The sequence below is a fragment of the Eurosta solidaginis genome, chromosome 4 (genome assembly GCF_040869045.1).
Source record: "Eurosta solidaginis isolate ZX-2024a chromosome 4, ASM4086904v1, whole genome shotgun sequence".
In the NCBI taxonomy this organism is placed as follows: Eukaryota; Metazoa; Arthropoda; class Insecta; order Diptera; family Tephritidae; genus Eurosta; species Eurosta solidaginis.
Window position 1 is genome coordinate 200,544,213 of NC_090322.1, and position 118,652 is coordinate 200,662,864.

At 35.6% G+C, this 118,652-nt stretch overlaps 1 protein-coding gene across 7 annotated transcripts; it reads left to right on the top strand.

The window, feature by feature from the left end:
- The first annotated feature begins 8,786 nt into the window (after positions 1-8,786).
- On the top strand, positions 8,787-105,106 carry LOC137250887 (N-acetylglucosamine-6-phosphate deacetylase). Of its 7 annotated transcripts, none has more exons than XM_067784549.1 (10): positions 8,787-9,077; positions 9,141-9,207; positions 14,255-14,520; positions 14,632-14,850; positions 14,913-15,234; positions 15,333-15,485; positions 15,649-16,740; positions 16,801-16,944; positions 101,901-104,775; positions 104,877-105,106. In XM_067784549.1, the coding sequence occupies exons 1-7, from the start codon at positions 8,943-8,945 to the stop codon at positions 15,651-15,653; spliced, it is 1,167 nt and encodes a 388-aa protein (XP_067640650.1). In that variant the 5' UTR covers positions 8,787-8,942; the 3' UTR covers positions 15,654-16,740; positions 16,801-16,944; positions 101,901-104,775; positions 104,877-105,106. The 7 variants fall into 7 exon arrangements, with proteins under 7 accessions (XP_067640650.1, XP_067640649.1, XP_067640651.1 ...); XM_067784548.1 differs by having other exon boundaries at positions 101,901-104,550; positions 104,639-105,106; XM_067784550.1 differs by having other exon boundaries at positions 101,901-103,365.
- The last annotated feature ends 13,546 nt before the right edge of the window (positions 105,107-118,652 follow it).

A 118,652-nucleotide genomic window follows, 5' to 3' on the forward strand; every position in this document is an offset into this window, starting at 1 on the left:
AACGCATAACTTTAAACACATGATTACATATACGAAGTATGTACCGGACATAAAGCAAATATACAAAGAAGGCAATTGGTATAAGGTTTACAACAACTAAGGCATGACGTGGCTGATTGTTTTTGCAACACTTCAACCATCGTAGGAGTGCGGGTTCAAATCCCACTCTCGGGAGAAAAGGCTCTGAAGAGGTTTACAAGATATAATCGAAAAACCTGTCACCTTGTCCGTCCTGATGTCACGTTGTTTCAATTTATCCCATATTATTAAATAAATTGGAAATAACGGAAATTTTGAACATCACTTAGAAGTTTATTTTAATTTGAAAACGAAGACGCTCCGGTGAAGAAAGTATATCAATCGACACCGCAGTTTGTAAGCAAGGGAAAGGGTGACCGGGGCGGGGGGGGGGGGGGGGGGGGGGGCTGGTGGAGAAAGACTTGGCCTCGTTTGGTGCTTCTAATTGGCGTCAGTTATCGAGAAATAGGCATAGCTGCGTGACTTGTTTAATGATACTGGGCTAGCAGATTCACATCGCATATCTTAAACTTTGTCTAGCTGTCTATATAGTTACATTACGATCCCACCTACTTTTATAACACATATACATATTAGTTATTGAGAAGCACTCTCACACTCTACATTCCTTTATTGAAGACTTCTCTCACACAAATCATCTATTTATTGAGAATCCTCTCACTTTCACATATTACACATAACATCGGTTGCATCAGTTTCCCCTTAAGCGATGCTAATCGGAAACTACATACTTATATACATACAACGGATACGACATACACCTGTTCATACATACACTCCTAGCTTTACTCACAAGAAATGTATCATAATTCTAAGAAAGCTTTAGATTAAGAAGATTGTGATATTGAATTCAGTTAATAAAGTTCTTTGTTACATGAAGACGTTTAACCTTGTTTCTGGCGCAGTCGCAAGCGAACCTAACGCACTGCAAATTAATTAAAAAAAAAAAAAAAAACACCAAAAACATTAAACTTATGTGTAAATTTTAAATAGAATTATAACTTTTCGTTTTCATGCATTTGATAAATGAATACATAACCGGATGGAAATTCCGTATACAACAGTCATTTACATATGACCATCAAATTTAATTCATTGACGAGCAGTTTTAAAAAAATAAAGGAACATTAAAAAGTTAAATATACTTTGAAGTGAAGATTCCGTACATATGGAAGTGAACTTTAAACACAAAATTGGTTGTGATGAAAAATAAAAACAGTTTTACAAACTTGAAAAAAGTGAATAAGTTCGAAATGAACATTAAACATGACGTACTGTGAAAACAATAAGTTCGAAAAGAACACAATTTGTGAAAAAAAGAAAAAATAGTTGAAAAGAAAATAACGGTTCATGTGAAAAAAATTTTCCATTGATACATACATACATTAACGGGAATTGCAAGTAATTAAGAGAAATTGATTTGCTAAGTGCCAGCAAACAAAATGAAAGAGATCCCACTCACTAAAAATCATTTGCTAAATCAAAGAGCGTAGTACAAAAATAACTATACTCATTCAACAAAGAATATATGAGAATAAAATTTAATATAACAACAACTGTAATAAACAAGAAGACATCACATGATGCAGCGATATTAGTGCAGAGCGGAAGCGGAAATCGTTTTTGGGTACATAGAAAGAGTTAGGCAACAGTGCGGTAACAGAGCATTAACAGCAAGCACTCTGTCAACATAAGCGGAAGTAGTTGTAAAAGATAAGTACATACATACATACACCCATAAACACTATTAGAAAACATGGAGGAATTAAGTATACACAGTAAGTTTAAGCTTGTTTCTACAAACATAAATAGTATACCGCCATATAGGTAATGGAGATAGAGATTCTTTAATAAATTTTTTAGAGCGTATTGATACAATGGCTCCAGTTTTGGACACATTTTCTATGGAATATAAATATTTAATACTCGGAAATATAAAAGATAAAATTGTAGGTAGTGCAAGAAGGTCAGTATTGATCAATGGTAACCCTGATACTTGGCTAGAGATCAAAAAAGTGCTTATTGATAATCATGGTGAAAAAAATTCAGTTGAAGAGCTAATTGACAAAATTAGAGTTTGTAGGTGTGAGTTCACAATTGAAGCGTTTTATAACTCTTTAAATACTCTCTTATGTAGATTAAATAACGCGTTATATTTCAGCGAAAATTCGTTTGCCGAAGTCACTAGTGAGAGTAATGCTCGAATAGCTTTAAATTCTTTTAAAAATGGTTTACCCGAACCCGTAAAGAGTATAATAGTTAGCAGAAACCCGAAGTCTTTAAAAGAAGCATACGACATAATAAAATCAAACGGCTACTTAAAATATATAAATCAGCAGTTTAGTTTTCACAGAGGCCAATATTTTAATAGAAACAATTCAGCACAGAGTGCAAGTAACATATCTAATTACGATAACCAACAACATATACAACATAACAATAACAATACTAACAGAAATGAGCAGCAAGATCGTAACAGAATGCCAACAAATAATTCTTTACAGTCAAGGCAAATTGCTAGCAGCAGCAATTATGCTAACAGAACGCAAGGTAATAGAATGAATAGAAGTTATAACTACCAGAGGAATAATAACAACATGCGATTTAATGTTAATAGCGAGCCTCTACCCATGGCGGAACGATACAAGGTGGCAGCATGGTGACATACCTACAAACATAAATAAAAATCCCATGTACTTTGTTTTTGTAAATTCGATGGACAAATGTCAAAATCGTACTGCGCCGGAAGTAGATGTATCAAATCAAATAAAAAAGTTTATAATCAGCTGTTCTATGCTGCCACCTTGTATCGTTTCGCCATGCCTCTACCAGAGCAAATGGAAGTAGGAGTAAACGGGAACACGCAAAATTTTCTGTTGCGCGGGCAACACGATTACCCTATATACTCCCATAGGAAAATTAAAATTTATTATAGACACAGGTGCAGAGTTTAGCATAATAAACCCAAAAGTATGCAATCCAAAATGGAGAATACATTCGCCTCCGATAACATTGAAAGTTATAAATAGAAATGTTTCAACAGATGTCCAGTACAGCATTCCACTGTTTAAAGAATTTAAAAAAGAAAACTGTTATGTAAATTTTCTAGAGTTTCAGTTTCATGATTACTTTGATGGTATTTTGGGCAATAACATACTGTTATACTTAAATGCTAGAATTGACTATAAAGATAAACTATTAGTAACAGACGATGTAAAATTACCAATTTTTTTTAACGAAGAAGAAGAAATAACAGTGACTGAGTATCTTGAAAATGATGCAATACAAATACTTATCAGTGAAGATGAAAACAGAAATGAAAGGTTAAATAGCCTATTTTCTAAACACCTTAATTCAAAAGATGAAACAATTTTACGAAATGTTTTGTTTCAATTCCAAGATATATTTTATAATGATGGAGATAATTTGCCATTTACTAGTGAGATACAGCATAGAATTATTACGAAAAATGATACTCCAGTTTATACAAAATTGTATAGGTATCCCGTAATACATCGCGAAGAAGTTAACAGACAGATACAGAGTATGTTACAGCAAAATATTATTTCACCAAGTTGCAGTCCTTACAATTCTCCTTTGTGGGTTGTACCCAAAAAGACTGACAATAGTGGAAAACAAAAATGGAGAATCGTAATCGACTATCGTAAACTAAACGAACAGACAGTAGATGACAAGTTCCCACTTCCAAATATGGAAGATATATTTAAGTTGGGAAATTGTTGCTATTTTAGTACGATAGATTTAGCCAAGGGATTCCACCAGATCGAGGTGCATCCGGACGACAGGGCTAAAACAGCCTTTTCGACAGCAAGTGGCCATTACGAATTCAATCGTATGCCATTTGGTCTTAAGACGGCACCAGCTACGTTTCAAAGATTAATAAACCATGTATTAAAAGAATATATCAATAAGATATGTGTCGTATATTTAGATGATATACTTATATTTTCTACGAGCTTTCAAGAGCATATCGAATCGATAAAGAAAATTTTCAAAACTTTGCGAGAAGCAAATTTAAAAATACAATTTGATAAGTGTCGTTTTGCTGAATTAAGCACAAACTTTTTAGGACACGTAGTAACAAGTGATGGTATTAAACCAGATCAATCAAAGATTGAAGCAATCAGCAATATCCAAGCACCAACCAGTATAAAAGAAATAAAACGGTTTTTAGGTATCACCGGATATTACCGAAAGTTCATGCGGGATTATGCTAAAGTAGCGTATCCGATGGTCAAACTTTTAAAACAAAACGCTATATTAGACTTCAAAAACAAAGAATTTTTAAACTCATTTGAGACTTTAAAAAAACTTCTTACAAGTGAACCAGTTCTGCAACCACCCGACTTTAATAAAAAATTTATCCTTACGACTGATGCATCTCAATTTGCTATTGGGTCAGTATTGAGCCAAAATGGTCACCCAATTTGTTACGCATCACGTACGTTATCCGATCATGAAATTCGCTACTCAACTATTGAGAAGGAAGCGCTAGCCGTTGTATGGTCAGTAAAGCATTTTCGTACCTATTTATACGGTCGTAAATTTCAAATTCAAACCGATCATAAGCCCTTAATTTGGCTACACAACATCAAAGAGCCAAATATGAAATTGCAAAGGTGGAAAATCATGCTAAACGAATACGATTTTGACATAACTCACATTAAAGGAAAAGATAATGCTATAGCAGACGCGCTCAGCAGATATTATGTAAAAGATCAAAATACAAATATTTTTAATAGTCAGTTAAAAGAAGCTGAAGTAGATATAAGTTCGACAGCTGCAACTATACACAGCGCGATTGAAGACAATTTAAATTATATTTTTATTACTGAAAAACCTATAAACTACTATAAAAATCAAATTTATCTAAACGATGGAGAAAAAGAAAAATTTACAACTAAAATTGTTCACAAAAAATGCCAAAACCATATTGAAGTAACTAATGAGACTGACTTAAAGAATGTTATGGAAAACACATTAATTGATAAAGGCATAATGTGTATTTTTTGCGACAAAGATGAACTTTTTATAAAATTTCAGAATATTTACGTAAATTTTTTTTATAATAAAAGTCTTACTTTATACCGTTCTAACATTAAATTAATCGACATTTCTGACAAAAATGATTTGCTAACAATAATAGAAGATGAACATTTGCAAAATAATCACAGAGGAATACAGGAAGTATATTTAGAGCTTAAAAAGAAATACTTTTACCCCAAACTATATAAAAATATAACGATTTTAATTAACAATTGTTCGATATGTAATATTGCTAAACATGACAGAAACCCTGTTAAGCTTCCTTATCAAATTTCCGAAAGTCCTTCACATTTTAACGATATAGTCCACATAGATATCTGGTTTCCCCGCCGAAATACGATGTACCTAACCACTATAGACAAATTTTCAAAATATGCAACTTTTCATAAATTAAATGACAGGAATTGGATTGCAATTTTGGCAGCTTTAAAAGAAAGAATTTTATTTTTAGGAAAAATTAATAAGATTGTATTTGACAACGAACGTTGTATATTACATAACGCAGTAAAGTTATTTTTAAAAGAGCAAAATATAGACACACACGTAACAACTCCCTACCTTAAAACGGGAAATTCGGATATAGAACGCCTACATGGCACTCTGAATGAACATCTCAGGATATTTGAGATTGATAAAAACGTTGAAAATTCTGATTTGGATGAAAATCTTTTCAAAATTTTCACAATTTACAATAGAACAATCCACTCAAGCACTAAGCAGAGACCAATTGATTTTATAACCAAAAATCTTACTAAGGAAGAGATAGCTATCTTAAGTAAAGAGTATGAACAGCGTAAAATTCAAAAAATTAATAAATTAAATCAAGATAGAAAAAGTGAGCCAAAACTGTTAGACAATGTAGTAGTCAACAGACAAATCGCAAAAGCTAAGCCGAAATATAAAAAACTTGATAGTCATGAACGCCAAGGCAACTACGTAGTCGATACTACCAATAACCGAAAAGTCAAGTATTATAAAAGCCAATGGAAAAGAAAGTATAAATACACCAATGATAAATAGAATTGACCTTTTTTCATTATTTAAATAGTTTCGTTAATTAAATAAATTCAAATATTATTTTATTATTAATAAACAAATATAAAAAAAAAAAAATCTGTTACGAAAATAAGAAATTAAATAAATTAAAATATTCGTAATTTTATAATTAAAATTAAGGCACACATTTGCGTGGAAGCAAATGACTTAGGGTGGAGGAGTTACATTACGATCCCACCTACTTTTATAACACATATACATATTAGTTATTGAGAAGCACTCTCACACTCTACATTCATTTATTGAAGACTTCTCTCACACAAATCATCTATTTATTGAGAATCCTCTCACTTTCACATATTACACATAACATCGGTTGCATCAGTTTCCGCTTAAGCGATGCTAATCGGAAACTACATACTTATATACATACAACGGATACGACATACACCTGTTCATACATACACTCCTAGCTTTACTCACAAGAAATGTATCATAATTCTAAGAAAGCTTTAGATTAAGAAGAGTGTGATATTGAATTCAGTTAATAAAGTTCTTTGTTACATGAAGACGTTTAACCTTGTTTCTATATTGTTAACGTCAAAGTTTTAAAAAAAAGTCGGGGTATATTGGAATAAGGGGTGTGGCACCTCCGATACATATACAAATTCATACATCCTTAACCACTGAATCTACATCACTTTGTATTAGCTGGATTTTGCTAACACGGAAAGTCCTGCCAAAGGTCGTTTGAAGTAATGGAATTCTTTTGTCAGATATTTTAATGCGTAATGCCAAAGATATTTCAACTTGATTTTGGTTTAGTTCGTTCACATGGCTTAGCTCATTTTAAATTTGGTATAAAGAGCTGAAATATCAGAAACGATATATCGTTGAAAACGGATTAGTAAAAGCGGGATTGGAGCTAGAAAACATAAGCACTGTATTTAATATGGCGTATTAAGATTTGATTAAGGGAAGACTAGGAGTATGATTAGGGGAAAGAGGCTGTGCCCCATCTCAAAAAAAAAAAAAAGAAAAAATCGTACGGGCCATGGCGGCCCACGAAGTCTGAATAGAAATATTTTAAATCTCTCAGGAGATTTAAGAAGTTGAACATTCTATGAGGTTGTTGTAATTTTAATAAGCACTGTATTTAATACGGCGTATTAATATTTGATTAAGGGAAGACTAGGAGTATGATTGGGGGAAGAGGCTGGGCTCCATCTCAAAAAAAAAAAAAGAAAAAATCGTACCGGCCATGGCGGCCCACGAAGTCTGAAAGAAAAATTTTAACTCTCTCAGGAGATTTGTGAAGTTGAACATTCTATGAGGTTGTTTGTAACTTTGGAAAAAAATTATATACAAGAGGAGTTTGCGCGTATTTAATTTTGTTCCCAAATAGGTGTTGCACCGGCCAGATTAATTCTTTATAAGCACGAAAGAAGGCCGCCAATGCAGAAAGTTGTGTTGCGCAAAGTACAAAGGTAATTGTTCGGTTTTTCGTGAATATCTTTTGATAGACACGACACTTTTTTCCGCCCTAGGATTAATGATACAGAGGCCAAAACGCGTATTTTCACACCCTTTCCCATGTTTTTAGAGGCACTTTGGCAGTCGATCGCTGTTCTAGTGGGATTAAAGGGGTTGTGTAGAGCAATATATAGCTTCTCCAACCCAATTGTCAACATCACCTTGATGGAACTTGGGGGTGGGGAGAGAGGGATGGCCTGAAGGTTTAATGTGGCCATATAAATCGTTCCCGAAATGGTCGGGTTAGCACCTTAATGGTGCTGTGTCACCGGAGCGTACCGGATCTGTATCCGGCAAAGGACCATCACATCAATAACACTCCTCAAAGCCTTCGCCGAGTAACCTTATCGCTACAACAACAACATCGCTGTTCTAGTCACCCTGGCCCAACTTAGTTCTGGATACTGTAACAGGTTAACCTCGTACTTGTCCAAAATCAGCCCCGTCATACGTAATGTATTTCTTCCATGCGATGTGTCCCCACATGATACCAACCACCTTTTCAATTGTTATATGTAGCCTACGCCTCTAGCACCAACTTTCCTATGATCACCCCCGTTGAAACTAATTTACTAGTTTCCTTGTACTCCCGTTAGAGAACTTTGATGACAATTTGTGATTGGTTGCACCCATTGAATGGGGCGAAGTACTGCCAACGCAACAACAATCATATTTAAGCTGGAGACATTGGTGCTTTATCGGTAACCGTATCGGTAACCTTTTAACAGCTGATTCGACCAACCTTATGCGAATCAATGCAATCGATTATTGGTGCCGCTAAGGTCGTAACCGTATCGTAGCCAACCAATTGGGTTTTGGTTTACCGTCGTAACGATAAACAGCTGATTACGTTAGGGATACGGATACAGCGATACGACATACGGCTCCAATGACTCCGGCTTTAAGAAACTGGATTGGTAGAATATTTTGAAAATATTTAATAATCATTTCGGTATGACCTTCATGTATCGTGATTACGCAACATTTAATATGCCGTATTTGTCGCATTTGCCCTACATGAAAGAATAAACAGCTGATTGCAAGCAAAAAACAAAACATAAGTGTAAAACAGCTGGCCCACTTGAGGCTCCGCGACTCCACAATTTGTTTTTAATTGGATACCGCTTGAATCATTTTTTAATGTAGTTAAACGTATATTGAGTGCGGATCTATGTGCGCGTTATTTAAGTGTCTATATTTGCTATATTTATACATTTAATTACCGATATTATTACTTCTCTTTTGTGTTTCGCTACTCACAGACCTACTAAAATCGCTTTGGAATTCCGACAGCTAAGATTAGGCCAATGTCTCAAAGTGAACTATTACAATTCGTAAATTGTCGTTTGGTACGTAATCACAAGCTTATAAAAGAGGATCTTTGGGTACGCAATGGTAAAATTATTAATCCAGAGCCAGTGTTCTTTGATGAAAAGCAGCAGGTAAGTGGGTGAATGAGGGGAGGTCATTGCATAGTAATTTATTTTATTTTTATTGGTATGTAGGCACATAGACAAATAGACTGTGAGAATGCAATTATAGCTCCTGGCTATATTGAGCTCCAAATCAATGGTAAATAATTGAAATAGGTTGAAAATTGAACGCCTCATATTTACTTTTACTCATATTAATCTACAAAAGGAAAAATCCAACTTGCAAATATAAGTAAAATGAAAAGCTAGCAATAAATGTAAGTAGACAGAGTACAGGGCCATTATCGCCAATAAAATGTGGAGCAGGGTTTTATCTTATCAGCTAGTGCTTGATCGCTTTTATAAAGTGCTACACTGTGCAAAGAAGAATAAGCGTACTTATGATGGTTGGATTAAAATGCTATATATAACGTTTGCAATGGGGCTGGTGCATTGAATCAATTATTTTTGGTAAAAGCCAGGATGGCCATGATAATTTATCCGATGCCACTGCTCCCACCAATAGCCACCAACATCGCCTTTGTTAGGTTGAACTGGCCGATCAATAAAGACCTCACATAAACTGAATGTGCCCATAGTGTTACCAGAATTTGTTTGACGACCAAACGGAAGAACCCCAATCAGGTTCCAGGAGATATGTTATAGAATAACTCCGTCCTCTTGGCAAATACTAGCAGCTTTCTAGTTGTTGTTGTTGTTGTTGTAGCGATATGATTGCTCCCCGAAGGCTTTGGGGAGTGTTATCGATGTAATGGTCCTTTGCCGGATACAGATCCGGTACGCTCCGGTACCACAGCACCCTTAAGGTGCTAGCCTGACCATCTCGGGAATGATTTATGTGGCCACATTAAACCTTCAGTCCATTACAGAAGGGTTGGAGAAGCTGATTGAAATTTGAGCAATTATATAAACAAGAGAGATTTGAGCAGCTTTCTAGGACCCAGCTTAAAAGCTGCCTCGATATCTGGCAACTCTGTCGCCCCTAACAACTGGAGCCTTGACCTGGCGACCGCAGGACACGAACACAGAACGTGCTCAACCGTTTCTTCCTGGAGCTCACACTTCCTGGACTTTCTGTTACTGACGAGGCGTAACTTATAAGCATGTGACGCCAGAAGGCAGTGTCCAGCCAGTGTGCCCATCGTGAGCCTTAAGTCTTCCCTCTTCAGAAATATGAGCCATTTTGTGAGTCTAATATCGTAGGCTCTGCACATGACCTTAGAAATTTTGATGGATCATATGCATCTCCTGTCTCCTTTTGATTCCTCCCAAACGGATTGGGACGTCTAGATATCGACGACTCCGATAGTGTTGCACCATCCTTTGCCAACTCATCGGCCTTTTGTTGTTGTTGTTGCTTTTGTTGTTGTTGTTGTTGTTGTTGTTGTTGTTGTTGTTGTAGTGATAAGGACACTCCCCGAAGGCCTTGGGCGTCTCCACATGACACCAACCATCTCTTTAATTGTATTGTGGAACTAACGCCTCTTAACACCCCTCTTATTATGGCCCACCCCTGTTGAAACAGCAAGTTCCCTTGGACTCCCGTTAGAGGATATTGATGACAATTTGTGATCGGCTGCACCTATTGGATGGGGAGAAGCACTGCTACAACAACAACAAGGCCTTGGGGAGTGTTATCGAGTTGATGGTCCTTTGCCGGATGCAGATCCGGTACCAAGCCCGACCATCTCGGGAACGATTTGTTATGACCACATGCGACCTTCTAGGCCATACCGCCCTCCCACCCCCTAGATCTATGAGGAGTTCGGGGTCGCCAGAGCCTCTGCTGTTAATGAAACAGGATTCGCCACAGATAGGTGAGGTTGACAACTGGGTTTGGAGAAGCTATGTATTGCGCTGACAACCTGAAAGGGCTGCGATACACAAACCCCTTGAATCCGGTATTTTAGTCGCCTCTTACGACAGGCGTACCTACCGCGGGTATATTCTAACCCCCTAACCCGCTGGGAGTTCATCGGCCTTTTCGTTACCATTTATCCCTTTATGACCGGGAACCCAGTAGAGATATAATGGTCCGGTCTGATCAAAGTTTTTCCAATGCTTCTTTGCATTCCAGAACACTTCTTGATGAAGTACTGTGTGAGATTATTCCTTTAATCGCAGCCTGACTATCAAACTCTATATTGGCGCGATTGCAGTTTACGTACGCTTCCTTCAGAATTTCTGCTGCTTTCTTCACTGCTATATTTTGCGCCTGAAAAACGCTGCAGTAATCTGGCAGCCTGTAGGATCTACATCGCCTTATTAGCGCGAGTCCCGCTGAGAGGGATTGGTACGATCCCTTGGGAGAATCAAACAAAATTGCATTTTAACATTCATTACAACCAAATATGGGATCTTTAAAGTGGAATAACTCCGTAGTTATTGGTTCTAACGATTGTATTGAAATCACAGATGTTAAGTAATGATTAGATAATGCTAATGATTGCTAATTAACCTTCATTTGCGAAATTCTCTAATTCATTAAATAATTAGAATTAGTTCAACTAATTCCCATTAGATAATTGAAATTTTTATTCTAATGGTAAATCTAATTGCAATTAGTTGCCATTAGCAAAAAAAATTGGTTTACCTTTACAATTAGAAATCTAATTGACTTCTGCTAATGCAATTAGATATTCAAATAGCTCGAATTAGAATCAATTATTTTGATAAAACTAATTGCAATTAGATTTACCATTAGAATAAAAATTTCAATTGAACTATTTCTAATTGTTTAATGAATTAGAGAATACAAACATTGCATCAATTGCCAATTCAAATTGGAATTTAACATGTATGTTTGAAATACATATATCATACCGAAATCTGCGAAAAACGCAGCTTCGAAAAATCTTTTGGTTAGGGCCTTTGTAAATGGAACTAACGATATCCTCTTGCCATGTATGTAAATCAGATGCATTCGGCACTATAACGTTCCCAGCCTAAGTCGGAAAAGCATTATGCCAATAAATGACCATAGTTCTCAGAGTCCAATTCCCGAAATTCGCTGTAGAAAAACACAGGGAGACTCGCGTAACTCTGTCAAAACTTGGATCTCAATACTATACTAGGTTAAACTCTTACTGATGGATCGGGCGCTTCGAGATATTCATACCTGGGCATCTAATGTCGAGTTGAAAGTCAATGCGGAGAAGACGGATATGGTCTTGTTTACAAAGAGGTACAAGGTCCGAAATTGGACCAGACCTAAATAAGGAGGGGTGACCTTACAGGAGAAACCTTGCACAAAATATCTATGAATCATCTTAAACAGTAAGCTGTCATGGGAGCTCAACGTGGAGGAGAGGGTGAAGAAGGCCTCAACGGCACTCTATGCATGTAAAAAAATGCTGGGGTGTACGTGGGGCTTATCGCCTTCTCTTTCTCATTGGGTTTTTACAGCGATTGTAAGCCCTATTCTATACTAAGGATTTCTTGTTTGGTGGAAAGCCACACAAAAAACAACATACCTCAAAAAATTAGAGGGGTTATGCAGACTATCGATGCTTAGCATTACGGGAGCCCTGAAAACAACCCCGACGGCCGGACTGTATGCCATTCTGCACATTCCACCTGTAGACCTGGTAGCAAAGAACATAGCGTTCACAACTGCAACCAGGCTCGGTGCCTCGGGGCAGCTTGAGCGCCGACCATACGGCCATAGTAGTATAGTGTCATCAATCACAAGACGAACGGATTATCTGATTCCCTATCTGCGCTTCGAGGGCGATCTTAAGGCCACAATAGAGGTGGACGGTTGGCGCAAAAGTGCTCAAATGGCGGACGAGGCGATACATGTGTACACAGATGGTTCCAAAGTAGTGGAAGGAGTAGGGTCTGCGGTATACTGTGCTGATCGGGAAATAAACAGATCCTACAGGCTGCCGGATTACTGTAGCGTTTTCCAAGCGGAAATAGTAGCCGTAATCAAAGCAGTAGAAACCCTGGAAGAAAATAGCCCAAGCTGCAATCGTGCTAACTTTTATATTGACAGTCAAGCAGCAATTAAGGCAATAATCTCGCATACCACAACATCTAAATGCGTGTTAGAGTGTAAGCAGCCCTAGAGAGAATCGGGATAGGGAGAAGCATACATCTATATTGCATCCCAGCGCATATGGGAATAGATGGGAATGAAAAGGCGGATGAACTAGCTAGCAAGGGCGCATCCCTTGAAGCTTGATCCGTAGACGTCCCAATTAGACTGGGCGAAATTAGGCGAAGGCGAGAGGTGCATATGATCAACCAAGCAGAAAAGGCGCGGGTTCAAGCGCGGGGCTGTAAAGTGTCGAATATTGTGTGCAGGTCTTACAACCTTTGACTAAATAAGTTGCTTCTATCATTAAAAAGAGAGGACTGTAGACTCATGACGGGTATTCTGACTGGACACTGCCTTCTGGCATCGCATGCCTTTAAATTAGGCTTGATCAGTGATAGCAGATGTAGGAAGTGAGGGCTGGAGGAGGGAAAGATCGAGCACGTTCTGTGCTCTGCGCTTGTCACGCTAAGACTCTAGCTATTAAGAGTGATACAGCTGTCAGATCTAGAAGCCGCAAGTGGCTTAGATCCTAGGAGCTTCTAGTATTGTGTTATAGTGTTATTTTATAACATAGGTCCTGGTTTTTGATAGGGTTTTTCAGTTTCGTCGTTAAAACAAACTTCTGGTAACACTACGGACTTATTTAGTCTATGTGAGGTCCTCATGGACGGACAGTTCAACCTAACTTAACCTAAACTCTTACTTATCTGGAATCAATCCCGATATACGCAATATATAGCAGCATATGATGGGATCGATCCGCCGATGGGAGTTACTTTATCGCTATAACAACAGCCTACTTTGATCAAACTATTTGATATGAATGAACACATAGAATTATCATAGTAATTTCATGTTTTATAACGTGGAAGAACATAAGACGCCCATGGGTTTTAAGGGCCTTAGAATATTCCCAAGGTAAGACTTGGCTGACGTAAGAAGCAACAAGAATTCGCAAGGTTCGAGAGCCAGCACCAGAAAATGCTAAGCATTATGGTATCCTACTTGGGTTACAACAACAACAACAAAAAATTTAAATATACTTGTAGTTCCAGCCCTAATTTGTATTCCTCTCAATCTGGTATCTTAGACTCGACTTTAGTTTGTAGTATTTAACTTGTCTTTTGATGCTTATTTGGAACAGGTGGCTTCGGCGTTGACTTCTCCTATGACGTGGACACCGTTGCCGAAGGCGTCGAAAAAGTCGCTACTGAATTAATCAAAAATGGAGTTACTGCATTTTGTCCCACTATTGTAACCTCACCGCCTGAAACCTATCGCAAAATCATACCGCAAGTAATGGGTAAAAGAAAAGGCGCACATGTTTTAGGCTTGCATTTGGAGGGACCATTTATAAGTCCATTTAAAAAGGGAGCGCATCCAGAAAACTGCATTAAAGAAATTGATAAGGTTAGTACATTTTTATAAACCCAACGGATTAATACCCTCCAAAGCCCGCCCAACCGACACGAGGGGCGCATCCGCATGAAATATATTTTGCTCATCTTTTACCCCTTTCAGGGTATCGACTCACTAATGGAAACGTACAGCGATTTGAGTAATACAAAAATTATTACAATGGCACCAGAAAAGGATCCAACTGGTGCTGTGACAAAAGCGCTCACCGAAAAGGGTATAACAGTAGCTGTTGGGCACTCGATTGCTAATTTGGCGCAAGGAGAAGTGGCTGTGCAAAACGGAGTGCGTTTGATTACACATCTCTTTAATGCAATGTTGCCGGTGAGGTATATTTTGTTTTATTTTGCTTTGCAAACACTCTTCTTACTTAAATATTCACACAGTTTCATCATCGTGATCCAGGTCTTGTTGGTTTGCTTACATCGAAAAATATACCAACGGGGCAGGAAATCTATTTTGGTATTATCTCTGATGGTACTCACACACATCCGGCTGCCTTACGTATTGCACATCGTGCACATCCCAATGGGTTAATATTGGTCAGTGATGCAATTGCCGCATTAGGTATGGGGGATGGTAAACATCACTTGGGACAATTGGAGTTAGAGGTGTGCGATGGCAAAGCGTTCATTGCCGGCACAAATACTCTATGTGGCAGTATAGCACCGCTGGACACTTGCGTGCGCATTTTTAAGAAAGCGACGGGTAAATTTTAATTTAGAATATTTTAACTCTGCGCACTTGTTTGCTATATGTGAAGATAAGCAATTATAAAACTCCCTATCTATTTTAATTTGCATCAGATTGCTCAACCGTTTACGCTATAGAATGTGCGACGCTGCATCCTGCAAACTGTCTGAAAATTGCCGATACAAAGGGTACCTTGAATTTTGGCGCTGATGCTGATTTTATTATATTGACTGATGATCTGTTTGTTAAGTCCACATGGATTTATGGTAAATGTGTTTATCGTTGCACACCAGAAGAATTGTCTCTATTGGCATCTAGATCCATTGAGCAATTCTGTGAGTGCATTTAAATCGTTATAGTATAACAATATTGTTTTATATATTTGTAAATAAATCGGTTTTAATAAAATTTTTCAATTTTAATTTATAGACTAGGCAGATATATTGGTTAGACCTGTAAAAACTCAATCCTTTGTCGAGCTGTGAACATGAGTTACAACGACATGATTCGAATCAAAAGTAAAGAAACCGTGTATGACCAAAATGCACAGATAGTTCATACTTTTTGTGAATAGTCTACTATTTGCCGAATAGCCGAAAGATAACGACGGATTATGGACTACCCACCACCGGAATAGTCCCACTTTGCCCCCAAGAAAACGGACAGGTGAAATAGTACAACAACAAAATTTGACGGCCCTGATAATCTGGCCATGAATTCTAAGGTAGTAGGCATGGTGTGCAAAATTACGTTGAACAACACCATCATTTCAGTTAGAAGGACCTGTCCGAGCCGTTCGAAACTAAACGAGGTTTCAGACAGGGTGAACCCCTTATCGTGCGATTTCTTTAATTTGATGCTGGAGAAAATAATACAAGCTGCAGAACTTAACCGCTCTGGAACAATATTCAATAAAAGCGTGCAATTTCTGGTGTATGCTGACGGCATTGATATCATCGGCCTAAACACTTCTTCGTTTATTTGGGAACCAGAATTAAGACAACCAACAAAACCAGCTGAAATCCAGCAAAAAATCACGCTTGCCAATAAATGCTAATTTGGGCTAGGTAGGCAATAGAAAAGTAAAGTTCTCTCTCGGCAAATGAAAATCATGCTGTACAAGTCACCTATCCTACCCGTCCTGCTAAATGGTGCAGAAGCATGGACCATGGCAACATCAGATGAGGCTTGGGAGTAGTCGAGAAAGAAGATCTTCGAAAGACTTACGGAACTCTACACGTTAGCGGCGGCGAGTACCAAAGAAGGTTTAATGATGAGCTGTACGAGCTTTACGCAAACATCAATATAGTTCAGTGAATTAAAACACATCGGCTAGGCCATGTTATGTGAATGAAAGACGATGCTTGGGCTAAGCAGGTATTTAGCCCACTAGATGGACCAGGTGGAAAGTGATTCAAATTCCATCGGTGTGACCAATTTGCGCCAGTTAACCCAACGAAGAAGTGGCTGGCTCGCCTTGTTAAAAGGTCATAACAGTTTAAACGGTTAAGTGCCAATTAAGTAAGTAAGTCAGGCAGGGAAAATGTTTAGTACTAATTTACTACTTTTTTACTGGTTTAGTAATGAAATGTGCGGAAAAAAGTCAAACTCAATATATCTATATATATATGTTGGAAAAGGAAAATCGAGAGAAAAAAGGATAAAGGGAGAAGTAAGTTGGATTGACAGAGAATGTCGGAACGAGTCACCTTTAGTCATAAGCCTGTAAGTATTTCATGTTGTTCTACACGTTTTTATTGTTAGTCAGGACTGTTTAAAATGTTTTAAGCAAAAAACTTCCCTTTTTCTTCAGGTAAATCTATCATAAAAAGTTATGAGAAAAGATTAGAAATGGGTTTGTACCCGGTATTTACCACTTTTATGGGAAATGTCCGGAATATTACTTTTTTGTATATTTTAGAATCATTTGAATTGAGGCTGCTTGGAATTAAAATGCAGCAGTTGAATCGATACGTCATTTTAAATTTAAAAAATTTTATTATTCGTGGTTGGAAGATACATTTTTTAATTGGCGCTTAACCATTTAGGAGATGCTGGTCGTTGCGTAACAAGTCACTCCAGCTAACCCTGTTCTGTGATAAATGACGCCAACATGGGGCACCAAGAGAGATCAAAGTCTTCGCCCACCTGCTTCTCCGAACCCAGTGGAGATCTTCCCATAACTTGCCCACGCCAGCAAAAACGCTGTAGCTCTTCGCAGCTTAGCTAAACATCATCGTCCAATTGGAGTATGATAGTTCGTGGAGGCTGAATTCACCGGCTGAACGGTCAAAGTCAGCCGCCGTGGTGTAGAGCTAGTGTGTTGACCTATCCATCAAAATATTTCAGAAAATTTTTTATAAATGGTATTGATTGTTCCTCGGCATTACCTTGGCACCAAAAGTTCGTCCGCCTTAGCAGATAAATTTTTGGGTCGGCACAAAACATATATTTAGGTGAGCCAGTTCGTAGAAAAACGAATACACGACACGTAGCCTTCGAATTGGGTGGAAAGCTAGACCTTAATCTCCGAAGAAATATATCATACCAAATTGTTATTATTAGTAGATATGTATCTCTTCCGTATACCTTATCGGTAAGTCGGGTTTTTCTTCTCGTCGCGCAGACGTAGATAAATTTCTAAACAATTTGTTGAGGAAAATTTCTCAGAAGAGGATCGTGGCCTGATGCTTCTTTTTGCGGGAAACCACAATACAATTCTTGAATTTAAAATTCTGAAATGCGGTTGACCGTTGAGATTTCTTTCCCACCAAAAAACGTTATTTCCATCAATAAAAAATTCGGTTTTGGATAAAATGTCGTAATATTAATGTTAGAACGCAAAAATATATGGTAATTCTATACGAATGCATACCACTGGAAATACGCATCCAAAAATACCGAGAGAGGTGCCAAAGGGCTTGTACTGACCTCGACAACAATAATCCAAAGGCGGAAAATAAAAATTTTAAATCGTTCAAAAGATATTAACGAAAAACCGAAAAATTACCCCGGAGTGCTCCGAATCCGAGAGTGGGATCCATAGTATTTTTGCACAGAACACCTTTCTGCATTGGCGGCCTTTGGCCTCGCTTATAAAAAATTACATTGGGTGGGTCCAACACCGGTTTGGAGACCAAAACTATATCAGCGCAAAACACTTATGTTCACAATTTTTTTTGTGGGCACCACATAATCATCAAAATTACAATAACCACATGAAAATTTTCAAAATTTCTTTCGCAAATATTTCTTCACAGACCCAAAATTTGTTTACCTCCGTTTTCGGATTCGCGGTCCTGTATTCAAAACGCGTCTTTTGATACCAGTGTCATGCTGCCGTATAGAATTGCCAAATATATTACAGTTTGTTATATTTTTGTTTCGAAAACAAAACCAAAATAAAAGAATAAAAATGTGAGAGCAGTGAGAATTTTAAAATTTTTTTAAACGTCATTTCGGCTCTCACCGGTTTTACCTTGTAATATTTATACCATGGTTATTATATTTCTAAACGTATAGTAAAATATATTCCGACCGTAGTAGAATTCAAAGGCAGTTATGTATGATAGACATCCCTCTAAATTATGCATGCCGAACTTGTCAGAATAAGGGAAAACGCCAACGGGATGAGAACACCTGAATATTCATTACATCATGGTAGCTTTGTAAATGCCAATATGTTTTGGGAAGTTTATTCATTTTTTACGCAATATTTCATAAAATTATAAGTCATATTGCGCTTTTGTCATTATTTCAGAACTTATCTTAGAATTTCTTTCAAACCGCCCTATCTGAGCATAACTTCAATATATATTGACATGAGATAGTATGTTTATGGGAAAAAATCTGAGATAGTGCGCCTTCAAAGTAATTCCGAGATAGGGCGCCTTTGACACACATCCTCAGATGGGGAATTTTCGAAAATACTTTGAGAAAGGGCGAGCCCGAACTGGCAGCCGATATAGGGTGATACTCCACTTAGTCGAAATGATCTCGCAAAATAAAAATAGAAATATGGCTGACTTTTTTAGAACTTTTTACTCAGGCTTTGACTTTGACGGAAGAGTTCAGCCTATGGACGGTCTTGCTATACAGGGAGTCTATTTACCTATTTATCCTGATTAAGTACACATGGAATTGTTTCGTACTGTTAATTTGGGATATTCGGAACAAGCTAGTTTGATACTGCCTCGCGCGATCCGAATATTCCTTAAATATAAATAATATTCCAAAAATAAGAACAATTCCATAAATACTTAAATAAATACAAATGTTTGGAGCGTACAAAATGAATAAGTTAACACGGCCAATGTGAATAACATTTTGTTGCGGCATTTCTAGTATAAAGTAAAAGCAGTTTTACATGGGTCGATTTTCTAGTCGATTGTCTAGTCGAGATTTTGATGTTCAATAATGTATTTCAATTTTGATTTAGGTTTTGGAAGCTCGTAGGTTTACGGAAATGCATGATTACATAGTTTTCATAAATTCTCCTTTGCTCATCCCCACTAGTAGATTCTGGTATATTAAATAAATCTACCATGGTTAATTTAGGTTGAACTGGACGGTCCATGAGGACCTCACATAGACTGAATGAGTCCGTGGTGTTACCAGAAGTTTGTTTTAACGACCCTAACTAAAAACCCTATCAAAAACCAGGACCTACATAAATAAAAAATAAAACTAACTGTGCGCCATAACCTCCGAAGAGATCTAAGGCCGAGCTTCTCTTCCAATTTGCGTCGTGCTCCTCTTGATTTTCCCTACAAATTGGCCCGACGGGATCTACATGTTTTATGCCGACTCCGAACGGCATCTGCAAGGCAGATGAGTTTTCACTGAGAGCTTTTCATGGCAGAAATACACACGGAGCGCTTGCCAAACACTGCCGAGGGGTGACCCCGCTTAGAAAAATTGTCTTCTAATTGAAAAACCTTATTTCTAAAATTTTGATGTTGCTTTGCCCGGGGTGCGAACCCAGGGCATACGGTGTGATAGGTGGAGCACGCTACCATCACACCACGGTGGCCGCCAGGACCTACATATGTTATAAAATAACTCCGACTTGGCAAATACTAGAAGCTTTCTAGGTCTTAAGCCACTTGCTGCTTCTAGATCTGACAGCTGTATGACTCCTAATAGATGGAGTATTCGCCTGGCAAGTGCAGGGCACGCGCACAGAACGTTCTCGAACAATTCTTCCTCCAACTCGCATTTCCTACATCTGCTATCACTGACCAAGCCTAATTTAAAGGCATGTGACGCCAGAAAGCAGTCAGAATACCCGCCATGAGTCTACAGTCCTCTCTTTTTAATGATAGAAGCAACTTTGTTAGTCTAATGTTTACTGCTTACACTCTTAACACGCATTTAGATGTTGTGCTATGCGAGATTATTGACTTAATTGCTGCCTGACTGTCAATATAACAGTTAACACGGTTGTAGCTTAAGGTACTCTCCTCCAGTGTTTCTACTGCTTTGGTTACGGCTAATATTTCCTCTTGGAAAGAGCTACGGTACTCTGGTAGCCTGTAGGATCTGTCTATTTCCGGATCAGCACAATATACCGCAGACCCTACTCCTTCCACTACTTTGGAATCATGTTGTTGTTGTTGTAGCAGTGCTTCGCCCCATCCAATAGGTGCGACCGATCGCAAATTCTCATCAATATCCTCTAACGGGAGTCCAAGGAAACTTGCTGTTTCAACAGGGGTGGACCATAATGAGAGGGGTGTTAGAGGCGAATTGAAGAGATCGTTGGTGTCATGTGGGGGCAAATTACAAGCAGGACTTTGGAACTATCATGTGTACACATGTATCGCCTCGTCCGCCATTTGAGCACACTTGCGCCAACCATCCACCTCTATTGTGGCCTTAAGATCTCCCTCGAAGCGCAGATAGGGAATCAGGTAGTATGTTCGTCTTGTGATTGATGACGCTATACTACTATGGCCATATGGTCGGCGCTCAAGCTGCCCCAATGCACCGAGCCTGGTTGCAGTTGTTAACGCTAAGTTCTTTGCTACCAGGTCTACAGGTGGAATGTGCAGAATGGCACACAGTGCAACCGTCGGGATTTGTTCAGGGCTCCCGTAATGCTAAACATTGATAGTCGGCATACCTCTAATTTTTTGAGGTAGGTTGTTTTTTGTATGGCTTTCCACCATAAAATTAGAAAAATATTACCAAAGAACTATGCAGCACATACGTATATGGCAATTGTTAATTATTTGCTTCCTTTTTCTACTACTCATATCTTTTATAAATCTGTAAAGATGTCAGGTCGTGGGTCGTCCCCGCGTTGGGCTTCACTCACACCTTGGCCCGCTTGGATGTAGGGAGCTTCGCATGTCGAGGTGGAGTACGCTGGTAAAAACAGCAAGATTGAATTAAAGTTTTCCTTGTTCAAAATATATGAACAAATAAACCAAAGATTTACCCTCGGGTCCCCCTCCTAAACCAGGGGTGGTATCCACAGTAGGTTTGCGCAGAACACCTCTCTACGTTGGTGGCCTACGGCCGCGCGTAGAAAGTAGTACCCTGGGTGGTTCCAACACCGGTTTGGAGACCAAAACTATATCCGCACAACACACTTATGTTCACAGTTTTTTTGGTGGGTACTTAACAACAAGCACCTGAAGAGCACAAACTTTCACCGCAAATATCTGCGGATAGAGATACAATTTTTAATTTCCGCCTTGGGTATATTGTCCGCGAGATTAATACGCGTCGTGGGACACCTCTTTCGACCTTCTAGGTAGCAGTCGACCTCGCACCTAAACTCAAAACTTTAACAAAATTTTATAAAATTGTGTTTACAAAAAATGTAAACACGAGAAATGTCAAATGAAATGTCCCAAAATACAACACCATGGTGAACTCACATAAGTTCACAATGATGAAAAAAGCTTCATTTGGAAGATTGCCAGATGGGCGTGCTTGATATGGTGAGAATAAGGAGAGGGATGGATATAGGGTGGTCAGGATTGGAATAGACAAAAGAAAGACCGTGGGAAACGGCATAAGGAAACGGTTCTTTTCAGCGGTTCGGATGGTATAAAAGGGGGTAATTGAAGGAGAACAAAAATAAAGTAAAGTATAGCAGCATATCAAGCTGAAGTGCGCGCGCCGCTTTTTTGTAAGATATACTCGAAAAATTTGTGTGTGGTTTAAGTTTTTTTAACATTCCCTGTGCGCGGAGACCCAGAAAGGGATCAGTGTAGTGCCGATTATAATAATTTTTAAATTTTGATATGAGGCAAATTGCCTTCAATTAAAAAAAAAGCGGTCTCGTTCGATAATTTTAAAGAAAAAGGGCGACGCTGCATCCAACCCCCAGGACAGGATTTATTTGCGGCATAGAGATGTGGAATATTTAATAATCAGGTGAGTCCTTAAATGCTAAAGGATTTTTTTTTAATCATGTAGACTTTCGCGCCGTTTGGGGTTCACGCGACCTCAATTTCGACTTCGGTCACCAGCCTCCTCAATAAATCCGCAAGCACGGATTTTCCGGAGTGAAGATCCCACTCAATCATTGTTTTCTTGCGTAATCCCAAATTCTAAAAATTTACTATCTCTTTGATTTTTCTTTTTGATTAAAATAAATTTTTTGCGGATACATTCGTTTCATATTGCGTGTAGGTATGAGGGCAATATAATATTAATGTATGTGTGACATAAGGCGCGTGAACGCCAAATCGGTTTTGGGAGCATTAGTGAAAGAATTTAATTGGCGCTAATTGAGATTTCATTCTCGTAGTGGGAACCGGAGGTGGCCAGTGAAGCCTTTTTAAAGCGCCAGGGAATCACATTTTTTGCGAATCACATTTTTTGCGAATCACATTTTTTGCGAATCACAGTTTTTTTGCGCACCACGAATTTTCTACAAATCACGAATTTTTTGCAAATCACAACTCTTTGCGAATCACGTATCGTACAAAAATCCAATTTTACGAAGCTACGAATTTCCACGAATTCGGCATCAAAAATTTTTTAAAATACAACAATTCTTTGTGCAACTTCGACGTCAAAGTGTTGCGAGTATCAACCTTTTGAGAAAATTCAACACCATTTTTTGATGCAAAGTCCCTATTCGTTCTACGTAGTCGACGTCATTTTTATACGTACTCGGCGTTATTGCGGGCAAATCCGCTACACATTCGATCGCCGATTTATTCAAAACCCTACAACAAATCTTGCATCTCGGAAAGCTGCATCCAATTGGATTTATTTGTTCGTCTCGCCATTCACCTTAACGTTGGAGCGACCTACCTCGTTATAGCACGCAGCATAAAAGTTCACCATAGCGTAATTTGTATAAAAGCTTTTTAGGTGAGATAGGAATTAATAAACAAGTCAGGGTAATCTTAAAATTGTTCTTTTTGTATCCCAAATTGTACTTGCTGTAAAAATCTGAATATCATCTGGATGTGCCTTGGCATGCGTCCGAGTCAATAGTCCGTTGTAGTCTTAAACATAATGTTCCTAGTATATCGGAAATTCTAGAAAATTGTAAGGTGTCTGTCAGTCACAATAGATACCGAAACGATTTAGACTGTTTTTTTTTGTTTTACCTTTTTTTTTATGGCAGAGGTTATGAACCCTGCATCAACAAGCCCCCCAATCCCCACATAAAAGAGCTCTTTTAGGTAGGCATTAGGGTGTGTTTTAAAACTATTCCTTTTTTCTCATAACTCCAGCTGGTTAGACAAGAGTTTGGTATTTTTTGGTGACGGAAAGACCCGGGAACATAGTCCCAAAAGGATATTGATCATAGATATTTTTTATAATATACGGAATTTACATGTACATTGTGATTTTTTTGGTTTATTATAAAATTTGTATACGTTAGAAATACAGTTTCCATACGTTTATTTTTTCTGCTCCTATAAATCTGTGTAAATTTATATATGTACGTTTTTTTTTTTTTTGCGAGATAAAGCAAAAAACCCAGATGTGGTAAATTCAAATTTGCATGTATGTATATGGAAGTTAAGTGTTTGAAGGAAAATATTGTTTAATTTAAACGAAGCTTGAGTCTGTGTGAGTAAGATTTTTTTTCCTTCGTGTGTAGAGTTGAAGATCATGTTAATTATTAAAATACGTCATTGAACTGAAAAGAGCAGTAGTATGGCTTGCTGATTTCTTTTTGGGCGGGGTGTGAGGATGGTAGGATGAAGAGGTAAGTAGAGGTGGGTGGAGCATGGCATTAGGGTGACCGCAAAAATGAGGTGAGCGGTCCAAGGTTGGGTGGGCTTCTTGGGGTTTGAAGGTGTGTGGGTAAAAATGAACGAAGAGGAGATATGAATATGTGTCCGTCTGGCTCTTTGGGGGGGTAGGGTTAAGGACCACTACCCATTGTTATACTGAGCTAGTAAAGGGTACCCCAAAGAGCCGAAAGTAGGTGTACGTGACAATATTTATATGGCGCCCAAACTAAAACGCAAACTTCGCTAGTGTGCTGCTGAGTAGCACTTAGTTTTTTAAAATAAAATCAGCGCTGAAAGGGGTTAAATTGGCGCCCATGAACAAAGCAATTATAATCCTAAGCAGTATGCCTTAGGTATATATAAACACATTTTTTTTAAATTATTACTCCTTGCTTTTCAAACAAATTTTATTTAAACCTTTTTATCCAAATCGTTCATTGCAATGGGGTGGATGGAAGCTGTCATCCTGTCGAGCCAGGTGACTTGCTTAAGCGTTTTCTTTTGCTAAAGTTCAATTGCCCTAGTGCGTCGGGGTCAACTCATCTGTCCTCCCAACAATAGTCAATCGGTGACATAGGTATCTACCGGCACATTAACCTATTTGCACCACCATAACACAATACATATTTAGAGTTCAAAATTTTTATCGTAGTTGGATGATTTGAGTCTGCAGTTAGTCCTTGTGTATGGAGACCGAAACTGGAAATTAAGTTTGTGATGCTTCATACATAAGCACACATACAAAATTGTTTAGTGACCACAACCATGCGGTAACATGCAGAGGATGTGATGCCTAAAGTTTTTTGTTGATAAATAGCCACACACTACATAACCCAGGAACGTTAATCTATGCTCCAAACCCTCTGATTGGAAAACCTTTTCGGGTGTCATGCTATCCAAACTCCCGCAAACTAGCACATCGTTATAGATTTGAATTTATGAAAGATTAGTCCTACTTATATTTGAGTTTTTTCTTTTAAAATATTTGAGAACAAGGCGTGCCGTTTAGCACATATAGGCGACCATAGATATTCTAGTTTTTTATACAAATGTTAGCTAAAATATAGGGGTCCATAGTCGGTAAAATTTCTATTATTCTGTTTTGAGATACACGGAAAATAATTTCTTGTATATGAGTAATACACCACCTGCACATAACACTCGAGCCAAAACAAAGATTGCAGCCATGGCATCTAATGACACAAACGCGAACACCGCGGTTGAAGAGGATGCCTCATTCATAGATTTGTCAGATCGTTTTGGAGGGGCGAAGAGTAGTGGGGATAAAACGGGAGAGAAAAGGGACAAGGAGGGAACCAGCAGTGCGACACCTATGACAGGCAGTATAACCGGGACGATGCCCAAGCAGAACACCGGAGCACAGGTAGCTCAATCCGTGCTCGTACGGCCACCCGTATTATCTTTCCCGCGCCCGCCACCCTTCCATAATCTTTCGAATCACGCCACAGCCCAGCGATCTAAAACCCAGCACATTCGTGACGAAGTTGCACCTATGATTAAAGAAATGATGGGTGAAGCGAAAGAGGCCCTTTTAGGGGAAATGAGAAAAAACATGCAGGAGATGATGAATAGTTTGCGAAACTCAAACGGGGAGGGGGGAGCTGTTGGGGGAGGAAATAGATCGCGTGTTCCATACAAGCGAAGGAGACACAACATTAGCAGTGAGTCCATGGAGTCGAGGCGGTCGATTCCTCGAAATGGAATTGCCGATGAAAATGTCAATAGCAATGGCAATAGAGATAATAGGGACACCCTTAACCATGTAAGGCCTGCGGTGGGTCCCTTGCCGGCGTTTACAGGGCAAATACATCATCGTCAGATCCAAGCAGCACAGCCAGCTAGGCAGGATTCATTCTCGGAAAGCGTCCCAGTCGAAAGTCAAGTTAGAACGGCAGTTGGTAGATCTGAACTTAACATAGAAAAGTGGGGAATTAGTTTTCAAGGATTCCGGGATTCCATGACTATTGAGGATTTTCTATTTAGATTGGAATATTTAAAGGAAAAATATGGGTGTTCATGGGGAGATATCTTGCGTGATTTCCATCGTCTGCTGGGGGGCGAAGCACGAGAGTGGTATTGGTTGTACATTCGTACAAACCGAAGCGTAGATTGGCCAACTTTGCAATTTGCGTTACAGCGACAATTCGCCTCCCAACTCACAGATTTTGAACTAATGAGGGAAATCAATGAAAGGAAACAAAAGCCCGGAGAAACAATTGACGAATATTTTCATGCTATAGGGGTACTTCGTTCTCGGCTAAGGAACCAAATACCCGAATACGAAATGGTACGTCTGGTCAAGGGGAATTTAAGAGAATCGTTGGCGAAAATGGTTTACCCCATCGCGGTGTACTCCGTGGAGCAGTTGCGGATGGAATGTAAGGAGGTGGAGAGGTGTTTCCCCCGTCGCGAACGTATGCCGCAAGGCGGATACGTGCCCCGATCTTATCAGGTAAACGAGGTCACACTCACACAGAGTGATGATCAGGAAGCTCCCAGAGACGAGGGTCAAGTCTCTGTGGAGGAAGTCCGATATCAGCGCGTAATGAAACACCCTCCAGCGCGCGACCAGACCAGCCGTAAAATAGTATGTTGGAATTGTGGAATTGAGGGTCATTTGTTCACTGAGTGCATGTCCCTACAGCGACGTATATTTTGCTTTAAATGCGGAAAGTCGGATGTTATAACACCTAAATGTCCCGTATGTAATGTGACGGGAAACGCGAAACGGAACGCGATGACGACGGGGGTGTCGCGCTCCACACAATCCCCGCAAGAATAGATAAGTCAACCAACACACCCACAGATTTTGAAGACGCCAGAGGTGAAAATGAACAGGTCGCAGAAAACTTTAAAATTAATCAAAACCCTGATAGACAGAAAAATGGAAACAACAAAAATACCCTTAACCGTCCAGTTACGCTTTCGCTTGAGGAGCGTTTGCGAAGGTATCGAGAAGCTCGCGAACGAATTTTTGCCGACAGCGTGTTGCTGGGTCGACGGGTGGTATCGCGCAGGATACAAAAGGCCAGAGAACGGTTTCAACGAAGAAAGCTTGTGCGTCGGGAAGTTGTGGCCACGGTTAAGAGAGCAGAGCGAAATGACCCGCGAGTATACGCTGAGATAGAGGTAAAGGGGACGAAATTGCGCGGATTGTTGGATACGGGGGCATCGGTGAGTATTCTAGGACGGGGATGCCGCGAGCTAGTCAGCAAGGTAGGGGTACCTATTGAAAGGTTTATCTCAAGTGTAACGACGGCGGGAGGTGGCGCACATACGGTACTGGGAAAGCTAACCGTACCTGTAAGATACAATAATTTAGAAAACAACATTACATTCTATCTATGTCCATACCTCGAGCAAAATATATATCTGGGGATTGACTTCTGGCGTGTATTTCAGTTAGCTCCGAGCATTATAGGGATCGATGAGATTGATTTTTCGCGATTAGAACAACAGATGGTGACAGTGGAGGATAGACACGAGCGTCGCATATTGCATGACTTAACCGCTGAACAACAAAAACGGTTGCAAGAAGTCAAAGATAGTTTTAAGACGTTTGAACAGGATGGACTTGGTCGCACGCCGCTCGAAAAACACTCCATTAAGTTAGTTGACGAAGCCGTGCCTGTGAAAGATCGTCACTATCCATTGTCGCCGGCCATGCAAGCCATTGTATATGCTGAAATAGACAAAATGTTAGAACTAGGAGTAATCGAAGAAAGCGAAAGTCCCTGGAGTAACAGAACGACTGTTGTTCGAAAACCTGGAAAGAACCGATTTTGTTTAGACGCGCGGAAGTTGAATGCCTTGACCGTTAAAGACGCCTACCCGTTACAGAACATAGAAGGCATAATCAGTCGCATCGATGATACGCATTACATCAGCAGCGTAGACCTAAAGTTCGCCTTTTGGCAAATAGAATTGGAGGATAAATGCAAACCATACACTGCTTTCACCGTCCCGGGACGTCCCCTGTACCAATTTGTAGTTATGCCATTCGGCTTATGCAATGCGGCACAGCGGTTGTGCCGATTGATGGACCGCGTCATACCGCAGAGGTTAAAGTCCAACGTTTTTATATATCTGGATGATTTGCTCATCATTGCTCCAGATTTCGACGCACATTTGAAAACTTTGGAAGAAGTGGCTGGTTGTCTAAAAGGAGCAGGGTTAACTATTGGGTTAGAAAAGTCAATGTTTTGTTTCAAAGAATTGCCATATTTGGGTTATATTGTAGGCGGAGGTATGTTAAAGACGGATCCTGAAAAGGTGAAGGCCATCCTAAATATCCCCTTACCGAAAACGGTGAAACAAGTTAGAAGTTTTCTGGGAACAGCTGGGTGGTACCGTCGATTTATAAAGGATTTTGCAATGATGGCTGCACCACTGACTGATACCTTAAAAAAATCGAACAAGTTCCAAATGACATCGCAAGCCATAGAGGCCTTTAATAATTTGAAAAAAGCACTAACGAGCGCACCTGTACTAAAGCACCCGGATTTCACAAAATGTTTTTGGGTCCAATGTGACGCCTCTGACTATGGCGTTGGCGCGGTGCTGTATCAAAAGACGGATAATAATGCTGAAAATCCCATCGCGTACTTCTCTCAGAAGTTAAACGAGTGTCAACGGAAATATAGCACAACCGAAAAGGAATGTCTCGCGGCGGTGATGGCAGTGCGAAGATTTCGACCGTACATTGAACTTATGCCATTTACAGTAGTGACGGATCATGCCAGTCTAAAGTGGCTCATGTCACTTAAAGGTCTGAGCGGCAGGCTAGCGAGGTGGTCCCTGCATCTGCAGGCATTTAATTTCAAAATCGAACATCGAAAAGGGTCGGAAAACATAGTTGCTGACACGCTATCTCGCTGTATAGAAGATATATCGCAATCGTTAATAGCAGGCATGGATACGATAGAATTCGAATCTGAGGAATACTTAGGGTTAATAGGCACGATTGAGAAAAATGCTGAGCGATTCCCCGATCTAAAAGTAGAGGACGGTTTTGTTTTTAAGAAAATGCTAGCTAGGGATATCGAGTTTGAAGAAAGCCAGTGGAAGCTATGGGTACCGGCGTCATTAACATCGTCGCTAATTGAAAACGCGCATTGTGCTGAAACAGCCGCACATGGAGGAATGACCAAAACCTTGCATCGTTTGAGGCGCATGTACTACTGGCCTAACATGGTCGTACAAGTCCGGAATTTTGTCCGTGGCTGCCAGGTCTGCAAGGAAAGTAAGCCTAGCAATGTAACTTTGAAGCCAGGTATAGGGTCAGAGGTTATCACGGAACGACCTTTCCAAAAGATTTATGTAGATTTTTTAGGAAAGTACCCCAGATCTAAGAGTGGGAACACGTATATTTTTATAGTTGTGGATCATTTCTCTAAATTTACCTTTTTAAAGGCAATGCGTGAAGCAACGGCGACCAACGTCGTGAAATTCCTGACCGAAGAAATCTTCTACAAGTTCGGGGTACCGGAAACAATACATTCTGACAATGGGAAGCAGTTTACGTCAAAGCAATTTACCCAAATGGTAGAGACGTATTGCATCAAACACCTAAAAACCGCCTTTTATTCGCCTCAGTCTAATGCAGCGGAGAGGGTCAACCAATCGGTTTTGGCCGCAATCCGCGCATACTTGAAAACAGACCACCGAGATTGGGATATCTACCTACCGGAAATTGAATGCGCATTGCGAAGCGCAGTGCATTCGGCCACGGGTGTATCGCCCTACTTTGCCCTATTCGGAATGCACATGTTCACCAGTGGTGCCGATTATGCTTTGGCCCGAAAACTTAGTTCACTTGATGACCACGAATTGCTATCGCTGAACAATACTGATCGACTTCGGATTATGCGGGATAAAATTAAGGATAACTTACATGAGGCATATAGAACAAATGCGACACGGTATAATAAAAGGATTCGCGAAACGCGTTTCGTACCCGGGCAGGAAGTATACAAACGGAATTTTGTGCTAAGCGACTTCAAAAATAATATTAACGCGAAATTTTGTAAAAAATTTACGAAATGCAGGATAACGAAAGCACTCGGGAAGAACATGTACCTGTTAGAAACACTTTCTGGACGTAGTTTAGGCGCCTGGCACGCCAAAGACTTAAAACAATAGGCTCCTGTCCATTTTGATGTATCTCCGGCGATGAGGGTCAAGTCGTCCGGAGAGCAACAACCGATCGATGATGTCGGCCAACCTGAAAGGATAAACAAAGTATCCACAAAGTAACTCGCTTATATGTGAATTGTAGAGATAATAATACTTCCCGTAAATCTATCTCCGGCGATGAGGGTCAAGTCGTCCGGAGAGATCCAATATCCAGAATATACACAATGCCCGGCATAGCTCGCGAAGCAGGAGACAGTGTCAGGTCGTGGGTCGTCCCCGCGTTGGGCTTCACTCACACCTTGGCCCGCTTGGATGTAGGGAGCTTCGCATGTCGAGGTGGAGTACGCTGGTAAAAACAGCAAGATTGAATTAAAGTTTTCCTTGTTCAAAATATATGAACAAATAAACCAAAGATTTACCCTCGGGTCCCCCTCCTAAACCAGGGGTGGTATCCACAGTAGGTTTGCGCAGAACACCTCTCTACGTTGGTGGCCTACGGCCGCGCGTAGAAAGTAGTACCCTGGGTGGTTCCAACACCGGTTTGGAGACCAAAACTATATCCGCACAACACACTTATGTTCACAGTTTTTTTGGTGGGTACTTAACAACAAGCACCTGAAGAGCACAAACTTTCACCGCAAATATCTGCGGATAGAGATACAATTTTTAATTTCCGCCTTGGGTATATTGTCCGCGAGATTAATACGCGTCGTGGGACACCTCTTTCGACCTTCTAGGTAGCAGTCGACCTCGCACCTAAACTCAAAACTTTAACAAAATTTTATAAAATTGTGTTTACAAAAAATGTAAACACGAGAAATGTCAAATGAAATGTCCCAAAATACAACACCATGGTGAACTCACATAAGTTCACAATGATGAAAAAAGCTTCATTTGGAAGATTGCCAGATGGGCGTGCTTGATATGGTGAGAATAAGGAGAGGGATGGATATAGGGTGGTCAGGATTGGAATAGACAAAAGAAAGACCGTGGGAAACGGCATAAGGAAACGGTTCTTTTCAGCGGTTCGGATGGTATAAAAGGGGGTAATTGAAGGAGAACAAAAATAAAGTAAAGTATAGCAGCATATCAAGCTGAAGTGCGCGCGCCGCTTTTTTGTAAGATATACTCGAAAAATTTGTGTGTGGTTTAAGTTTTTTTAACATTCCCTGTGCGCGGAGACCCAGAAAGGGATCAGTGTAGTGCCGATTATAATAATTTTTAAATTTTGATATGAGGCAAATTGCCTTCAATTAAAAAAAAAGCGGTCTCGTTCGATAATTTTAAAGAAAAAGGGCGACGCTGCATCCAACCCCCAGGACAGGATTTATTTGCGGCATAGAGATGTGGAATATTTAATAATCAGGTGAGTCCTTAAATGCTAAAGGATTTTTTTTTAATCATGTAGACTTTCGCGCCGTTTGGGGTTCACGCGACCTCAATTTCGACTTCGGTCACCAGCCTCCTCAATAAATCCGCAAGCACGGATTTTCCGGAGTGAAGATCCCACTCAATCATTGTTTTCTTGCGTAATCCCAAATTCTAAAAATTTACTATCTCTTTGATTTTTCTTTTTGATTAAAATAAATTTTTTGCGGATACATTCGTTTCATATTGCGTGTAGGTATGAGGGCAATATAATATTAATGTATGTGTGACATAAGGCGCGTGAACGCCAAATCGGTTTTGGGAGCATTAGTGAAAGAATTTAATTGGCGCTAATTGAGATTTCATTCTCGTAGTGGGAACCGGAGGTGGCCAGTGAAGCCTTTTTAAAGCGCCAGGGAATCACATTTTTTGCGAATCACATTTTTTGCGAATCACATTTTTTGCGAATCACAGTTTTTTTGCGCACCACGAATTTTCTACAAATCACGAATTTTTTGCAAATCACAACTCTTTGCGAATCACGTATCGTACAAAAATCCAATTTTACGAAGCTACGAATTTCCACGAATTCGGCATCAAAAATTTTTTAAAATACAACAATTCTTTGTGCAACTTCGACGTCAAAGTGTTGCGAGTATCAACCTTTTGAGAAAATTCAACACCATTTTTTGATGCAAAGTCCCTATTCGTTCTACGTAGTCGACGTCATTTTTATACGTACTCGGCGTTATTGCGGGCAAATCCGCTACACATTCGATCGCCGATTTATTCAAAACCCTACAACAAATCTTGCATCTCGGAAAGCTGCATCCAATTGGATTTATTTGTTCGTCTCGCCATTCACCTTAACGTTGGAGCGACCTACCTCGTTATAGCACGCAGCATAAAAGTTCACCATAGCGTAATTTGTATAAAAGCTTTTTAGGTGAGATAGGAATTAATAAACAAGTCAGGGTAATCTTAAAATTGTTCTTTTTGTATCCCAAATTGTACTTGCTGTAAAAATCTGAATATCATCTGGATGTGCCTTGGCATGCGTCCGAGTCAATAGTCCGTTGTAGTCTTAAACATAATGTTCCTAGTATATCGGAAATTCTAGAAAATTGTAAGGTGTCTGTCAGTCACAATAGATACCGAAACGATTTAGACTGTTTTTTTTTGTTTTACCTTTTTTTTTATGGCAGAGGTTATGAACCCTGCATCAACAAGCCCCCCAATCCCCACATAAAAGAGCTCTTTTAGGTAGGCATTAGGGTGTGTTTTAAAACTATTCCTTTTTTCTCATAACTCCAGCTGGTTAGACAAGAGTTTGGTATTTTTTGGTGACGGAAAGACCCGGGAACATAGTCCCAAAAGGATATTGATCATAGATATTTTTTATAATATACGGAATTTACATGTACATTGTGATTTTTTTGGTTTATTATAAAATTTGTATACGTTAGAAATACAGTTTCCATACGTTTATTTTTTCTGCTCCTATAAATCTGTGTAAATTTATATATGTACGTTTTTTTTTTTTTTTGCGAGATAAAGCAAAAAACCCAGATGTGGTAAATTCAAATTTGCATGTATGTATATGGAAGTTAAGTGTTTGAAGGAAAATATTGTTTAATTTAAACGAAGCTTGAGTCTGTGTGAGTAAGATTTTTTTTCCTTCGTGTGTAGAGTTGAAGATCATGTTAATTATTAAAATACGTCATTGAACTGAAAAGAGCAGTAGTATGGCTTGCTGATTTCTTTTTGGGCGGGGTGTGAGGATGGTAGGATGAAGAGGTAAGTAGAGGTGGGTGGAGCATGGCATTAGGGTGACCGCAAAAATGAGGTGAGCGGTCCAAGGTTGGGTGGGCTTCTTGGGGTTTGAAGGTGTGTGGGTAAAAATGAACGAAGAGGAGATATGAATATGTGTCCGTCTGGCTCTTTGGGGGGTAGGGTTAAGGACCACTACCCATTGTTATACTGAGCTAGTAAAGGGTACCCCAAAGAGCCGAAAGTAGGTGTACGTGACAAAGAAACGACACAGTTATCTGATGTCAATTCGATTTGGGTGCAAGATGGCTGCAATTGTCAAACATTTTGTCAACCGAGCAAACCTCCTGTGATTGAATCATGAAACTGCGTGACATGTGAATTGTAGGTTGCCATACTTGAAATATTGTAATGAGTTGAACAAATGATTGAAAATTGAATGATGATCAAACTAATTTTCTGCGTTTCGAGATTTAATTTTGTATGATAAAACTTAGATTTAACTTTAATTCCTTTCATATTCCCAAATCTCGAATAAAGCTCTAAGTTAAGAATGCTATAAGAAACTAACTACTTACCTTACCTGAATTCCTATCGTTTTTCTCTTCTGATTTATTTTGTGTGACTTCTCCACTTCTTTAAATTGTGTATTTTATTTTTTTAGCCACTTTCACTTCACATACTTTGCACACTCACATACATTTTTCACTCCCTACTCAATTGCCTTATATTTTGTAAGGGGTATTCTCTATGTCTATAAACCATTGAAAACGTAGAAAGTTTTCCATTTTACTGCCAAAAGTTTTCTACACTCAACAACAAAATACATTTGTGAAAAATTGTCTGCGGTTTCCAAACTTTCTTTATGAATAAGAAAGAATATTTTGATAAGAATGTTGGAACTAAATTTTCAATTAAAAACAAGTAAAGGTGTCTAAGTTCGGGTGTAACCGAACATTATATACTCAGCGTGAGCTTCAATTGCACATTTCATTTCAGATAAATTACTTTTCTACATAACACGTGACACCGGCCGTTTAAAAAAATATTTCTCCCCATTTCCTCTTACAATAAAACTTGATAAGTGAAATATAATTGATTCAAAACTATTTTTTGCTAAGTTAGAGCTTATTATTCTAGTCTACGACCCTTTTAAATTTGTTTTATATCTAAGTTGCCGTGGTCTTTAACCGATCGCGTCCATTTTTACTAGAAATATTTTCTGCTATAAGGAAAATGTGTGTACACAATTTCATTACGATATGTAAATTTTTCTTCGAGTTATGGCTCCCGAAACATAGAAAATTGCTTAGTCATAAAAGGGGCTGTGCCTCACTAATTTTCAAAAATTTTAGTGTTTTCCAATTTAATGTTATAATTCAATTTAGAAAGTAAAATTCTATTGATACAAAGCTCTTTATTGCTAAGATATAGCTTATTATTTTCGTTTACGACCCTTTTAAAAATCTTTTATATAAAAGTAGGCGTGGTCTTTAACCGATCTCGTCCATTTTTTCTAGAAATATTTCCTGCCATAAGGAAAATATGTGTACTCAATTTTGTTACGATATGTAAATTTTTCTTCGAGTTATGGCTCCCGAAACATAGAAAATTACTTAGTCATAAAACGGGCGGTGTCACGCCCATTTTTTTTTAAATTTGAAGTTTTTCCTATTTATTGTTATAAATCCACTTGGGAAATGCTATTTTTTGCAAAGATATAGCTTATTTTATTCGTCCATGACCCTTTTAAAAATCTTTTATATAAAAGTAGGCGTGGCCCTTAACCGATTTCGTTAATTTTTCTTCAAAGCATTCCTTATACTAGAAGCAACCTCTCTGCCGAATTTTGCTACGATATGATATTTGATTTATGATTAATAATATTTGTAAAATTTATTTTATTACAAGTGGGCGCTGCCACGCCCATTTTAAACATTTTTTATCAAAAGTCTCAATATCAGTCCACACGTCAAATTTCAACATTCTAGGTGTATTATTTACTAAATAATCAGGTTTTTGTGTTTTCCAAAATGTTATATATATAAAAAGTGGGCGTGGTTATCATCCGATTTCGCTCATTTTCAATAACAATCTATTCTGGGTCCAGATAAGCTCGTGTATCAATATTGGTGAAGATATCTCAATATTTACTCAAGTTATCGTGTTAACGGACAGACGGACGGACGAACGGAAATGGCTCAATCAAATTTTTTCGACGCTGATGACTTTGATATATGGAAGTCTATATCTATCTCGGTTCCTTTATACCTGTACAACCCACCGTTATCCAATCCAGTAATATACTCTGTGTGCAAAGCACGCTGAATATAAAAATAACAATTTTTTGTACGCGGCAGTTTTGTAAATATTCTGATTGCCTAAAATATAATTTTTTTATTTAACTTTTGGCGCTAATTGCAGGATCAAATCGAAAGGATATTTCTTGTGTAAGTGGTGCGTTCTCTGGGTGATCTATATATGATTTAGAAAACATGAAATATTTTCTACGTTTGCTACGATTCCTAGACAGAGGTAACTGCCCTATTATATTGAAAGGCCGGCGATAAAAATTGTATTTATTTTAAGAGAGAATAAAAGCGAAAATGCGGTAAAAATAAAAACGCCAGTAAAAGCTGGACTTATAATTGTTTCCTTTAAGACATGGAGTTATCATGCTATTCAGTTAAGGGGGAGACTGGGGTGGGGATGCGCGTGCATATCAACCTAAATGGAGCTAAGTGTCACCTTTCTCCACCGTAAGAGATTGACGGACTTTGATAAAATTTCGATACATACATCATACATTTTCGGACCATTTTGGGACTACATGGGCACCGTTTTGTGAACTTTTCGAGACTTTATCAAAACCAATTCGGTACGTTTATGGATCTCTCCGTATTATTTTAAGTATCATTTCGGGACAATTGCTGGATAACTTCCTAAACATAAAATAAATTGTTATTGAAACGTTCCCGTAACTCTCTTGAAACGGTTCCGTATTGGTCCCGAAACAGTCTCGAAATGATTCTAAAAATAGTTCCGAAGTTACCCGGAAAATGCTTCAACTTCCCCCAAAGTTGTCCCGAAAGAGTCTCGAAAGGATTCTAGCTCTCCGGTAACGATACCTAAAACAATCCCGAAGTGATCCTGAAATTGTTCCGATTTGATATCAAAATAGTACCTACATAAATGATTTTTAAGTGATCGCGTAACTGACCCGAAAAGGTTTTGAAATAGTCTTGAAATGAGTTTTCCCCAAATGATGCCTAAAATAATACAGAGTGGATTCTGAAGTTATTCCGGATTAGTTTCAATATAGTCTCGAAATGTTCAGGATACGGTTCTGAAGTCCAAGAATATATGATACAGTTCGATCCCCTTAAAAATTCAGCCAATCCCTTACATAGAGGTGATACTTAGCTCCATATTAGTTGATATGCATTCTTCCCCTTAACTGAACAACTTGTGGTGCCCACATTCAATTGAATGATCTGGTATGTCTTCTTCTTATGAAAAAAAAACTTATGTCCATGTCTTAAGCTAAGAAATGATAAGTCCATTGTTTACTAGCGTTTTTATTTTTTTTATGTTTAAAAGTTTCGCTTTCATTCACCCTTGAAATTAATACACTTTTTATCGCCAGCAGTTAATGCAAAAAAGAAAATAAGAGAAAATAAACGAAATTTGTAATATCACTTAAAACAGTCTAATGCATCTATGCATGCACATACATACTCGCACACACATGTTTTTTTTTTCAGCCAGCAATTGCTGAGTTATCCGCATCTTTTGCACTTTAAATTTTTAGTATAAAGAAACAAACACACCGAAATATTTTACAAACTTGATGTACAAATTTTTTTTATAATTATTTTATAATAAACATTTTTCCATATAATTTTACACACTTTTCAGTGCTTGAAAATTTGGTAATCACTTCGTTCGCGGATCCAGAACTGGCAATTGCGGAAACTAGCATCACGAATAACCAGCGGGCTTAGTACAGTTGATACAGAGAATTTAAAAATTCTCTGGCTATAGCTTTGGGCGCTGTATTCAAATTATTATAATCGCTATGGATCCTATAAAATAGTTCTGCCCTATAAAATTATATTGTCACGGATATTAGCATCCCTAAGCTATACCATCACTAAGGCGATGCTAAGCGATGTTTACGTCAATAATCAAATCATGTATACACATATATAAGGCAGCCGAGAGATGTCACACACAGATGCATTTACTTATACGCCTATGTGTGTGCGAGAGACTGTAAACTACAAACTCACATACATCTGAGAGACGCTGAAAAGTAGAAAATTGTAAACAAGTAGAAACTATATGAGAACTATAAACACTCGAAATAGTTGGTAAGTTCTGGAAATAGAAGAGCCTAGATGTATGCAGCGTAAACTATAAAAGCGGCAAAAGCGAGTAAAATGGAATTCAGTTTGATTTGAGTTGTCAAGCAGTTTGATTAAGACGATATCTAGCGAGCAATAGCAGAGTTTCATTGAGCTATCAATCAGTGTGGTTATTAAGCAAGCTATTCGTTGCACAGTTTGTTATTGTGAAGTACTGTAATAAAGGCCATTTTGCATTATTACAAATTGGAGTTATTTATTCAACAGTTTAGTGATTCGAACTTAGCAGAGGATTTCAAATAAGAGGATTTGTAAGCAAATTCGTTACAATTGGTGTCAGAAGAGGAATTGTTGAATAAATTCCGAAGATTGGGAATACAACTTGGACATGGCAAAGTTCAGTGAATTGAAGATCCAGCAACTGAAAAAGGAGTTGGAGAACCGTGGATTAAATACAACCGGCAATAAGATCGAACTTCAAGCACGGCTACGAGAGGTAATGGAGTCGCAAGGAATTGATGTGGACGAGTATGCCTTTTATCCTGATGGGGACGAGACAACAACAAAAATTGAAGAGAAAAATGAAACATCGCAGACAGTTACGAGCACAGACTTGAACATGATATTGGCTGCAATAGCTGCTCAAACATCGACAGTATCATCAATGTCGTCACATATATCATCCCAACTAGAAGCACAAGAAACACGTATGTCAGAAATGTCGACACAGATTACATCGAAGATTGAAGCACAAGAAACGCGTATGTCAGAAATGTCGACACAGATTACATCGAAGATTGAAGCACAAGAAACGCGTATGGTAGAAATGTCGACACAGATTACATCAAAGATGGAGACACAACTGAAAGAACAAGAGGCACGCATAACAGTACAACTCGAAGCGCAAGAGGCGCGTATATCATCAAAACTCGAAGCACGTATGGACGAGAAAATAACGCAGTTTGAGAAAAAAATCGAAGCCGAGGTGGATGCTTTAAGAGGTCGTATACAAGAGTTGCAATTAAACCGCCCAGCTGTTTCAGCAAGCAATACAAAGGTAAAAACACCATCCTTTGACGGTTCTGTTCCTTTCCAGGTCTTTAAGCTACAGTTTGAGAAGACCGCAGCAGTGAACAACTGGAATGCGGAAGATAAAGTTGCTGCACTATTCGTGGCATTGAAGGGGCCAGCAGCGGAAATTCTACAGACGATTCCCGAAGGAGAGCGGAACAATTATGACGCATTGATGGCTGCTGTAGAACGGCGATACGGAAGCGAACACAGGAAACAGATATTTCAAATAGAATTGCAAAACCGCTACCAAAAAGCTAACGAGACTTTGCAGGAGTTTGCTTCGGACATTGAAAGATTGGCTCATCTTGCAAATGCGGATGCACCCGTGGAGTATACGGAAAGAGTGAAGGTTCAGAGCTTTATAAATGGCATAAGGGACGTCGAAACGAAGCGAGCCACATACGCGAACCCAAAGCCAACATTCGCAGAAACGGTGTCACAAGCTCTGATTCAGGAAACGGCGTCGCTTCTGTGTAAGCCAGTTTTCAAAGCACGCCGTGTGGAAGTAGAAAGGCCAGAGTGGGTAGACGCAATATTGGAGGCACTGAAAGGATCGCAAAAGCGAAGTGAAAAAGTTATCAAATGCTTCAAATGCGGGAAGTCCGGTCACATAGCACGTCATTGCGATCTTGGTCTTAATAGTTCCAACAATGGGGGTGGCCGTAAATGCAAAGCTGGAGGAGATGAGCAAGAGCGAGTAAGAGGTAGAGAGCTAGATCCAGCTATTGAATGCCCTGTGATATCTGTGTCGCAAATTGGAAGGAAATCAAGCAGTCTTACCGTCAGAGGGAATGTGGATGGCAAAGAACGAGTACTGACTGTAGATACGGGCGCATCTCATTCCTTGATCCGATCTGACTTGGTCAACAGGAGAGTAAAACCGTTACCTGGAGCAAAGTTGCGTACGGTCACTGACGAGTATAACCAAGTTCAGGGAGAAGTGATATGTGAAGTATTGATTGGGAAGGTCATGGTTCTACACAAATTTGTTGTGGCGGAGATTGTTGATGAAGTTATATTGGGAGTGGATTTCTTGGTTGACCATGACATCAAGATCGATATGCAGAGAAGGGTGATGTGTTATAAGAACCAAGATGTGCCACTTAACTTTAGTTTGGAAAAATGTTTCAGCAGTAATCGGGTACTGGTGGAGAAGACTCGACGAAGGCCACGAAATTCAAAGGTAAAGGTTGATGGAACAAATGGGCCAAACAAATCAAAACCGAAGGTACCTGTGAGAGAAACACTGGCATTGAAAAGCCCTAACGGACGTACTGAAACGAAGAAAGAATGCAAGGGTGGTTTCAAGCCAAGGCACACTACTGTTGTGAAGCGTCGGAACGATACTGATTATGCAAAGGAAATCCGTCCAGCGCAAGCTCTGCGAAGTAGTTCGTCATTGGTCAAGCAACAGAGTGCGAGGGAACGATCCAGGATAATGAGTAGTAAGATGAAACACAGGTACGGCAAGGAAAATAATTCGAAAGGTTTCTTGGCGGGAGATTTGGTACTGTTATACAACCATCACCGGCGGAAAGGTGTTCCATCCAAATTTCGGTGCAGTTGGGAAGGCCCGTACAAGGTTGTGAAGAAGATCAGTGATACCATCTACCGCATACAAAGCATTGAGAAACCACGGAGTAGAAGAGTGGTACATTTGGCGATGCTAGCAACGTTTAGATCGAGAGATTTGTCTGATCGGGACGATCAGACTTAGGTGGAGGGCAGTGTCACGGATATTAGCATCCCTAAGCTATACCATCACTAAGGCGATGCTAAGCGATGTTTACGTCAATAATCAAATCATGTATACACATATATAAGGCAGCCGAGAGATGTCACACACAGATGCATTTACTTATACGCCTATGTGTGTGCGAGAGACTGTAAACTACAAACTCACATACATCTGAGAGACGCTGAAAAGTAGAAAATTGTAAACAAGTAGAAACTATATGAGAACTATAAACACTCGAAATAGTTGGTAAGTTCTGGAAATAGAAGAGCCTAGATGTATGCAACGTAAACTATAAAAGCGGCAAAAGCGAGTAAAATGGAATTCAGTTTGATTTGAGTTGTCAAGCAGTTTGATTAAGACGATATCTAGCGAGCAATAGCAGAGTTTCATTGAGCTATCAATCAGTGTGGTTATTAAGCAAGCTATTCGTTGCACAGTTTGTTATTGTGAAGTACTGTAATAAAGGCCATTTTGCATTATTACAAATTGGAGTTATTTATTCAACAGTTTAGTGATTCGAACTTAGCAGAGGATTTCAAATAAGAGGATTTGTAAGCAAATTCGTTACAATATTATTTGGTGTTTATGCTTGATTGAGGAAAATAACGCTACTGCATTGTGAGCAGTGTTCGGATTTCTAAACGCGGTAATATTACTGGAGCATTAGCTGTGCCTTTTTTTAACGGTTTTATATTGCTTGATTATGTGTAGCGGCCGGCCGGCCGTTGTTTACGAATTTTGTAATTAAAATTTAAGTAACTTCCCGATAAGCTACAAGCTTGAAACTTGGAATATAGTTCAGAACCCGATTACAATGCAATAATAAGCAAAAAAAAACTCCGATAGGTGGCGCATGGATCGAAATATTTCAAAAAAATCGTGTTTGTGGTCCGATTTAGCTCATATTTGGAAAACATAATACATACATACATGAATACAAAGCGACCTACGAAAAAAATCGCCTCCAGGTGGCCCATGTATCGAGATATTCAAAACAAATGTACCAAAATTGAATGGGCAATAAAACTTTTGCTGAATTCAAAGTGCCGGGTCCAGACTGGATATTCCCTGCTTATGCTGTAGATGCCGGGTGGTGCGATTGTAGAAATAATATTTGAGGGTTGCATTAAACTGAACCACGGCCCAAAAGAGAGATTAAAAGATGTGTATATTAAATTAAATATGAATGAAGAATTATTCTCTTCAGCACAACATGCTTACATTAAGGCAAGCTAGTCGATGCTGTATTGCATGGGGTGGTCATCAATATAGAGAAAGTCCTTGAACTACAGGTATATGCCCTAGGTCTTTTCTGGACATTGCCAGGGTTTTCAATGGTCTCAACTCATTTGAACTTCATCTGGTCTTTACAAATTGGATCGGTTCCATTTTAAGATGCTGAATGATTACGTCGCGATGAGGTCTGTTCGACACGACAAAATCCGGAATAGTGGAACGCCGAAATCAACCAATTTCTTAGGCGGTTCGACGGACGACCAATCAAACTTACCACTCAAACTCTCTCATTGGGGTATGCAGACTATCAATGATTAGCATAACGTGAACCCTAAATACAACCCCGACAGCAGCATTGCATGCCATTCTACACATCCCGCCTGATTGCCAAAAATATTGCGTTAGCAACTGCAACAAGGTTTAAGACCTCCGGGCAGCTTAAGTGCAAGCCGTATGGCCATAGCAGTATAGAGCCATCTACTATCGGCAAAATGGAATATATGGTCCCATGCCTGAGCTTTGTAAGGGGTCTTGGGGCCACAATTAGGTCCTACAGGCTACCGGGTTACTGTATCGTCTTTCAGGCAAAAATTATAGCTGTCCCCTGGTCCACCTTTATGGCGATATCTCGAAAAGGCGACCACCTATAGAACTAAGGCCCACTCCCTTTTAAAAATACTCATTAACACCTTTCATTTGATACCCATTTCGTACAAACAAAGTCTATTAGAGTCACCCCTGGTCCACCTTTATGGCGGTATCTCGAAAAGGCGTCCAACTATAGAACTAAGCCCCACGCCCTTTTGAAATACTCATTAACACCTTTCGTTTGATACGCATATTGTCACCCCTGGTCCACCTTTATGGCGATATCTCGAAAAGGCGTCCACCTATAAAACCAAGGTCCACTCCCTTTTAAAATGATCATTAACCCCCTTAATTTGATACCCATATCGTACAAACAAATTCTAGGGTCACCCCTGGTCCACCTTTATGGCGATATCTCGAAACCGCGTCCACCTATGGAACTAAGGATCATTCCCTTTTAAAATACGCACTAACACCTTTCATTTGATACCCATATCGTATAAACAAATTCTAGAGTCACCCCTGGTCCACCTTTATGCCGATATTTCGAAAAGGCGACCACCTATACAACTACCACCACTCTCTTTTAAAACCCTCATTAATACCTTTAATTTGATACCCATATCGTACAAACATATTCTAGAGTCACCCCTGGTCCACCTTTATGGCGATATCTCGAAAAGGCGTCCACCTATAGAACTAAGCACGCCCTTTTAAAATACTCATTAACACCTTTCGTTTGATACCCATATTGTACAAACGCATTCTAGAGTCAGCCCTGGTCCACCTTTATGGCGATATCCCTAAACGGCGTCCACCTATAGAACTATGGCCTACTCTTTTAAAATACTCTTTAATACCTTCCATTTGATACACATGTCATACAAACACATTCCACGGTTACCCTCGGTTCATTTTCCTACATGGTTATTTTCCCTTATGTTGTCACCATAGCTCTCAATGAGTATGTAATGCTCGGTTACACCCGAACTTAACCTTCCTTACTTGTTCATACAAAATTTGAGAGTTCGTTTACGCGCTAGATAAATTTATACGTTTACACACTTTATACAGCATTTATACGGTTAAATGAGTCCCCCTATTAAAAATATCTGTTTAAATATCTCTTTCTTGATAGTAATTTTTTCTAGTATCACAAGGTAAGACGCTTTGCTAATCACTTTTTCAGTGCACGTCAATTTTGATCAGCTGGTGATTTTTGCATTATTAGGACTTTGTTGAGGCCATTTTGAATTGAAAATAGTTTCATAACTCGATCTACATAAATCACATACCTACATACTTGTGTGTATACTAGACTGGGTCGAAAAAAAGTTGCTAATGTCCGCCCCTAAATATTAAGATTATGTTGAGAGGGTTTCGGAAAATTTGTTTTTATTTTTTTTGATCCTTCGAAATACAGCCGAAACGGTTTTTTCGTTGTAACTTGGTTATTTGACGTCCGATTTTTAAAATTGATGTGCCATTATTTTGGCCTTGAGAAGCTTCATATTTCCGTTTAATGTCCTTTTAAGCTATGAAGTCGTTTTCACATGATTAGGTCAGCTAACAAAATTTTACCCCTACCCCCTCCTTTCCAAACGAAAGTACATAAAATTTCAAGAAAGTGTTGCTTTGAAACCATATATACATAATAAGAATCAAGTAAAATAACAGTCGCAATAAATATTGAAAGTGCTATAACTTCTTTGTTTATTATTTTAGTAATATGGTTTCAAAGCAACATTTTCTTGAATTTTTAAGTACTTTCGTAAACCGGTTCGGCTGTATTTCGAAGGATCAAAAAAAAATAAAAAAAAAATTTTCCGAAACCCTCTCAACATAATCTTCAAATTTAGGGGCGGACATTTGTAACTTTTTTTTTGTATGGGGGCCAACCCAGTCTAGTGTATACCCAGCAAAAAAATGTTAACCTTATATAAGGTTCAAGCTGAAATTTTTAGACAAAATAAAGAAGTGGAAGACCTTAAAGAGAATAACTCAGAAGAGAAAGAAAAAACAAGTAAAGGTGTCTAAGTTCGGGCGTAACCGAACTTTATATACTCAGCGTGAGCTTCATTTGTACATTCCATCTCAGATAAATTACTTTTCTACTTAGCACGTGGCACCGCCCAATTAAAAAAAATGTCTCCCCATTCCCTCTTACAATAAAACCTGATAAGTGAAATAACATTGATTCAAAACTATTTTTTGCTAAGTTATAGCTTATTATTCTACTCTACAGCCCTTTTAAACTTGTTTTATATCTAAGTTGCCGTGCTCTTTAACCGATCTCGTCCATTTTTTCTAGAAATATTTCCTGCTATAGGGAAAATCTGTGTATCCAATTTTATTACGATCCGTTAAGTTTTCTTCGAGTGGTGGCTCCCGAATCATTGAAAATTGCTTAGTCATAAAAGGGGCGATGCCACGCCCATTTTTTAAAATTTGAAGTGTTTCCTATTTATTGTTATAAGGGAACGTACCCAAATTACGTGACCCCTTTAGGGGGGAGGGGGGTTTCTTTAGGTATTACACCTGGTCTCAGGGGGGAGGGGAGGGATTGAGAATTTATCACGTAGTCAATAATCTCTAGAAAGTCTTGCAATTTTTTTGTGGAATTTATTTCGCGTCAAAAATTTCCATGAAAAATCATCAGAAAAACGTGCACGGTAATGCAGTGGACGACGTGTCTCGCGTGCGACCTCTGCAGGTCCTCTCCAGGAGACCAAAAGAGATCTTATGTATCGTCAAGCAAAGCGCGGAGTAGATAGACATCAAGGCTGTCGACGAGGAAAAAATAATTACGTCTGAGGAAACTCCTGATGCTACTGCTCCCATAATCTACGATGTGTCCCAGTGGCTTGATGCTGTAAGCGATTCGTTAAAGTTGAATTAGATGAAAAGAAATAAAAAAGGAAAAAGACTTTATAAATTAATTTGTTGTTCGAATATGTTTTTAAATACATTTTTTCTTCTGTCGACGAGGAAAAAATAATTACGTCTGAGGAAACTCCTGATGCTACTGCTCCCATAATCTACGATGTGTCCCAGTGGCTTGATGCTGTAAGCGATTCGTTAAAGTTGAATTAGATGAAAAGAAATAAAAAAGGAAAAAGACTTTATAAATTAATTTGTTGTTCGAATATGTTTTTAAATACATTTTTTCTTCTGTCGACGAGGAAAAAATAATTACGTCTGAGGAAACTCCTGATGCTACTGCTCCCATAATCTACGATGTGTCCCAGTGGCTTGATGCTGTAAGCGTATTCGTTAAAGTTGAATTAGATGAAAAGAAATAAAAAAGGAAAAAGACTTTATAAATTAAGTTGTTGTTCGAATATGTTTTTAAATACATTTTTTCTTCTTAATAGTATTAACTTATAATTATATGTATGCACACACGCTTCGCGTAACGCGGCGGGTGCCGAATTAATAAAAACAAATATAAATCAAATAAAATGTTTTTTTTTTAAGTTAGCAAAAAATAATTTAAAATCATATTTGAACTACTACGTGAAAGCTAAAGGGGGAGGGGGGGGGGGGGGGGGGGGGGAGTCTTAAAATATACTACCGTAGGTCACCGAGGGGGGAGTGGGATAAAAAGCTGTAGAAGACGGGTCACGTAGTTTGGGTACGTTCCCTAAATTCACTTGGGAAATGAAATACCATTGATGTAAGGCTCTTTTTTCCAAAGATATAGCTTATTTTATTCACCCACGACCCTTTTAATTCCTTTATATAAGAGTGCGCGTGGTCCTTAGCCGATTTCGTTAATTTTTATTCAAAGCATTCCTTATAGTAAAGGCAACCTCTCTGCCGAATTTTGTTACGATAGGTTTAACGATTTTGATTTATGATTAATAATATTTGTAAAATTGATTTTATGACAAGTGGGCTGTACCACGCCCATTTTAAACAATTTTTTTCAAATTTGTATCAAAAGTCTCAAATTCAGTCCACACGTCAAATTTCAACATTCTAGGTGTATTATTTACTAAATAATCAGGTTTTTTGTGTTTTCCAAAATGTTATATATATAAAAAGTGGGCGTGGTTATCATCCGATTTCGCTCATTTTCAATACCAATCTATTCTGGGTCCAGATAAGCTCGAGTACCAAATTTGGTGAAGATATCTCAATATTTACTCAAGTTATCGTGTTAACGGACAGACGGACGTACGGACATGGCTCAATCAAATTTTTTTTCGATACTGATGATTTTGATATATGGAAGTCTATATCTATCTCGATTCCTTTATACCTGTACAACTAACCGTTACCCAATCAAAGTTAATATACTCTGTGTGCAAAGCACTCTGAGTATAATGAACCAGGTAAATTAAGTAGTCAACGTCTTATGAAACTTGTTTCACACCAATCAGTGCACTTTCAATAAAATACTGACAAAATAAATTTAACTAGTAAGGAAGGTCCCTTAAGGAGCTAAGTCGTATTTATCGTTCGTTTCCGGGCATATTTCTTGTTCGGATAAAAACGCGGAATCCGTATTGACTAAATAAACACTAGTGTCACGCAGAAAAGCTGGAAAACTTAAGATGGTACCATCGATAGTTTTATTTTTTGAAGAACATCGATTTCTAGGTACGAGAGTCGATAGCTTGGATAGTGATTTTTTCATGAAATGCCCGCGTTTTTACATTTTTCGGTTACCCAATCTACGCATATGTTATGCACATTTAGTTAGAGGATGAATTAGTATTAGTATAATTAGTGTTGGGAACTATCGCATGAAAACTATCGAGTTATTCGATAGTTCACTCATTTTCATTCATTCGATAGTCATTTGAAATTCGTTCATTACTAATTTTTCGAATCGTTCGTTCTATTAAAATTTTTACTGTGCATATATGACTGAACTCAATTAAAAAGGCATTCAAATAAATTTTAACGCTTAGCATACTTCAACCCAATGGAAAAACATTTTAAGCGTGGTAATTATTTAAATTTTTTATCTAAGGCAGTGCTTTTAACTATTTAAATTGTGTAGAGATATTTATAATGTGGCCTGGATAAAGAGATCTTCCGTTTGGGAGTTTTTCACCAAAAATGGCAATGAAGTCAAATGCCATAAAAGCAAAAAAAAATTTTAATTTTCTGGAAGCACATCAAATTTAAATGATCATCTACGCCGTAAGCATCCGTCTTCCTCAGAAAAAAGGAGAGAAATAGCGCCTGTAATTTCTGAAGAGGAACGTACTTCGTGGATGTTTGAGAAGGAACGTTCAAACAAAGTTATGTTGTTGAACAATGATCCGTATCTGACAAGACCCTGTACACATCGTTGGTACGACCAATCTTGGAGTATTGTTCGTGTGTCTGGTGCCCAGGGTATCAAAACATTATAAAGCGTATTGAGTAGGTACAGAAGCGATTCATTATATTTGCACTACGCAGTCTTAACTGGGATTCAAGTGTGCATTTGCTACCATATAGAAATCGAAGAACTTTACTCGGGGTAGTGTTCATTCATAAGCTCATGATGGGCGAGATTGACTTCTCTGATCTTGTTAGTCAACTAAATTTTGCTGTTCCTGCACTGAAAGAAATGGTGTTAGTAAAATCAACAAATCGGTTCTGTTATTCTTGACTTAACGGAGATTCGATGAAATTGATCGAATTACGGTTAATTCGACCGAGTTCTTTGTCAAAGGAACAAATTAGTTTAGTCATTTCAACAGAAGAGAAATTGCCGCTCTTAAGTTAACAAAATTCTGTAAAATTGACAGATTCCTGGTTTTCTGTTAACACAACTGATCTCACTGGTCATTTCAACAGCAATCAACAGTCAATACATGAGCAAATTTCAAAGAGAATTTTACGCTCACTGCGCTCTCTACTCTGTACTTATGACGATGGTGCCACTTGTTAAAAAAAAAATACCTAAATAAGAAAACCATCAAATCGAAAAAACACACAAAATGGGAAATCACCTAGTTTTTCAGTTATCAATACAAAACGAAAACCCCTTTTTTGAATGTACTGTGCCAAAAGTTATGAGATACCGGGACACCTATTTATCGGGTACAATTTTGCAACTTCTCCTCCAAGCGAAATGCAAAATTGCGCCCTCTTGTTGCAAAAGTTTTGTTTGAACGAACAGGATTTTTCCAAAGTTAGTAACATTTTGTTCAAGTTTTTATGAATTTTCACTCACCCGAACGAATTTAATAAGATAATAAAAACATCCTTTTTTAATGTTGATGTTTCCGACAACATGAAAGTTTGAGTTGTTTTGGAATCGTTTCAACTTAAAGTGTTACGATAATTAAACTTGCCGAATTACATGTAAAGTTACTCCAGTGGTGAATTAGCTTCTAACGATTCGATTCTTTACTTGTCTATAACTTACAAGTTCTCTATTTAATATGTTATGTCAAACATTTATACAAGTTTTGTTCGAAACAATCAAGTGTTGCAACTACATGCGAGAGAAGAAATTGAGAATGAGCTGAGCTGCAACCGAAAGAATTGAGAATCAGTTTTGTGACTACTATTTCTCATAAACAAATGAACCAAGATCTCGCATTCCGGAATTGTTGTACTTGTAATCTAATTTGAGAAAAAAGTTTGATGACGTAGCGCTTTTGAAATTTTTCGATTTATTACATTTCTCCCATATTTCGCCACCAGTGTTCGGAGTATTTAAAACTGTTACTTGAGTAAATGACTACGCCGGAGTAGAAATTAAATTTTCGGAGTATATTTTTTCTTCCGAATAACTCTTGCCAACAAGTGCTTCTTTAGGCAATTGAAACGTAAAATCCTCTCGACGAACAAAATTCGCCCTACAAGTCACTCATACCTCATACCTGTCCTGATGTATGGCTCGGAATCATGGAAGGTGTCTAGAGAAGATGAGATAGCTCTTGAAGCTTTCGAGAGAAAAGTTCTCCGGAAGATTTATAGTCCTATCCGTGATGTCGACGGCGAGTATCGAAGGAGGTATAATGATGAGCTATATGAGCTTTTCGCAGATATAACGATAGTGCAGCGAATAAAAAAAAGAAAGCGTCGCTAGCTAGGTCATGTTATACAGATGAACGAATACGCTCCAGCAGTTTGTAAACAGAGGAAAAAAAGACCTTCACTGAGTTGAGAGAGACAGTTGGAGGAAGATTTGGCCTCGCTTGGTGCTCCCAATTGGCGACTGTTATCGCAAAACAGGGTTAGCTGACCTCACTAACTCAACGTACTTAATTTTTACATAAAACTTCAAGAAGTGCTGTATGTTGAATTTTGGCAAGATTTACATACCGCGCCCGGCAAAATTTTTTGCTTATATTTTACTCCTTCTATTCTCATTCCGTACGAAAAAAGTACAAAAACTGTGAGTGAAATTTGAACAAACATGTCTTAAAACACGAACAATCAATTCGCGTAATTTCATCTAATCGTCACTTGTAAACAATCAGCTTTTCATACGTATACAATGAAAACTTCCACCAAAAGATATTTGGTAATAATGCTAGTTAGGTTTCAACTCGACCCAAATAAACCTTTGAGATAAAAAAGTAGTAGGGGTAAGAGCGGAGCAAAATACTCAGATTAGAATAAAGCCTGAACACTGCGTCAGCAACGAAACATGTTGTCAAAAGTGTGACGTCACATCGAGAAAATTTATTTCACAGCTAACTGTGATTTTTTTGTGCCAGCATATTTGATGTAAGCCCAATTGACGTGCGGTTAGTAAGTGCCACCGTGGTGTGATGGTAGCGTGCTCCGCCTGCCACACAGTATGCCCTGGGTTCGCACCCCGGGCAAAGCAACATCAAAATTTTAGAAATAAGGTTTTTCAATTAGAAGAATATTTTTCTAAGCGGGGTTGCCCCTCGGCAGTGTTTGGCAGGCGCTCCGAGTATATTTCTGCCATGAAAAGCTTTCAGTGAAAATTCATCTGCCTCGCAGATGCCGTTTGGAGTCGGCATAAGACATGTAGGTCCCGTCCGGTCAATTTGTAGGGAAAATCAAGAGGAGCACGACGCAAATTGGAAGAGAAGCTCGGCCTTAGATCTCTTCGGATGTTATCGCGCCTTACATTTATTTATTTATATGGCAACATAGGTACTTTCGCACAAAGCTGTCGCACCAACTTTTTTTGTTAATTTGATTACTAAAAAGGTCAATTACGAATCAACGATTTGTGCGCAGTTGATTCAACATCTTGTTGCGATGGGTAAAAATTAACAGAATTTTCGGTTGAATTGACCCGTATTTCGGTTGATTTTCCAGTCTTTTTCTTTCAGTGTGGTAGAACGCCCAGGCACTTTGTGCCTTTTCATTTACCACTTTGCGGGCAAAATTTTGCCAAAAATATTCCACTGCGTAACTGGTGTTCACAGTACAACAACTTGTATACGTGCTTAGAATTTCCCCAAAGGTTTGGGGGACTACTGACATATTGGCCATATGAATTGGTAAGACCAAAAAAACTCAATAGGTTGCGAACCTTAACCTTTCGCGTATCGTGCATGCCCTTTGCATAATATGTAACAAAGGCATTTAAATTGAATATTTACATTATTTACTTGAAGCAAAATTTGCCCCATTTTAGTCACATCAACAATTTGTCTTATATAGGTTTGTTCTTTAGCTACCCCGGGGGGTGAGCAAAACAATCTAGAAATTGCTCTTTTGTATAGTAAATGTTCTACAAAAAACATCGGTACTGGCCTCGGGCTAGCTAAAGAACAGATCAAATGAATGAATGAAAGAAAAAATTCATTCGATAGTTAAAATCATTCAGTAACTACGGACCTGTATGAGCGGGCAATAATCAATAATAATTTTTATGGAGAACGGTAGATTGAGCGACACTGGCGCCATCTGATATGGAAAGGTAGCCAGCTCCCAAATTTTGTTGCAAGCAAGGAATAAGTAGAAGAATTTGACATTTGCTTTGGCTAAGGGTGCTGGCACACTTTGCAAGTGAAATTATTTTCCCTACTCGTTCGTAACTTTTCTAACATTTTCGCAATTAAAAACTGCAATATAACAAATGAATACGACACAAAATATATTAGCAAGTATTTTTGTTGTATAGAATAAAAAAAAGGCGAAGTTCCTTCATATTTATAAACGGAACATATTGGTTGATTGTGGCGATGTTACTTGAATGCATAAGCTTATGTTAAACGCATCTATATGAAAAATCTCCTTGTGCCGCGGCCTTTACGTTTCTCTTCTAGTTATATGTGTGTGTATGTGTGAGTAATAACTTCTGCTCTTAGCTGCCTACTACATACACATATTGTAAGGAATTTACTGCAAATCTTCTTATTTGCAACCTTCTGCTAAGTTCGAATCACTAAACTGTTGAATAAATAACTTCAATATATAATAATGCAAAATGGCCTTTATTAAAGTACTTCACAAAAACACTCAAACTGATTTTCAAAATAATACAGCTATTGCTCGCTAGATAGCATCTTAAATCCAACTGATTGTAGCGCCTCTACCTTTAGTGCTTTTATACTCTGTGATTTCCTCGTTGCATCTTCTAGGCGCTTTCCGAATTTACTTAGTTACTGCCATATAATTATAACTACAGATGTACGTGTATATCTTTGCATATGCGCGCGTATATGTGATCGACACTTCCACAATTACAATTGTATACTTTCGGGAGCATCTCAGATAAGATATCTGCATGTGTTTGTGCATCTCTTCTCCGCTGCGTGTACGTACATATGTGTAAACATAATGATTGATTCGTTTATGTAGATACATAATAATTGATTTATGGATGTGCATACAAGGCGCTGCTTAGCATCGGCTTAGAGATGGCAGGACCCCTTAGTGTTGCTAATATTCGTCACACTGCCCTCCACCTAAGTCTGATAGTCCCGATCAGACAAATCACCCGATCTAAACGCCGCTAGCATCTCCAAATGTACCACTCTTCTACTCCGTGGTTCCCAATGGTTTGTATGCGGTAGATGGTATCACTGATCTTCTTCACAACTTTGTACGGGCCTTACCACCTGCACCTAATCTTTCCAGCGGTGAGGGTTGTATAGCAGTACCAAATCTCCCTCCAAGAAACCTTCCGAATTAAATTTCTTATCATGCCAGTGTATGATCTTACTACTCATTACCCTGGGCCGTTCCCTCACACTCTGTTGTTTGGCCGATGAACTACTTCGTAGAGCTTGCGCTTGACGGATTGGCTTCGCATAATCAGTATAGTTCCCACGTTTCACAAGAGTAGTGCGCTCCGGCTTGAAACTGCCCTCGCATTTTTTCTGGGAAATTCGTTGCTTCGTTTTTGTGCGTACATTAAGTTTTGTCAATGCCAGTGTTTCTCTCGCAGGTACTTTTGATTTTGCTTTATTTGGCCCATTCGATCTATCAACCTTTGCCTTTGACTTTGACTTTCGTGGTCTTTGTCGAGTCTTCTCCACCAGTACTCGATTACTACTGAACCCTTTCTGCAAACTGAAGTTAAGTGGCATATCCTGGTTCTTATAACGCATCACCCTTCTCTGCATATCGATCTTAATGTCATGGTCAACCAAGAAGTCCACTCCCAATATGACTTCATCAACGATCTCCGCCACAACGAATTTGTGTAGAACTGTGACCTTTCCAATCAAGACTTCACATACCACTTCTCCCTGGACTTGGTTATATTCGCCAGTGACCGTACGCAACCTTGCTCCAGGTAACGTTTTTACTCTCCTGTTGACCAAGTTAGATCGAATTAAGGAATGAGATGCGCCTGTATCTACAGTCAGTACACGTTCTTTGCCATCCACATTCCCTCTGACGGTAAGACTGCTCGATTTTCTATTTCAATAGCTGGAGCTAGCTCTCGATCTCTACATCTGACTCGCTCTTGCTCATCCCCTCCAGCTTTGTTATTAACGTCTCCCGACAGCGGCCATCAATGCTTCATAGTTGTTCCGCTCTCCTTCGGGAATCGTCTGTAGGATTTCGGCTGCTGGCCCCTTCAATGCTACGAATAGAGCTCCAACTTTATCTTCAGCATTCCAGCTGTTTACTGCTGCGGTCTTATCAAACTGTAGCTTAAAGACCTGGAAAGGAACAGAACCGTCAAAGGGTGGGGTTTTTACCTTTGGACTGCTTGCTGAAACAGCTGGGCGATTTAATTGCAACTCCTGTATACGACCTCTCAAAGCATCCAACTCGGCTTCGATTTTTTCCTCGAACTGCGTTATTTTCTCGTCTATACGCGCTTCGAGTTTTGATGGTATCCGCGCCTCTTGCGCTTCGAGTTGTACTGTTATGCGTGCTTCTTGTTCTTTCAGTTGTGTTTCCATCTTTGATGTTATTCGTGTCTCTTAGGATTCCATCTGTGATAGCATATACGTTTTCTGTTCTTCCAGTTGAGTTTCCATCTTGGATGTTATGCGTGTCTCTTGCGATTCCAGTTGGGATGCCATATATGTCTTCTGTTCTGCCAGTTGAGATGACACTGCCGATGTTTGAGCAGATATTGCAGCTAAAATCATTTTCAAGTCTGTGCTCGTCTGCGATGTTTCATTTTTGTCTTCAATTTTTGTTGTCTCGTCGACATCAAGATGAAAGACATACTCTCCCACGTTAATTCCTTCTACTTCCATTGCCTCTCGTAGTCGTGCCTGAAGTTCGAGTTTAATGCCGGTTGTATTCAATCCACGGCTCTCCAACTCCTTCTTCAGTTGCTGGATCTTCAATTCACTGAACTTTGCCATGTCCTTGTTGTCCTCTGGAATTTATTCAACAATTCCTCTTCTGACACCAATTGTAACGAATTTACTGCAAATCTTCTTATTTGCAACCTTCTGCTAAGTTCGAATCACTGTTGAATAAATAACTCCAATATTTAATAATGCAAAATGGCCTTTATTAAAGTATTTCACAATAACACTCAAACTGATTTTCAAAATAATACTGCTATTGCTCGCTAGATAGCGTCTTAAATCCAACTGATTGTAGCGCCTCTAGCTTTGGTGCTTTTATACTCTGTGATTTCCTCGTTGCATCTTATAGGCGCTTCCAGAATTTACTTAGTTACTGCCATATAATTATAACTACAGATTCACGTGTATAGCTTCTCATATGCGCGCGTATTTGTAATCGACACTTCCCCAATTACAATTGCATACTTTCGAGAGCATCTCAGATAAGATATTTGCATGTGTTTGTGCATCTCTTCTCTGCTGCGTGTACGTACATATGTGTAGACATAATGATGTAGATACATAATGATTGATTTATGGATATGCATACAAGGCGCTGCTTAGTATCGGCTTAGAGATGCCAGGACCCCTTTGTGTTGCTAATATTCGTAACAATATGTATGTGAAATATTCTCTTTGCTGTCAGCTTAGCGGTTTACATGTATGTGTGGCTGCTTACTTTGCTGTTGTTGTGAATTTATTTACTAGCAGCACAGCAATGTACAGAACTGCCAATATTCACCACAATATTATTTCAATTATTGTTTATTATTATGAATTATTAATTAATATTTTTTTTTAACTTTTTGAAGTCGAAAAAGTCCTATTCTATAATACCATCAACCATTTTTCTTAATGACAAATCAAGCTCATACTCCTGTAGATGTGGCAAATTTGTTTGCCGACTTCTTCAAGTCTAATTTTGATAACAATTATTTTGAGCGAGACCTTGATCTCAATTTTTATTCTGATGCAAATTTATCGTCAGGTTTTGAGTCGATTCTTCTCACATATGAAGATGTTGCTAATGGTATTTCGAAATTGAAGTCTTCCTAACGTACTGACGTAGATGGAATATATGCAGTGTTATTAAGGAATTGTCCAGCATTGATATTCCCTTTACTAAATATCTTTAAAAGATCGCTATCCACGGGTGTATTTATAGATGCTTGGAAATTGGCATCCATAACCCCGGTTTTTGAAAGTGGTAGCAAAAACAATGTAAGCAATTATAGACCAATTTCCAAACTATCTACTGTTTCAAAGCTACTAGAATGTATTATTAAGGACAAAATGTATTTTCCAGTTAAAAATTTAATTGTTCCAAACCAGCATGGTTTTATTCTGGGCCGCTCTACTGTTTCAAATTTGGCAGTGTTTAGTGAGTATTGTCTAACGGCTTTTTCTAGCAGATGTCAGGTAGACTGTGTCTACACGGATTTTTCGAAAGCCTTTGACAAAGTGTCTCATAGAATTCTGATTGCGAAGCTTGAGTGTCTTGGCTTTCGTCCCACAGGGTAGCATTCTTGGTCCATTGCTCTTTGTTTTTAAATGATATTTCCTCATGCTTTAAGTTCTTTTTACTTTTTGCTATATGCCGATGACTTGAAGATATTTTCGAGAGTTACCCATCTAAATGACGTGGCTAAAATTCAATTAGACCTTAATAATTTATACTTGTGGTGCCTGAAGTCGCACCTTTCGCTTAATATCAGCAAATGTTTTCATGTTTCTTTTTCAAAATCTAATAATCTTTTAGCATCATCTTACAGTATTTCAGCTCATACTTTGCAGATATCTAGTGAAATAAAGTATCTTGGTGTTATTTTTAATGCCAAGCGCTCTTTCAACAGCCACATTGATTTTATAGTATCGAAGTCATATGCTATGCTAGGTTTTCTTAGAAGAAATAGTTCTGAGTTCTCAAATCCCTATACATTAAAGTTGCTTTACACCACTTTTGTACGTCCCCATCTGGAGTATGCAGCCTTTATCTGGCGTCCATTTCATCAATTTAGGATGGACAGGATAGAACGTGTTCATAAATACGCTTTGCTTTGCCTTCGCTTCATGGAACCAGTTCCCTTCTACAGGTCTCGATCATTGTTAATAAATCTTAAATCTTTGGAAAAAAGGTCTGTCCTCTCGTTAACTTTTGTTTTTGGCATTATACAAGGAACTGTTGACTGTACTTACCTTCTGGAGCGCATTTATCTCAATGTCCCGCAAAGGACACTGCTATATTCAAATATTTTTTATTGCGAAAACTTTAAGACAAACTATCTTCGGAAAGCCCCTTTGTCGAGGGCTGTTAATGAATTTAATATAATCTCTAATTCTATCGATATTGATTTTTCGCTCTCGAAATCATATTTTCTTTATACTTTAGTTTTAATATAATCTATTAATTTGTTAAATTTTATTTACTCATAGTCTGTAAGAATATTTTTCATGTTCGTAGACTAATTCAAATAAATAAATATTAGGGGAATTAGCTTTGTCTTGCAACGTGCACGGATTGTTTATGTCCTACGAAAGCACTCCTCATTACGAGGTTATAGCAAGCAATTAGTAAAAATCGAAAAATTTGGACATACAAAATTTAATGTAACATGAAAAATAATTGCTCAATCTCTTCGTGAGCGAAATGAGAGGAATAACGTTAAAACGTATTGGCTGTAATCGCGGTTGCCACACTCTGTTTTCATTTGGGACCAAAATTCGTGGAAAAAAGGACCAAATCCCAAAGAAATTGATCAAATTTTTGAAGTTTTAACTGGCTTACAAACAATTCGGCAATTCACAAATGTGTCCAATTCGTTTTAAAATATTTAATTTCAGATTGTGGTAAAGTACAAAATCACACACACTTTCATTTTAACAAAAAGCCTTATATAAATAGTTGTTTTAACGAAAAACCTTTGAGGGAAAAAATCTTATTTTTACACTAAATTTCTCCAGAGCTCGGTTGTATCAATTTTATTATAAAATCAGTCTAAAAAATGTTTTCCAATGGCTGGATGTTCCAGATTTTTTTTTCTTTTATTTAATGCTTCTTTTCCGTTTACCAGTGCACCCTCACGCTTAAATTTTCCCATATATGGCCATATAATTTGTGTTAGAGAAAAATGTCCATTTCAAAACTCACATTTATTGAATCTAGCCAGAGTGTTCAGATTTACCATCCCAAAAGCCTTAAAAGTGTGAACTATGTAGTAACAGTCAAAATTCCATTTGACTAGGTACGAGAAATTAGTTATTGCTAAGTAACAATGTTATTATTAAAGTTTCTGGGGTTGCGCTCTCCAACGGGAATAATTTGGCATAAAGCGTTTATATCAGATCTACATTGAGTATTTGTAAAGTTATCGCTTTCCAAAAATATTTCTGCCTTACTTCCAATAAAAATATTCCTTGGGTTAAGATAATTAGTATTCTAGATTATGTACACTGACATTTCCAATATTTTGATATAATCATTGTACCCAAAATTACATCATATTGATGGAATAATATCAGCAGACTAACTTTTTCTAATTGAACTCTTTAGTGCAGGCCGGAAATATACAGAAATTTTAAATTCGTTAACTGATATTGAATTTGACAGTTGTATAGCTGAAACGCCATTAACTCCAGACACAAAAGCAGAAAATATACCGCATCGCAGTGTGAAGAAGATTATTATTATTATTCCTAAAACTCATCAATTTGGTTTGGGCTGTGTGACAAAAGTTTAAAAATTGATATCCCAAACGAAAAGTAACACTTTCAAAATTTTTACATAGGATTTCTTTGTAAAAATTTTTTAGGGGTCACTTTTTGTTTGGAATGTCGATATATTATTTCAAAAACTCTCATTACCTATCGATATGCTTGCACGCATAACTTAAAAATAAAACAGTGGTAAATGCGCTTAATATAAAACAAATTAGTCTCATGCGTTGATTTAGCTTCCAATTCAAGAATGTCTTGATCAGTGGGCAACTCCGTCAAATTTCTTTGAGATGCACATGTATTTGCTACAATTTTTTTAAGCTCAAGCAGTGACAAAAATCTATCACGAAAAGTGGTTGATAACCGATCGAAATATGTAGCCACCAAAACAAGATTTTTTGATTGGCCGCTTGTTTCATCAACAATTAACGAAAATTGGTTTGCTTCAAGATCCAACACTTTTCTAAACAATCTGCTAGGTGAAGTGCCATTGTTCTACTACATTTTAATGACAGAAATATTTTTTGTAAGAAATCCATTGAGGTAAATTGTAAATTATATTAAGGTTAATGAAGGTGTGGAAGATTTTATAGGCAGTGTTGAACATTTTTTCCTCAGTGAAAAAAAAAAACAAAACAAAAAACAAAACTACCATAATCTTGATTACAGCCTAAAAAGGACAAAAATTTAAAAAAGGGAACCAGCGGACCAAATGGAGTTGGAAAGGAACATTTTTGGTCCAAATAGACCAAAGTGGCAACCATGGCTGTAATTTCCAACAATTCGTTGCACGAAAATATACATAGGTTTGAGCATACTATAAGTTGCATGGATTGCATATAATTTTTTGGATGCAATCGTTGGGACTTTACAATGCGTACAATTCATACATTTCGTGCAATCCGAGCACTGTTTGTAATACAAAGTGAATCCCCCTATTATTTCTATTGTGACGAATATTAGCAACACTAGGGCATACTATCATCTCTAAGCCGATACTAAGCAGTCACTTGTATCTACATAAACAAATCAATCATTATGTCTACACATATGTACATACAAGAAGCGGAGAGATATGCACAAACACATGCATATATCTGAGATAACTCACAAAAGTATGCAATCATTACTCACATAAACACGCGTATATTGCTATGCGAGAAGCTATAAACGTGTATCTGTAGTTTATAGCTGGTAATTTTATAGCTGGTAACTAAGTAGTAAATTCTAGAAGAAGAAACGCCTAGAAGTATGCAAACGGGGAAACCGAAGAGTATAAAAGAGCGCAAGCTGAGCAATCATGGAATCAATTTGATTTAAACACGCTATTGGTTGCGAAGTATAAGTGTTATTGTACTTTCAAAATAGTCTAATAAAGACCATTTTGCATAATTGAATATTGGAGTTATTTATTCAACAATTTAGCGATACGAACGTTTGTAGAAGGTGTAAAATAAGCGGAATTTCCCTCAATTTTGTTACACTATTATTAAGGCCATTCACGATTCATTGCATATAAGGTGACAAAGTTATGCATTTGCATGAAAATGCAACAGATCGTGAGCGAACTTAGTAAATTACCATAGCAAATACCATAGCAACCATTAGAGAAAAAAAAATCCTACAAGAGGCGACATAAATGAAGACCACATACGACCGTTTGCAGAGCGGCAAGCTATTTTTGAATAGGTGTAGTATATATTAATTTTGTTTTTACCTACCTCACTAGCCAAATAAGAACAAAATTAGTGAATTTTATTTTATTTATTGGTTTACCTTTTAAATATGGAACAATACACAATTTAAGGAGTACTTTTTTTTTGCCTTTTTTTGTTTTATGTTTCTAAATTTTGTTTTCGTTATTTTTCCTTGTTAAATGTGTACTTTTTTAATTAATACATTTTTTTGTATGTATATATGTAGATAATGCTTGTAATACACAAACATTAAAACTATATAATGATATATATGTACATATATACATATAAATACATATATATTTTATATATAGATATATATTTATCGATACATGTTTTTGTATATATATATGTGTGTTGTATATTGAATGTATATATACTTTATATCCATGTACTAAGGTATGTATGTATATAGTACTTATACATCATATATATATATATTTTTATATAGTAAGTGTGTATGACTTAATTTCATAATATTTAAATAAGTTTTTTTGTTTTAATTTTTAGCCCCTTTAAACTTCCCGTTTTTTCTTTACTTTTGGGTTTTATATGTACAATGTACATATATTAAGTTTTTTTTTTCTAATTTCAAAAATGATGGTTTTGAGTTCATATCAACTGATTGCTAACTTTTGTTGCTTATATAGTGTTGATTTTAATTTTAGTTTACGTTGATTTTCGAAAAAGTTTGTTTATTATATTGATATATAGTAAATAGTGAGCTTGAAAATACATGCTGTATACTTTTTTTTACTTATTATTTATTTAAATTTTTTGATATTTTTGTATTTTGAAACATTTTAAAATATTTTTTTTGTATATTTTGTAAATTTTTTTTTGTAATTTTTTTTTTGTTTTTTAAATTTGTTTTCTAATTTGTAGAAACACGTATTGTATGTATTATAGCACTTAGCAGCGTACTAATAAATATATTTACATACAATACAAAGAAGCACAATATAGTGGATAAATTTAAGTACGAGTATATTCCCAGTGTAGATGAGTATATTTAGTTACAAAGGACTAATTAATTTTATTGTTAGTTGGCTACTACACTCACTGTTCTCCTGTTTTCCTAAAATTAAATGGCATTGAGAAAGTAAGTAAATGGCATTGATGATTTTCGCTTTACTAATTTTTTTTGCTTGTTGAATGGGTTTTAATTAAGCTTTAAATTTGTTCTGTGTTTTTATTATAAAAATACTTAAAAGACTGCAAAATGAAAGATAAAGTAAAAATTGTAAAATTTTTATTAAATTTACTACTTTTTCTAATTTTTTTTACAAACGGTTTCGAACATTAAAATCTTATATAATTTGAAGCTTCAGGAAATTAGGATGTGCCAAGCTAGATTTTTTTTTATTTTTTAATTCATGTCAACTTTTTTAAGGCGCTCCCTTTTTGAAATCTGCCTAAAAAATTAAAATTTATACATTTGACTACTTTTAAGGTCCGGTTTTTCAGTGCATATAGAACTCATTTTATCAGTTAAACTACGCTTAACTTAAGCTGAGCTTAGGGGGCCGGTCTGGCAGGGCTAAATTATAATGCGCCTATAAGTTATTTGCGTTCTGGTTTGTTTTCATTCTCAAGCTACACTACTCTTTAATTTATGTACATAGTATAAAAGAAATAATATTTCCTTTGACGAAACTGATTATGGTTTTAAATTTATACCAATATATATTAAAGAAAGTAATGCTTGAAACACAATGCCGAGCGACGACGATATACGCCGCGTCAGGCGATGACATTTTTCAAATTACGCCCAGACATTTCGTCTACTTAAAACACACAAATTTGTTTTTGGATATTGTTTTCTTTTTTATACTTAAAAAAATTGAACAGCAGCAACCCTTGGGATGTTTGTCGTCATCGCCCGGCGCACAGAGGAACGAAATTGAAAAGTTGGGACTTAGGACTTTAAATGTACATTTTCGTATTCTGTAAAAATATGTATCAAGGTCTAACTTAGAAGCTTTAAATTTTATTTTAAAGATGCGTGCAAAATTTGCGAAAGCTCGACGAATCTTAGAAGTTATAATTTTAATTGGGTACGACTATACATACTACATATGAAACTCAACATTTACTTAAAATAATAAAAATTGTTTTTTTTAGTTCTTTTTTTGGTCATATACCTATATGTATATTTGGAGATTTCATGGACTATTGACCGATCGAATAATTTTTGCTATTAATTACTTTTTTGGTACTAATGAACAAGCTGGAATAGTAAGCATCATATAAACAAAAAAAAAAATAAAAATTAACGAACAAGCTGGAATAGTTAAATTTTTGATTTGAACCTTTTTTGGACTGTTAAATGTAAATTCAATATAAAAAATTAAATGTATAATATGAATTATCAAATATTTTTGTTTTTAAATATTACCCAGAATTACAAAGTTATTCGCAATACTAACATTACAAAAAAAAACAAGTAAGGAAGGTTAAGTTCGGGTGTAACCGAACATTACATACTCAGTTGAGAGCTATGGTGACAACATAAGGGAAAATAACCATGTAGGAAAATGAACCGAGGGAAACCCTGGAATGTGTTTGTATGACATGTGTATCAAATGAAAGGCATTAAAGAGTATTTTATGAGGTAGTGGGCCATAGTTCTATAGGTGGACGCCATTTAGGGATATAGCCATAAAGGTGGATCAGGGTTGACTCTAGAATGCGTTTGTACGATATGGGTATTAAATGAAAGGTATTAATGTGTATTTTAAAAGGGAGTAATCCTTAGTTCCATAAGTGGACGCCGTTTCGAGATATCGCCATAAAGGTGGACCAGGGGTGACCCTAGAATTTGTTTGCACAATATGGGCATCAAACGAAAGGTGTTAATGAGTATTTTAAAAGGGAGTGGGCCTTAGTTCTATAGGTGGACGCCGTTTCGAGATATCGCCATAAAGGTGGGCCAGGGGTGACTCTAGAATTCGTTTGTGCAATATGGGTATCAAACGAAAGGAGTTAATGAGTATTTTAAGAGGGAGTAGGCCTTAGTTCTATAGGTGGATGCATTTTCGAGGTATCGCAATAAAGGTGGACCAGGGGTGACTCTAGACTTTGTTTGTACGATATGGGTATCAAATGAAAGGTGTTAATGAGTATTTTTAAAAGGGAGTATGCCTTCGTTTTATGGGTGTTCGCCTTTTCGAGATATCGCCATAAAGGTGGACCAGGGGTGACTTTAGAATCTGTTTGTATGATATGGGTATCAAATGAAAGGTGTTAATGATTATTTAAAACGTAGTGGGCCTTAGTTCTATAGGTGGACGCTTCTTCGAGATATCGCAACAAGGGTGGACCAGGGGTGACTCTAGAATGTGTTGGTACGATATGGGTATCAAATTAAAAGTATTAATGAGGGTTTTAAAAGGGGTGGTGGTAGTTGTATATGTGAAGGCGTTTTCCAGATATCGACCAAAATGTGGACCAGGGTGACCCAGAACATCATCTGTTGGATACCGCTAATTTATTTATATATGTAATATCTGCCAAGATTTTAAGGGTTTTTTATTACGCCCTGCAGAACTTTTTCATTTTCTTCTACTTAATATGGTAGGTGTCACAACCATTTTATAAAGTTTTTTCTAAAGTTATATTTCGCGTCAATAAAACAATCCAATTACGTTACCATATTTCATCCCTTTTTTCGTATTTGGTATAGAATTATGGCATTTTTTTCATTTTTCGTAATTTTCGATATCGAAAAAGTGGGCGTGGTTATAGTCGGATTTCGCTCATTTTTCATACCAAGATAAAGTGAGTTCAGATAAGTACGTGAACTGTGTTTAGTAAAGATATATCGATTTTTGCTCAAGTTATCGTGTTAACGGCCATGCGGAAGGACAGACGGACGACAGTGTATAAAAACTGGGCGTGACATCAACCGATTTCGCCCATTTTCACAGAAAACAGTTAACGCCAAAAATCTATGCCCCTACCAAATTTCAAAAGGATTGGTTAATTTTTGTTCGACTTATGGCGTTAAAAGTATCCTAGACAAATTAAATGAAAAAGGGCGGAGCCACGCCCATTTTTAAATTTTCTTTTATTTTTGTATTTTGTTGCACCATATCATTACTGGAGTTGAATCTTGACATAATTTACTTATATAATGTAAAGATATTAAATTTTTTGTTAAAACTTTACTTCTCCGATTTTGCTAATTTTTATTAAGCGTACATATAGTAATAAGAGTAACGTTCCTGCCAAATTTCATCATGATATCTTCAACGACTGCCAAATTACAGCTTGCAAAAGTTTTGAATTACCTTCTTTTAAAAGTGGGCGGTGCCACGCCCATTGTCCAAAATTTTACTAATTTTCTATTTTGCGTCATAAGTTCAACTTATCTACCAAGTTTCGTCGCTTTATCGGTCTTTTGTAATGAATTATCGCACTTTTTCGGTTTTTCGAAATTTTCGATATCGAAAAAGTGGGCGTGGTTATAGTCCGATATCGTTCATTTTAAATAGCGATCTGAGATGAGTGCTCAGGAACCTACACACCAAATTTCATCAAGATACCTCAAAATTTACTCAAGTTATCGTGTTAACGGACGGACGGACGGACATGGCTCAATCAAATTTTTTTTCGATCCTGATTATTTTGATATATGGAAGTCTATATCTATCTCGATTCCTTTATATATGTACAACCAACCGTTATCCAATCAAACTTAATATACTCTGTGAGCTCTGCTCAACTGAGTATAAAAAAAAAACAAAAAAAAAAAACAAAAACGCGAACCTTTTCGAACCATGACTTGGTTAGACATTGTTGAAGCGATTAAAAGGTTAAAAAGTGTTGGAAATTTGAAATCACTTTTTTCTCTAGTCCGCGGTGGTATTAAGTTGCCTTTCATAGTTTACAAAGGCACGGGGATGCAAACAACTTTTAATACCTATTTTCCTTTGGTTTCGGGGACGGATATACCTGAAGAAAGTTAATTTCTTATTTTTTTCAATAATTGTTTCCTTCTTGTAGCGACGGTCGAAAGTGGCTTCGTGTGCAGATATTGGGGCGTAGAGAAATCGTAGCTACATGTCATATCTTGTACGCATCTATAAAGCTACGCCTCGTGTGCATCTTGCCTTACACAATACACAATATTCGACTACGCCTTTGCTATGTTATTGCAAATACAAAACATCAAAAACTTTAGAATATTTTCTCAACCTAGAACAGCAAATCAGTAACTTTCAATCCAAACTAAATTGTTTAAAGTAAAATTACAAATTAAAAGGTTGTTCACGATCCGTAGCTTATATTTGCTATTGTAACGTTTCCAATACCAAATTCACAAAACTTTGAACTGCCTTATTATTTTTGAAATACAACAAAAACTACTAACGTGTTTATATTCATTCTAAGAGCGCGGAATAAATTGCCACCTGCATCGAGCTCATCAAAGTGTTTATTACCTCTTGCAAGTCGCCGAAACATGACCTTTCAGGGCTTTAGTGCTATTGTTTGAATGATTTTTCTGCTACTTTTGCTCACTGACAGATGAGCTGATTTTTTCTTACAGTTGTCCACTATTCTGGTGGTACGATCATTAGTCAGCGCAGTTTAGGGTTGTTGTAACTACTTTAATATTGCGGATATGGGCAGTGTTCGATGTTAATGAATCTGGTGCACTCCGGTACTAGAACCTTCTGGTACTATCCCCATTGCAGCGCGATATTGTTGGGCCCATGCAATCTTTCGGTCTGAGGATTTAAGTCTCCTCTAGCGGCCATCCATTAAACCCAAATTGTTAAACATTTTCTTTCGAATCGAGCTGTGCTATAAAACTGTTGGCGGGTGGGTGGCAAAAATCATTCATACACGTATTTGTCGGATGCAAAGGTACATTAGCTCTTCGAAAAACAGTCCCTCGAATTATCCAAAACATAAATGTATATCTACTTTCTCCACCGAATAAGGATTTATTTTAATTTTTTAATCAGATCAGAATCGTACTAATTGGCAGGAGTGGTTCTGCGTGACGACTCTTGCTGATATTATGGTAATAGTTTACAACAGGGGTCGACTGCTAATACGTTCCCAAAAATATTCGGATGAATGTCAAACGACGCAACAATAATCGCGGCCTCAAAAATATTAGTGGACCCAACCCCGTTTTCGAAATGGTCCAGGGTAATTTGTCGGTTTTTCGTGGATATATTAACTACGCAACATTTTTCATCCGCCGATGGGTAATTATTATTAAGGTCAAAAATTGTCTTTTGACACAACATTTTTGGACGTGTGTTAGCAGGTGACCCTTATTGTAAACTATTACCAAAATTATTCGCCATGATGACTCTGGCTTACAACCAGACGAAGTCCAAAGTATTGCTATTAATACCTTTTGCGGCTTCAACCACTAAGTTTTGTACGTGCCAAAATGTATAATCAGCCCACAGGGGATTATTGCAGTCGTTTACAATTTTTCGAAGTAAGAGTTCCAACAACAACAACATATTTCAGTTGTCAATTCTACATTGCTTGATTTGCCTTGGTTTATACTTTTTACCTTAAATATCAAGTGTTGTTTCTATACTGTGACTCAACTTGAGAATGATAGCGTTCTCAACAAAAAGGGCACTTTTTTATAAAGCAAAAAATGTTATTACTCAATCTGAGAAGCAAATAGTTATCAACTTGTACTCAAGTGGGATTAAATATAACATGTATTAATTATTCATGTATAGCTTTATTAATGCCACCAAGCAGCTGTTTATTTCTCACAATAAACAGCTGTTGGCTTTGATGGTGCCACCAAACGATTTTTTTCAACTCTCTCTCAACTCGATATCCAAGAAATGTGATATTTGTGAACTATACATTTCTCAAAATCTCTCTAATGGACCACATTGTTGTTGGATTTGCGTGTTAAATTTCTATCGGGGTCTGGATCACTGTCCATTGGAACGCGAGGTATGTAATAAAAAAATAATGTGGATGTACAAAAACCCTACCCCAAAGGCGACATTAAACTGTGACTAAAAAAATGCTCTGTAGTTTAACTACTGAAAAACCAGACCTTAGAAGCAGAGCAGAGTTTCGTGTTTTTTTTATGTTAAATATATTTTAACCGAAGAAAATTCACAAGTTTAAATAAAGTTATTAAAATATTCAAATTTGTTTCAATTTTAACTTCACTTATTTATCAATAAATGGCAAGAGCCACGTAGCACAAAAAAATGTCATGCTTTTCCTGACGTGATAATAATCTAAAAATTAGTGATCACGCTTTTTTGTGTAAATAAATTTAATTGCTTCTTTCTACAACTCATTTTTTGTGTGGTTTTTTTGCTATTGTACGACATATAAATTAATGTTTAGAAATTGTTTAGTGCGTAAAATTGTTTTAAAATTTTTGCTTTTTCAATAAATTCGTTAGGGCAATGGACTAAGACACAGCAATACTTTTCAATGGATAATTCGTAAAGATACTTATATATGTATATATATATGTGTATACATATATATTTTTCACAATAAAATGCATAAAAAAATGATAAATTTTTTTGCATTGCATGCTTTTTATATATTTAAATTGAAATAATTTGCAAAACGCGATAAAACTAGCTTTCGGTTGTTGTTTAAATAATTTGGCGTTAAAGTATTCATTATTTGTAAATATGTATAAATATGCAAATATTAAAATTTTTTTTTTACAATTTTTCTTTTGCTTTGAAGCAAACGTGTTGTCACAAATTTTCTAAAACTATATATTTTTTTTTTTTGTTTTCCCATGCTAATTGCAGTTGTAAAAATTAACACGCAATATTTTTAATAAAAATCCTTTGTTAAAGTTTTTCAAATTTTTTTTTTTGCTTAAATATTTAATTTTCATGTATGCATATATATATATATTTCTACATAAATTTTTTATTGTTTTAGGTATATCCCTTTTTTAAACTTTTTAATTTTTACTCTAAAAACTAAAACATTTTATATTCGTTTTTATTTTTTTTTTATTTCTATTATAACATGAGTTACTTTCAATATTTAGTAGAAATAGTTTCCTATTTTTGTTTACATGCTCAATTTTTTTATTATTCGGTTTTCTTTTTTTCAAAATTTTGTTTTGAATTATTGTTTATACATGTATATTTGTTTGTGTATATCCAATAAAGACTTCATAGTTCATACTTTTAGCTTCAACTCAGCTACGTTTTCTTATATATTTTTTGTAATACATGTGCATTTATATACATACATATGTATGAATGTTTAACATAGTTTGGTTTTTTTTTTATTTAATACAATAGATTAATATATAAATTTTAGAAGGCTCCACTAATATTTTTATTCATGCCAATTTTTTTCTGAATTTATTGCTGTTCTCACAAAAGAATATTGAAGCCATTGTCCATCTAATGAAAAAAAAAATTATAAATATATATTTATTTTTAAATAAGAAATACCTATTGTCATATTCTCAGCGTAACTACTAGGAGAATATAATATTAGCAATATTACAACTTTTTGTAAGATATTTCGTTCGTTATTTGGAATGGAATGACTTTGAAGCCAACAGTTGAGTTGATTACTAGTTTTTTTGGTTTAAAATTTTTCTAATTTTTTTGCAATTTTTTTAATTTTTTATATATATTTTTATTTTTTTGTTTAATATAATTTTTTTTTTTGAATTTTTTTTTACATTTTTTAATATTTTTGTTTTTCTTTTGTTCCCACTATAAACTGGCGAAAAAATTTGTCAGAAAAGCTTTTTTTAATATCTAAATATGTAAACGTTTTAGTGTATGCATGTATATATATATATTCACTATATAATATCATAATAAATAAACATTGTTTTATAAAGTTAAGTTTTTTTATTTTTCATATTCACCACAGAATATCCTAATTCACCTCAGCATAAACATCATTAACCCAGCATTATCAGTTTGCTTGACTTTTTTTGAAATTGTTTTGAGTAAAATATATCATTTTTTTCTTCTTTCTTTTATCTTTGTTAATTATTATTATTATTTTTTATTTAAATATATCGTTTTTATTTTGTTTACAATCTATTATTAAATTTGTTTGATATGTTGGCATTAAAAAAGGGCTTTCGAGTTTAAAAGAAAAATTTGTCATTTTACATTAAAAATCAAATTCATTTTCAAAAAATAAAATACAATGATTTCATTCAAATCAGGTCATTTAATATATATGTATGCATGCATGTAAAAGTTAAATAGTAAAATGTTAATTCCTTAGTTTTGCACCGAATTTGAGCTTTCAAATCTTAGCTATAGTAAAGCCTGTTGCTTAATATTGCCCGTCGTGTATGTATGACACTATTTCAGTGCTACATACATATATTTTTGGACGAAATCTATAATTTGATAATAATTATAATTATTATAATATACATATATAACAAATCACTTTTGAGATTGTATTTTGAGTTAGCTTAAATAGTACAGTTTAATGGAGCTTTCATATTTACCTATTATACGTTGTGCTTTCCTGTTCAACGTTTATTTCGCTTAGGCCCACTTGCAGAATGTAAAATTAATTTTTTTCGCAGAGTTAGCTACGAATACACTAAAAAAAAGACTAGTAAATTCAACCGAAATGTCTGTCAATTTTTATCCAACGCAACAAGATGTTGAATCAACTGCGCACAAATCGTTGATTTTGAATTGACCGTTTTAGTAGTCAAATGAACAAAAAAAAGTTGTTGCGATAGCTTTGTACGAAAGTACCTATGTTGCCATATACATACATACGTAAATGTGTGAATACATAAATACGCATGCTTGCTACATATAATACATATGTACGCACTTACTAAAAAATAAAAATTAATGTAAGGCGCGATAACCTCCGAAGAGATCTAAAGGGCCAATTAATGGTGACTTATAACCATAAAGCCATAACCAGATAAAACAGCTGATCGAACCTACCTTATGGAAATCAATGTAATCGATTAATGGTGCCATACCATAACGCTAACGCCATAACCATACCATAGCTAAAGGGCGAATTATATTATAGCCAACCAATTGGTTTTTGGTTTTTCGCCATATCCATAACCTAAAAATATTTGAGTTGGTGAATTTATAAACTTTTTGTATATTTTATTTATTGTTTTGGATACGTTTTGACTAAGAGATATTTTTTGTGGAATATGTTTGTAATTTTTTGCGTCTTCGTCATTTTTAAGAAATTTTCACGATTTTTAGGTTAAGGCACCATTAGTCGATCACATTGGAGATGGATATGGGTATGGTTACGACTATGGCGTTAGGGTTAAGGAAGTTTAATTTGGCCTTAACCAATTGGTTTTTGGTTTCTCGCCATATCCATAACCTAAAAATATTTAAGTTGGTGAATTTAATAACTTTTTATAGATTTTATTCATTGTTTTGGATACGTTATGACCAAGAGATTTTTTTTTTTGTGGAATATATTTGTAATTTTTTGCGTCTTCGTCATTTTTAAGAAATTTTCACGATTTTTAGGTTAAGGCACCATTAATCGATCACATATGGATATGGGTACGACTATAGCGTTAGGGTGAAGGAAGTTTAATTTGGCCTTAAGGCCGAGCTTCTCTTCCAATTTGCATCGTATTCCTTTTTAATTTTTCCTACAAATTGGCGGGACGGGACCTACTTGTTTTATGCCGACTCCGAACGGCATCTGCGAGGCAGATGAGTTTTCACTGAGAGCTTTTCATGGCAGAAATACACCCGGAGTGCTTGCCAAACACTGCCGAGGGGCGACTCCGCTTAGAAAATTTGTCTTCTAATTGAAAAACATTATTTCTAAAATTTTGATGTTGCTTTGCCCGGGGTGTGAACCCAGAGCATTCGGTGTGGTAGGCGGAACACGCTACCATCACACCGCGGTGGCACTTCCTAACCGAACTTCAATTGGGCGCACATCAAATATGCTGGCACACATTAAACATTATACACTTTATTATTTTGTTTTATTAAACACACTTTCACCAAATTTTATATTTTATAATTTATTTAATTTATAGTTTTGAACTTCGCTTTGCAAATAGAAATGAAAATAGTAGTCCCAAAACTGTTTCTCAATTCTTTCAGTTGCAGCTCAGCTCATTGTCAATTTCTTCTCTCGCATGTAGTTGCCACACTTGATTGTTTCGAACAAAACTTTTAGTATACATAAATGTTTGACATAACATTTTAAATAGAGAACTTGTAAGCTAAAGAAAAGTAAAGAATCAAATCGCAGGAAGGTAATTCACCACTGGAGTAACTTTGCATGTAATTCGGCAAGTTTAATTTTCGTAACACTTTAAGTTGAAACGATTCCAAAACAACTCAAACTTTTATGTTGTCGGAAGCATCAACATTAAAAAAGGATGTTTTTTATTATCTTATTAGATATGTTCGCGTGAGTGAAAATTCGTAAAAACTTGAACAAAATGTTACTAACTTTGCAACAAGAGGGCGCAATTTTGCATTTCGCTTGGAGGAGAAGTTGCAAAATTTTACCCGATAAATATGTGTCCCGGTATCTCATAATTTTTTGCACAGTAAATTCAAAAACGTATTTTTCGTTTTGCATTAATAACTGAAAAACTAGTTTTTTGTTGTTTTCCCTTTTTGTGTGTTTTTCGATTTGGTGGTTTTCTTATTTTGGTGTATTTTTTTTTAACAAGTGGCACCGTCGTCATAAGTAGAAAGTAGAGAGTGCAGTGAGCGTAAAATTCTCTTTGAAATTTGTTCACGTATTGACTGTTGATCGCTGTTGAAATGACCAGTGAGATCAGTTGTGTTAACAAAAAAATCAGTTAGATTGATTAGGAATCTGTTAATTTTACAGAATTTTGTTAACTTAAGACCGACAATTTCTCTTCTGCTGAAATGACTAAACCACTTTGTTTGCTTGACAAAGAATTCGGTCGAATTAACCGTAATTCGATCAATTTCACCGAATCTCCGTTAAGTCAAGAAAACATAACAGATTTGTTGATTTTACTAGCACCATTTCTTTCAGTGTAAGGGGTTTAAACTCATAGGTTTTTGAAAATTTCAAAATTAACTTTGAGAAAAAAGTTAACTTTTCGTCCTGAAAGTAGGGCTTAAAAAGCCTTAAAGATTTTATTAGAATTACAAAAGTGTTTAAAGCTTTTTATGCGTATTTTTTATTATAGAATTTTATCCATTTTTTGGCCGATTTGTCAGCTTTCACTTTAGCTTTCATGTTTTATCTAGTTTACTATTTCTTTAATTCACCCAAAAAATTTTAAAATTGTTTCATTCAAATTTATTTTTGTTACATATATACATATTATATAGTAGGTATGCAATTGAGTTTTGTTTTGGGGGATTTATTTGTGAAAGCATATTACTTTAGGATCTTGTTGCAACTTTCTCATGTTTCGTTGAAAAATACTACTCAAATGCAAATCTAAAATTTCTTTGCTTTACTTCTTTATGTAAATGTTTTATTTGTTGCAGATTTAGTGTTTTGTTAAAAAAGTGGCCAAAGCTTATTGTCAGAAGCGAATACGCATAAGTATGTATGTTTACTACTTTTTTTTGCTCGTTTCTTTTATTTTTTATTCTTTATAATAAAACTATTAAAAAAGTACGTAACACTTTTGAACAATAAAAAAATTTGTTTTCTAAATACGTGTATACTACATACCTATTTCTTTTACATTTATTTCATTTTATTTTTTTGTTCTCCACTATTCAACAAAGTATGTTTGACTTTGGCTTTGACAGATTTCGTGTGGCAAAACTAAAATTCTATATCATTTGTTTTTTTATTATTTATTTTTCGACTGGGTGGATTGATTGATTATTGTAACGATCATTGTGAAATCTTAAAAATGAACATACCTGCCTGTCAAATATACGCTGACAGGGAGAATAGCTGTTCGGAATGGCGGAATTATGGTAGAAGGGTTTGTTTGTTTGCTCGCGGTAAATAAATTGCATTACCATAACTTGCCCATTTGTGTCTCTTTTTTCTTTTAAATGCGTCTATAGAAAAATTATTAAATTATTAAGTTTTAAAATATGTAAATAATGCAGAATACAGGTCGTTTACAAAAATGTTTGAAAAGCACTACTGAACAAATGACTTAAGCAATGGAATAGCGGTTTAACAGGTCAACTCAGCGAATGTGTATACATAATAAGGTGCTTGTTATTTTAAATTTTTTTCCCTCGAATCGCTCCATAAAATTTTACTTAAAAAGTTAAACAAATTAATAATTAGCATTATTAGTTATTTAAACCATGAAACAAACGCGATATATTTTCCATATAAAGATGTATGGGATTTTGCACTTAAAAAAGACTGGAGTACTAATGCTTAACACAGGGGTCGGCAGTTAAAACACGTACAAAAATGCCGTGAGAGGTACCAAAATAACAGTTTTGAACTAAATAATGTGAGGAGCTTTGTGCAAAAAGCAATCGCACATTATGTTGTGGTTCTTCTATTTTTCAAAATGTATAGTTTTTATATCATGATTTAAAATAAATTTGATGTAATTATTTTATGGCTTTAGTAATTTGTTTTCAGACTAAGGAACATTTTTAAAGTTTATCTGTCCGGCCTAAACATTTTTTATGAACAAAATTTGCGTGTAGAGGGCAGATAAATTTTAAAGTTCACATGAGAAAACGGCCTTAAAATTTAAAATTTTAAATTTATGGGTTGTCGAGTGGAAAAAATATGTTAAGTATCGGATGCCCAAATGCGTCTGGAAGTGCTACAAAGTACAGAGGGTAAGCTGTCAAAAATTTTCAACAAAAAACCAAAACAACAGAGCATCCCTGTTGATCTGAAATTGATTCAGATAAGCCATCATCCCGTCGCAAAGATCCTGAGCCAGACAAATAATTTTGCATGTAAATGCAAAAACAACGATTTGAGCCAGATAAATCAATTCGTGAGCCAGATAATTTGTTAATTTCTTATTTTTAGTTTCGCAACGCTGCCTTTAATAAACCTAGTTTTTTTCAAAATCGATGACGCTGCACTGCCTTTAGCCCTATGATACAATGGCGACATCTGCCTATCACAACCCATATGTACAAAAATATCACGACCTCTGCTTCTCAAGTCTCGCAATGATCCAGAACATTTCTGTGAGAATTGAGCGTGATACGGAGCTAGAAAACTCACTGAATGATGGCTTGTATGAGTTAAATGAAACACAGCGGCGACATCTGCCTATCACATCGCATGTGCACAAAAATATCACGACCTGTGCTTCTCAAGTCTCTCAATGATCCAGAGCATTCCAGTGAGAATTAAGCGTGATACGGAACTAGAAAACTCACTGGATGATGGCTATAATATCAGGATCACAACGTTGTTGTTGCATTTGCACACTGAAAGGAAAAGCCTGGTAAAATCAACCGAAATACGGGTCAATTCAACCGAAATTTCTGTCAATTTTTATCCAACGCAACAAGATGTTGAATCAACTGCGCACAAATCGTTGATTCGTTATTGACCGTTTTAGTAGTCAAATGAACAAAAAAGTGCTTTGTATGAAAGTACCTATGTTGCGGCATTTGCAAGGCAGATGAGTTTTCACTGAGATCTTTTCATGGCAGAAATACACTCGGAGTGCTTGCCGAACAGTGCCGAGGGGTGACCCCGCTTGGGAAAATTTTCTTCTAATTGAAAAACCTTATTTCTAAAATTTTTATGTTGCTTTACCCAGGCTGTGAACCCAGGGTCTTCGGTGTGGTAGGCGGAGCACGCTACCATCACACCACGGTGGCCGCCATATACATACGTAAATATGTGCATACATATATGCACAGCATACATAAGTACAAAGTAGAGAGCGCAGTGAGCGTAAAATTCTCTTTGATTGCTGTTGAAATGACCAGTGAGATCAGTTGTGTTAACAAAAAAATCAATTAGATTGTTTAGGAATCTGTCAATTTTACAGAATTTTGTTAACTTAAGAGCGACAATTTCTCTTCTGTTGAAATGACTCAACTAATTTGTTCGCTTGACAAAGAACTCGGTCGAATTAACCATAATCGATCAATTTCACCGAATCTCCGTTAAGTCAAGAACAACAGAACCGATTTGTTGATTTTACTAGCACCATTTCTTTCAGTGCATGTTAAATTTCTATCGGTATCTGGATCAGTGTTCATTGTATTACAGCGAATGAGTTTCTTCTTGAAGGCAAACAATTGTAGGTGAAACTCAACAGTAAAGTTTTTTTAAGTTATTTTTTTGTTTAATTTTCTGCAAAGAGCGATATAATTATTTTTTGTTGTTGGTGTATATTTTAGCGCATTATTAAAATGTTCCTTTTTTTCAGTATAGTAAATACACGATTATTAAACATACAAATAAAGTATCTATATAACTATATAAGTTGATGAGGCATAATTTTGGGGGTGTTGATTGGTGGCTCTTGCCTTCAGGACATTGTATATATATTTAATTATACACATACTTATTTATATATAAATGTATATGTTAATAGGTATGTATTGCGGTACATAGATATCATTTTAGTCTCACTATGACAAATCTTTAAAAAAAATATCGCTACTGCGTTTTATCTCCAGATCACGAAACTATTATCTACATATACATAATTGTTATTTTTATTTAATGTAAAAATATTTCTTGAAAACTTTTTTTTTGTTTTTTATATTGAAGCATGTGCACTTACAAAAGTATACACATATATGTATATGCGTATACATACATATACATATACTAAATAAATTGCGCCACGATAAAGGAATTTGTAAAAACAAATATAACAATTTTGATTTTTATTACCTGATTCCATTAACTGTTAATTTTTGCTTGTGTATATGTATTGTATATGTTTTTAAGTAAGTATATATAATAAATTTAGAGTATTTTATATAATAATATAGCATGTAGTATGTAGTAGTAGTAGTATTGCATGTATATAGTAAAAGAGTAGTTAAATAGTTACTGGTTTGCATTTGTTTTGTATGATAATTCAAAGAATTAATTTTCAGTGGTGTTTTCAATGACAACTTTGTTTATATTTAATTATTTTTTTTCTTCTGTTTTCCTTGTTTGGTTTTTGTTTTATTTTTCTTAATTTTTAATACATATCTAATTACAGTCAACACTTTAAAACACCTGTAAAGGTAGGTACATATATACATATAACATATATGCAGTAAAATATGTATTAATAGTTTTTTTCAGCTGATTTCGCACATTTCTTATAAACTAATTTTTTGTGAAATCCACCAATTCTTTATTTACTTAAAAGGTTATTTTTAAACTTTTAATTTTCTTTAATTACTGTTAAACATTTTCAAAAACGTTGTGCTAAATTGTTTTTTTTTTTTTATTGACTAATCACATTTTTTTTTGCTTTTTCGTTATTTCAGATTTTTATTAACTCCTTTGTTTCTTTTTGTAAACTCTAATATGTAAATATCCAACTGCTACACAATAACTGTCAAATCTATATATCATAGATATATATATTTATATATATATGTATGTAAATGTGTATATGGTTTGTTTGAATAATATGATTCTCAAGTGAGCAAAATGTACTTAATTATTATTTTATACACATTAATACAATAATGAACATATGTATGTATGTATATATATTTTGCTTATTCTATACACATAAATACTATTTATAATATCATTTTTTTTTTAAATAACTATTGTATATAGCACATTTTTTTTTCATTTATGTATATTTGTTTCCAATTAGTAAAGGTTTGAGTTAAGTAGGGTCTTATAAATTTCCCATTTTCAGTTGAAATTATCAACCTGTTTTTATATCATTACGTCAGTTTATGTGTAGATTTGGTTGGTGAAATGCAATTTTACGTATAATTATTACTGTTTTTTAGTTATGTTTCGATTATTCCACGGAAACGTGCTAAATTTACAACAAAGAACTCTGGTTACGCATGATACTTAAGTTTTAAATACATTTTCGGCCTATAAAAGAAATTTTCTGAAAATAACTGCCAGAAACTTCGTAAAGATATGCCATAAATAATGCAAGAGAGGTAGTAAATAGCGCTAGGTGTGTCCGGTGAGCATAGTTGGGGGGTAGTAAATTTTGACCGCATTACACATTCATTGGCATTACACTACATTGCAAAAATTTAAATGATAGTGCTGCCTTTCCTTATTACTACTAAAATAATGTATTACAGTCGTGTTATTTTTAACTTCCATTCAGTGGAAAAAAACTTTTTTTCTATGCTTCATTCCAATGAGTGAAGAAGAACTTTTGTGCACTAAGCTGAAGCTGAAAATATTTTCACTACTAGCTTTTAAGTTTAAGTGAGCCATTTTCAGCTTCCCTACCACCTTAGCTGACTGAGGCTGATTTGTTTTTGCATTACCACCAAAGACTGATCGAAGAGTAAAGATGTTGCAGGCACAAACTGCGGTGGAAAGCAGCGGAGCGTAACAAAATTCTAGTAGGTCACTTCCACCACACCACAAACTTTAACACAAGTTTTAACATAATTTTAACACACAAAATGCACTGATTGTAGTTTTTGAGTGTAAAAATGCAAATTCTGAACAGGTTAGCTGAATAAAAGTGTACAAATAATTGTTAAATAACAAAAACAGACAGTGGTAGTTTAACAAATTCTGCTGTGGTAAGTGGTGAATGTGACCTACTAGAATTTTGTGAAGCTTACTTCACACTATTTTTCGTCCCTGTAACATCTTTACTCTTCGATCAATCGTTGTTACCACTGAACTGTGAGTTGAGGCTAGAGCATTAATGCACTACTGCCAACTCTGCCGGTGAGAAATGCCAGCACAAGTTTTTCAGCATCAAAATTTAGAAAAAAGTATATTTCTCATTTCAAGAGCGAAACCTGCATGTATGTATATGGTTGGCTCATCTCTACAGCAACAACATACCTGTGCTCAGATTGTCCAAATCAGCGTGTTGTTGATAGGCGAATGGCATGGAGTGAAAACATAAAACTTTGCAATTCTTGGGTGGTAAAATAGATGCCACTAAATTAGATAAACTTAATAAAATAAAATCATCTGATAAGATCCTGCTGGTTTTTAAACGCGATTCCACTGGTCTGGCACCAGCAATTTTCCTTATAGCGGATACCTATACTACACTACTTATTAAATGGTAAAAGTCAGCCCAATAAATTTGCTAGAGGCCCGTTAACGATTAGGTGCAAATAGTCTTGCATCGTTGCGAATTTTCATTACATTCCTTTCGCAATGCAACAACAAACATTGCAGAATGCAATGCTAAAATTCTATTGCTTTTAAACTGCAACGCTTCGAACGCCTAAAATGCCCTGCGAGAACACGTGCGGTTAGATAACCAGTGGTCGCAATGAAACCTCTTTTTTTCAGCTAATAAAATTTAATTGGTAAAATATATGCGTGTGTGCGTATTAGAGGTTTACGTCGATCACCTTATCGGCGGCGGCGGCGTAGGCTCTATTATATACCGGCGGCGGCGGCGTGAGCGGCGCGCCGGTGTATGCCGGTATTCTTACTTTAAAAAGCTTGATTTTTCTATTTAAAAAATAATATTTAGGAAAGGTTTTGTCCACCTACAATTCCCGATGTGCGAACAGTAGCAATCCCGACCACCAGTCGCTATCACGCCTCCTGACCCTCACACCATATGCCAGCACAGAAGCTATAGGACAGCGACTTCGAACTCATATGTCGATGTCACTTTCCTGGAAGCTCTAGGTGTAGCTCCGAACACTTTCTAACGGATGTTTTTGTCGCGCTATGCTGCCGAGCTACACCAGAGAAAGACCTTGAAACGTTAGGGAGTGACTATTCGGATGTCGTTGCGTAACTCATGGGTGAAAATCGTATAATCCTCGGCGCACCTACATAATTAAAATTTTACAAGGACCCTGTAGACAAGAGTTTGAAGACGTTTGCGTTCACAACATTGATTTAAACGATATTTTAGAATGAAAATCGAAGGATTTTAAGTTGAAAGATGTTAACTGCTGTTTTTCGGCCTTATGATATAAGAGCTCATTATGGATGATCGCATAGCTTCAGTTTTCAGACTAGTTCGACTGTTCACTACGTTAGGATAGTAGCACACACGGTAATTAGTTCGACTATCTTGGGAAAGCTTTTGCTTCGCCACTTTAAGTGTTCTTGCGAAGGACAGAGTCTCACTTGTTAAATATATGTATTCACATTTGTAAAAGGAGCCGTAACGTGTAGGTGATATTTAAACTTGGTTGATAGACTATAATCAATGTGAGTCACTCCAAGGGACTGGTTGGGGATAGGGCCGCCAACTTTAGGAAATGTCAAAGCGGGATACTTGGGTGTTGAAGGATTAAGTGTGAAAATCAAAATTTACATTTCAGACGCTATTGTAGTTTCGCAAATAAACAACAGATCTTTGAATGTAAGCCCAAGTGATTTTTCAAAGCCTTATCATATATCTTCAACTTGAGTATGAGGTAAGAATCATTTCAAAGGAGTGTTTATGCCCCTAGAACCTACTAAAGGATTTTGTATCACTGATTTCGCTACTCTTTCAGCCAATGGCAATGTATTTTTCTTTTAAAAATCGGCACTTTTTTGGATAATTTGCTTTTTTTAACAACTTGAGGACAATTTGAGAACATGTTCGGACATATAGCTTCTCCAAACCTAATTGTCAACCTCACCTATCCGTGGCGAATCCTGTTTCATTACCAGCCGAGGCTCTGGCAACCCCGAACTCCTCATGGATGTAGGGGTAGGGAGGGCGGGATGGCCAAGAAGGTCGCATGTGGTTATATAACAAATCGTTCCCGAGATGGTTGGGCTTGGTATCCGGCAAAGGACCATCAACATCGATAACACTCCCCAAGGCCTTCGGGGAGTGTCCTTATCGCTACAACAACAACAACATGCGCATCCGTTGATACCACTTTTGACCATGTCCGACCAATTTTCGACATGAACAATAAATGACCTAAACAGTCGATATTTTTGACATTCGGCGGCGGCGTGCGCAAAACGACCAAATCGGCGTTTGTCGGTGGCGTATATCTCTAGTGCGTATATGCATGTGATCTTTTCTCATTTTCAAACCTTGAACACCCATTTGCTTCAGTTAATTCGCAATGCACGAGTTTTTTTTGTAAGATCTAATCGCTTTCAAATTTCGCCAATTAAACCTTCTTTTTAAAATTTCGATAATTTAGAAAAATCTTCCATTAAACTGAATTTTCTGTATGCAGTTATGTAGCACTAATGTAAGTCTAATAGCGTTTTCTTTTCTGAAATAAATTGTTGCCTAAGTAAATGTTAAAGCCTTAATAAAGTTATTCCTACCCCAGAAAATTTTCAACATTTATAGTGCATACAACGAACATTTCAACTCACCATATTCACTCATATTAACAGAGTTTATGTGGAACTTAAGAGCGAATTGAGAGTTTCACAGAGTTGCATTGCCACACCGCCATTTTATACAGGGTAAAAGTGTAACGCTTTTGCGTTGCGAGCAGGCAACAATTTTCACAAAAGAACGAAATACCCCGTAAAGGCGTTGCCTGTTTTTTAGAATAGAACAACAGCCCTTGCGCGGCGTACAAAAAGCGTAACACTTTAGCCAGAAAACAAAACGCTATAACAAAGTACGACGGGTGCAAGCTTATTTTTTCATGCATTCTCGAAAAAAATTCAGAAAACTAAGTAAAAATTGCGTTTCAAAAACCATAACGTATTTTTTTATTATTTAAAATAAAATGAAGAAACTAATTGACAAAATTTGATAAAAAATTGCATTTGCTTTTTTCGTGTTCGCTGCTGTAAATAAAATCGGTTGATTTGCAGCAGGGGTCGCCGCGCCATAGCTCAATTGAGCCAGGCTAGCTTCACACGTACTCTTAAGGGCCCATTACTGATACTTAGCATAGACTTGACTTGACTTGTCGTAAACTTGGCCACTTAGCCACGATTATACTCAACTAAGCGCATACAATCTGGCATCATAATCAATAAATGTCAATTTGTATGACAAAACGTCAAAATGAAATGGAAACAAACAAATGGCACTCAAAATGTAAATTTCACTTAGAACTTACATACATAGAAAATCAAAATTCAACAGACTTCTAAATGCCCCATTACTGATACTTAGCATAGACTTGACTTGAGAACTGTCACTTACAGTTCTGTTAAATGAACATTGCATGTTACTGATTACTCAAAACTTAGCAACACTTAACTTGACTTGAAGTCGGTTGAATTTTGATTTTCTATGTAAGTTCTAAGTGACGTTTATATTTTGAGATGCCATTTGTTTGTTCCCATTTCATTTAGACATTTTGTCATACAAATTGACATTTATTGATTATGATGCCAGATTGTATGCGCTTAGTTGAGTATAATCGTGGCTAAGTGGCCAAGTTTACGACAAGTCAAGTCAAGTCTATGCTAAGTATCAGTAATGGGCCCTTAAGTCAAGTTAAGTGTTGCTAAGTTTTGAGTAATCAGTAACATGCAATGTTCATTTACCAGAACTGTAAGTGACAGTTCTCAAATCAAGGCAAGTATATGCTAAGTATCAGTAATGGGCCCTTTACTCTCCATCACTCATGGCCGAGCCACAATTAAGTTTTTCATATACATCGTCACAATCAACCAAGATGTTGCGTTTGTAAATATAAAGGAACTTCAGACTTGGTAATTGAAGTTTATTTCGCCTTGCCTATTCAGATAAAAAACTTCGCGGAGCACTGTTATAAACATTCTTAAAAAATTTTAGAAAAGTACCATTAAGTGGGAGAAATAATTTCACTTGTAATCTGTGAAAGCACCCTTAGCCAAATCAAATGTCAAATTCTTCTTAGCGCTAGTGTCTCGATCTGCCGTTCTCCATAAAAATCGTCTCATAATGCATAAGATTGTGTTAAACGCATCTATATGAAAAACTGCTCATGTGACGGGGCTTTCAGTCGTCAGCAAATGTTAAGATACCCTGTCAGAAATATTATGAAATATTATTAACTGGTAAGACGGCCTCTCCATAATTAATCCAAACATGTTTAGGTTTGGATTTTTACCTTTTTGTATATGTTATAGGTAATAATACTTCAAATCAATGTGATTTTTTCTAATTATTTCAACAAAAGTTGTAGCAATTTCCTGGGCCAAAAAGATTTTTAATAATTAAGCGTCTGCTCTGCAAAAAATTATTATAGAATGCTTAAAGTAATTCAACGAAATAGTCAAAAAATCAACCTGAATATATATTTATCAAATCAAATATTCGATAAATTTTGGTATAGCTGTTTTTACAAAATACTCCATCTGCATGTTGTAATTTTAATATGAATTTTCTGCAGAGATGCTCATGTTTTCGCTCTCATCAATACACCTACATTTTAATTTTTGTCGACCACTAATTAACAGTCATTGCGTTCCAATGAAGCGTGATCCAGATACGGATAGAAATTTAACATGCAAATGCAAGAAATATGGAAATTTTTATTGGTATCTGAATCACTGTTCATTGGAACACGAGGAATATTTTCTTGCTTGGCTATTAATGCCGAAAGAACAAGTTGTGTTCGGCAAGCAGATAGTTTACAGTTACAGTTTTGATATTTCATTTGCAGGGGAAGTTGCAGATATGGCATTACATTTGATAAAAACAAAAACAGGATTTAGCACGTTTGCACACGAAACCAACGATATGAGGCGTACAATTGCATTCACTGTCTAATAAAAAATATTTGTAAATGGAATTAGTTATTGCTTTTATTTAGATACATATTCTTGGTCATTCGGTGCTGGGTTCGAAAAAATACGAAAAAAAATTGTAAAATAATTAAAAGTTAATAAAGGAAGAGAATATTAATTTTAGTACAAATATAAGTATAAGAATACATGCACGTGTGTATGTAGTACCTATGTATACAAAAAATATAATAAACAAACAATAATTTTCAATTTGCAAAATTGTATCTTAATTCTTTTGCTACTAAACGTTTATGAAGCAAATTTTTGTAGTTTATTTGTTTTTATCTGGGGGAAGACATCAATTTTTAGTTTTATTTTATTGTAGAATATTTGTTTCATATTTCATTCTTTTTGTTGTTGTTGTAAATTGGACAATTTTCTGGCTTTTGTATGTGACACTAGATTCAAATTTGCTTAACAAGTTTTGTAAGTAGTTAATTTATTGTTTTGTGTATATATAAAAGTGTACGTACATAAATCTTTAAAAATTGATTAAAGCATTACATTTTATTGGGTAATTTAGTTGGTACCATTTGTTTTTAAATAATTCAAGTATTTGTGCTTTTTATGCATTTTGTATGCTATCATTTTTGTCTACATTAATAACTTAATTTACCTGCAATTTGTTAGTGCGTTCAATTCAAAAATATTTAAGAATGTAAATTTTATATATTTTAAATAAATTTTATAAGTTTAATTTTAAAGTTTTTTTTCTCAATTGTATTGCACATATGTTTACATCTTTGCTTGCGTTGCTTTTTATAATTGATTTATTTATTGTTGACAAATTCAGAGTTCGTTTCTTAAATTTTTTGATTTATGTTATCGTTAATGATTTTATTTGCTTTTCTTAACTTGTGGTTTAGTTTTTGTATTTGATCATATAATTTTTTCATCAACACTTTTCTTGTTTCAAAAACCTTATATATATTTATGCATGAAGGTTCTCTTACCTATTTTAACTGAATATTATCTGATATTATTTCAGAAATTTTCATAAATTTTAAAACCTTACTACCAATTATGCCCTTAAATTTTCTTCTTTACTATTTTCATTTACAATGTTTATTATATATCATATTATATAGTAAACAGCAGTGCCCATATTAATAGTAGTAAATGCTTTGAAATGAAATACCACAACTTTATTGAGAATAGATTTAGTAAAGGAAAACTATATATATATACATATGTATGTGTATACGTTTTTTTTTTAAATGTTGTTTTTTTTTAAATCTATATTTTACGATATATTTGCAATTGTTATTATGATTAAGTTAAACCTATTTGACATTGACCTAGTCATTCGTTTTCATGACAAGCACTGCTATTATTATGAACACTACTGTGTATTGTGCAATTTTTTTCAGTTTTTCTTGCATATTTTTTACGTTTGTATTTTTTTTTTTCAAGTTTTAAATATTAATAAATATACTAAGGTTTAATATGTATGTATATGTATTATATTCTAGTAAAAATATCAAGTGGATGGAGTGATGTCTAAATTTTCATATACATACTACATAAACATACAAACACACATACATACATTCCTTTTCCCCATTTTCCTCCACATTTTGCTTTAGTTAACATTGATTTATTGATTAGTATTTATATCGCAAAGTTTAGGCATTTCAATTTTATTTTGCTTTTACATTATTAAATTTTTTGTTGTTAAAATGTTAAAGAATTATTAATGCTTTTCACATAAGTAACTACATATGTATTTGTATGAAACCAATTTACTTCTATGCAGTTTAATAACATCATTATTAAAAAAAAAAAAAATGTATGGCGCGTAGTAATTTTAGTAGAAATTTCTAATTTCTGACTTAATCCGTGATTGTATCGTTAGGTTTTGATGGAGTGATAGCAGGTAAATTAATTTTCGCTTGTGAAAGTTTGGTAGCATATCTATGAATATATTCTAGAATCCTGGAAAAGCGTAAGATTGGGATCATTCCTAAAGCAGTCATTCATAGCCTTTAAGAAGCTAAATACTATAGGCCAATAAATATGTATTTATTTGTTTATACTAACCAAGTACTTTTTAAAGTGCTTGTTACCAAACCGAGAACCCTAAGATCAAATGCTTTGAAAGATAACATAAAAAATACTTCCTTCAAAAAATATCAGGGCCAGTAATTTTTATAATATTTATGAAGAGATAATCTACGCGTTTACGTACGTTCCATCCCTGGGAACTAGATTATTTACTGTTAAATTTTCACTTTTATTTTTTATTATGTGCTTCCAATCAGAGATTACACTCTAGAGGTGGAACTTTACCTATTAAAAATAAATTTACATCCTTAAAATTTGGTCATAATTACCGATTATCGATGGGAAAAATTATATGGAGATATAGTTATATAATTAACTATTAGGAGTTAAGTACGTCCTTTTTAACAAAACTTTTAATTTTCGACCTTTCAATTAGGATAGGTCGATATGTATATCGTTAGAAAGATCTAAATCTCCTCTTATGTGATCCGGAGAAAAACTGAAAATCGGTTATGGCCAACAAATTTATAGGGGGTGTCCGGGGAAAATCTAGTGTGTAGATTTTTAGATCTTCAAGATCTATTTGAAACAGGACATCACTTCCCAGGTATTTTCACATTTGTCTTTTTTGAAACACTGTGTATGTAATCACTCTTAACATGTATGGTCCAATGTGGTTTGGTTTGGGTGTGTATATGATATGCTGGGCGTTAAATTGTTAAGCCTTTCAAGCAAAAGAAGTCTTGTAAGTTCGAGTTTACAAACTAATATTTTTGTTGCTCATTATCGCCAATTTCTCTTTTGGTGTTGCCCATTCCATTTACACGCAGCAACTCCCTTCATGGAACTTTTCGGCATTTCCTTTAACTTTTTTTCTAAATAAATTTTATATTTACTCAAAAATTCAAAATGACGCACGTAATATTCATTATTTTGAATAAAAATCGAAAGACAATTATTAAAATGAAAAAAAAGAACCAGTTTTAAAATAAATAGCAGAGAAATGATTTTGTGAAAAGCAACTCGCTTTATTCGTCACCCTCTCTTTTTCAAGTAATGAGTTCCATCAATAAAAGTATTTGTTTGTGAACAGCGACTAAATGTTAATTACTTTCTGAATAATTATCTTCGTAGGTTGGGTTATGTTAGGCTGAACTGGCCGGTCCATGAGGACCTCACATAGACTTTTTTAACGATCAAAGCCTATCACAAAACAGGACCTATGTTATAAAATAACTCCGTCCTCTTGGCAAATACTAGAAGCCTTCTAGGATCTATGCCACTTGCTGCATCTAGATGTGATTGCTGTATCATTCCTAATAGCGGTAAGACTGGCAAGCGCAGGGAACGGACACAAAACGTGCTCGCCCGTTATCTGCGTAAGGTATAGCTAAATTAAATCAACGATATTATAAAAGCTGTTTAAAATCTTCTCATGCATTACTGCTTGTTTTATCAGGAGGAGCTTTCTTTGCCATTTCTTGTCTCTCCATTATTTTTTTGAATTCCTACTTCAAAAACAAATCATAAGAAGTTGATCAATTGTATTTTTTTTTTCTTTTTTTGGTTATATTATTTAATGTTTTATTATCTATCACAGGCAGGATCTTAATAATTGTATAAATACTACTCAAAAATGTTTTTTGTCATTATATTTTAAGCAAAGGTTCGCTGTTGGACTTCTAATAAGGTATTGGAATAGTGTTTCTAACATATTTGTTACATTCAAAATTCAAATAATGTTAATGTACGTTTTGTTTTTCAATTTAAAATTATTATAAAAGAATGAAAAATGATGTGAGGAAGATGGCCCTAACTCGGGCCACCTCTAGATGCTGAGTAAAAAAAAAATTTTGATGCTACTAAATTTCACCTCAAAATCAAAACATATATCTTTTATTTCATATATTTCCACGTCAAAGGAAAAAAAAGATTTGTTTATAAAGCTTTAAAAATTAGGGAAACTCGCACTCCTGCATACAAATACTGCTATAGTATTTATGAATTTCATGTTATGCAAAAATTTGGAGGTGTAGAGTGAGGTAAAAAGAATTGACAAACTTGAAGAACATTTTAAATGTTAAAATTTTTGATTTTCTGCTTTTATGAAGGAAAAATTTTAAATATCTTAAAATTATTAGTGTTGTTCCGATACCACCTTGTATTCAATACCTTTACTCACTATAGAGGATGGTAGAAAGTAATTGATATCAAAAAAAGTATCTAAGGAGAGTACCTGATACTTGAGTGTGTTGTACTCATTAAAAAGCTCAGTAGAACTTATAATAATTAATGCGTTACTTCCATGTTGAAGCAACTCACTTAAACTAGCAATTGTCTGGTAACTACGGAAACCTCGCCAATGAAATGATTCTTTTTACGACTTTTCATGAGTTGCCCTGTTATAAAAACTTTGAAAATTTATTCATTTAGTCATAATTCTAGAACGTTCAAAATAAATTAGGTTCCGGGTTCTTAATACCGAATACGCTTCTTTGGATACTCCAACAAAAAAGTAGGCCCAGTTTTCAGAGCGTCACTTAAGCTATCAACTAATTTAACATTTCTCCAATAGAAAAACTGAAGCCCAAAGCCAACGAACTGATTGGAACATATCCGTGCCAATTCAGGCTTAATAAATCTATCTTCGACCATATATTTACGATATGATAGACCCTTTAAAAATCTTACGATAAGACACGTACCATCTTTTCATTGACTTCAAAGCAGCTTTATGTAGCGTGAAAAGAAGTTGATTGAATGATGCTATGTCTGGTTTTAAGCACCCTGCTAAGCTAACAAGTATTTGCAAAAGACATTGGCCAAGACCGCCAGCTTCATATGGATTGCATCTGTCGGAGCCATTCGATACCAAACGGTATTTCAGAGAAAGCGACTCCCTATCGTATTATTTCTTTATGTTGTAGTTATCAAACGCATAGTAAGTTCTGCTCTCTCTACATGAGCTGTATTAGCTTTACGCAGATATGTAAATAGTACAACAAACAAAGGTCCAAAGACATCGCTCGCTAGATAATGTAAGGCGAAAGCATAAATACGCTCCTACTGAGGAAGTATTCCTAACGGCACCCTTATTTGGAAGCAGAGGACTTTTCTCTTGACTTTGTACGCAATTGCCAAAATCGCCTAGGCGGTTAGCGCCAATTAATGAACAAGATTTCTTCACGAGTAGCAAAAATACTCAAATGTATTCTTTTTTCTGGAAGCCGTTTTATGAGCGGAATGGAATATTCTTTTTGGGGCACTTTCATATTTAAAAAAAAAATTCTTGGGAATAGTTATTCGACATGAGTAAATGAAGGTATGTACTTGTAAGAGGTAGTCGACAACGAAAAACGCTCGTTACTTGAACAAAGTACTCGAGTATCTATGTACCTGTATCGGAACAACACTAAAAATGACACAAAATTTCAAACTTCACAGACATGAACGTTGCCACACCCTATTTTCTTTCAGCACCGAAATACGCAATGAACCAAATCTATAAAATAATAGGTGATTAAGGCCCACTTGCATAACGACAAGTTAACTTTTTAACTCACAGTTAAGGGAACGTACCCAAACTACGTGACCCATTATCTACAACTTTTTATCCCCTTCCTCCCATCGGTAGTATATTTTAAGACCCCCGCTCCCCCTTCAGTTTTCACGTAGTAGTTCATAAGTATGATTTTAAAATATTTTCTGCTAACTTAAAAAAAAAATAATTGATTTATATTATTCAAGGTTCGAATCGAGCTCAAGGCCAGAACAATAATTTTTTTCAAATGATAATTATTGTTATTTTTTAATTTTTCTAAATTAGAAAAATTGTATTTTGTTTTTGGAATAGTAAGTAGAAAATTTTTCAGACAACCTGCCATAGCTGCGCAGATAGATCCATTTCGAAGGATGCTAAGCCTTCATCATCAGTACGCTTTAGGCATGCTGCGCTAACCATTTAGCTATACAGCGGTGGTTTGTTTGACTGGCAAATTTGCTACTTCTATTCCTTTTTACCAACTATATTTATTCAGTGTTGCGCCATCTGGTGCAAATCACTGATAATGCTGGATTTTTGTTTATTGTCAATTACTTTGTTTGACATTCCCAAGTGCTCATGGTTTATTAACAATTGTTTTTGCTTTTATCGGCCTATTGATAAATCATTCAAGGTTCGAATCGAGCTCAAGGCCAGAACAATAATTTTTTTCAAATGATAATTATTGTTATTTTTTAATTTTTCTAAATTAGAAAAATTGTATTTTGTTTTTGGAATAGTAAGTAGAAAATTTTTCAGACAACCTGCCATAGCTGCGCAGATAGATTCATTTCGAAGGGTGCTAAGCCTTCATCATCAGTACGCTTTTGCCAGTCAAACAAACCACCGCTGTATAGCTAAATGGTTAGCGCAGCATGCATAAAGCGTACTGATGATGAAGGCTTAGCACCCTTCGAAATGAATCTATCTGCGCAGCTATGGCAGGTTGTCTGAAAAATTTTCTACTTACTATTCCAAAAACAAAATACAATTTTTCTAATTTAGAAAAATTAAAAAATAACAATAATTATCATTTGAAAAAAATTATTGTTCTGGCCTTGAGCTCGATTCGAACCTTGAATGATTTATCAATAGGCCGATAAAAGCAAAAACAATTGTTGATTTATATTTGTTTTTATTAATTCGGCACCCCCCGCGTTACGCGAAGCGTGCGTGCATACATATAATTACAAGTTAATAATATTAAGAAGAAAAAATGTATTTAAAAACATATTCGAACAACCTATTTTATAAAGTCTTTTTCCTTTTCATCTGTTTTCATCTAATTCAACTTTATAAAGAATACGCTTCCAGCATCAAGCCACTGGGATACATGGTAGATCATGGGTGCAGTAGCATCAGGAGTTTCCTCAGACGTGATTATTTTTTCCTCGTCGACAGCCTCGATGTCTATCCACTCCGCGCTTTGCTCCACGATAAATAAGATCTCTTTTGGTCTCCTGGAGAGGACCTGCAGAGGTAGCACGCGAGACACGTCGTCCACTGCATTACCGTGCATGTTTTTCTGATGATTTTTCATGGAAATTTTTGACGCGAAATAAATTCCAGAAAAAAATTGCAAGATTTTCTAGAGATTATTGACTACGTTACAAAGTCTCAATCCCTCCCCTCCCCCCTGTGATCAGGTGTAGTACCTAAAGAAACTCTCCCTCTCCCCTAAAGGGGTCACGTAATTTGGGTACGTTCGCTAATCTGACATGAGGGAGTAAACTCATACATTTTTGTCAAATTTTTTAAATTAACTCTGAGCTTTAAAATATCTTGCCGTTTAGCAAGTGGGCTTAGCTAAAAAATGGAAATTTTCTTCAGTTTCAACGCTTTTTAGTACATTTTGTCATTTATATATCCAAAGTTATGTTTTTTATACGAAAACTTTCCGTTTCAAGCTTTCCAAATTTGATGTGCCCACTCTAATGTAAATGTGTATTAAATAGTGTATTTTCGTAAATCATCAGTACATATTTGTTAGGTTTATATATTTTATAAATTTATATATGTATATATGTAGTTTTTTTTTTTTTTTTTTTTTGTTTTCAGTAACGTAATAATGCACAATTTTCAAAATTATTCTCCACTAAACTTTTCAATACATATAAACAGTAAATTTTGGTGTAAATAGCCTAAGGAATACACTCACACATCAGCAAAAATTTAGATATAAATATATGTAAGTACAATGATTTTTGACTTGTATTACATTTTCGTGTGGTATATTTATTTTTAAATTTTTATAAATTTTATATTTTAAATTTTTTCTCGGAGCTTGTTTATTTATTATTACTAGTTTTAGTTTTATTGTTTTTTTTTTCAAGCAAATAATTTTGATCTCACAATCTTTTTAAAGTTTGTTTGTGAATTGTATTTAGCATGTGGGTCGTAGTTGCGTTACATAATTTTTTTTTTTATTTTTTTGGTGTTTGTTATCAACTCTTCACTAATCAATAAAACTCACAACTCAGTTGCAATTTGGTGAAAGTTTGTAGTTTCTTTTTTATTTGTTTTTACTTTTAAGGTACTTAAACCCAAAATAAAAATAATAAGTTTTAGAAGTAAAACACAAAGCGCCAAAATGGGCAAAAAGTTTTTAAACATACCAAAAATTGGATTGGCTGGTTTGCTGTGTTATATATGTATGTCCCTGTGTACACATACTAATTTTTTCGTAATATTTTTTTTTTTCAAATAAAATATTTTTTTTTATTTTTAGGATAATTATTTTTTGTCTTTATATTTTTTTCTGAGGCAGCTTTTAAAGTTACACCACTATATTACAACTTAATCGCATATTATTGCATTACTGGAGACCGTTCGAAAAGCGCAAAGTTACCAAATTTACTTAAATTTAAATTTATATATATTATTTTTTGTGAATGAAATTCTTTGTGCTACGTATTTAATTTACTTTTAAATTTGGCTTGACCCCTTTTAATATATATATATGTTATTAACTCATCGGTGAACATAAACGTACAACTATAATATTGCTACTTTTTACTTTTTAGTTTTTTGACATTCCGACACTCAACTACATATACAACACTGAAATGTAACGCACAAACATACGATTATATTATTTTTATGCGTAGTCAATTTTTATTTACTATGTACATGTTTATTTTTGTTAGCTCATTTTTTATTTTAATATGGCAACTCTGGCATTTTGCGCGCGTGTGAATTCTCATACATCCTTCAATTACTTGCAGTACAATAAAGTAACATTTAATTGTTGCTAGTTCTGTTAAATAGGCCTTTTTTATTTGTTTATTGTTTTTTTTTTTTTGTTCTAGTTTTTTTACAGTTTGTAGATTTATTATTTAGTGTTGAGAATGTGGAGAACCGCTTCATTACTAATATAATAACATTATTCGTTATATTAGTTGCTTATTTTTGCAAGCGGTCTTAAAAAAAACGCTTAAGTAGCTAAGCAGTTTCATCTTGAGGGAACCATACGGGTGGTGGAAGAAAACAAGCTAATTGATATTTTTTTAGCTGCTTTGACATTTCTACTACTAGCTTAGTACGTTTTTGATGCTAATCCAGAGAATTACAGTAACAGGATACATGGAATGCGTGTGTTTGTGTGTATGTGTGTTACCCTGCCACCACGCTGTTATTCTCGTTTATCTGCACTTCCGTATGTGCATATCGTTCGCTCGTTCACAATAGTGCCCTTTTCTGGTCAACTGTCGCCTAGTGCTTGAAGAACCTTCCTTTGTCTTCTGTAAGTTTTCTAACTGCTCTCCATTTACATCTACAAACATTGTCGGCTTTCCACCACTTTTCTTGCCTATCGCCAAAATTGCTTGATCTAAAATGTTTTCCGAAAATAGGCGAACCGCTTCTTAAAGTCCCTCCACATTTCTGTTCCCGCTGTCGTCGCCTTCATCAGAACAAAATTCTTTGAAGCAGCGAACAACTGTTATATCGTCAGTAAATCTGGGAGAAATAATGTTTTCGATCGAATTAGTTTAATTCACAAAGGCCCAAACCAACATATTTTTGGAAACATAGTTTTTCAAAGATTTTGATTTCATATATTAAAATATATCCTCAGTAAAAATTTAGGCGTTACAACCAATAACGGCGAACACATTCAACACGTTGCGCCAAAAGCTGACTTTGTACTCATACGTCTTAATTGCTGATCCTGATAAAAATGTAACACGCAAATGCAACAACAGATTGATTCATATTGATCACATTATTGTTGCATTTTTATGTTAAATTTTTATGGGGATCTGATTCATTGTCCATCACAACCCGAAGTATGTTCTCAATCCGCAGCCAATACAACGACAGTGCCAAAGTGATTCTTGGTCTTCACTAGGTCAAATTTTGCCACAAAACTAGCCATACATAATGAAAATGGCTTGTCATGCAACGTCAAATGCAGTTGTCGTTTGTTTTGACTACAAAATAACAATTATATTGACCAATAAGGAAAAACGACAGTTGCCCAATGGTATGGCAAAATTGACATTAAAATTTCACTTGCTAACATGATGGCAATTTATTTTAGTTTTTTAAGAAGCGTTCCATCAATAAATAATGCCACAGCGTGTGAAAAATGATAAAACGCGTTGTGAAATTAATGAACACAAAATTGTAGCATGAATTTTGACCACGAACTCCTTTATAGACTTCGAGTCGCGTGACCGCAAATGTCGGCCAACAACAAAAAATCCCACCTTGTTCCACAAAAAAGTTTTACGGACAGTACAGTCCTATACTTTGTTTACACTCGCTTTATAGGTGCGCAGTATCGGCAATCATATAAATAGGTATTATACGTAATGGAATGGTCATAAAGTGCATCGGGCACTTACAAAATGTTACTGCAGATTATACGTGTTTCATCATCACATATAGGGCCATTTTACTAGCCAATTTACGACTATACTTTTTGCTGGGACCAAGCATAGCAGAGAAATACCTTAAAACTTTTTTATTTTATTTAATTTGAAACATACATATTTCCTGTTTCATAATAAAAAAATTGTTATTTTAAATTTTCAGTTAACGACATAAAATCAAAATCTGAGTTTTTCCTGCGTTCATTGTGGCGAGCAAACTTTAAGCGTGCGTTATGTAACGTCAAAACGACGCAAAAGTTGAATGCGTATGGACCTTACGTTTGGCTTGTTTTCAGCTTATTTCTTTGTAGCCCTCGAATTTTGCTTAAATTGATTATATCTTCAATTCTCTTTATTCAGTTTACAAAAATATCTTCTTTTTTAACTAAAAAGTTATTTAGTTTTTTTTGAATGGCAAAAAATCAAAATTTGTATACCATGTGGCAGGAAAAGTTATAACGTGCGTTCTCTCAAAGTGACGCCAGCTCCAAAATGACGCAAAAATCGAATCCGTGCGGTCTTCCAAAAATCCATAGGTATATGATTGTAGTGAATGGAAAAATAAAATGTTTTTGGCGTCTTTGGTAAAACTTTAAATTTGTTAGTTACGGCCTCTATTATTTGAGCTAACGAAAAATATTTTTTTTTTTTTCATTTGACGCAAGAACTTATATAGAAAATAGAGCACAGTTAAGTTCATTGAGGATAAAACAAGTGTGATATCTTATCCGCCAACTGCCTGACAGGATGTTCAGGATGGCTACTTTTTAACGTTTTGAAAGGATGTTCAATATGGCGGCGCATATTGCCGGCTATCTACACCGGGTGATAGAAAGTGACACAGAATGAGACCACGATAAGTCAATTAAAAATCAGGTGATCGGTTCTATTTGTAATTTTGACGTCTATGCAGAAGTTATCACACTTGTTTTATCCACAATGGTTAAGTTCTTTATTACTTTATTAAATATACATATTTTGGTTTCTCAAGCAAAGGTTTATCTTCTCCTTATTAAGCAAAGCTCTGCCTATGAAGATATATTCATTTTTCTATCTGCGTGTTTGAAAGTTTTTGATTAACAATAAGTGTGTAGTTATTTTTATAAAAACGCTAAAGCCTTTAAACTGAGATTGCATTTGTTTTTTCTTTTTTAATGTTAGTGTTTATATATCTAAATTTTTTTTTGAATAAACATATGTATGTAAAGGGGTATATTTTTCTTGTATCCCTATTATTCAACTAATTAATATTGTAACGAATTTTAGTGGTATTCATCTTATTTCAAATCTTCTGCTAACGTTCGTATCGCTAAACTGTTGAATAAATAACTCCAATATTGAATAATGGAAAAATGGCCTTTATTAAAGTACTTCACAATAACACTTATACTTTGCAACGAATAGCTTGCTTAATAACCAAATTGATTGATAGCTCAAATGAAACTGATTTCTCGCCTCTACTGTCGCGCCTTTTATACTTTTTGATTTCTCATTGCATACTTCTAGGCTTTTCCATTCCAGAACTGAATAGTTAGTTATCACCTACAAAATGGCCAGCCACAACTACGTTTATTACTTCTCATTTGAGTAATACTTGCACAAATTATTGCCCTCTCTTGTGAGCAATTCAGATAAGATATATGCATGTGTTTGTGCATTGCTTCTCCGCTGCTCGTATACGTACATTTGTGTAGACGCAATTATTGATTCGTTTATGTAGATACATAATGATTGATCTATGGATGTGCATGATATCACTGTTTAGCATCGGCTTAGAGATGGCAGTACCCCTTAGTGTTGCTAATATTGTAACAATATTGTTTCATTGCTAATTTGGTTTTCCTTTATAGGTTGTTAATATTTTTTTCTCTGTCAAATTAACTTTCTGCTTTTAACATTTAACATTACATTACATTTGAAAGTGCGAAAATACTAAATTTTTTATATACATACATTTACGTTTATTGTTGGTATTTTTTTTTTTAATAAATCTTAAACTGCATATTTATTGTTTAAAATTTTTTAATTTGTTTTCATTTTCACCGTAGCTGTTTTGTTTATAACACAACATATTAAAAATTGTATATTTAATAAATATATGTATGTATGTATATAATGTTATATCTATCTGTTGTTTCTTTTTCTTTTACCAAAATATCATTGCTTATATAAGAAGTATGTAATAAATATACTATACAGTTATATATATACATATATATGTACGTATGTATATGTTATTGGCAAAGTACGCACTAAATATGATTTGATTTAAATTTTTTCTCTTAAATTGGGTTCACAACATATTTTTAGGTATATTAGGTTTTGTTGTATGTATGTATGTAAAATTAATAAATGTATAATTACTATATTAATCTCTACAGTTTTTTGTATCATTGCTGAGCCAACAGACTCGGTGAAGGTATGCATTTTGGACAATTTAATATTACTTAATATATTATAGAGAACATTAGGGGAATTCAGAGTTTTATGCACTTTCCATTTCGAATTTTTTCTTTACAAATTTTCCTATGTTTTGCCGTTTATCTTGTTGGTGTATTGTAAAAACATTTTACATCCGTTTGCAAATACAACGAGCGCTTTCAGCAAATACAAATTTTATTGATGCAAACACGTTCAAAGTCCGCTGAATGACAGAAATTGTGTTTCATGAACTAAGTGTTGAGCAGATGCATGATGCAATTACTATAGGTTTGTGCTTCAATGACGGCAGAGCTTTGACACTCCCAAATTTAAAAATTTGGACGGGTTGCTTTTACGAAGTAAGGAAAACGGGTAATAATTCAATCCCCTTTAGCGAATATTGTAGTAGAAAAATACCTTTAGTAGTATATTAGTAGTGATAATAAATTTGTAAATGCCAACAGGTTTTGGAGGAAATAATTCATTTTCTACTAAATATTTCGTGAATTGATAAAGAGCTATGTTGGTTTAGAATTTTATTCTTTTATTAACTCCTTATATAAGCATAAGTTCAATGCATTTTGACATAAGAGGGAGTTAATGGTAAGCATTATGAGGCTTTCTTCAATCTAATTCTAATATAGGGCGTTTTTGTGAAAAATCATGAAATGGGAAGTTTTTGAAAAATATTTTGAGATAGGAAGATATTGAAAAAGCAACCGACATGGTCTGACAAAAAAAAAAAAACAATAAAAGAAAATGGCTTAGAACTTTATATTCCGGTCTTCACTTTGACAGAAGAGTTCAGTTTTTATGCGGTCCTGCTACACAGGGAGTATTCACCTTTTTATTCTGAAATTTCGGAAAGCTCCTTTACGTTAAGTATACAGAATATACATAATATTCAAAATATAAACCGATTCCCCATATTCTTAAATGGAGACGAATGTTCCGAACATACGAATGAATAAGTTAACATGCTCAATGAGTACATTTCGTTATGGGATCTTCATTATTTACTAATGTCATTTTTACGTGAATCGATTTACTAGTCTAGTTTTGTTTAGGTTTCGTATGTTCATAGGTTTACGAAAGTACACGATTCCTTGGTGTCCGTATTTTTCATAAAACCTATGTTCACCGCCACACAAATGGATCATGGCATAGTTAATAAATTCATCATAAAATTAAAATAAATGTTCTAAGGAATTATGCAGTTCATTACTTATCGGGTATTTGTAAACTGATCGCTTCGTATTTCTACTACTAATATTTTTCGAAAAATCGCAAAGAAACAACACAGTTAACGGATGTCAATTCGATTTGGGAGCAAAATGGCTGCAATTGTCAAAAAATGTGTCTGCTGAGCAAACCTCTTGTGATTGAATCATGGATCAGATATTGAGTTAAGTGTCAAGTGAAAAAAATAATTCAAAACAAAAATGTAAATGTAATGTTATAAAATAAGACCGGATTTTACTTATATTTTTGAATTTTTCTAAAAAAGTCAGAAACATAAAAATTATGCATGATTCGTCATAAAAATGTTATGGGTATCCTTGGGATCCAATAAACTTTCACCTAGGAAATTTTTATGACCCAGAATTTTTCGACTAAAAAAAAAACAACTATTAAGACGAATCCCTGAATTATTGCACACATAATCACGTGCAGAGCTGCTCGCCTCTATACAGTTATAGCCCTTTTGTTTTTGTTTTTCCATGAATCATAGACACAGATACAAATTAACACTTAACATTTAGAAACATATTTTTTCGATTAGAAGAAAGTATTTCTCGGCAGTGATTTGGCAAACACTAAGCGTGTATTTGTGCATGAAAAGCTTCTCAGTGAAAATTGATCTGCTTTGCAGATGACGTTCAGAGTCGCCGTAAGCCTTTTAGTTCGCGTCTCGCCAATTTCTAAGAAAAAGCAAAAAAAGCACTATGCAAATTGAAAGAGAAGTTCGGCCTAAACCTCGTCGTAGGTACATCACGCCAAGTATTAATTCAATTAAATTTCAAAAAACTTTAACAAATTGCCAGTACGATAAGCGCTCTTGGCTGAGAAAATTTAGTACTTCGCAAATATCTCGCTTCCTACATATGTCTTGCTCGAGTTTTGCACTCAGTTCGAAGTTGAATATCACGTAATTCTCCACAGGTCCAACCTGAAATACTTTGTCGTGGTTTCATCCATTTCTGAGTTAAGGCTCGAGCAGTTGCCGAAACTTTGCATCTATCTATATTAGATACTAACGAATTGTTCAAATATTCTATTTGGACTAACATTTGGGTCGCCAGCAACTACGTTTCAAACTCTTAAATAATGGGCGTGGCTTCACTTTTTTTATACTTAATTTTTCACCACGATTCCGAAGCTGTAACTCCCGTAATAATTCACGTATCTTAAAAAAATGTGTGGAGATGCTCGGAATGTCATATTAGTGCCTGAGAGAAGTTGTTGTACATGTATTGTGATTTTCACTTCAATAAAAAAAATTGAGCAGCACTGATCACGTGCCTCAATTTTTAACGCGATATATAAAAAATGTTAGCACAGTTAACAATAATTTGTAACCAAAAACTTAACTTAACGGGAATCATTGAAATGTCAAATGCCCGATCAAAAGAGGTTGAGTAAATGTAGCGCAAACAATTCTTGCTCAGTATCTAATTTGACGTAAAGTCTTAACCGCTGAGTGGATCCGGAAAGTTGTCACTCAAGCTTTATCAACACTGGTGCGAGGCAATTTACACAAAATCCTAACTTCCCAAAAATTTTAATGTATGAGTCGTTTGTTCACAAGAAAAAAATCAGGACAGTGAGTATAGGGAAAACATAATCTTCGAAAAATTCTAGAAAGATTTTCCAATGAAACTATGGATATCAAAAAAAATGGGATGTCCGCACATATTGACACACATAAAATAAAAAAATAAAAAATGTAAGGCGCGATAACCTCTGAAGAGATCTAAGGCCGAGCTTCTCTTCCAATTTGCGTCGTGCTCCTCTTTATTTTCCCTACAAATTGGCCGGACGGGACCTACATGTTTTATGCCGACTCCGAACGGCATCTGCAAGGCAGATGAGTTTTCACTGAGAGCTTTTCATGGCAGAAATACACCCGGAGCGCTTGCCAAACACTGTCGGGGGGCGACCCCGCTTAGAAAAATTTTCTTCTAATTGAAAAACCTTATTTCTAAAATTTTGATGTTGCTTTGCCCGGGGTGCGAACCCAGGACATACGGTGTGATAGGCGGAGCACGCTACCATCACACCACGGTGGCACACATAACTTTAAGTTAATAAACGAACAATTGTTTGTATCTGCCAGAGCTGGTTTTAGCGATTTTTTATGAAATAACAACCTTTAAATAAATGGAATGAACCAAAATTTACAGCTCAAGTTATAATTTTAATAATGAAGGCAAAACTACTTATAAATATTTATAGTCTAGAACCACTTCAGTCGAGCAATATTCTTCATTCCTCTTCAGGCTATTTTCGTTCGTCACATTTTTAAAGTTTATATATATTTTTTTAAATATATTCATCTACATCTACCCTGTACGAGTGACATAAGTTTCTGCTTCAGAACAAGACCTAAAATTCCAGATAAGAACTAGTTCGGTAGAAGCTACATTTTCACTAGCTCGGAACTAGAAAAAGTAATGCAATGCGGAACAATTTCCACCGCCAAGGAAATTCTTGGGTTAAATTCGCTAGTTGTGGTTAATTTTGCAGTACTCGCTTGGTCCATAGCGAGTACTCCATACATGTATACATGAGTACTCGCGATTTTTGCAGGGTACATACTCATATTAAAACTTTTAAACATATAAGGATATATAGAAGGTGATTCAGTCATGATGGTTCGAAACTTAACTGCAGCTTCCCTCTTTCATGAATCCATATTTGCCTCAATTTATTAAATTTTATGAATATAGGTCTAGGTTTATATAACGCTGTGTAACACCAAAAAATACTCTGGAAGTCATGCCATATTTTTAAGTAGCTCTCGAAGATCTAAGTTCTTAGGATGGCTACATATAAGATTTTCTCCGGACATCCTCAAAATCGTAAGTTACGGGCACCGGTTTATAACTTTGTTGGCTATAACCCGATTTTTAGTTTCTCTCAAGTTCGTATAAGAAAAGATTTAAAACTTTCCAACGATATATGTACATATATATCAACTAGGAAAACATAACACGACTGTGAAAATGAACATTTTTTTCACTTTTTTCGGCTTTTGTCAACTTTGTGATATTTGTATGCAGTAGTAACTAAACTAGTGACTAGTTTATAAGAAGACTATACCAATTCTGAATTACACGAAACTGGAAATCAATTATGAGTGCAATGAGTATTAAATTTTCTTATATATTGTGACGATTTTAGAGAAACTCCGCTTATTTCCAACCTTCTGCAAACGTTCGAATCGCTAAATTGTCGAATAAATAACTGCAATATTCAATAATGCAAAATGGTCTTCATTAGACTACTTTAAGGTTCTTCACAATAACACTTGTACTTCACAACTGATTGCGAGTTTAAATCAAACTAATTACTGACTACTCAGCTTGTGCTGCTTTTATGCTCTCTGTTGCCTTGTTCAAATGTCCAGACGTTTCTCATTCTAGAATCTACTACTTGGTTACCAGCTATAAGTATGTGTATTTGTAGTTTATAGCCTCTCGCATACCCATATGCGTGAGTACTACTTCGGCTGATGATTACATGTGTTTATGAGTATCTCTCCGTTGCCTTTTATGTATGTGTTTAGATGAGAATTGATTTGTTTACGTACATACCAGTGGCTGCTTAGTATCGGCTTAGTGATGGTAGTATTGCTTAGTGATACTAATATTCGTCACAATATGTTAAAAGCAGCCTGAGTTATTAGAGTTTGATTGAAAACAAAATTTCTAAAAAACGGTAAAATTGTTTCAAAACGACTGAGAAATGTTTACTTGGCCCACTGCTGCCTAAATTTTTAGTTATCCTTTGCAAAGTAATATGATTGTATAGTTTTCAACCGATTTTAAACATTTTGCCACTTTGGGATAGACAAAACTGGATTCTTTAAAATGGCATACACACTTTTTAGGATGTGTGTGAGCATTTTGTATATTCACCCAACAAACCAAAACGTGTGCATGCAATTTTAAAGTATGATGATTTGTCTTTCCAAAACTGGCAAAATGTTTAAAATCGGTTGAGAACTATACAACCATATTACTTTGCAAAGGATGACTAAAAATCTAGGCAGCAAAGGGCCAAGTAAACATTTCTCAGTCATTTTGATACAATTTGAAAGTTTTAAAAAGTTGTGTTTTCAATCAAATTTCAATAACTCAGTCAGTTTTTTGCATATATAAGAAAATTAATACTCACTGAACTCATAATTAGTTTCCAGTTTTAATGCAATGCAAAGTTGGTAAAGTATTCTTATAAATAGTGCATACAAAAGCGCCAAATTTGATAAAACCCGAAAAAAGGGACAAAAAAAATATTTTTTTATTGGGAAAATTTTATGTTTTCCTAGTTGATATATACATACATACATATGTATATCGTTGGAAAAGTCGAATCCTCTTGTTATACGATGTTGAAAAAAACTGAAAATCGGGTTATAGCCAACAAAGTTATAGGCTCGCGAGGGTCCAAAGGTACGAAAACCCGGTTTTTTGCCCGTAACACACGATTTTGGGGGTGTCAGGAGAAAATCTGGTATGCAGCCATTCTTAGATCTTCGAAATCTACTAGGAAAATGGTATGACTTCCCATGTATTTTCCTGTTTGTATGTTTTGTTGCACTGTGTAATATATCTTTAATTGAAACTGTGTTACAATTTATAAATTTCCAAATATTATGCCAATTTCACACAGAAGCTTAATGAAATAATTAGTCAAGTTTTCTACATTAAATCCCTTATTGAACTCAATCTTCCATACAAAATGCAGTCTTAATTATCTCATTATTGCTTTTTGAATTAATAATGGAGTAGAAGCCCAGAAGGTTTTGTTTGGTGTTTCGAACTTTATTGTCAATGTAACAAGTGAAAATCAAAAATAAATTATTTTCAATAACTTACGAAAAATAGAAAAAACCAGAAAATTTAAATTTTTATTTTTGCAGCATTTGTAGCAAAAATAAAACGGCTTTTTCAAAAATAGCCTCATGTTTGGTTAGGTGTAACATCTGTGAATAGTTGCGCATGCGTTTTGTGTTGATTGCCTTTAAAGTTAAAGAAGAAATTGCTGCTGTTTATTTTAACCATTTTATTTTTGTTAAAACCATAGTACTTTTCGGGCTGCTGAAAATTTTCTTTTATGAAGCAAGTGGCCCTGTGTGAAAGGAAAATAATAATTATTTCATTAAACAAAATTGTGCTTCCATTAAGTTTCTGTATGAAATTGGTCTAACGTACGAAAGTGAAACGCATTAAATAAATGTAATTTTTGTTTTGCAGAGTTTCTTTCCACACGGATAAGGGAGCACCTCCGCGAACAAAATGTGAGATACAGCGCGCATAAAACAGCCATGGGAGGCGTTCGTCTGAACATTGGAGTGCATTCAAGGTACACCGCAGCAGAATAAGCCAATATGGCCATTGAGACGTGCGACACTCGCATAACTTCGATCTAAATACTTGCATAGACTTATAAGTTATGCGTCTGAATTGATTCGTGATATGAACAATGTACATATTATACGCCTTAGAAGGGTTTCTACATGATGTGAAACACGTCTTACCACACTCCATCAAAAAATTTCTTAAAACTTTAAAACGTCATGATCTCTAGCGCTATGGTGAGACGAGTTCAAAGACTTACGGTCCCGATTACCAGACCCAAAAATTTTCTGAAGGGTATAAAAAACTGTTTGTGGTTGTATTTTTTCTTCAAAATGCATCATCAAAATTACCCCGGCATAATCTCCTTTTAGCTTAGACCCCACAGTATTAAAGAAAGGTATAGCAGCAGACTTCGAACGTCTATCAGTCGAAACAAAGCTGTAAAACTGCTTTCTGACATAGTCATGGGGGTTAATAGTTTGTGGGCTAAATGGACTCCTTAACCGCAAATGCGAAGGACGCTGAATGATAACATTTTTTAATTTATTTAATAATTTATTTTTTGTTTGATCACAAACTATTGTGGGGTTGGTTTGTTTCTTTCTCACAGCGACACAAGATCCAAATTTACTTAAAAGCTTTAAAAATTCAAAAATTTGTAAACCCTGCATTCTCTAATAGGAGCTCAGAAGTTAAACACAAGCGGCAGCAGAATTCATTATAAAATGCTCCTAAATTCATGCTACATATTAACAACGTACAGTGGAGGCAATTCCGTTGCATGCATTATATATCTCCTAAAGCAACAACTGAGAATAATTTGATCTTGCTTTAATAGAGTTAGGTTTTTTTCTTGCTTATTTGTGTAAATATACTGTCCTACCTTTCCTGCCTTTTGCTTTCATTTTACTTCTTTGCGTTAAATTTTTAGTGTTTGTTTCTACCTTTCATCAGATTTCTATTATTTCTAATAAAAATTACAGATTAAAGCCCCTATTATGAATTTTCATACGATAGAAGATAAACGCTTCCTAGCGTATCGTAAAAAATCAGCTTTCATATTGCGATTTCCACACGCCCGATAGATGTACTATTGTGAATGACAGCAGAGTTTTGTTTACAAATTTTTGTGAATCTATACGAAACAGATAGCAAAACAAAACGTAAATACTAACAATTCATTTGTCTTGTACGTAAAAGTGGCAAAAGTTTTTAAAAGCTGTTATAATAAAATGTTTTATGCAACCTCTGTTACCTTTTATATAAACTCAAATGAACAAATTGACGGAACTTGCATAGATTCCACAGAAAGAAGAAAATTGAGAGATCATTCCAATCTTCTTGAAATGAACTCTACACTGTAAGTACTTGACATACTAAAAGTAAAAAAAGTTTAATAAACAAAATTGATGTCAGAGTATGTCTTAACAGAAATAGAAGGCAGTTTGGGCGCCCGTAAAAATAGGCCATCCATCCCAAATATTTTGAAGGTTTGTGCCACTTTAAGGCTTCTTGCCCAGGGTGTTGCAACAGAGTGTTGGGAATGAGGCTGTAGTTGGATTATTTTGGATTATGTAATAATTGTATATTTACTTTTATTTAAATAGTTCCCAACGTATCGTGGAAAAATTTATCAGCGATAGCTAGCGTAGAAAATTTAACAGCGTATGCGATAGTTAGCGTATGGCAATACCACGATAAACGATAAACGCTAACGATCGAGTTTCACACGCTAGAATTTATTTCATAATACGGTAGAACAGATTGCAAGCGTTTATCGTGTATCGTACGAGTTCATAATAGGGGTGTAAAATAATTCTGGCTGCTAGCTGAAATCGTTCTCTTTCGTGCCTATTTCGTCGGCTGAATTTTAAAAAAGTCGGTCATTTAGCAATCATTTCCTACTCTAATAGGAGCTCAGAACTCAAACGCAAGCGGCAGCGAAAGCAATTGCATTACAAAATGCCACTAAATGTATCGCAGGTGCGGTGCTGCGTATAATTTATGTGCTCTTGCTATAGAAGAGGGCGTGTTATCTTATTTTTGTTTGTTTATGTAAGTATATTATTGTTCGCCTATATAGAACCTTCTAAATCTTCCTACTATGCGATTTCTATAGCGTAACCTATAAATTTAATCTTACAATCCCTGGCTGTTGGCTGCGTGGCCAATATGACGGCTGTACAAAAAAAAAATACATTCCATTGGCTTTTTACCTATGAAACAGGTGTAGAGTTTCTTTCCACACGGTTAGGGGAGCACCTCCGTAAACACAACGTGAAATACGGAGCAATAAGTTAGCGATGTGATGCGTTCGTGTGAATATTGGAGTGCAGTCAAAGTCCATCTCAGCAGAAAAGGCCAATCTGCCCAGGGAGACCCCGAGACTCGCATAGCTTCGATCTAAATACTGTCGTAAGCTAATAGTTTAGCCGCCTAAATTGAATCGAGACATGAACAATGTACGTTGCGCCTTAGGAAGTTCCGTGCATGGTGTGAAACACGTCTTACCATACTAAACATTTTCTGAAGGCTAACAAAAACTGTGTGTAGTTGTATTTTTACTTTAAAATGCATCATCTAAATTATCCCCGTCTAATATCCATTTAGCTTTGAACCCCGCCGTATTAAAGGTGTAGCAGCAGACTTCGAAACTTTATCGCTGGAAACAAAGCAGTAAAGCTGCTTTCTGACATAGTCATGGGGGTTAATAATTTGTGCGCTACAGGGAGAGTTCGAGGGACGCTGTTTGATCACAAATTGCTGTGAGGTTTGTTTCTTTCTGACAGCGACAACAAGCCTGACAGATCAAAATTTTACTTAGAAGTTTAAAAAAGACACAAAATTTACAAACATTGTATATTCTAATAGGATCTCAGAAATTAAGCACAGGCGGCAGCGGAAGCAATGTCCTGAAGGTTTAATGTGGCCATATAAATCGTTCCCGAGATCGTCGGGCTAGCTCGAGCTGTGTTACCGGAGCGTACCGGATCTGTATCCGGCAAAAGACCATCACATCAATAACACTTCTCAAAGCCTTCGGGGGTAACCTTATCGCTACAACAACAACAACAACAAAGCAATGTCATTATAAAATGCTCGCAATGTACATATGTATGCTACAAATTTACTTAGATGTATAACAAATGAAATACCCTATTTCAGGGGCTGAATATAAATAATTTGTTAAACTTGATATACAAGAAATTGTTTTTTATACTTTTTTTGTTTGTTTGTGTAAATAAAGGATCGTTCGACTATAATGCACCTTCTAAGTCCTACTCCCTCCTTGCGCAAGGAACGAGCGCAACCGATTTTTTTCATTCTCACAATATCGATGGGAGTCAGTTTCAAAAGGTTTCAACATCGTTATTTTTCGAATCAAAATAATTGTTTCAGCCTAGGTTTTAAAGCAACTTCAAACTGCTCTAAATGCGGTTTCTGTTTAATTCCTTTTTACCCGTACTTGCGCGAATCATCAAAAAACCATTTATCAGCCATCAGTAAGCTATGGTCTAGGCCTCGCTTGTTGTACAGTTGGGCCATAACCTAGATAGGCGGCAGTTAACAATAAGAAGTGATAAGAAGTCAAGTAATTTATTTGCCAACAAAACAGATGTAGGGTTGACTTTCTCCAGGTTACCCACGCCTAACTGCAGTATTAAAGAAATTGTATCCGGCGTATTAAAGAAATTGCCTTCGAATGGGTGCTCAGAACACAGATCTAAAGTTGATCCTGAAAAGTCTTCCTACTCCCTTCGTGCATAAGGAGCGAGTACAATTCCTATAGCGTCACCTACATATTGGTACTCACAATCCTAGGTTGTTGAAAACAATCCGTTAAACCTGCAAACAAGTACGCATGTATGTGTTGTTTTGAACTTCAAGAGCTTACGGCTGTTATGTTTGAGTCTAGCTTCTTCTAAAGTTTGTGATGTTCCAAGATCCATCCCTTCGCTGGGCTTTTTATTTATTTTGTAATCAAGACCTGCCTCGGTGTTTTGATATTGACGTGACTTCGAATTGATTTTTAGGTAAGATTCTTCTCATTGCATTAATCAAAGCAAATTGGCATATTCGTTCTAAAAAAAATCTCGAAAGAGATCCATCGCTTGGACTTTGTCTATGGGACCACGGAGTCTCAACCATAAATGAACCATAACTATTTTAACAGGAGCTCAGAAGTTGAAAGAAACCCAACACTACTTAAATATTGCGCATTTGAATAGGTGCTCAGAATATAAAGCCCGACGACAGAGGAAGTACGTGATTTTGCAATGCCCCTAAAAGTATGCTACAACATCATGTGGTGCTATTTCTAATTTGGCATTTCCTCCGAACTCTTTAACAATGTGTGTGTGCGTTTGAACATTTGGAATGTATAAATCATTTACTTCCGTTGTCGTTGGGTTTTTTATTCTGCGCACCTATTCACACATTGTGAAATATATTAAATATACCATACTTTTAAATTTATATGCAGAAAAACAATTTCACTAGACATAAAAAAGCACTGGTTATTACTAAATACGAATCGTTTGAATAGGCGCTCAGAATAAAAAGACCGTCGACAGAGGAAGTACATGATTTTGCAATGCTCCTAAAAGTATGCTACAAAATCATGTGTTTTTATTTCTAATATAGCATTTCCACCCTACGGCATTGCAGTGTGCACATACAAAGTGGAATATAAAGGCAGCGAAAAATCATTCTCTAAATTCTTTGAAGCTGATCTTATTGTTTGATAGATCAATTAAGGGGGTAGGTCAGACGCAAGAATAAACATGAATCGCCAATCAACGTAGTTTATTAGTCTTGCGCTTGAGACGAAAATATTAGGCAAGATGTGACAATTTCCATTGGATCCTATTCGTCTTATTCAACCTAAAAAATCTTTGAAAATACAAACCAAAAAATACGAACTAAAAGAAAAGAAAAACAATTTTGGCGAATTAATTCATTTTGAATTTTTTATTTGCGATTTTATTAAAATTAAAACCAATAAAAACTAAGATAAAAACCAGAACAAAAAAAAAATACAATCATATATCGCTAAAAAAATTATATTTTAAGTTTAAATTATAATAAAATCGTTGGCATAAAAATTTAATGTTTTTATATCAGTATGTCATGTGTAAATATATGTATATATAATAAAATAATAAAACTGGAACACAACACATGAGGAAAAACATTATATGTATATGTATGCGTATTTTTTTTTTTTTGTTTGTTTGTTTTTTTTTTTTACATAAAATGATAGTAAAATATTTTTTGTTTTTGTATTCTCATAAATGTTTTTGTTTCGTTTTTTTTATTTTGCTTAAACGCGCAATTTTTTATTATTGCCATAATAGGGTTAACAAAGCTGCTGGTTAATCAACCGCTAAAATTTGAAATACCTACATTTTGCATTAACTTAAAAAAAAAAAAAATATGTAATATTTTCTTTATTTCGCTTGCGCATTTTTTTTTTATTCGGGTGTGTAAATGTTGTTTATAACTAAATACTTTTTCACAAAATGCTAAATTAAATAAACATAATATGTATGTACATATATTGTGTTTGTAGTTATTGTATACAAAAATGTCTTTGCATGAAATATTAAAAAAAAAAAAACAGAATATTTTCCACTCCTTTATTGTTCTGCTTAGGTCCGTTTTCAGCATGCCCGGTTCGATGATCCGTCAAATAAACTGCCATTATGCGTTAACCGGCGATTGTGAATATGGTCCTTCGTGCATATTTCTTAAAAAGTAAAACTAAAAAAAAGACAAGCGCAAACATGGCGGGCATATGTATGTACTAGTACGTGTGCGAGTGTGTGTGATTGTGAGCGCATGCTTGCACATTTGCTAAAGAACGTACGAAGCATATCGATCCCTTATCGCAATTTTAGCGTAACCAACTAAATTAAAATTCCACAGAAGTTATTTTTAATCTTTCTAGACTGTTCTTGTATAGAAATTGCTGTTCGATAGTTTATCAATTTTTTGATATGACGCTCTTGCTTTTACAACGAACTACGACTTTATTTTTCAAATATTCAGTTTATCAATTTAAATAGTATTTATTTGTTTGGCATGTATGTACACTGAAAAAAAAAAAAGCTGGTAAAATTAAGCGAATTACGGTTCAATACCACCGATATTTATGTCAATTTTTGTCCATCGCAAATAGCTGTTGAATCGACTTCGTTCAAATTGTTGATTCTGAGAATTGGGTGTTTCAACAGTTGAAATAACGACAAAAAAAAGTTCATGAAATGTTAGCCACAGCTCTGTTAAAAAAAAAAGACAAATGCAATATTCACCGGGCGACCATACTCAGATGTTTTTTTTTTCTAATTCAAAAAGCTTTTTTTCTAAGATTTTGATTTTGTTTTTTCCAGGCATCGAACCCACGCACTCGGGCGCCTCTGCCTGGCAAAAATGAAAAATTTCATGAGAGTTCCATAAACCTAATACATGTATTTAATAGAGATTTTTCCAGGGATTACGAATATATAACAGAAAATGATATTTTAGGAGGTAGAGCCGCTCAAAGTTGATTAATTTGTAACACTTAGAAAAATTTGTGTTTTTTGTTCTTTTTTTTGTAATAAAAATTTTTTGTCTCTAAATAAAACGGCCTGCTACGGCCACAATCCTTCATACAAATCATAAGTTTATTTGATTTCATGTTCAAATACATCCTCATAAAAAGATTTCAAAGTTTGTCCGTCAGTTTTTAATCATTTCTTTGTTTTTTTTTTTTGTATTTTTCTACTATTTTTCAACTTTGACGAATTATTGTGAAGCACCCTGTTACTCTGGCACCTTGTATTTTAAACTGTCAAAAGTCTAAATAACTAGCTTTCAGGTACAGTATAAATCTTTAAAATATCTTCATTAGTTCAAAAGTTATGATTTTTGCAAAGAAAAAACTCAAAAGGCGCCATAGTACCACGGTGGTCGCCTAGCTCTGCTCTGTTAACACTCTGGGAACACCAATGAAAGCTTTTAAAATAACGTCAACAAAGTAGTAAGCGTCATTTTCTCAGTAAAATTATGTATTGGCATAATATTGACATTTTTTCGCTTTTGAAATAACCAACTAAATCAGTTCTTTTAACAGAAAACCAGTTATACCGTTTCCACACAGAAACTTAATCAAATCACAATTCTATTTAATGAAATAATTAAGTTTCCCTTTTCATACATGGCCTTTTGCTTCATTAAGGGAACATCTGTCAGCAGCCCCAAACAAATATTTCGTTTTTACAAAAAATAGTTAACTATAAATACAATCAAAATACACTGCATGCGCAACTACCCAATTTTGATTTTTTTTTTTGTGTTTTTCTATTTTTCATAAATTATTGAAAATAATTTGTTTTTGATTGTCATTAGTTACATTGACAATAAAATTCGAAGCAACACGCAAAACCGACTGGATTTTTCACTCGATTAGGCATTCAATAAAGCAATAATGACATAATTAAGAATTTGTATTTTGTATGGAAAATTCAGTTCAATTACGGCTTTAATGTTGAAAACTTGCCTAATTCTTTCATTAAGCCTCTGTGTGAAATTGGCATTAGATTGATTGAGAACCTGTCATGTTTACAGAATATTGTTAACTGGATACAGTTTTTCTTCTGTTGAAATAACTAAGCAAATATGTTTTCTTGACAAAAACTCGATTAGCCATAACGCGGTAATTTTTTTCGGTGTAGTTGCGTTCAGAATCGACCGGAACTACCCCAATACTCGCTCGGATGAGCACACCGAATACGGAGTGAAAGGGACTCCTAAAAAGGGTGTTTACGCGCATTATTAGATTTAAGATTTGTACGCTAAATGGAAGATAGAAAAACTTAAAAATGGCAAAAGTACAGCTAAAAATGCATTCACTACAGTTCACATAGCTGATGAAAGATTTTAAAATACATTCTCGTATCTATTATAAAGGAATCAAACAAAATTTTTTCCGAAAATTAAGAGATGTCATCTCCACAGGAAAACGTACATTTTTTGTTTGCACCTCAACGTTCTCAACTGGTTTTTATGAATTTTTTGGAAAATTTGAGTGAATTCATGTGATTACTGTGCAAAATATTTGTGATCAAAATTCGGCTGACATGCCCCTTGTAAATATAAAAATGCTATTTCTTATTTTACCTGAGATTAAGGTAAGAATTGGAAAAAAAGGGAAACGGGTGAGGAAGAATTATATTGAGAGGAAGACAAAGAGTACATGAAAGCCAAAGTTCAGCATATGAACCTCTGCAGACTAGAATATTATAGATTATTATTAGCACTTAAATAAATATTCCTAAACTTTATCGGATACAACATTGCCATAAATGTCGGAGTAAGCTGTATTTAACTAGTGTTGGTTTTGATATTTTGCAAAATTATATAAATTAATTTAACAGTACTAAAATTAACAAGTTTTGACAGTTACACCAAAATTGCGTTTACAGTTGTAAGAAAATGACGCCAAATATTATTAAAAAAATTTTATCAGCTCATTTTTTTTTTGTTTTTTTTTTTTTTTGTTACTTTCGTTCATTTAAAAAAAAAAAGACCATTCTGTTACGAAAACAATGCAAACAAATTCAAAAACGTTTTTGAGCAAATTCGAAAAATTCGAACTTATGTCTTTTCCATATAAAGCGTAAAATTTTATTGAGTAGATATCGACATCTACCAGTGTGTGTGGACGCGTTTAGCGCAAAATAAATTTTTATTTAATTGGCGCTGTACATAACTGTACTGTTCTTTTTTGGCAGTGAATAATTTTCTGTTAACTGTGCAAATTAAAAAACATAAATTTATAGGAAGTGGAACGACAAAACTGTTTCCAGCTTCGTTTTAAAGTAATTTTCTGGATAAAATTCTTGAAAATCAATAATAAGGAGCACCAATTGTTAAGAAGAAGCCGTGGTTTCTGGTGAGTTATTTTTTTACATTTTTGGTCAGTTCAGCTCTTACATCTGTGTAAAGCAATAAATTAAGCTGCCTCGTACGGCAGCAAGTGTTCCCAAAGCCGCAAAAGCATCTACGACATCACTGTCGGAGACGCTAGCGGTGGAGGATTTTGATGTATTATCACTAATGCAAAAAAAGGTATCAAGCTCAAAAAAGAGCATGAGGAAAAAATTTTAAATTCTCTAAAACGTAATATTTTAAATATGCCTAAAAAAAGTGAAGCCTCTGACGCCAAAAAAAATGGCGGTAGGACGCCGTCTGAAAACATGAATGTAGACAGTGATGATAGTTTTTGCTTAGTTTCTGGCGGTATAAACTTGGCAGAACAAGCTTTTTTCAAATTGGGTACAGTTTCTCAAAATGGCGTGGGTCAGCCCAACAATACAACTGATTTAACAATGGCGGTCTCTGAAGCCAACACAATTGATGCAAATACCGATACAGTCAATACTTTTGAAAATAATATCAATTTAGAAAATTCCAGTGAAATGAATGCTGGTACAGTCAAAGCCACAACAACAAATAGTAATGTAAGCAATGCTAATACTGGTACAATTGAAATAATTACATACCCCAATGATTTTAAAGGGGATTTTTTTGTTTTGGTGGATTCAAGCAACTGCGAAGACTTGAAAAACACTAAGATAGGAGGAAATGAACTCCCTTTCTTTGAGCAAATAAAAAATCTGCGTCTTAAAGACTTAGTTTTAATCTCCCGTGTTGGTAAAACTTTATATACAGTTTACTTTAAAAGTGCCATCAGTGCAAACAATTTTATGCTTTGTGACAAACTAAAAACCAAAGGCTTAAGGGCCTTTATTCCCAAAACGGCTATCGAAACATATGGTGTAATAAGAGGTATACCTCTACATTATACAGAAGAATATATTAAAGCAAATGCCACGGCTAACATAAAAATTAACTCAGTAATGAGATTCATTCGTAAAAACAAAGATACCAATGAAATTAGTCCATTCACTACCATGAAACTAGGTTTTTTGGGCAAAAACATCCCAAAATTTATCCTTTTTGAATATACCAGACTTAAGGTTGAATTTGTTGTGCCACCCTTAAGGCAATGTCTAAATTGTGGACGTTTAGGTCACACACAATATTCATGCAAGGGCAAAAAACGTTGTATTAAATGCGGCTGCGTTGGCTGTGATTCAAATCAGTGCATCCAGGTATGCATACTATGTGGTAGCTCTGAACACATTGCTTCAGAAAAATTAAAATGCAAAGTTTGGGAAAAAGAGCAAGAAATCAACTTTGTACGCACAGTCAAAAAACTATCTAGAAACGAAGCTATTAATGCATTTTTTGGTGAAGTACCAAAAAAAATTTAAATCGCTTTAACCTTCTTTCAGAGGATGAGGAAATCTTTCCGCCTCTAACAAAAACTAACACCTCAATTAGAGATAGGGACATCGAGGTAAATCGAAAACTTACCAAATTTAGGTATAGTACAGTGGCAAGTAGGGCATCGGTCCTTGAAAAAAAGATGACAAAGGCACCGGATTTATCGTTTAAAAAAAATAATAATAATAATGAAAATAGAGCTGAGTCTTAGTCAGTTTTAGACAAACCAGAATATCTTAAAAATAAGGTTACAGATCTTGAACGTATCCTGTCGGATATTTTCAAACTTCTACAAGAAAAAGGTGTGGGTGCTCGACTAGAGGGCACCATTGGAAAATTTTTTGACTTAACAAAAAGACTTGAAATTAATAACATAAAACATGATGCAGCCCTGATCAATCAGGCTTGTGCTAATCAATCTCAATAAGTATGAAGATATTACAATATAATGTTCAATCGTTGAAAAACAATATAAACTCAATTGAATTTTATCTAAATCATAATATTGCATGCTTCAGTGAAATTTTCACGTCTAATGAACCTCAACATCGCAAAATAATTAACTATAACATTTTAGAAAAGAATAGAGTAGATGGCTATGGTGGTGTTGCCATTGCTCTCTCAAAGTCCATCAAATTTCAAAAAATTACATTTAGCTCTGATTTTGACATCATCATAGTCAAAACCACTAATCTAAAACCGAATGCAGTAATCTGCTCTACATATTTTCCTCCGTCAATCCCAATTATGCTTTTCAAGGCTGAGGCTGAAAGATTGCTTACTTCTTTGGAAAATCAGGAAAATATCCTTCTTCTAGGAGATTTCAATGCTAGATCTACTTATTGGGGTGATAGTCTTCAATCATGCAGAGGAAACAATTTACATAAAATAATTCTTGAGCACAATTTCTGGCATTTAAATGATGGTACGCCAACCTTCAAGAACGATATTAGTGCTAGCAATGGTTCTGTCCTTGACATCTCCTTCACCAACTGCAACAGGCAATTTAATTGGAGAGTTGACCCCATCAGAATTGGTGGCAGTCATCATCTACCAATTATAATTGAAGATGTTTTAATTAAAAAGAACAATAATAGCAAATTCCTCTCACAGAACAAACTAATAGAAAATTTGAGGACAATTAGCTTCGAAGCTTACCTTGAAGACATTCAAAGCAAGTTCAATGACGAAATTACAGCAGCGACATTTGAAATTAATAAAAAAAAGGACACCCAAGGCATGGTGGAATCAGGATTTGGAAAAAACATATAGGTTTCTCAGGATAGCGTATAAAAAAAGTAACAATCAAACCTCCCCTGAAAATTTACAGCACCTGTCTGACATCAAAACTGAATGGAAGTGCAAAATAAAGGAAGCAAAAAAAGCTAATTTTGATCAAAAGATTATCAGTCTTAACGAAAACCCAACAGTTAAAAAAGCTTGGAGATTTGTGAAATGCTTGCGGGGTGATTTTAAACTAACAATCCAGAGCCGTTGGTGCAATGAAAATGACAAGGATTTCCTTCATTTCATTGCTGATCAAGTACCTCAGTATGCTAACTCTATTCAAATCAATGAGGTTGTAAATCCGTATAATGAGCTTCTAATAATAATTAATGCATTAAAGAACGTCTAGCCAAATTCATAGAAGAAAATGACATCCTGCCAAATCGGTCTCTTGCTTACAGAAAGGGTCGTTCGGCTACTATATGTATCAATTATCTCTTGCACAAAGCTGCTGTAATCAAAAGTCAAGGCTACAAAGTAGTAATTTGTACAATAGATATCAGCAATGCATACAATTGTGCCAATCTTAAAAAACTAAAAGAGGTAAAGGCTGACATAGGGGTTCATGAGTTGTTATGGAATCGCATTTACGATGGAAGCAGTAAGGAAGGCGGTCGGCATGATATGTTGGTGCACAGTGGCTAGTCATTGTCGGCTGGGGCGGGTCCTTGCCAACCTTACTGTTCCTGCGCCATAAGCAGAAAAATGTTCCTATCATGCCTATCAAAACGAGCAGCTGTCAAATTCAAAAACCTGGCAGAAGCGCAGAGACCGACTCAAAACGCTTATCAATACAAAATAAAACAACATCCGGCTGAACCGGATGTCACGGACAGACCGTTAACATTCCAAAATTTAAATTCAAATTCAAAAAAAAATAAAAAAAACTGACGCAAGAAAAAAATTACCGAACCGGACATGACCGGTTACTACTCTGAAATCAAATATCAAAAAGCTGATAAGTAAAATAACAAAAGCTGAAAGGAAAATAAAAAGGCCGAATATACAGAGGGGCGCCGCGGGTGTTGTTGCGACGCCCGGTGCTTAGTCCCACCCTCAAATAACCATGGCCACCGACGCACCTAAATTTCGGTGGCCCCTGGTTATTTGAGGGTGGGACTAAGCACCGGGCGTCGCAACTACACCCGCGGCGCCCCTCTGTATATTCGGCCTTTTTATTTTCCTTTCAGCTTTTGTTATTTTACTTATCAGCTTTTTGATATTTGATTTCAGAGTAGTAACCGGTCATGTCCGGTTCGGTAATTTTTTTCTTGCGTCAGTTTTTTTTATTTTTTTTTGAATTTGAATTTAAATTTTGGAATGTTAACGGTCTGTCCGTGACATCCGGTTCAGCCGGATGTTGTTTTATTTTGTATTGATAAGCGTTTTGAGTCGGTCTCTGCGCTTCTGCCAGGTTTTTGAATTTGACAGCTGCTCGTTTTGATAGGCATGATAGGAACATTTTTCTGCTTATGGCGCAGGAACAGTAAGGTTGGCAAGGACCCGCCCCAGCCGACAATGACTAGCCACTGTGCACCAACATATCATGCCGACCGCCTTCCTTACTGCTTCCATCGTAAATGCGATTCCATAACAGATGGCGCCCAACGAAATAAGCCGGGCACACCCAGAGCCGGCCACCTCAACCAGAACAACTACCGCAATAACCACATAAAGGGGTGAGTCCGTTCCAAAGCCCCTTGAGTGGAGCTTACATACACTCCTAGGTACACGTACATAAGGGTAGGCACACGAAACATAATATACGACACTAACACTATTTACATCTAATCGCCACCCATTTACACGTATGATTAGCTACCTAAATTGGGTATAGTTATATGCATATATAGACATATACCCAATTAGAGTGCGCGTTGAGTGCAGCCACCTAGAAAATATACCAAGGTGCGTAGTGAGTAGGGGTATATGTACATATAAGCATATGACCACTTAGGTTGCACATATGTATGCAACCCCCCCTTGTGAAATACTTGCCTAAGTTTAGTCAGCTGGAGAATGCCAGCCGTTGTATTACGTTTGAATTCCCCCCACTATTGTACCTTTGCGTTAAATACGCAAAACTAATTCTATGCCTTGTGTTAACCCTAAATAAAATTTCGCATATGTCCTGGCTATGCCAATTTCTTATAGAATTTTCTGACTAAGATTAGGTAAGGTTTGCATTAACGAAAGACAAACAAGAAGGCATACCCAATTTGGAAATTTCGGATTATTAAATTTAAAATCAAAATAAATACAATTAAAGATTTGATATCAAATGCATACGCATGATGATAAATACCTTGACTATGTATGTATATTTAGCCTTAAAGGACTAGACATGCCAATTTGTATGTTATATACACATACTTGAAATGTAAAAGTTAAATATAATATTTAGAAAGTGTCAGATTATTTTTATTTGTTCTTATTGAAAATTAGTATATTCATACATACATATGTATATTGGAGTTTTCTTTATTTTTCAACTTCGCAAGTAAACATGTTTTAGATAATTAATTTAGAAAAGTCGGTCTGTATTCCCCCGACGGTATAGCGCGCCTAGTATTTATTTATTTTTTATATATTTTAATTTTTAAATAAAAGCCTAATTTACACCGTACACCTAAATAAAAATGTAAATTTTAAGTACCGACGTTGAAGTATTGCGTCAAACGCTAAACGTTTATTGGTCAATTCTAACCTGCATATGTTTCAGGGTATTTTGAAGAAAGTTCGTGGTTTAAAACAAGAGATTTGTAAGAACAAATAGGTCTGTCTTTACGTATAACTAAGCATATTCATTTAAAACAATGCTATTCGACATATGCCCACAACAAAGTGAGCAGGTATAAGGAAGCTTCCATGTATACCCCTGCCTACCCTCCAATTGGGATGGTCTAATTTTTTTTTGAATTCAGTACCAAAGTAAATATGACCTGGATCTAAATCAAGTTTATATCAAAAGGAATGAATATATGTACATACTTCTTTTTCTTACTAATCACTCCTAGTGAACCTCCTTTTTGTACGGCATCATTTCGTTCACTTTAATGTACCTAGCTGTAAACTTATATAAATTTAATCATAATCCTAAGTAATAAGCCGTAATGAAAATGAATTATAAATAAATTTGTAATTGAAATGGGAATGCTGGCGTCGCCAATTATTTAGAAGGCATAAGGTAAGACAGGTAAGGGGCCACCGAAATTTAGGTGCGTCGGTGGCCATGGTTATTTGAGGGTGGGACAAGCACCGGGCGTCGCAACAACACCCGCGGCGCCCCTATGTATATTCGGCCCTTTTATTTGTATTTTTATTTTTCAGCCTGTTTTTTTCCGAGTTTGATTTTAACAGTTAGTAACCGGTCATCTCCGGTTCGGTAATTTTTTTTTGCGTCAATTTCTTTTTGCGGTTAATTTTTATTTGAATTTTTAAATTTTGAATGTCAACGGTCTGTCCGTGACATTCGGTTCGGCCGGATGTTGTTTTAATTTGAATTTATAAGCGTTTTGAGTCGGTCTCTGCGCTTCTGTCGGTTTTTTTTGAATTTGACAGCTGCTGAGTTTGAAAGGCATGATAGGAACATTTCTCTGTTTATGGCGCAGGAACAGTAAGGTTGGCAAGGACCCGCCCCAGCCGACAATGACTAGCCACTGTGCACCAACACATCATGCCGACCGCCGTCCTTACTGCTTCCATCGTAAATGCGATTCCATAACAGAGTTATACATTAATTGGATAACTAACTTTTTAGCTCTCAGGAGACTTAAACTTGGAAAAGATATGGTAGAGGTGAAAGACGGTCTGCCACAAGGCAGCTGTCTCTCCCTTCTTTTGCTCACCATTTATACAGCAATATTACACAACATTGAAGATCTGAACACCGAACTATACCAATTTGCTGATGATTTTCTGGTCATGTCATTTGGGCGTACATTAGAGGACTCCATAAACAATCTACAACAAAAAATTCATCAATTTTCGGATTTGTGCCAAAGTATCAATCTTTCTTTCAACCCAAATAAAACTAAACTTATGTATCTCTGCAAAAGTAATAAAAAATTATAAATGTTTACACACAGAATAATTTAATATCTCAGGTAACAGAGCTGAAGTTCTTGGGCAGAAATATTAGTTCGTCCTTAGCAGTTAATCAACACTATAAGGAAACAATTAAAAACTCATAGAAACTCCCAATCTTTTTAAATGCTTGACATCAATAAAATCAGGTTTACATCCTCAGGTAGCATTAAATTATTATAAAACTATGGTTAGAAGTAAAACAGAATACTGTCGTTCATCCACAGGATGTGCACAAACTATAAATAAGAAAATTCAAACCTTTCAAAATAGCTTTCTTAGGAGATGTTTAGGTGCTGCACCGAATACACCAATTCCAATTTTATATGCTGTGGCAAATGAACTTCCACCAGCTGAAAGGGCAAAATGGCTGGCAGCAAAAGAGCTAATTAATGTCATATCAAATGATGAATCTTTCAAAGATCTTTTATGTTCCTACCCCAATGCAAAATCCAGTTACAATTATGTGTTTAACGAATTCCGTTCTATCAAATTCAGGTAGTTAAAGAAACTATTCCGGTAACTTGTCTTAAAATTGTCATCAATATTCTTAATGAAAGCAAACGCAATGTGCCAACTCAAGTGGCACAAGCTATATATAATCAATATCTACACAACTACCAGTCTGGTGGCTTTAAAATATTCTACACTGATTCATCTATAGGCTCAAGCACCACAGGTTGTGGTGTATATAATCTAAGCAATCAAAGTGAGCATGGGTTCAAGCTACCCTTCAAGTCTTCATCTAGTTTTGGTGAAATTAATGCGATCAAAAAGGCGATTGAACTTGCTAAGGAGCTCAATTTTTCTAAAATAGTTATTTTTACAGATAGTCTAATAGCGTGCAAATTGTTAAATAAACAGAAAACAAACAACTACTGCATTTTAGATATTCACAAAATTATACAGGAAGCAGAATTTAGAGAAGTCATAATAGTA

Excerpts from the sequence above, each read along its gene's own strand:
- LOC137250887 (XM_067784546.1), top strand. The coding sequence starts at position 8,943 with ATGTCTCAAAGTGAACTATTACAATTCGTAAATTGTCGTTTGGTACGT. Across the intron at positions 9,078-9,140 it reads TCTTTGATGAAAAGCAGCAG|GCACATAGACAAATAGACTG; the intron begins GTAAGTGGGTGA and ends ATTGGTATGTAG. Across the intron at positions 15,235-15,332 it reads CATTTTTAAGAAAGCGACGG|ATTGCTCAACCGTTTACGCT; the intron begins GTAAATTTTAAT and ends AATTTGCATCAG.